The sequence below is a fragment of the Odocoileus virginianus genome, chromosome 27 (assembly GCF_023699985.2).
Source record: "Odocoileus virginianus isolate 20LAN1187 ecotype Illinois chromosome 27, Ovbor_1.2, whole genome shotgun sequence".
Classification (NCBI taxonomy): domain Eukaryota; kingdom Metazoa; phylum Chordata; class Mammalia; order Artiodactyla; family Cervidae; genus Odocoileus; species Odocoileus virginianus.
In genome coordinates, this window is record NC_069700.1 from 32,744,955 (window position 1) to 32,863,659 (window position 118,705).

The window sequence follows — 118,705 nt, forward strand, 5'->3', positions numbered from 1 at the left end:
TGCATAGGAATGGGGAATGAACCCCGGTGGCCAGGGCCTGGTTCTGTGATACGCCTCATGGTAAAGAGCCAGGTCCTTCTTAGCCACTTAATATCCCTCAGCAAGTAGCTTTGGAGCCCTCTTTTAGGCCCAGCAATAGCAAATGTTTTCATAGAGGCAACCAGAAGGAACCTTAGAAGAAAAGGAGAGGTTATTGTTGCCCTTTCTCTGTTCCATGGTCTGTGGAAGCTGCTTATGTGTATTTTTCTCTTAATCCCCCAAACCAGCCTCTGAGGTTGGCATTCAGGATGCCCATTTGCAGATAAGCCAACTGAGAACCAAAGACAGATAGAAACCTTGGACAGAATGAAAGGATGTATAGAATAATGGACCCAGGGTGGCATGGTTAGTGAAGGGCAGGGCTAGGTCTTGAATTTGAGAACTTCTGATGTGAAGTTCAGCCCTTTTATCTCTACGTTTGACATACAGAGGAGGAACATGAGGTGCAGAAAAAGAGAACGATCTAGGTTCATGGCACAGGTGAGGACTTGAATCTCCTGCCTTGCAGGCTGTCCTGTCCAGCTGCTCCATCCTAGAGCATCCTCAGGTCAAGCTGGCCGGGAAGCCCTAGCCTTAGCCATCTTCTCGAAGGCCCTTCCGAGCAGAGCCTGCCGCAGTCCTGCCGAGGTTCAGCAGGAGGAGGCGAGGGAGGGAGGGAAGGAGCACAAATGACCCTAATCAGTGTGTTTATTGGATCATAACTGTATTAACCTCACCACTCAGCTAATCTCATAGAAATCACTTTCCTCTCTGTGAGGATCTGGCCACAGCTCCATTAAAAGCTGCTGGCCCGAGTACCTGCAAGGGAGCTCTCCTACAGCAGAGGCAGTGGGGAAGGAGGGAGAAGCAATATTTCTCCTTCCTCCTTAGGCTGATGGGGAAAATGGCCATTTCACAGCCACTGTGTAAGGAAAACCCCTGAAGAAAAGGAAATCCAAGACTCACAGTTGTCCTTTTGGCAATACTCAGCTCTAAGAGAAAACGTTCTCCTTGTGCCTCCCCTTCTCAAAAGCACTTGTGGTAGCTGTGTAAGACAGAAGACAGTGAGGAATTCGTGTTTGGGGAACGTGCCACCTGCTTTACACGTATAACTCCACTTAATCCCCTCCAAAGTCCTGTGAACAAGACATCACGATGTCCGCTTCAGAGACGAATCCATTTTGTAGATGAAGGCTCCGTGTTGATTGACTGGGTCTTGGCAGGGCTGAGCTTCGGGCTTTGGGTCTGCTCTCTCCCTTGGTCATACCCGAAACTCCCCCAGGAATGGTTTCCTTACTGTTCTGTGCCCCTGTCTTCTCTCCAGTTCAGACAACATGGAAGCTGGTCATTTCAAGCCAGGTTGTTGCGTGACCTTGACAAGCGTCTTCCATCCGTAGGAGAGAGCCAGACTTGGATTCTCACCATGCTGTGGTCTGAACTTGGGCAGTTTTATGATGGTACTTCCTTCTAGCACATCCTCATCTAATTGGAATCTCATACCAGTTTGGAGGGGATGGGCGGAATGGGTATTATTATCCCCATTTTTTTAAGCTGGGAGAACCCGAGAAGCAGAGATACGATCAGGGGTTCAAGGTCACGACGTGAATGGTTGGAGTGGAGACAGCCCTGTGTGCCCCCTTGCCCCCAGGCAGGCGGCCAGGCGGGCCCTGAGAGGCCATCAGCAGCCGCTTCCAAAGCCTGACGCCTGAGCCTCAGCCCGGCTCCTGATAGGCTTATCGGAGAACAGGGGACACATACTTCCCGTAATCAGGGCAAATTTTCTTAGCCAGGGGTGGAGGAGGAGGCAAGATGCGAAGTGTGTCTGATGAGCAGGGCCCAGAGTTAATAGAACTCGGGGAGGGGAAATCGTAGCAGGCAGCTGGAGGCGCAAGCAGGCGCGCCCCCCGGGGCAGGGCCTCTGGGACTTCAGCTTCCACACAAAGCCTAGCTCGTGTGCACGTTTCCTTTTTCTTCCACAGCCAGGCAGGCAGATACAAGCAGTTTGGCATGAAAATGAATTTAGAGCTTTTTTTAAAAAAAAAAGTTTCACCCTTGGCTTTTCAGACTGCCCCAGTGCAGGTCCAGCCAGGGGACGTGCTGAAAGAGCAGCAGGGTGGGGAAAAATCCGAGGGTGGGGTTGGAATGACAGCCCCCCTCCCTACCCATCTGCCTGAGTCCTGAGGCCTATGCAGACCCTCAAGCAACCACGCCAGGGGGAGAAATGGGAGGCGGGTTGGGGAATAGACTCAATCAAGGCTTTCAATCCAGCTGTTTTCTCCCACCCCCCGGGCCAATCAGGCCCTTCAAGTGTGTTGTTGGGAGGCTGGGACTTCAGAAAGTGACATAGGCTGCTTTTAAGCTTCTGAAGATTCAAATGCGAGGATTCATTCTCCATTTCCCAAGATGCACAAATAAGAGGAAATGGCTGAGATCAAATGAAGAGAGAGTTCAGGAGGCCCAAGAGCAGACTGGCTGACTCAGAAGTAATATGTTCAAGTGTAATTAAATCCAGCAAAAAAGAAGAGAGGGAGGCTGAGGCTGGGAAAGGCCAGGCTATGGAGGACCAAGATCCAAGGACTAAGGCCTTCAGGGTACACCCCCTGTTAAGTGGAGGAGAAAAATCTACCTAAGAGAAATGTTTTGGAGGTTCAATGGAAGGAGAAACTTGGTGACCTTGGGTGAATCCAGGCTGGCTTCCTGGAAGTGATGGTACCTGACAGATGGGTAGAATATGGGCCTGGTGGAGAGGAAATGGCAGGAAGAAAGGCCAGGGCCAACCACGTGGCTGGTTCTGGTTGGGTGTAAAAAGCTGATGGTGGTGGTAGGAGATGAAGTTTACCTTGGCCCTTATCACAAAAGGCCCAGAGATGGCACAATTGCATTTATAAAGTCAAGGGGACCCATCCTTTCTTGAACTAAGGTAAGAGAAGAAAAGATCTAGGAGTTCATTCTAATCTGAACTCCTGTTAGTTTTTACCTCCAGTTGCCACTTGTTGGCAAAACAACCTCGGCCAATTTCTTTCCCTCTCTAGGACTCAAGACTCCAAATCTGTAAAATCAAAGTGAGTTGCCTTATCTTTCAAGTCCTTTGTAGCACTGAGGTTTCCAATACCACAATAAAGAGCTAAGTACTGGGTTATGTGTTGGAGGGGAGGATCAAGGAGGAGAGCTAGTGACGTGCCGTGATGTCTGTGCTGAACAGGGTGGAAAGTGGAAGGGACAAGGCTCTGAGCACAGATCACGTCGCGCCAGATTAGGCCCCACGGCCACACGGGGGGCCACGTCGCAGACACCGAGACCCCTCGACAAGCCCCGAGTGAAGGCTGGAAGGAGTCGGCCTGGTGTCAGGCGAAGACGGGGCTGGGTTTGCATCCTGTCCTCTGCCGCTTGTCGCGTGAACTTGGGCAGGTTAAGACCCATATTCTATAGATTCCTAGAACGTAACTCAAAAACAAGCACTCCGGCCCTACTGGACAGAGCTTCTGAGGAGACTGGGTCTCCCTCCTATCTCTCTCCTGGGTAGTGAACTAGCCCAGCTCGTGGCACAGAGTTTATCAAGTGGGACAACAGCGTTGTAGAGTTACTGTGAGGATTCAGTGTGTGATGGGTGTTAAATTCCTATTGCTGTGCTTATTACGTGGTAGGTTCTCAGTTCTCTGTGCTAGTGGTCACGGAGCCCAGAGAGTCTCAGTCTGATAGTTGTCAATGCAACAACTGAATTCATAATAGATGCTCGATAAATGTGGGATGGGTGAAGGCTAGGTGTGAGAGGTATGTGGTGGTAGCTCTGTTTGGGACTACTCAGTAGAAGCCAAGGGTCCTCATTGAAGGAGTCAGTGTTTCAGAGGGGAGAGATGAACTTACGAACTTTTCATATAGTCATATTGAGGAGCGGATAGATGGGCCCCAGGGTGAGCAACTAGGGTTCGTTCCCTGTGGACAAAAACTCCACAACAGCAGGAGCAAGAGGAGGCTAGGTCCTGCCCCAGTAAAGGATAAGAGACCACGTATCTCTCATTCTCGAAATCAAGGAGACCTTCCTGACTATAAAGCTCGTTGGAGGTCAAAAGGGAAGTGATATCAGCTACCCATAGGCCTCTTCAGTGGAATCCATCTTGACTAAGACATGCCCACGTACACATGGGAAGTTTCTGAGATTTACCAAATATGGACTCAGAACCAGGCAAGTCAAAATGATCGGTCAAAGGAAACCCAGAAGAAATGCCCCATGGAAGTGATTCAAACTACCGTGAGGTCACGACACTGTCTGAGCCTGCCCACCTGTCTATCCACATAGACTCTTTTCCTCCTAATAAATGCTTTACTTGTTTCACTACTTTCTGTCTCCAGGTGGAAATTCCTTTCTGCACAGCTGATGGGCCAAGGCCTTGCCACTGGCCACTGGTCAAGCAGCTAGGATATAGCCTCTCACTGCCGCTACCCAACCCCCATATCTGGCTGGGAACCAAAACCCTACTTCAAGCTCCTGCAGGCCAAGTCCAGCTGAGATCAGTATGATCAACTAAGCACCTGTTATGTGCTAGGCACTATTTAGGAGCTGGGAGTGTAACCACAAACAAGGCAAGGTTCTTGCTGGTATAAAACTTGTATTTTAGTGGGGAAAACAGACAAGGATACTGCTCTGAGGAAAAATAAAGGAAGATTGGGGGCAAAGAGAAACAAGGCACTGTGTTAGGTATAATGGCCAGGAAATCCCCCTGCAGACAGGGCATTTGGGCAGAGACCTGAGGGCTCCAGGGCCAAGTGTTCTAAGCTGGGGACTTCCCTGGTGGCCCAGTGACTAAGACTCCGTGCTCTCAATGCAGGGGGCCTAGGTTCAATCCCTGGTCAGGGTACTAGGTCCCACATGCTGCAACTGAGACCCAGGGCAGTCAAACATAATTTTTTTTCTTTTTAAAGTATTCTAGCCTGAGGGAACAGCAGTATAAAGGCCCTGAGACAGGAGCCTGCGGGTCAATAAGGAGGCCAGTATGGCTGGAGTGAAGACTGTGATGGGGAAAGAAAGATGAGCTGATGTCAGAGAGATCACAGGCCTTTTGGTCCACAGCCCACAGCCCATCAAGTCCTCTTACTGCAGAGGGAGATGGAGCCCAGGGCAAGGTCTCAAATAGGAGTGACACAGCCTGACTCTGGTGTCAAGTGGATTCCCTGCTGCTGTGAAGATTCTAGTAGCTAGACAGGGAGGCCTTCCTCACTTAGAAAAGCAGGAGGGGCTGGAAGGAAGAGTACAAGAGACTCGAGAGGCACCCCAGGGGTGGGGGTGGGGGCACAGCTGGGATCCGAGGGGCTAGGAAAGGCAGCTGAACCAGCAGCAGGAGCACCCTGGGGCTTCCCATTGCCCAGATGACTGAGCTAGTGGTGTGAGGAGAGGCAGAAAGGAGGGGCCGGGTGGGGCTCTGGCTGGGATGGTGGGGCAGCTCCAGGAGGAATGGGGGCTGGAGGTGCAGAGAGCTCCGTGGCCAGATTGCACCCCTGCCTTCAGCCCCACAGAACAGGGCTGCTCCCAGACGTTCTCAGGCAGGTCTGCCTTGCACTTGGGCGTCTGACCTCACTGTTCCTACTGGAGTGTCTTATTGAGGGAAGAGGCGGGTGATCTTGACTCCTTTAGTCCTTTAGACTCAAGTCCTTGAATCCTTCTCTATACGTTTTAGTGAAAGAAGGGGTTTAATCTAGATGATCTCCAACCAAGCCCCTTCTAGCATTTCTAGGAATGGATGGAATCAGACACTGCATCTCTCTTACCTCTTTGCTGCCATGGTGGTTTCAAGTTCACGCCACGCCCTCTGTCTTTCCCTGTCTCCCCGGGACTCCCATGCACCGTGGTGCTGGGTCTTCACTTCCCAAGGGCACCCAGCCAAGGCAGTAAGCAGAGGCTCAAATCCAGTCCACACTCTGTTCCACGAGCCATATGCCCTGGCTGGCTCAGGACGGCATTTACCCAGAGGCCTTTGTCCAGCTTGTTCTAAGATGCAGTATGCACAGCCCTCACTCCCTGTCCCATGCATGCGCCTTCTTCTGCTCCTTTGTGTTATTTTCCTCTTATCATCCCCAGCCTTGTACAGGGCAGATCTGAGGGCAGTGTTTACATGATGGGGTGCGGGGGAGGGGGGGGTAGGCAGACGGGCAGCAGCTGCCTCATCTGCAAGCCCTGCCTCCTAAGCCCCATGGTGCTTTTCCTCTTCTTATCAATGCTGCGGGTTGCCTCTCGAAATTGCTCTGCCGTCATTAACACCGCGGATTAGGTCAGATGAGAGAGTGTTTGCAGTCTTGGATGGCAAAGGCAAAACGCTGATGCTGATTATTCCACATCTTCTGGGCATGGCCCATTCCGTGCTCACAGTCTGTAATCAGAGGGACAAGGGCTGGTTATGTGGTGGGGTGGGCAGGGTGGTGGTTGGCTCTAATCTGGCTGCCAGGCCCAGACAGCAAGACTGCAGCCCCTTCTGTCCCGCCAGCTGGCTTCTCTGAACTCCACAGGTGACTTCAATTACTTGCCACCACTATCATAGCCCTCAAAGGAGAAATGACCTCTCCAGTGGCAACGCCCAGAGGCTGCTTTTGAACCATCAGCAGTTTCATTTGTGCAAGGACTGTGAGCATTTTGCCCCAGGCCTGATCAGCGAGTTTTGTATTCTGGGGTCACTGGTTAACCATGGAGCTAAGGGGTGTCTTTCAGACTCCCCTCCTCCAGGGTCCCCTCCTGAAAAGCCTCAGTGCCCAGAGGAGGCCAAGGCCCATGGCCTTGCATCTTGGCCCCTCACCTCCTGGCCTCACATTCTATCTCTGCCACCTTCATCCTGCACTCCAGGGTCTCCAAACACAGCTCTCTGGCCCTTAATCTTGCTGGTCCCCTGCCAGAAGCACCTGCTCAGCCTTGTCCTGCAGGCAGAATTTCATCTTCTGTAGCAGCTGCCTTCCTGTCTGTACCCTCACCTTTACCATTTAAGCGCGCGCCAGCCCCACCTCCTGCTGTCGGTACCTGGCCTACTCTGCCTGCAGCTTTCTCTGGCTTCTGGAACCTGCACTGCCGCTCTCTGCTGGTCAGGTTAGACGTGCCAGGAAATGAGCACTCTCCAGAGGCCGCACTCAGCCACTGAGCCTGTGACTGATGAAAGCTGGTGTGTCCACACACCCACCCCTGCTCCCTCACCCCTGTGGTGGGCTGAGTGTGAGGTGTGTGCTGCGTGGTCTCCCAGAGCGCCTCGGTGGGAGTGAGCCTAGTTGCCCGCAGGGATAACCGGTTTGATAAACCACCCTTATTGGCTGCCTGCCCCGCCTCACCTCCACACTCCCCACATGGCATTTCCTTCATCTCCCAAATAAACTACTCACATTTAAAGCTTTCTCTCAGGGTCAGCTTCTAAGGGAAGCAAACAGACATCATCTTCAATGTCCATCTCAGTATCACCTCCTTTTTGCAATTTCTTCTGAGCCTCCCTTGCACCCACTCCTGGGGAAGAACTAGTGGCCACTCTTCTTTGTGGCCCTGGCCCTCTATGTCTACCTCATCAGCACTGCTCTTGCTGCACCGTGATTTATTTTCTGCATGTCTTGGGGTCCCCACTGGCCTGGGAACTTTCTGGGGACAAATACTATGTCCTTTTCATCACCTTTTTATTCTCTGAGCCTGAGATGGTGCCTAGCACAAAGTTGCCTAATATAATTTTTTCCCCCAAAGAGCCACGATGGAAATGCAATAACTAAGAGAGAGTAAAAGAAAAATAAACACCATATATTAATGCATATATGAGAAATCTAGAAAAATGGTACAGATGAAACTATCTTCGGGGCAGGAACAGAGACATAGATGCAGAGAACAGGCATGTGGACACAGTGGGGGAAGGGAGGGTGGGATGAACTGGGAGATTGGGATTGACAAACACAGACTGCCGTGTATAAAACAGATCGCTAGTGGGAAGCTGCTGAATAGCAGAGAGCTCAGCTCAGTGCTCTGTGATGACCTAGAGGGATAGGATGGGGTGGTGGGGTGGGAGGGAGGCCCAAGAAGGAGGGGATATATGTACACATAAAAATGATTCATTTCGATGTACAGCAGAAACTAGGGCTTCCCGGGTGGCTAAGTGGTAAAGAATCTGCCTCTGATGCAGAAGACATGGAAGACACGGGTTCGATCCCTGGGTCAGGAAGATCCCCTGGAGAAGGGCATGACAACCCACTCTAGTATTCTTGCCTGGAGAATCCCATGGACAGAGGAGGCTGGAGGCTACATTTCACTGGGTCGCAGAGTCGGACATGACTGAGCACGCATGCACGCACAGCAGAAAGTAACACATCAGTGTAAAGCAGTTATATTCCAATTTTTAAAAAGTATTTTAGAAAGAAATAAATCAGTGAATAAAACAAAAAAAAAAAAAACAAAAAGAGGGAATGGAGAGAAACAAATTCCAGAATCTTTCTAGAATGAGACACAGGGGCCGCTATGCCCAATGCTGTAACATTACAAGGTTACATGGTAGAACTTCAGTCTCACCATTCACCTGCTCAACAAGCTGCAGTGACACCCACTGTTGTCCTCCTCAACTGGACCTAATCTCCTGGATGGCTGTTTTGTGTTTTGTTTTTTTCATTTATTTTTATTAGTTGGAGGCTAATTACTTTACAATATTGTAGTGAATTTTTGCCCTACATTGACATGGATCAGCCATGGATTTACATGTGTTCCCCATCCTGATCTCCCCTCCTACCTCCCTCCCCATCCCATCCCTTTGGGTCTTCCCAGTGCACAAACCCTGAGCACTTGTCTCATGCATCCAACCTGGGCTGGTGATCTGTTTCACCCTTGATAATATACATGTTTCAATGCTGTTCTCTCAAAACATCCCACCCTCGCCTTCTCCCACTGAGTCCAGAAGTCCATTCTGTACATCTGTGTCTCTTTTTCTGTTTTGCATATAGGGTTATCGTTACCATCTTTTTAAATTCCATATATATGCATTAGTATACTGTATTGGCCTTCATCTTTCTGGCTTACTTCACTCTGTATAATTGGCTCCAGTTTCATCTATCTCATTAGAATTGATTCAAATGAATTCTTTTTAATGACTGAGTAATATTCCACTGTGTATATGTACCATAGCTTCCTTATCCATTCGTTTGCTGATGGGCATCTAGATTGCTTTCATGTCCTGGATATTATAAACACTGCTGCAATGAACATTTGGATGGCTGTTTTAAAAAAATTTTTTTTTTATTTATTTGGCTGCACTGGGTCTTAGTTGCAGCATGAGAACTCTTTAGTTGTGGCATGTGGAATCTAGCTCCCTGACCAAGGATTGAACCCTGGGTCCCTTACATTGGGAGCATGGAATCTTAGCTGCTAAACCACCAGGGAATTCCTATGGATGGTTTTTAAGACCCTTCAGCACCTGGCTCCATCCTAAAAGACAATCAAGACTTCTGCTCAGAGTCAGGCTTTGGTCTCAACGGCAAGGGTACAAATTCTCACTCTGCCAGTTCCCAGCTGGGTGATTGTAGGAAAGTTACTTAGCTCCCCTGAAATAATAATACCTCACACCTATACTTATTTTGAGAATTTATAATCATGCACAGTCCTTGTAAGTATATTAAAACCATTGAATTGTATACTTTATAATGGTGGAATTTTATAGTACACAAATAGTATTTAAAAAAAATTAATCATGGTGTCTGGCCCAGGGTAGGCTCTTTGAAAACAAAATGGTGGTTATTATTGTTACCAAGGTAGTTTTCCAAGGGAACCTAGCACCTGGTCAGACACAGAGTGGGTACTCTGTAAACACTGTTAGAACCAATGGATAACATATTTCACAAGTATGTTTGGAGCATGTCTAGGACAGCTATGTGGGGGAAAGTGGGGAGTGGAGGACACAGAGATTGCAAGCCCAGTTCTGCATCCCTTGGGAAAGGAGGCCCAACTTATTCTTGGTGGAGACAGGGTCTTAAGCCCAAACCAGAGAAAAGGACCTTTCCATCCCGCAGCGACCCACCACCCTGGGCATCTCCTCTTTGTTCTTGCTGTAGGGTCCCAGGTCACAGAACCTAGCCCCGCTGATTCTGAGCCATGGGTAAACCGAAAACACTTAACCCAGGCTGACAAATGTGTTCTTATATTTATCTTTGACTCTGGCTGTATCCGAGGTTCTGGGAATTGACTTCAAACAGAATCTCCGAGCGTGGGTTAAGGCCCAGCTGCCAAAGCCAGGCCCGGAGGGCGCGGCTTTCCCAGGGCCGATCTTAGGCTCTCATCCCCCCAGGACCCTTCCCTGGCAGAGAGGAGCGTCGCTCCAAATGCCGGGGCGATGGGGAAGAGGAGGTTCTAGCTCAGTAAAGCTGAGATTCAGGCTGAGGAGGGGCCGCGGGAGATTTCCTAGGGAAGAGTCTCTCTGAGAAGCCCTGGAGAGACGCCACAGCGCTGCAAACCCAGGCCCACCCAGGAGGGCTAAACCGGGGCAGAGTGGAGCCGCAACGGGCCAGGCTGGGAGCGGGGCCGCCAGAGAGAGGTCTCAACTCTCTCCTCGCTCCCCTGACTGCGATCAAAGCCCGGCACACAGCAGGCGCCTACTTGGTGCAGGTTGCAGAGAAGCCTGGGGAGCTCGGGCCGCCCTCTGCCTGCTTGGAGGAAGCTTCTAGACCCGGGGGCTGGCTAAGCCTTGTGGTCACGACGGGCCGAGGATGGGGAGGGCGCTGTCGCGTGGCTTAGGTGGCCAACTTCGCGTGGCCAGGCCCGGCGGGGGCAGAGGCGGACGGGGGAGCGCCCGGGTACCCACGCTGCCTAAGCCTAGGGACCCTCACTGAGGCGGCCCCACACGCTTCCCCAGGAGATGTAAAATCTGTTTCTGTACTGAGACCCGCCCCCTCCCCCGTGTTGGGGCGCACCTTCAACAGAGACCCCCCCCCAAACCTCCGGGGGAGATGCTGTCTCTGGGCACAGGTCTCTCCCCACCCCCGCCCCGCAGAGACCCTTCCCAAACAGATGTTCCTAGGTTCAGACACCTTCTGGCTCCCCGGATACCGAGACCCTCCGGGAGGTGGGGAGTGGAGCGCGGGCGCAGACGAAGACGCGCACGGCCGAGACCATCTCTAGCCGTCACCCCCCAGGCTCCCAGCATCTGGAACCGCGTCCCCACGCCCGCCACACGCACACACACACACAGATTCACACGCTCGCACACACACTCGCGCGCAGACCCCGCCCGCGGCCCCGCCCCGGCCCCTGCGGGCGCCCCCTCCGGCGCTAGCGGACCCCGCAAGCGGCCCGCCCCGGGTGACGGGAGGCGGCGGCTTCGGGCAGATTTGATTTTCCCGCAGCCCGGGCGCCCCGGAGCCAGAGCCCGAGCCGAGGAGGTGGCGCTCGGAGCCGCGTCCCCAGCCTCGCCGCCGCCCGCGCGGAGACCCAGCGAGTGGCGCCGCAGCCTGGGCGCTCCGGGCTCGCTCCGCGCTGCCTGAGTCCCGCCGCCCCCGCAGCCCGAGCTCCACTCGACCCCCCCACACACACCCCCTCTCCCTCTCCTGCACCCCTTCTGCCCCCACCCCGAGCTCCCCGCCCCTTTCCCGGTGCTCTCTCCACCACTCCGCGCGTCCCTCCCGGAGCCCTCGCCTCGCGCCCCTCCGCCTCTCTCCGCTGCGCCCCAGCTCCCTGAGCGCTTTGCCCCTCAACAGTGGGTCCCCAGCCTCCTCACGGCGTCACCCGCACCCCCTCCTCTCTCCTCGGCCCCCGCTCCCTCCGCCCCCTTCCCTCTCTCACTTCCCACGCCCCCTCTTCGCTCTCCTCTCCCCTCCCTTTGCCGCCCAGCCCCGGCTCCGGAGTTGGGGGGAGAGCCCTGGGTTTCCGTTGCTCCGGAGGAGGCGTGAATCGCGCAGGGATTGACTAATTTGGGGTGGGGGGCGCGGTGGGCTATGGAACAGCCCGAGGACATGGCGTCGCTGAGCGAGTTCGACTCCTTGGCGGGCAGCATCCCGGCCACCAAGGTGGAGATCACCGTGTCCTGCAGGTGAGCCGCCCACTGTCCGGGTCCCCCTGCCCCGCCCCTGGAGCCGGAGCCGTGTCTACCTCCGTGCGCCCCCTTCCAGAGCGTGCTCGTCTCCAGGACGCCCCTCTGCCTGTCGGGCGAGAGCCCCTGCCCAGCCACGGGTGGCGAAGGCGGAATGGGAAGCCAGGTTCGGGGTCTTATCCGGGAAAGTTTGCACTCCGGGCTGATGTTGCGAGGAGATAAGAAGACACGGGGGTAGGGATCCGGGAGCCTGAGGGTGGAGAGAGAGGTAGTGAACGAACACAGCAGGGTCTTCACGCCGTCTATTTCTGATCGTCCCCTCCCCAAGAGGGGAAGAGAGGATTTGCCTCATCCCTCCCAGGCGTGCCCAGCCGCTGCCTTCTGCGCCCTCCCTCCCTGTCTTCTCCCCGCTCCTTTGTCCCAACACCCCCACCCTCTCCTCCCTCCCTTCCTCCCCACCGCCCACCCCCCACCCCCGCTTCTAGACCCCAGGATCCTAAAGCCTTTCTTCACCTCCAACAGCAAAACCGACTCTTTGGAAAGGATCAGATTGGCTCACTCATGCTGAGCTGTGGATGACTGATAACAACTCGAAGTGGCACCATTAAAAAAACAATAACTGGGGTACAAAATCTTAAGCCAAAGGACCAGGATACTGAGTGTGGAAGTTTAGAGTCCAGCAGGGGAGGGAGAGGAGAGTTTTTGTGGGCTCCCACCCCTAAATCCTCAGCCAGGTCACACAGGCTTTGGGAGTCACGGGGTGGGGGGGGGTGGGGGGGGGTGGGGGGGGGTGGGCCACCATCGGAGCTGGAAGGCTGCCCCAAGCAGTGAGGGCACAGGTGGGCTGGGGGGATGTCTCGCCTAGTGCAGTCACCCTGAGGCTGGCCTAGGGTCACTGCCTTTCGGGGACTGTGAGGAGCACTGTGGTCGATGCAGACCCCACCTCTGCAGGAGATGCCATTCCCCTGCCCAGAGTGACCAACAGCATCTTGGGGTCCCGGGTGTGCACTTGTCCCAAATCGCCTGCCCCATCCTCTTCCAGGCCTCTCTTTGGTCGGATGTTTCACCCATTTTTGTGGCACCCCCCCCCCCCAACCCTATATTCCCAGGTTGTGGCCCTAGGGAGGTGTGTGTAGATGAACCAGAGGAGCTGGGCTGGGGTGTGAAAGAGGAAGGATTCGGGGAGCGGGAATGGGGGTTAGGGGAGTAGGAGTAAGAGCTAATGTGGTCGAACATTGCTGTCCCCTAGTGTTAAGGCCCTTCTGGGGGCTCCTGTGATAACTCCCACATTTCTGCCCCACAGTCCCACACAGTTTTGTCAGAATCATCTCCCAAGGCCATTTGCATCTTGTCATTACTCTGCTGGAGACTCCTGATGGCCCGTTAGCTTGGGTCTCAGCTCCTCAGCCGTCCGCAGCTGCCCCAGCCCACGCTCGCCTCCCCTGTGGGCACACAGCCTGACGCTCCTTCCCAGCCCAGCCTTCAATCATGCCTGTGTCAGAGCTGTCTCAGGGTCCTTTTCACCCCAGAACCTCTGAACGGCACCTTCTCCATCAGATCTCACCCGGTTTTCATCTCTGCCAGTTTATGTCCCCGCCCCACCATCCTGGAAAGCATGGCCTCATGCTCCCCACTTCCAGCCATCCTTCTCACCCATGGGACACCCAACCCAAATCACTGCCTCAGGCGTCCACTGAGTCCTGAGCACTCAGCCTGGCCCAGGGGGTCTCTCACATACTGAGCCCAAAATACACATCTCGGGTGTATAGACTTCATTCCTCTTCCCCTAAAGTAACTGTTTTTTTCTTTCTTTCTCTCTCTTTTTTTCTTTGTGGAAGTGGGAGCCCCCACTCTGACTCTGATTCATGAACCCTCTACTTCCAGGGCAGGGAGAGGAGGCAGAGGGCACAGGGCACCGTGGCTTTGGATCAGACACCTTAAGATGGAATCTGCTACGCCACCTGGGGCAAACTTTTAGCCTCGATTTCTCCCATTGGTCAAGTGCAAACCACCTGCAGCCCTAGGAGGTCCCATATTCATTGAGAAACCTTACTTGCCAAGGTAGCTCACATGCTTGGAAGCATGGCTGGCACGTAGCAGATCTTCAATAAATCCTGTTGGAGGAATTAACTTACGGGAGTAGAGGATCATGAAGGATCCAGCATGCTGCTTTCCATTTGCTTCACATACAGTAGGTGCTCATTAAATAGCTACAATGATTACTGTAAGGCAGTAGCACTTGGCCCCTCCTGTTTACTCTCTGAAAGTCAAGGTATCCAAAGACTCAAACCTTTGGCCTAAGTGGTACCCAGGGATGCAGTTGAGTTCCTGGGGGATGTGGTTCTGGGATCAACCCTGATGCTTATTCCTTTTCATGGGATATCAGGCTGGGGAGGGCATGACCCAGGCCCTGCTCTGCCACCCTCCCAGAAGCCAGAGGATGGGGAAAATGGGGTTCTGGTAGGAAGGGGTGAAGGGAGGAGTCACCTGGAGCAGAGAGGAGGCAAGAGCACAATGTGGGTGGGCTTGAAATCGTCAATCCATCTCTTTGCCTCAACCAAGTCCAACCATCCAGTTTCTAGAACAGATTGAGAGAGGGAGAGAGAAGGAAAAGGAGGAGGAGGGGGAGAAGGGAGAGCTACACTGAATGGCTTTCTCCAGCATATTCTATACCCCATGGCCACCAATTACTGGAAGTCCTGGCCTCTCCCGTTGCATTCCATGGTCAGCGTTGACTGAGCCCCAGGGGAGGAGGAGGTTATGGGACGCCCCTGCCCTGAGCATCTAGGTGACAGCTGCTGTGGGCAGGGAATAGTAGGGCAGGCAAAGGTGTTGATGGACTGAGTTCCAGAGGGCTTCAGAGCAGGCATCTCAGGATGAGGGGGCCAGTGTTTCAGAGGAACTGGAAACTGTCCTGGGAGCTAGTTCCTTTCCCTCTCTGCTTCTTAGGAAGGCCCCTGCCACCCCTGCAGCCCTCGGAGGTCTCTGCTGTTGCCTGAGGGAGGAACTGACCTGCACAATGCCTATCCTAGGACACTGCTAGCTGAGCCACACTGCTTGGCACAGGGACACGTGTAAGCCCCAGCCCGGGACCACAGTGGATGCCCACCCAAGCCTCTGCTGAAGGCAGATGACACTGTGGGTTGGACATGTTTCGGCCCCTGATTCTTCATGTTGGTATTTCCTGGGCTAATCTATAGTCTGTATATGTGTGTTGTTGTTAGTCACTCAGTCTTGTCCAACTGTTTGTGACCCCATGGACTGTAGCCCACCAGGCCCCTCTGGCCGTGGAATTCTCCAGGCAAGAATACTGGAGTGGGTTACCCTTCTCTTCTCCAGGGCATCTTTCCTACCCAGGGATTGAACCCAGTTCTCCTACATTGCAGGCAGGTTCTTTACTGTCTACTCCCAAATAACTGTTTTGACCGATTTTGGAAATGTTGTTGTTCAGTTGTTCATTCACGTCGACCCTTTGTGACCCGATGGACTGCAGCATGGTCCCAGGCTTCCCTGTCCATCACCATCTCTCGGAGCTTGCTCAAACTCATGTCCACTAAGTCAGTGATGCCATCTAACCATTTCATCCTCTGTCACTCCCTTCTCCTCCTTTGGTAAACTCAGGGTCAAAGATTTTAAAGCCTCTTTTTATCTGGCTCAGTGCTTAAGACCATGAGTCTGTGGGGTCTGTCTTCCTGGGTTCAATCCCTGTGATCCTGGGTGAAGTACTTAATTTGGGCCATGGTCTCCTCATCTGTAAAGGAAGTGTAATAATCCTTATCACAGTAGAAGGATTCAATGGATTAATCCAGGAATAGTAATTTATGTGCCTATTATTTGACACCTGAAAATAAATAAAAATCTGTCTCTATAGCTAGTTTGCGTGGCTCTTGGAGATCTGATCCATCTAGGAAGTTCTATTTCCCACACTCCCAGCTTTATTGACATATATTTGACAAACAGTGTGCATTTAGAGACTCTGAGGAGTTGTTTTGGGAATAATGGTTTGTGAAACCGGATTCCAGCAGACATTGTAGAAAGTGTGAGCCACGAGCTTCTTCCTCTTCTGATGATCTGTTTCAGACCTTCCCTGACTTTAGTAGTCTCCCTGCAGACCCAATCAAAACTTACCTGTCAAAAAAAACATAAAAACCTCATCTGTCCAGTGCCCTGTTCCCGAGGCCCCCACTATTGCTCTATGCCTGATGCAGGGATCCGGACCAGCATGTTGGTTAGAAAGGGCAATTTGCATTTTTTATGTAACAGAAACCTGTGCACTTCCCCGGGGTCTTGCTGGCAGAAGCAATGCACGGTTCTACATGGCGGGGTTCCTGACACGGGGAGGCAAAGAGGGGACAGCCCAGAGGCGGCTGGTGGCTTAGCCCTGCTGGGGTTGCCCAAGCGGCTGCCCACGCCCCTGCAGCAGACGTGGGGCTGGTGGGCAGCTGTTGCCTCTGCCCCAGAGATGTTGTTTTCTGCTGTCTGTTCAGGTTGGCGTTTTGCTGCCCTAGGGCTAGAGAGGCAGCCTAGCTCCAGAGCGGTGCCCTCAGCCTCTCAGAAGGGGTGTGAATGGGCTCAGAACGCTGTCTTCTGACAGGCAGGGTGAGGGTGGTTTGGGGAAGGAGGGGGCCTGGGGGCAGTGTGGGAGCTGTCAGAGCCAGTGCTGGGAGAAGAGACGTAACCAGCCACTGAACATGTCAAGATACCATTTAGGGGAGCCAGGGGAATAATAACGGTGGGATTTATTGAGTGCTTACTACATGCTAGTCACTTAACATCTGTATTAAGCTGAACCACATGCAGTTGCCTAGACTCAACTGTTTTTAACCTACCCAAATAGCAATTTGGTCCAAACTCAGATGATTTTTATTAGTTTTCAATTGCTGCATAACAAATCACCACAATCCTAGGGCTTAAAACAACGGCCATTTATTATCTTACCGTTTCTGTAGGGTCAGCAGCTCAGATACAGCACAGCTGGCTTCTCTGCTCTGGGTCTCCCCAGGCTGAGATTGAGGTGTGTGCAGGGGCTGTGATCTCATCTGAGACTTGGGGTCCAAGCCAAGCTCTTTTAAGTTGTTGGCAGAGTTTAATTCCTTGCAGCTGTAAGACGAAAGTCCTGTGTACATTTTGGTTATCGGATTGGGGCTCTTAGCTCCTATAGGCCACCCTCGGGTCCTAGCCATGTCGGCCTCTCACAGCATGGCAGCCTGCTTCTTCAAAACCAGTGGGATAAATCTCCCCAGAGTCTGTGACCTAATGTAAAGTAACAGGAGTGAGTATCCTATCATATTCCCCCTCACACTCAAGGGGAAGGGATTGTGTAGGCTTTTATAGCGGGCGTGGGAATCTTGGGGACCATCTTGAATTTCTACCTACCACAATGACTGCATCTTTTTTAACAACTATCCTGTGAACTACATAGTAGTATTTTCCCTTTTCGCTGATTAGGAGATCAGGGCTCAGGTTCAGGAACCAGCCCAAGGCTGTGCGGTTAGTGTGTTTTAGAAAAAGGGATCCAAATCCAGTTTCCTCAGACTTCAAAACCTTGAGAGCTTCTTCACGTTGAGGACTAGAGTGTCCAGTGATGAGGATTGCAGTAGGGCCCAGGTTCCAATCATGGTAGATGCAACCAAGATGTAGGTACTCTATCTCCAGAGATGAAAGAGGCGTTCTTGCTCAGTGATGCCTTTGATTCTAAGAGGCAAACCCAGAGGAATCTCTAGGGAGCAGAGGCCAGAGAGAGTCACAGAATGGCAGCTGGCTTTCCAAGGCATCCAGACCATAAAGTAGCAACTTATCATCTGTCCTCTCCCAGGGGCTGTTCTCTCTGCTCAGACTTAAGGCCATCGCTAGAGATGACCTACCACTGGGGAGAGAGAGTGGAGAGGAGGTGAGGGGAATAGGTGGAACAAGCTTTGGGGCACAGAGGATTCAGGTTTAGTTAGGAATGCTTTGGCTGTAAGTAACAGGAATTCTGATAGTGGATCAAACCCAAAATACCTTTATTTTTCTCAAATCACAAGGAATCTGTAGGAAGGTCTTCTCAGTTCTGGTTTGTCTGCTCACTTTGCCTAAGCACCCAACTGCCCTTCTACCTTGTCGTCATCCAAAAGGTGGACCTCGTTGTCACGGAATAATTGTCTCTGTTCTAGGCATCACAACAGCATCCAAAGACAGGAAGCAAGACACAGGGTCAAAGACCTCTCTTTGAAAAGTTCTTTTTTAATCTAGAAAGCACAATCCTTCTCAAAAATGTCTCCGCAGACTTTCCCTTCTATCTCAGTGGCCAGAGCCAGGTTTCATGTCCACCCCTAGACCAGTATATTAGTCAGTTTGGGCTGGCGTGACAAAATACCATAGACTGGGTGGCTTAAACAAGAGAAATTTGTTTCTCACAGTTTTCAAGGATAGAAGTCCAAGATCAGGTTGTCACATTCTGGTGAGGACTCTCTTCCTGGCTTCAGATGGCCACCTTCTCACTTCTCACATGGCAGAAAGAGAAAGCGAGAGCTAGAGCAAGCTCTTCTTATAAGGGCACTAATCCCATCATGAAGGACCCACCCTCATGACCTCAAACGACACTAATTACCTCCTAAGACCTCCTCCCCAAATACCAGCACATTGAGGGGTGGTGTTTCAGTGTACAGCTTTTTGGGGTTACACAATCAGTCAACAGCAACAAGGGACAGGAGCCTACCTTCTCTGACTTCAGGGCAGCTGCATCAGATACCTGAACCGGTGTGGATTCTGTTAGGAAGGAAGTGAGGAATATTTGTAGATTGGACAGCCGTGGCCTCTGCAACAAGGAGGAGGCTTTCCAGGTGACCCATAGGTTCCCTGAGATCCCTGAGGCTAAAAGGGGCCTAGAGTTTGGGGTCCTCAGATTTTCCTGCATTTAGTAGACAGCCAGTGTTAAGTGACTGGGGACTGATTTTCCAAGCATAGCTTGGCTGGACTCTTGACGACGTCTTTTTCTGCCAGTTTCCTGGTCAAGACTAAAAGACCTTAGGGTGATTCCAAAACATTGCAAGGTGCCTCTGTCCCCTAATATCTCCTCAGTCTCCCCACAGTCCCCTCTGCTGGCCTTGCACAGTTCCTGAAGCTCCCAATAGGAGAAATTTTAAGACTTGATGAATGGGATAGGAGGGGGCATAAGGAAGTACTGCCTACATTTCTATTGTAAGCTACTGGCTTCACAACTTCACAGGACAGGTATGTGACTGCATGCACTGATGAGGAAACTGAGGTTAAGTAAGTAGCTTGTTCAGGGTCACAGAATTACCATGTGGCAGTGTGGAGATTCTAGTTTGAATGGATCTGAGGCAGAGCTCAGGCTCTTTTCCTCGGTCACGCAGCTTAGGAGGGACAATTATTACAATAATTAATAATAACAAAAATGCAAATAGCTCCAGGAAGGAGAGCTCTTTAAGCCATGTGAAAATTGCTTTTTAGACCTTGGCGAGGTTGCTTGGCACGGAGACAGTGCACGGGCGTGTGGAACAGGATCTGAAAGGGGAGATGGGCGAGTGCCAGGGGCTGGGTGCCAAGGTCCCTCTCCTCCCCAGCTCCCTCCTTGCCTTTCCTGAGATTACTTCTGCCTGTTAGGACAGGGAACAGAGCAGGGAGGGATGGAAAGCCCTCCACTTCTCTTCAGCTGTTCCTTTGCGAGCAGCCCCGATGAAGCTAGGGGGACGGGAAATTGGGGAGTGTGGCTGTGAGGGTCACTGCTGGCTGGGGTGGGGATTTGGGAGACCCTGGGTTTTGGTAACACAGGCACCCCCGCCTCCCCATAGCACCTCTGAATGGGCTCCAGCTTCAGAGTTCAATCTCAGTGCTCCAGCTAAGCTGGGGGACACTGGCACACCTCAGCCCCAGCTACCTTCCCTATAAAAGAAGACAATGTCTGCCTCCCTGCATTGCTACGTAGAGTGAATAGGGTGTCACAGGTTAAGTACCCAGCAAAGGATTTGGTGCAGATTATATCCATGGCTGGGCTTCCCTGGTAGCTCAACTGGTAAAGAATCTGCCTGCAATGCAGGAGACCCTGGTTCGGTACCTGGATCGGAAAGATCCCCTGGAGAAGGGATAGGCTACACACTCCAGTGTTCTTGGTCTTTCCTGGTGGCTCAGATGGTAAAGAAGCTGCCTGCAGTGTGGGAGACTTGGGTTCGATCTCTGGGTTGGGAAGGCCCCCTGGAGGAGGGCATGGCCACTCCAGCATTCTTGTCTGGAGAATCCCCATGGACAGAGGAGCCTAGCGGGCTACAGTTCACGGGGTTGCAGAGTCAGATACAACTGAGAGACTAAGCACGCACACACATCCATGGATAATGTGGCCCTCTCACACCCGCTGCCTACTGGGGGTTGACCAGATGTTTGGTGTTGAATTGTTCCATAGAGAAATAGGGTGCTTCTAGCAGGCCCCTCCAGCTCTGGGATCTCTCCAGCCTCTTTAGGATTTCTGTTTCTCCCTGATAGTGACTCACTTGCCCCAGTCTGCTCTCCTCCGTGAAGGAGATGGGCAGTGATGGGCCGAGGACATGCAGGTGCTCACGGTCCTGATCAAGCCCAGCATTTAGGGAACAGAGAGGGGAGAACACAGGGAATCCCTACAAGACACCTTATCCTCCACAGGGCTTTTGTGAGCACTTACTGTATGCCTACGTATTAAACAGCACAGACATCACTTTGCCCACAAAGGTCCATGTGGTCAAAGGTTCCAGTAGTCATGTGTGGATGTGAGTTGGACCATAAAGAAGGCTGAACACAGAAGAATTGGTGCTTTCAAATTGTGATGTTGGAGAAGACTCTTGAGAGTCCCTTGGACTGCAAGGAGATCCAACCAGTCCATCCTAAAGGAAATCAGTCCTGGGTGTTCATTGGAAGGACTGATGCTGAAGCTGAAGGTCCAATGCTTCAGCCACCTGATGCAAAGAGCCAACTCATTAGAAAATACCCTGATGCTGGGAAAGATTGAGGGCATGAGGAGAAGGGGACGACAGAGGATGAGATGGTTGGATGGACATGAGTTTGAGCAAACTCCAGGAGATGGTGAAGATCAGGGGAGCCTGATGTGCTGCTGTCCGTGGGGTTATAAAGAGTCAGACATGACTGAGTGACTGAACAACAATAACATGTATGCCAGGCACTGAATTGCAAATTACTGTGTGCCGGACACTGTTCTGTGTTGCATATATGAACTCTATTAATTCTCAGAAAACTCGTAGGAGAGAGGGACTGTGATTTCTCCCACTTTACAGATGGGGATACAGACTAAATGAGGTCCTAGATAACACAGAAAGAGCTGGGTTCTGGACCCAGAATGAAGATGCAAGTTATGCGCTCATCACCACCAACTTTTTGCCAGACGTTGCAGGGATGCTTAGGGAAGCTGTTGGAAAAAAGCTAAACCATATTTCCTTGGCCTTTTGAACCTCATGAACCTCTTTGGGAATGTGATGAAAACTCTCCAAAAGAAGGATGTGTCCATACAGATCAATATGCCACATTTTGCTAATAGTTTAAAGGGATTCATGGACCTCAATTAGGGATCTACAGTCAAGAAAAGCTGAGATACATCCTCTTGGAGTGTTTCCTTCTATTCTGTATCAAGAGTTATTGCTAGTAAATCCATGGAGCATGTATGGGCTTTGTTTGCATGCATGCTCAGTCGCTCAGTTGTGTCTGACTCTTTGTGACCCTATGGACTGTAGCCTGCCAGGCTCCTCTGTCCATGGGGATTCTCCAAGCAAGAATACTGGAGTGGGTTACCATTTCCTCCTCCAGTAGAGCTTCCTGATCCAGGGATCAAACCTACATCTCCTGGGTCTCTTGCATTGGCAGGCCGATTCTTTATCACTGAGACACCTGGGAAGCCCGTAGTAGACTTTGTTTAAAGACTGAAGATGTGATAATCAGTTCACCCAGCAATTTAGCTCAGAGGAAATGTGACCAGCCGCTCAGACTGGGGCTCCCTGAGGCAGGGCTGTGTCTCCCCTCAGACTGGGGCTCCCTGAGGTGGGGCCGTGTCTCCCCTCAGACTGGGGCTCCCTGAGGGCTGGTCTGTGTCTCCCCTCAGACTGGGGCTCCCTGAGGGAGGGCCGTGTCTCCCCTCAGACTGGGGCTCCCTGAGGGCTGGTCTGTGTCTCCCCTCAGACTGGGGCTCCCTGAGGCAGGGCTGTGTCTCCCCTCAGACTAGGGCTCCCTGAGGGAGGGCTGTGTCTCCCTCAGACTGGGGCTCCCTGAGGATCTGGCTCTGTATCCTCTCAGATCTGATCTGCCTGAGGCTGTGCTTCCTCTCAAATTCAGGCTGGTTGGGGCAAGACTGTTTCCCCTCCAATGGGGCTTCCTGAGGGCAGGGCTGTGTCCCCCTCTCAGATTGCATTGCTGTTTTTCCTCAGACTGAGACTCCCTGTGTCTCTTCCTCTTTCTGACTAGAGAGCCTCAGCTTCTGTTCTGACTCTTTTAAGCCCCTCCTCGGGAAGGTGTCCCCCTCAGGCTCTATCCTTTAGTACTTGGCGGGAATTCTCATTTTGGCCTTTCCAGTGTTTTCTGTCTTTGCTGGGGTCTTCTCCCCTCACTGCCCAGTGCATGGCCATTCTTCCTGCAACTGTTTCAGAAATTATTCTGAGGGGAGAGCAGTGAGGAAAAGAGCGTTGGCCTCGGCTCCCTGACCTTGATTTAAGGAACAAAAGAAGCCAAGCTTTAGGTTGCAGCTTGGACAGCTGAAGTATTTTATGCTTTGGGGGAAAAAACACAGATTTTGCCTGTTGGAAAGCAAATCTCTGTGAGTTCTCCAATGACTGGAAAAAAGCACTTGTGGTCTGGTGTCTTTATGTTCTTGCAGTTTGAAGCCTGCTTCATGGTAGAAGATCTGGTTTTTTTACCCCATGGCTTCTTGCTTCCCCTGCGCCTGTGCGCAAGTCAGTCACCGTGTCTGAGCCTTGGGCTCTCAGTGCATCAGCCCCTTGGGAAACCGGGAGTGTATGTGATGGGATGGGCTTCCTTGGACCTCTGAGTGTAGAAGTGTTGCCCCTCCTGCCCCTCCTTCGTCATCACGTGAACCTGAGCGCGCACCAGGACAGTGACCGCTGTGCTCAGCACCAGGCCGACGATGACTCAACTGTCTGATGAGCCTCACCGTGTCCCAGGGCTTCACAGCGGTTCTAAAGGCGGAGCTATTTATAACTCCATTTTACAGATGGGGAAACAGAGGCACAAGGAAGGCAAGTGACTTGTTCAGAGGGGGGATGTGAACCCAGCTCGTGTGACTGCAGCCCACACACTTAACCCTCAGGCTCTGCAGCTACGTGGAAGTACAAGGGCCGGCCCTGAGCGTGACCCTGTGGGGAGACAAGAGCCTCGCTCACCCGTCTGGCCATTCCTTTTGGTTTTCCTTCACCCACCCGACTTGCCAGGGCCCTACTCTGGGTGCAGTGCTGGGTTGGCCTGGAGCAGAGCTGGGGTCCCTGCCCATGTGAGAGACAGTGTGTGTGTGTGCCAAGTGGCTTCAGTCGTGTCCAACTCTCAGCGACCCTTCGGAGCGTGGGAGACAGAGGCACCCTGATTTTGCAGTCCAGGGTGTGCAGAGTATGGTCATGGGTCCTACAAGCCAGAGAGTGGCACAGTACAGGCCAGAGAAAGTTCCGAGGAAATAGTTGTCAGTCAGTGTCTGTCCACGGAAGGCAGAGTTTAGAACGAATAGGAATGCTTCTGGAAGGAGGGTGAGGATAATCTCAACAGAACAGAGGGAAGCAGGTGTGCATTACCCTCAGGACCATGGCCAGGATGACCTTGAGTCTCAGTGAGCCACCGAAGCTAGGTGGCTGGCTTCTATTTCTTAGTCCAACCGGGTGCACTCACCAGGAGAATCCCCATCACCCAGGCAGGCCCCATCTGCTTCTCTTGGAAGATAAAACTCCATATCTGTGTCTCTTTCTCTCACTTTCTCTTTCTTTCATGTGCGCGCGCGCACACACACACACACACACGCCCATATCTAGGCTGGAATCCAGAGTTTCACTCTCTCTCTCACCTAGACATGACTGAACCTGAGTTCCAGAACTAAACTTGAAGGATACCTAGAAGTCAGCTGCCTTCTCTCTGAGTCTCACATTCCTGATTTATAAAGGAATTAGAAAAGGTGACCTCTGAGGTCCCTTCTAGCTTGGACATTCTAGGACTTTATGTAATTACAGAACTTCATTATATAATTCAAAGATAAACCTCTGCACTTGCTTGAGAAGAAGAGTCCCCCTACTCCCCCACCCCTCAACCTTCTTTATGACTTTCCGGCTTCTCACCATGCCTCAGTTCCACCGCTGCAGAGTCATCTTTGGACTTTAGGCATTTTGTATAATTCCAGACCAATGCTCCTGCTCTGAATCTAGCACATGGAGAAGGGTAGTGTCCCCCTGGGAAGAGACCAGCCCACCTCAGTGTGTGGATGAGCACTATGTATACAGGTGGTGTCTTACCTGTGGCTTCTGCTGCCTGCTTTTCAGAGCCACCTGTATGTGTCGTTTCAGCTGATGCTCACTGCAGACGGCTGGGAGGTTTATCAGATGGTTTCCAAGGTGACCGCTGCTGGGAGCAGGGCTGGTAGAGGGGCAGTGGGGGCCAATGGAGGGGTTCTGTGCCTTTGGGGTCCCGGAGGGCTAGCAGGGTAGCTACCTTTGGGGAGAGGCCCCTGAGTGAGGAGACTGGAGCAGAGGATGGAAATCTGTCGGGAACCAGAGCTGGAATGATGGGCCAGCACAGTCTGGGGCCTCCCTGGAAGCAGAGCATGCTGTGTGCTGTCACCAGGAGGCTGCTGTGTCTGTCTGTCTGTCTGTGGGTTGGTGTTGGTGTCCCACCTCAGAGTGGGGGGTGGGGCTGGCTGTGGGTCAAGGTGTCCAGACAGGATGTCTCTGCTGATGATTTCAGTGTTGGTGACTTGGGGGAAGGTCTGCTTCTAGACCTCTCTGGCTCTACCACTGCTGGCCACGCCCTGTCCCTCCCTGGGTCTCAGTCTCCCCCTCCTCAGGGAGAAGATAATCCTGAAGGTTTATCTGTTATCTGATCACAGATAACAGATAAACTGATAACAGATAATCCAGTTCTGATACTGGGAGTTGGCTGGCAGGAAGCCACATAGCCCAGTGTCTGGTTTCTCCTCTCTGGGGAAAGGGTACAAGGGGCCTGTTGGGGGGAGTGGGGCATGGGAGTGGAGAAGGGGGATGACAAGACCCCCGGGGACATCTGAGAGGGAGGTGGGACATGGATGAGGTGGTTGGCAAGGGCAGAGCGTGACTCTAGGGCAATGTAGGAAGGAGTCAATAGCACCAACATGTGGGTGGCAGCGGGGGTGGGGGGCAGCTCACAGGACGCCCCTTCAACAATGAAACCCTTGCTGGAGTCAACAAGCATCTTCAAGGAGCAGGTCTCCTGGCGGGCCCCTCTGGGGGGCTGTGTGGGACACAGAGCGATCCCCGGGGCGTGGCGGGGAGTGAGGAAACTGGGCATTGATGCCCCAATTCCTGCCCATCATTGGCTGAAGGCTGCCCCGGGGAGTGTCAACTCCCTGGTTATTTGCAACCCTGTCCACCTGGGAGAGACCTTGGAAGAGAAGCAGGAGGAAACTGGATGTGGATGGGGACTCTGAGGGTTGAGGAGGGCGGGAAGGCCGAGCATCAGCAACCTTCAAAGCTGGTACTCTCTGTTGCACAGATGAGGAAACCGGCCCAAAGAGGTGGAGTCACTTCCCAGCCAGAGACCAAGTTTCCGTCGGGCCATGTTGTTCCCTGCGCAAGGACAGCAGCAGGTCACTGTGCAGTGAGGGATACGGACGTGCAGGCTTGCCCAGTTGCCCCTGTTAGATGAGATCCTGCCGCCCTGGCACTGACCTTGCAGGACCCTGAGAGGACTGGGAGCTAATATTTACCCAGCACTGAGCACAGTGCCTGGGGCTCAGTGAGTGGGAGCTGTGATGGCACAGAGGCAGGGTGGGAGGGGGATCCACACCTGTCTCTCTGCCCCCAAACACTGTGTCCTTTTTTTTTTTTTCATTTATTTTTATTAGTTGGAGGCTAATTACTTTATAATATTATAGTGGCTTTTGCTATACATTGACATGAATCAGCCATGGATTTACATGTGTTCCCCATCCTGAACCCCCCTCCCGCCTCCCTCCCCATCCCATCCCTCTGGGTCATCCGAGTGTACCAGCCCTGAGCACTTGTCTCATGCATCCAACCTGGACTGGCGGTCTGTTTCACACTTGATAATATACATGTTTCGATGCTATGTCATCTTTTTTTGTTGTTGACCATGCCACGTTGCTGGAAGGAGCCTCGTTCCCCAGCCAGGGACTGAACCCTGGCAATGAGAGCACCATGGAATTCCCTGTTGTGTCCATCATCTTACTGCATGACTTCAAGTCTGATTGTTAGGGCCATGTAAGGACCCTGTTCAAATGAGTCTGCATCTCCTGGGAGGTGTCATTAATCCTTAGGCACAGGGGAGATGATTGAGTCAACTGGCTCTAAGTAGAGCCTGGGACAATGGAACAGTGAATGGAGAAGTTTTGATGGCTTGATCTCATTTTATTTTTTCAGAGACAGAGAAGTGGTAAAAGGAGAATTTCTAGAACAGAATTTTTAGAACATTGGGCAAATTGGGATTTGGCCCAAGAGCAAGGTGCTGTGCAAGCTAGGGTACCAGGGTCCACAGGAGTGCGTGGGGGTGGGGGTGAGAGGTAGGGAGCATCAGGCACCCTACAAAGGCTGAGCTGAGCAACCTCGTGGGCCCACCCAGCTCTAATGAGCCCTACTAAACCATGCAGGGGCAGCCTCCTGCTTCCTGTTTGCCTGAAGCCAAGCCCGAGGCTGCCTCTGGGTCTCAGTAACAGCCTGAATCCCCTGAGATCCTGGGGCTGTGCTAACTCCTGCTCTCTCCCCCTCTTTCAGGAACCTTTTGGACAAAGACATGTTCTCCAAGTCTGACCCACGTAAGTCCTGCTCTGACAGTAGTAACAGTAGCAACAATAACAACTGCATTATGTTTGGTTTATTTTGTTCTTTTCCATGATATTTTATTATAAGATAGTGAATATACTTCCCTGTGCCCTACAGTAAGACCTTGTTATTCATCTCTTTTATTTATAGTAGTAATCCCAAAGTCCTGATTTATCCCTCCCCTGATTTACCTTTCCCCTTTGGTAACCATAAATTTGTTTTCTGTGTCTGTAAGTCTATTTCTGTTTTGTAAATAAATTCATTTGTATAATTTTTTAGATTCCACGTATAAATATTATCATATGATATATGTCTTTCTCTGTTTGGCTTACTTCAGTCAGTAGGACCATCTCTGTGTTGCTGCAGATGGCAAAATTTCATTCTTTTTAATGGCTGAGTCATAGACCATTGAATATATGTACCACATCTTCTGTACCCATTCCCCTGTCCATGAACATTTAGGTTGTATCCATGTCTTGGCTATTGTAAATAGTGCTATAGTACATGTACTGGGGAGCATGTACCTTTTCAAATTAGAGTAATTTCTCCAGATATATTCCCAGGAGTGGGATTGCAGGATCTTACATCAACTCTGTTTTCAGTTTTTTAAGAAACCTCCATACTGTTTTCCATGGTGGCTGCACCAATTTACATTCCTACCAACAGTGTGGGAAGGTTCCCTTGTCTCCACAACTCCAGCACTTGGTACTTGTAGACTTCTTTGTGATGTCCATTCTGACTGGTGTGAGGTGACACCTCACTGTAGTTTTGATTTGCATTTCTCTGATAATAAGCAATGTTGAGCGTCCTTCCTATTGGCCATCTGTATGTCTTCTGTGGAGAAATGTCTATCTAGACCTTCTGCTCAGTTTTTGATTGGGTTGCTTGTTTGTTTTGTTATTGAACTGCATGAGCTGTCTGTATATTTTGGAAATTAAGCCCTGTTGGGTCACATTGTTTGCAAGTATTTTCTCCCAGTCCATAGGTTGCCTTTCTGTTTTGTTTATGGTTTCCTTTGTGAACAATGGCATTAAGACTACTACAGTGGCCGACAAGGGAGCCAGTACTGAGTGCTTACTCTCTACGAGGCACTTTTCCCGTACATCAAGGCTGTCTGATGTTTCATCTACACTGTCTACAGAAAGAGAATTGATGGGGCGGGAGGGTGTGAAGCCTCAACACAACCAAGCGGGTGGGGAGGACTCAGGGTGTTTGGGGCCAGAAAGTCTCAGTCCCAGGGAAACCTGTGCATTTAAGAGCCCCAAGTGTCTGTGGCCTAGGGGCATGAGCACTGGTTTTGGAGCCCAGGGTTCTAGCTCTAAGCAATGCTGCTCAAGTATATGACCTCAGACAGGTCATTGGCCTCCTCTGATCCTCAGTTTCCCCATCAGAAAAGTGGGGCTGATGGTAACAATAGGCCTCATGAGGTGACCTTGGGCTCTAAAGGGACAGACAAGTCTCAGATGCTCCCTCCTGCCACATCTCTGCCGCTCAGTCCTCCTTCAGGCCCACCTGTCCACCTGCCTCACACTTCACACTTGCTCTGGCCTCGACTCGAGTGGCCCTGACCCTCCTCCCAGACTCCTATATTCTAGGCCCTCTACTCCAAGCTGACCTCATCCCCAGCCAGACCCAACAAGGCTAACCAAGACGGAGTGTCCTGAGATGCTTGACCCCCCAGAGCCCTCCCTGCCTGGGGCGCACATCTTCCTCTTGGCCTGGAGCGTTAACCCTCTTTTCTCTGCTCTCCTCACAGTCTGCGTCATGTATACTCAAGGGATGGAGAACAAGCAGTGGCGGGAGGTAGGTACAGCCCCTCTCCCACCCTGGAAACGCCAGCCTGTCCCTGATGGTCTGTCTGTCTGTTCATCTAACTCTGGAGTCCTCCCACCTGATGTTGATTACCAACTCCAGCGTCTCAGCTCCCGAGGATAGTAAGGCATGCAGAGTCTTATCCCTGCTGATGCAAGCAGAGACTGAAAGGGGTGAGAAAGTTCCAGTCCTCAGGGAGCCCCGGTCTGAGCAGGGAGACAGGGAGTCCTGGCCCACCAGGGTCGTGGCCTGAGGCGTGAGTACAGTATCTAGCACCATGTCACCGTCACAGCGGCTTTCCTGTGGTTTTTTGACTAATGTGATTGAGCGTGGCTCTAATTAGGTGACTCCCCTCTGCTTTGAATCAACTCCCAACTCCTTAGTCTGGCTTCCAAGCTCTGCCATAACTCAGGATGACCACGTTTCCAGCCTTGTTTCAATTCCATTGTCCCACCAGAGTCCATATGTCTTCTGCCCCTGGTGACAGGGGGTCTAAGGAGAGGGCAGACTTGAAGGGCTTACTGTCAAGAATCACAGAGACTTTTAGTGGGTGGGTGCTAGATACCTTTAGTCTACTCCTCACCCAAAAGCCAGAGGAATCCTATTAAAACCCAAGACAAACCCTGTCCCTCCTTCAGTCGGAGCCCTCCAGCAGCTCTTGCAAAACCGCAATCCCTGTGGTGGCCCACCAAGCCCCGTGGGGTCTGACTTCCTTCAGCTGTCTGACCCATCCCCTGCTGCCCATCCCCTCCATCACTCCACTCCAGCCCCGCCTGCCTCCTCCTGCCTCAGGGTCTTTGCACTTGCCGTTCCTTCTCTCGGGATGCTCTTTTCCCAGATGTTCCTGTGGCCCCTTCACAATTCCCTCAAATCTTGACTCAGACATCACCCCATCAAGGCCTTCCCTTGGCTACCCACTCTAACATTTCAACCTCTCTAGCACATATGCCCTTTCCTGCTTAATTTTGCCTCCCTGCCACTTTCCTCCCCGCCCAACACCCCACAGCATGTGTGATCTCAGTTCTCCGAACAGGGATCAAACCCACACCTCCTGCATTGGAAGCTCAGGGTCTTAACTTCTGGACCCCCAGGGAAGTCCTGCCTCCCAATCATTTTTCACTCTAAACCATAAAACCAGTGAAAGTGAAGTCACTCAGTCATGTCCAACTCTTTGTGACCCCATCATGGACTGCAGCCTACCAGGCTCCTCTGTCCATGGGATTCCTTCTCCAGGAGATCTTCCCGACCCAGGGATCAAACCCGGGTCTCCTGCATTGTAGGCAGATACTTTACCATCTGAGCCACCACTAGTAGGTGTTAACAAATGGTTGTTGGATGAGTGACTGGATTAGGAAAAAGAGGCGGGTGACAGAGGCCAGCAAGGATGTGGCAGCTTTTGTCCCATTCCTAACTCTGCTTCCTTCTTCCCTTGCACCTTCCATGCCAGCTGGTTTTCAAGTGCAGAGAATAAAAGGGGGAACGGGGTCAAGGGAAGGGTCCTGGTAGCCCCTGGCTCCTGTCTGAACAAAGAAGGGGCAGACCTCCTTACTCTTGGAGAAGAGGATCTGGCCAAACAAGGATGATGTGAAAGTCTGGGAGGTGAAGAATGTTTTCTGCCATGGTTGAGGAGGTGGGGGTGAATTTATCTGGAGGTAGTTTTCCGTGGTCTTTGCATTGTGCACCCTGAGCTCGCTCCTGGTGATCAGAAGAGGATCCAGGATGGCGTGAGATGGAGTTTGACCTTGGCAGCTCCACCTGTGCCCTTCACGCGACAGGGAGGGAGGAGGCCCGGGGCTCTGAATAGAGACTCCACTTGGAGTCTCCACTGAGAGAGGCAGGCGCTCTATCTAACGGGACAGAGGCAGCTTCAAAGAGCAGAGGGACACAGGTCTAGCCCCCGGGGCCTGCCAAGAGGGGAGGAAGGGAATGGTGCATGAGAAGAAAAAGTCAAAAAGCCAAGAGCCCGCAGGGGTAGGAGGTCCCTGGTGACTTGGTGAGAATGAGGGACTGCCAGGCCCGTAAAACTTCAGTAATTCAGACTCTTAGTCATGAACCTTTGGTGGAAGTCCTGAACTTTGGAGGAAGTCATGAACTGCTTCCTCGTTGGTGGACTGGCCAGAACATCACCTGTCCTCCTCCCTGCTACTCCCTCCTTCAGATTTGGCAGAAGCAAGTGGCCGAAGCGGGTAAATTTTATCCATAAAATGTATGGGCAATATTTCCCCAGGGACTGGGCTATTGTTGACTTTTTCGCCCTCTCCAAGACTCTAAACCAGTTTGCAGGGGAAATGTTTAGCCTAAATGAACTCATTACTTTTGAGGCCTTTTGGCAGAGCTTCACAGAGAGCAGGAGTGTCCTAACATCTCGGTGATTCATTCAAGTCCGGAAGGGCCTCTTCAGAAGGGCGCTGCTCCATGAACCCTTAATGAGGCTTGTCTCATTTGGGTCAGGGTCCCCAGTTGTCCACGTTGCATTTTTTTTAATTTTTGGCCATGCCTGGGGCATGCAGGATAGTAATTCCCCAGCCAGGGACTGAGCCCGTGCACTGGAAGCATGGAGTCTTAACCATTGGACCGACAGGATTGAACCGATAGGGAAGTGCCCACATTGCATCTTGTTATCACACACACCACAGGGTGAAACGGAGGAAAGGAGACAGGCCTTGGAGTCAGATACACCTGTGCATTCACTCCTGGCTCCAGCCCTTTCTGGAACAAATTTCTTAGCCTCTGTTTCCACACATGGAGATAATACAGGGATAACACCGAGCTCACAGGCCTGTGATGAGGGGAGGGCAAAGTGGATATAACGCGCCTGCTCTGTAGTCTTCATTCGGTAAATATTATTCTACAGCATCGGCCAGATTGTTGGGCCTTACTGGTCCCTCTTCAGTCAATATTTACAATAGGAAGCATCCATGAGGTGCTGAGGGAAAGAGGGAGACAGGCCAAAAGAAGAGTTTCACCGAAAACACAGATGGAACAGGGAGTTTTCAGCCTGGAAGGGGAGATCCCCGTGCGAGAATAATGTGGAAGGAGGATGTGATGCGAGGTATTGATGAGAACAGAACGGGAGCTCAGAGGAGAGAATGTTACAGCCAGGCTGTCATTCGGGTTTTTGATGGAATTGGAACCTAAACACCAGTCACCTATCTAAGGGGTGCTTGACGGGGAGCAGAGGAGACTGTGGGTTGGAAGGAACTTTGGGACTCAGCGGGTTCACCCTCCTTGTCCTGTAACGGAGGGGGACTGGCCTCGGCTGTTGGAATCGGGATGCTCGACCCCAGTGCAGCGGGAGCGTCCACTTGGGGGAGCTGAGTCAAGCTGGGTTTCAGTGAAGCCGGGAGACATGGTGCTTGCAAGGGCCCAACAACAAAGGTGGAGGCTTGGAGGGGATGGGAGGAAGCAGGCCAGTCTCGGTCTTGGGTAGTTGAGACATATGATAAAAAGCTATTTATAAAGGAGTGTGCGGGGCTCAAGGAAACCAAGGAGGGCTGGTGAATCGCAGAGGCTGGCAACAGTGGGACCTCTCCAGGCCTGAGGTGGTAAGGGGAGGGTGGGGGTGGCTCCTGGAACCCCAGGGGAGCTTCTCTGCAGGGGCCGGGCCCTCAGTGGAGGTGCGAGGTCAGCCCGGCCACACTCGCTCTCCCCACCCTCTGCGCTCCTGCCTTCACCTCCCTTTGGTGGAACCTCCTGGGAGACTTGGGGCTGCTGATCCAGTCCAGATAGGTTGGCCTCCCAGGCACAGAGCAGGGTGGGGAAGGGCTGGAAGTGCATCCAGAGGGACAGACTGTCCGGACAGAGCGAGCGAAGAGGGTGTTGGGGGTGAGATACAGGAAGAGACAGCTGAAGGCAGCTCATGACCCTCAGACTGAGGACTGCTGGGCTCATAGGGTCAGAATGTCAGAGAGGAGGCTGATGCTGTTTACGAGATCCATCAGCCCCATGTCCAGCCTTCAGGGGCGATGGTGGTAGAGCTCTGTTGCATGGGCTACGCTGGGACACAGGCTTCAAGCCACTTCTAGAGAAGGGACGTTCCCCTCAAACACATCAAAGGCCCGACTGCTTTGCCTGATTCTTTGTGTGACCTGCAGAGGAAAATATCGGGAATGGAGAGGTTAAAGAATAATCCAGACCCACCGCTATGGAGCAGCCCCTGCTATGGAAGACTGCTTTCCCTGGTACACACAAACCCATTCCCATGGCTCCACATTTCAGTGCCAAATGTCCCTGCCTGAGCTTGGATCTTGGCCGAGAGATACTCGTCTCATGGCTGGAGGGTGTCAAGTGCGGGCACAGCAGTTTCTCCAGGCAGGGTCCAGACCTCCCTGTTTGCATAAGGCCGCAGAAGGATGAAAGCTGCTCTCACAGCCCCTGGCTGTTGAGTTCCAGCTGATTTTAACTGTTTGGGTCATTTTAATGCCTTCTGAGAAAGCTCCATCTTCCCAGCACCTAAATCTGTCACTGCACTTTATGAAAATTGACTCAAGATGTAATTTTAGCCCAGGAAATTGAGCACTATTTGCATCAAGGCTTGCTGGGGCCTTCTGCATGTCCCAGGAGGGGCAGGATGGCCAGGCAGGAGGAGTCCCAGAAACGCTCTCACTCAGGAAGAGGGGGCTGTGTGCAGGTCCGCATTTGAAAAGTGTAGGGGTGATCCCTGCCCCTCCCTTGCCAGGTGGCTGCCCAGGTTGGGGTCCCTGGGAAAGGAGGAGATGGGTATCATGGAATCTGAGGGTGTCCCCCGATGATTGACCCGCACCACCTGCAGGGCATGCGGCCTGCACGCCCACGCGGCCCTGCCTGAGTGCTCAGTCTATTTTTGAGCAACCTCAGCCTGTTAAACATCTTAACGCCAGCTAGGAATGACAGTTCATCTCTGAATGTTCAGGATGATCTTCTTCAGAGCATCTTGACATGAGCCTCCACATAAACTTTGACTCAACCTGCTGTGTGCTGGGGGATGGATGCTGGGGACACAGAAAGGGAACCAGACACTGTCTACGGCCAGAGCTCCCTTTCAATTCAGGGAGGTAACAAAACCCCACAATAACAGCAGTAGTAACGCTAATAGCAAACACTTAGCTAACAGAGAGGGACCCTGGCATTGATCTAAGCATTTACCGTAGTAACTCATTTAATCCTCACAACAACCCCATGATAGACGTAGCTGCAGCATCATTGTTATTATTATTATTGGCCCCATTTAACAGAGGAGGAAACTGAAGCACAGAGAGATTAATGTGAAAGGAGTTTCTGAACATGACGTCAGAACTATAATAGAATTATATATAAAGGGCAAAATTCCACTCGTTCCTAATTCCATACTCGTTGTGCAAAATAAGTTGGTTTTCCTCTTCCACGTGTTCTTTCAGTGTTTGAGGACAGCTCACAGGGCCCTGTTGGTCAGCTTTGGGGCAGACTTAGAATGTGACCCTTTCTCTCAAAGTTGTTCTTTATGTCTCTTGTCCCTTTGCCAATCTGGGCACACTTTCTGGAACACATGTCTGTTTGTCAGTGTTCTTTCCAAAGTGTGTGTCCTGCCCTGTTCCCTTCTCTAGCTCAGAGCACCGTGGGTGGGCTCTCTCCTCACTGGGTCTTGGACTAGACGATCATGCATTCTGTGGGTCTGTGTCCACGGTTTACGTGTCTGTCAACATTGTCTAGAATTCCACTGGCCTCTTTGACAGATGTCTTTGACTTATTTCATATTGAGTTTTGGGGCTCTTGTATCTTTCTCACATGGGCTGCTATCCGAACAGAATTCCTCTAGCTCAGATTTGGCAAATGTGTTTTTGAATCTAGATGTGAGGTTTTACAGTTATCTCTGTTATGTGTCATTTGGCAGATCCAATCTGTTGTTATGGTCTTTGACGATCACGTTGAATTATGGTTGTGCGTTCAGCATCTTGATTCTGCCTTCTGGTCCTGCATCAGCTGCAGTCATTTGTCCATGTAAGTGATAGGGGTTGAGTGAAACGGAGTGCTGTGCCCCTCTGCTCGAGACCATTTCCCAGATTGATGTGGTCCCTGATCTGGTCATGATCAGGACATCATGAATAACAGTCAAATAGCTTGTCAGATGACACCCTGAACTTGATGTCCAAAACCCTACATTCCCATCCCAACTCTGAGATTTGCTATGTGACCTGGGTGAGGTATTTGTCTTCTCTGAGTCTCATCTTACTCATGTGTAGAATGGGGGAGATCTTCTTGGGAGGACTAAGATAATGCTTGTGAAATATCAATGGTAGAATATCAGTGCCCAGCTTGGGCACCTGGCCCTTCATAGTGGAAACGGCCACACTTGGAGACCATGGGAATCAAACCAACGTGCCCCCCCCCCAGCACCTAGAACTCACAAGTGACAGCCAACATTCTATAATATGCAAGCTTCCTGGGAAACTCAAGTCCCCACCTCAGAGGCTCTGGGACCTCACTGGCTCCAAGGGATGAGGGTTTCCTGGGGGAGGGGGCTTCCCAACCCTGTGAGTGAGGGTCCCTCATCAGGAGGGGCTCTTTGAGGGAAGGCCAGACACCGGGATGTCATCCCTGTGTCACGTGCAGAGTACTGCAGCATGGCGTACCAGCCACCAGGATGGGGACTGCTGGTGGCACAGGAGCTCCGCTCCCAGCCTCGAGGGTGCCTTTGTCCCCGGCTGGTGTTTAGCCAGGGTGTCTTTTCAGCCTGCTCCTGAAACCCTGCCTCTCTGTATGCCTCATCCCCCCTTCCAGACCTTGATCATCCTCCCTGGCTCTGGCCCCAAAGGTTACCCCCAGGTTCATCCCCAAAGTCTCCTTTTTTGCTCCTCCTGAACAGAATAGGCTTTCTTCTGGCCTCCAAAGGCTCTCTGAATCACAACTCAGGAATTCACCCATTTCCCAAGGCCCTGAGACAAGACATCAACCTCTTAGCCTGAGGTTGGAGCCTCTTCCACTTGGACGCCCCTAAAAATGGCCATAAGATAGGAGCTACCATGGATTCAGCCCTTGCTGTGTGCTCTGCTCGCTCATCCCTAACGCTGCAGCCACCGAGAGACATGGTTGGCCCAGATCACAGAGAGGAACTGAGGCGGGGCAAGGGGAAGCAACTTGTGCGCGGCCATGCACTTCATCGGTGTTGGGCTGGGACTCAATCTGTTATGAAGCCGCATAACTTTGGTTGGCCGTCCACAGCCACCAGGCCTTTGGGGGAGATACCTGTCCCCACGGTCAGGGCTGGGTCAGACACATCTCTGTTTCTGCTCAGCCTTGACGCTGGGCCTATGTAACCATGAAATCAGGACCCAGGCTGATTTCTCCATGGGCACCGTGTGTTAGATTGAACCATGCATGCATGCTAGGTCACTTCAGTCATGTCCAACTCTCTGCTACACTATGGACTGTAGCCCGCCTCTCTGTGCAAGGAATTTCCCAAGCAAGAATACTGGAGTTGGTTGCCACGTCCTCCTCCCGGGGATCTTCCTGATCCAGGGATCCAACCTGCGACTCTTAACGTCTCCTGCATTGTCAGGTGAGTTCTTTTACCACGCGCCACCTGGGAAGCCCAGATTGAATCATTCGGATTTGCAATTTGAAAATATTGGCAGCTTCACATGGTCTGACAGTTAAGGTTAGGCTCTAACCTAATATTAGCACACACCTAGTCACACACCTGTCCTTACAAGCTCAGAGAAGTCCCAGGGCCTGCCTCTTCTAACCTGAGAGGCTTCTCGAGGCAGGCCGAGGGGATGCTCCAGGGTTGGTGATGATCAGGCCATGGCAGCCTCCATCTGAGGGAGAACCTAGGGTATCCCGGACCCACTTCCAAGGCATAAGATCACACTGGTCTCTGTCGAGTTTTGCTCCCTGCTCGTTCAAGCACTTAAATGCTTGTACAGACCTTCTGACCATCCAGTTGTCTCTCTACACCTTCCCGTTGGCTGTGAAAAATCATTGCTAACACCCCTCTGTAAATATGGCTCTCCAGTGCCCAGGAGATAGTGTATTAAAGGTGAAACCTCCTAATAAGGGTCTTTCCAATGTAACTCTCACTTGTAAGATGGATGAAACTCATTAAAAAATAATTTAAAATCATGTGATATAGACAATAGAAAAAACCCTATGCTGTATGACTCCAAGCTTTTCCCTCCTACCTCAGGGCCTGGTACACACTTTCTTAGGGAAGAAACTGTCCTTTGCTCTGACCCTCTCTCTGCAGCCAGCATTCAGAGCCCCCAGTCTGGTGTACTGCCCACTGTCACTCTGTTCCTCCAGAGGTAATTTTCCACCATGCCCTTGCCTTTATCCAACTCTGATCCACCTTCAGCTCTCTCTGAGCTCCCTAGACACCCTTATCCTAGCAGCCAAGATTGCTCCCTAACAACTGATGATTTAAGCTACTCAAAGAATCAATCAAGAAGTACAGAAAGTCTGTGTAACAACAGGCCTCCTTTATTGGGTGCCTGCCGTGCACCCCGCATCTCAGACTCATCATCTCTAATCCTTGTAACAACTTTGCAGGCAGGTACAGAGTATGCCCAGGCCGTGTAGTGGGGGTAGGGTCCTGGGCAGTTCTAGGAGCCAGACAAACCTGGGGTTGTTTCAGGACCCCGATACTTAGAGCTCTGTGGACTGAACCAGACACTCATCCTCTCTGAACCTCAGATTGCTGCTGCTGCTGCTAAGTCACGTCAGTCGTGTCCGACCCTGTGTGACCCCACAGATGGCAGCCCACCAGGCTCCCATCCCTGGGACTCTCCAGGCAAGAACACTAGAGTGGGCTGCCATTTCCTTCTCCAGTGCATGAAAGTGATAAGTGAAAGTGAAGTCGCTCAGTCGTGTCCCACTCTTCGCGAGCCCATGAACTATAGCCCACCATCCTCCTCCATCCATGGGATTTCCCAGACAAGAGTACTGGAGTGGGTTGCCATTGCCTTCTCCGAACCTCAGATTACTCACATGTAAAATGGGCAACTAGCAATACTCACCTGCTTAATTGTCTAAGGATTTGAGATAACACAGGGTAAGTTGGGGGCTTCTCTGATAGCTCAGCTGGTAAAGATTCCACCTGCAGTGCCGGAGACCCCAGTTTGATTCCTGGGTCGGGAAGGTCCCCCGAAGAAGGGATAGGCTACCCCCTCCAGTATTCTTGCCTGGAGAATCCCCGTGGATAGAGGATCCTGGCGGGCTGCAGTCCCTGGGGTCACAAAGAGTGAGACATAGCTGACTAAGCCCTACATAGTACAGCATAGGGTAAGTGGAGAAGCCAAGTAGGCACTTGGTAAAAGATAGCTCTTGATCATAGATCATTGATGGGCTCTGGGTGCCGGGCAATGTACCAGGCAGAGTACGTTCTCTCAGGTGATCCTTTCTAAAGAGAGCAGTGTGGAAGCCAAGAGAAGGGAAGTCACTCACATAAGATACTGTGGTAACCTCCAGGGTGCAGAGGGTAGCAGGGAGGTCCCTACTCTCAGAGGCCTTACAGGAAGCTCTGTCCCTGGTGTGCTGGATGATTGCAGGGGAAAGGACAGAAGCAGGAAGACAGTTTGCAGTGTTGTGGAACTCCTGGACTGAGAGGGGGTGGAGAACTGACATGTCCACAGAAAGATTGAAAAGCCTCCTTTTATTGATCTTGATGAGGGTGTTGGATCAGATCCTCTCAAGGCCCCAGGTTTCAGACTACAACTAGTCCAAGAGTCTCCCAAGGATTTTAGACAGGAATTCTCAGCACTTCACAGCAGGGAGAGACCCAGGGGGGCTTCCAGGGAGAGAGGACACCATACCTGGGACTCAGAGGATGGAGGGAGGAAGAAAGGGCATTCCAGGAATGGGGTCTGACAAAAGCAAAGCCTGGGGCTGTGAATTGCCTGCATGAATTCACATGATGGCTGTGACTCAGTCTGACTGAGGCCCAGGGTGTGCTGGAAAGAGGTTAGCAATCAGCTCAAGAGGAAAGGAGCTTGGGACGGAAGGGTGGCACCTGCTGGGAGTCCTGTTGGGGGTCTGCAGTCTTAAATGTAATCACGGTTTCCAGAGTGAGCAGTCAGGGAACAGGCATTTATGGAGCACCTCCTATATCCCACACACTAGTCCAGGCACGTAGTGGAGGGCAAGACAGGCAGAGTCCCTGCACTGGAGAGGATTAGGATGGTCAGCAAAGAAATTGATTTCAGGTACTGATTGATAAGTGCTGTGAAAAAGGTAAGACAATGTAATGAGATAGAGAGTGACCGGAAGAAGGAAGCTGCTTTAGTTAGAGGGGTATCAGGCAAGGCCCTGCTGAGTTGAGCATTGAGTGGTGCCATGCCTAGGTCTGGGGGTGGGAGGTTCCAGACAGAGGGAAAAACAAGTGCAGAGGCCCTAAGGTGGGAACAGTCTCTCTCTACTCAAAGGACAAAAAAAGCCGGTACCGTTTGAGTGGCATGAACAATAAAGGCAATGGGCCATATGGTCATAGAGCTTGAAGGGTCAGATTCTGTAGGGCTTTGTAGGCCATGTAGGAGTTCAGACACTGCTGTTAGTGCAGTGGGAAGCTATTTGAGGGTTTTGAGCAGGAGAGTGATGTAGTCTGGTTTGTGTTTCAGAAGGACAGCTGTGTCCCTGGTGTGCAGGATGATTGCAGGGGAAAGGACAGAAGCAGGAAGACAGTTTGCAGTGCTGTGGAACTCCTGGAATGAGAGGGGTGGGCACCAGCAGCAGGGATCAGGTTGATTCATGGCCAAGAGTTTAAAAGTGAAATGAAATGACGCTCCACCCACTAGGCTGTGAGCCCAGTTTGGGATCCCTGCTGACCAACACAGGACCTGGCCCTCATCATAAAACGTAGACCTTTATCAAAAGATGGAAAGTGACAATGGACCATTATTATTGCTAAAGCCCAGAGCAAGAGACAAGCCTCTCAAGGAGGTGGACTACCAGGCCAGCATGGGGTTGGTTTTCCAGACTCTCCCCTTTTTGCAATCTGCCTCTGCAAGGAAAGTTTGCTCTTGGGAACTTCCCTGGTTGGTCCAGTGGTTAGGACTCCACACTCCCAATACAGGGGGCCTGGATTCCATCCCTGGTCAGGGAACTAGATCCCACGTGCCACAGCTGAGACCCGATGCAGTCAAATAAATAAATAAAGGTCACTCCTGAGCCTTGGGATCCTTGGGCAGTCTTTGGTGGTTTTTGTTCTTGAATTTCCAGCTGAATTTCGAGGGCCTTGACCCCCTGCCATTAGGAGCAGGCAGTCCAGGACCTAGGCCTTGCTTCTGGGAGGGACCAGGTGGAGCCACAAATACCTTCTCCCAGTCTTAGGTGCCTGCTTCCAGTCTTAGGCTTTAGAACCTGCTTTATTACCGTGTCCCTTGAAATCCTGACTTTTCCACTTCTAACCTCTCTGAGCCTTAGTTTTTTTCATCAGCAGAATGGGACTCTGGGACCCCGATGCCTGCTCATTTGGCTTTGATGGGATGAAATGACAGAATCACTCAGCTCAGTGCCTTGTTGTGCTCAATGCTTTAGTTTTTGAATGAATCCATTTTATTTTTGACTGCACTGGGTCTTCATGTTGTGCACGGGCTTTCTCTGGTTGCGGAGAACAGGGGCTATTCTTCATTGCAGTGCTCGGGCTTCTCATTGCAGTGGCTTCTCTTGTTGGAGAGCACCTGCTCTAGGCGTCTGGGCTTCAGTAGTGCGGCGCACGGGCTTAGTTGCTCCGTGGCTTGTGGGATCTTCCCAAACCCGTGATTAAACCCGTGTCCTCTGCATTGGCAGGCGGATTCTTATCCACTGTACCACCAGGGAAGTCCCATGCTCAACACTTTAAGTATGATGATGATGATGACGCACCACAGTCAGGCTAAGCTGTGGGGTGGCTCTGTCCCCGGTCCTGCTGATCCTCAACAGGAGGATGACTGACATTCCTACTGCCTTGTGCAGTCCCCACATCACCGCACCCCGTTATCCCCCGTGGCCCTCACCACATCCCTGATGAGAAAGCCGAGGCATGGAGGGGGCCCCTGCTTCGCCCAGAGACTGCTAGAAATTGGCAGCGCTGGGGCATGCTGTGGTCTTCTGAGTCCGAGGCCCTGCTCCTCTCATCTGCCCAGGCCACCAACTTTCAAAACGGGCTTTTCTAGCTCTAGGCTTTGATGTGGCGCCTCTGAGGCCGACTGTGAAATTTGTGAGTGGTTCCTGCCGCCCCTTCCCCCGTTCAGCCAGAGGTGTTTGTTAGTTCTGTGTTACACATTAGACAGGAGCCTAAGCTTCCATTTAGAGAAAGGAGTCAGCCTTTCTAGTAAACCCCGAGGATCTAGGCCAGGTCCCTTGGTAGCTGAGAAATCTATTTACTCTTTGACGTTAGCATCCAGGCACACTTTACAGCGCTGTGGCTGAGCTGCTGAGAGCGTGGGCTCTGAAGTCAAGGTAACCGGGTCCAAATCGAGGCCACCACCTTCCCAGCGGGGGCTCTTAGGCCACTGCTTAGGCTCATAAGCCTGCTGTGGGGATTAAAGGAGTTGATTCATATAAAGTGCCTAGCACATAGAAAATGCTCAGTAACGGCCCTTCCTATAAGAAGCTGTAAGTGAGACACCACTGATGATATCATTTCACTGACAGCGGATCAGGAAAAACCACTGCCGCAGTCATGCAGGGGTCTTGATGTCATTTGATAGGAACCATAGACATTTTGGGGTGTGCTAAGAAACAGGTGCTGTTATGGCAGGCTTTCTCAGGCTCCCCCACTCCCCCCAAAGTGCTATAGCCAGACCCAAGAGCCAGCGGCCCAGGCAGGACCCAGAGGACAAGCCAGTGGAGGGTGTTTCACCAGCAGCTTGGCAGCCAGGCTTATTGGTGAAAGGGCCATTCCGCCAGGAGCTGGGACAATTTAACAGATTATCTGGAACAATGACTAATTAGGAACTAAGCTTTTTGGCAGGATGTCTTTTATTATAAAGCTTGGTAAAATTTCATAGGCCACTGCCAGTGTCTGGGGCCAGAACGGGGAACCTTCTTCGTTCAGGCCTGATCACCAGGAAGGCCGTTGGAGCCCCAGGTCCCCTGTCTCTGCCCTTGACCTTTCTCACCTAGAGGCCTTGCCAAAGCAGGAAGTGGTCTGGGAGGCCATAGAAGTCGCGGTTGGCTCTGGGTGACTTTAGGTATGACTCTTGCTTTCTCTGGGCCTGGTTCTCCTCACTCTCCAAGGCAGAGGTGGCCACAGAATCTTGGACCCCTCCCATGAGAAAACCTGAGAGAAATTTCTAGGCCCGAGATGGTGGCAGACCTGGCTGGGGACCAGGGGCTGTGTGCCCCATCCCTCAGCCCATGCCCTCCTTCCTGATGCCCAGACCTCCGGCCATTCTCCCCAGCCCTGGGTGCCCACCCAGTCCTGTGTTTGCAGTGCCAAGCAGGTTCCCTTGTCCCATTTCTGTTTGAATCAGATGGCTTTCTGGCCTCTAATTTTAATCCCGGTGAACATGATTCATGAGGGTCCAGGGGTTGGGCCCTGCAGTGAAACTTTTAGAATCCCCCATTAAGGAGACATCAGTCATATATGAGAATTATAGGGGGACTCCAGCTGGTGAAGGGTGGGCAGCTTGGTGGTAGAGAGCAGTCTGTCAGCTCCCACCTCCCTCTGTCCTGGCCAACATAGTCACCGGGGGCCTCACAGCTGAGGGGAGGTCTCCGAAGCTTCATCCAGCTGTAATTTGTTAAAAGGCAAGAGCTGTGTAAATTCAGGGTCATTAGGTTGTTCGGGCTTGCAGAGCCACCCACTCATTCCTGAGGCAAGGGCTGGTGGTGAGTGAACACTGCAGGACCCAGTGCCTCGGTCACCCCTGGGGGCCCTGGCCCTCTCTTCCGACCCCCTGGAGCTCAGTTTCTTCATCTGTAAAATGGGGGTGATAATAAAGTCATCTCCCTGGGGGTCAGCGGGGGTGTGAAATGAGATCGTGGATGTCTGGAAGTCTTTTGAAGATGAGAAGCCATGATGAAAAGATTTGATGGAAGGAAGAGACCTGAGGTGGGGGGTGGACAGGGGGTGTCCACAGGCTTCCGGGACACAAGGGCATTGCTCAGAGCCAGAGCTCCACCTGGCCTGGGCTCCTGTCACCGCCCTTTTCCTAATCAGCTGTGTGACCTCCATCAGAGCACCCCATGCCCCCTCCCCTGCCTCTCTTCTCGTTGGTTGAGAGGATTTGGCTCCTTCTGGCCCTAAAATCTTCAGTTCTAAGTCAACTTGTTGTGCGTGCCATGTGCTCAGTTGTGTCCGACTCTTTGCAACCCCATGGAGTATAGCCTACCAGGCTCCTCTGTCCATGGAATTTTCCAGGCAAGAATACTGGAGTAGGTTGCCATTTCCTCTTCCAGGGGACCTTCCCCACCCAGGGATCAAACCTGCGTCTCCTGCATTGCAGGCAGATTCTTTACCTGCTAAACCATTGGTTCAAGCTGTTAATCAGTGAATGTTTACAGAAATCACAGGAAGGACCAGGACTATGGTGTGTGTGTGTGTGTGTGTGTGTGTGTGTGTAGGGGTTAGAGGTAGGGTTGGAGTTGACCAGAGGAATAGCTCGGGGGCATTCACCTGTACTACTCAGCCCCACAAGAAGAGTTAACCAGATGGAAGGGACAGTAAGCACTGAAGATGTTCAGAGGTTGCATGCATGCTAAGTCGCTTCAGTCGTGTTCAACTCTTTGTGACTCTATCGACTGTAGCTCACCAGGCTCCTCTGTCCATGGGGTTATCCAAGCAAGGATATTGGAGTGGGTTGCCATGCCCTCCTCCAGGAGATCTTCCCGACCCAGGGATTGAACCTGCATCTCTTATATCTCCTGCATTGGCAGGCAGGTTCTTTACCACTAGCGCTACTGGGAAGCCAGTTCAGTGGTTGGGCTGGAGCAAAGACTGGATAGGACATAGTCCTAGCCTCATTCACAGGCTATTAACCTCTTATTGGTGAGTGCTTGGACCAACTCCTAATTGACTAGGAGCCAGACTGCCTGGTTTTGAATCCTCTTCCTTCCAGACATTTGCTGTGTGACCTTGGGCAAGTCTCTTAGTCTCTATGAACCTTATCTTATGTGTAAAATGAAGGTGATAATAGTACTGCCTCATAGAGTTATTATGAACATTCATTATAGGCGGATCCTTTACCCCTGAGCCACCGAGGAAGCCCAGTATTATGAACATTAGATGAGTTAATATGTGGAAAACACTTAGCACCTGGCACCTGGTAGGGCTTGGTGACAGTTGATATCAGTATTGAAACCAACTGGGCGGCAGGTACTCCAGGAAGCCTTTCATGCACATTTCCTTCTAGCCTTGCCCTGGAGAAGGAAGGAGGCTGTTTTATCGATGGGGAAGTGTGCTCTCTGAGGGGTTACCCAGGTGGTCTCACATAGATAATAAGTAACAGAACCCTGGCCAGTGTGGGGCTCCTGGGCTACTGGTTTGGCTACCCCTCCACACTCCCTGGCTATAGTCTCCAGAGCCCTCTCCCCCGCCCCCCAACCAGGGTCATCTGCATGGAGCTGACTGAGAAATTGGGAGACATCCCTGAGCTGCTTCGGAGAAGGCAATGGCACCCCACTCCAGTGCTCTTGCCTGGAAAATCCCATGGACGGAGGAGCCTGGCAGGCTGCAGTCCATGGGGTCGCTAAGAGTCAGGCAAGGCTGAGCGACTTCACTTTCACTTTTCACTTTCATGCACTGGAGAAGGAAATGGCAACCCACTCCAGTGTTCTTGCCTGGAGAATCCCAGGGACGGGTAGCCTGGTGGGCTGCTGTCTATGGGGTCGCACAGAGTCGGGCACGACTGAAGCGACTTAGCAACAGCAGCAGCAGCCTGAGCTGCTTACTGTCACTGCCCCAGTAGAGAGTTGTGAGGGAGAAGAAAGGGACCAGGTTTTAGAAATCTGGAAGCAACAGAGAGAGCCTCTCCCCAGGCTGGCTTATTTCTGCATCTCTAGTGTCTGAGCTGGGGATGAACGGGTCAAGGACACCCCTCTCTCCCTCCACACCCACTAGCAGCCTCCTTGCCCAAGCCTCCTGCCCTCCCTTTTCTATCAGTGAGCAGAGTGGATTTTCTTTTCTTTTTTTTTTAAATATTTCTTTATTTTTGGCAGTCTTGGGTCTTAGCTACAGCAGGAAAATTCACTCTGGTTGTTGGTCCTGCAACTTGTGGGATCTTAGTTCCTGACCAGGAATCAGACCCGAATCCCCTGCATTGGAAGGCAGATTATTGACCATAGGACCACCAGGGAAGTCCCCAGACTGAATTTTCTTCTCTAGGCCTGGGTGGCTAAGCAAATTTTACACATCCTACTGCCTTTTTTTCTAATTGAGGCCTGGGGGCATTGCTAGGTGTTGAGGGAAGCCCACCGGAAGGCAGAGGCTGGATCTTAATGGAGCAGCTGGTTTGTAAGAGCAAAGGGCCAGCACTGCATTTTCCCCTCAGCCTCACCCTGTATGTAGAAGATGTTTGGAGAGAAACCACATAGAACTGGGGCCTCCAGGGGACTCAAGCATAGAGGACCCCTTTAGATGGAGGACCGAAACCTTCTCAGGTGTGGAGGGTGAGTAGGAAATGTTAGTGGTTAGGGCCAGGAGCGTCTCAGAGACAGGACTGAGTTCAGAGACTTGGGAGATATACCTGGGTGGCTTGGCCACCAGGATTTGGGATTTATAAAGAACCAGAGCGTGGACTCATATATTTACAGAGGATGTTTTATGCCTCAGGTTCTCTTCTAAGTATGTCGTTGTTGTTCAGTTGCCCCGTTGTGTCTGACTGTTTGTGACCCCATGGACTGCAACACGCCAGGCCTCTCTGTACCTCACCATCTCCCAAAATTTGCCCAACTTCATGTCCATTGCATCGGTGATGCCATCCAGCCATCTCATCCTCTGACGCCCTCTTCTCCTCCTGAAGTATATTACATACACTAAATCATTTAATAATGCTCCAACAACCCTATAATGTATGGATAAATGGTCATTTCCATTTTATGGAAGAGGAAATTGAGGCTCAGAGAGGTGAAGGTGTTGCAGGAGGTGGGACCCCTTTCAGGGCCTAAGAGTGGGCTTTTCTCTAACACTCAGAAATGAATTGTTCCAGAAAACACGTGTGCTGACAAAGCAAAAGACTTTATTGGGAAGGGGCACAACAGGTTAAGGGAACCCAGGAGAACTACTCTGCCACGTGTTCACAGTCTTAGGTTTTATGGAAAGTGAAAGTTGCCCAGTTGTGTCCGACTCTTTGTGACCCCATGGACTACACAGTCCGTGGAATTCTCCAGACCAGAACACTGGAGTGGGTAGCCGTTCCCTTCTCCAGGGGATCTTCCTAACCCAGGGATCGAACCCAGGTCTCATACACTGCAGGTGGATTCTTTACCAGCTGAGCCCCCAGGGAAGCCCAGGTTCTATGGCGATGGGATTAATTTCTGGGTTCTCTGACCGGTCATCTTGCTGGGCCCATGTTTGGTCTGACTCAGGGTCCTTCCTGGTGATGCGCGCATCTCTCAGCCAATATTCTGGGAGGATCCCAGTGCAAAGGATTCTGGGAGGTTGGTAGGACATATTATAGGCTGGCATCTCCTTACTCTTTTTGGCCTCTCCCAAATTCTCCCGATTAGTTTTTCAGCTGCAGCTCCCTGTTCCTTATCAGGACCTCCTGTTGTGAGGCAGCTCATGCAAGTGGTTATCATTGTGCCTGACCAATGTGATCAATTTTGGTCAGCAGTTCCCTAACAAAGGAATTTGACCAAGTCACACAACCAGTGAGTAGCTGAGCCAGGATTTGAACCCAGGAAGTCTGGCCTCAGACTGCTTTATCAACTACTTTATTGCCTTCTGTGGGAAACCCTAAGATCTGTCTTCAAAGCTTGAATCAGTGGTTTTTAAAGCTTTCTGAAGATATGCTTCCCTTTGAGAAATTGATGAAAACCATGGGTTCTCTCCCCAGAAAATGAGGACATGTACAGACATTTGCATTCAATTTCAGGGCATCACAGCCCCCTCAGAGCTGGTTCTAATCTGTCAGTTACCCTTCCCTGCTGGGCTTTCAGGCACCTGTGTGGATGGGGCCAGGATGTCTACTTTCTACAGAGTAAAGGCTGTGATGGGAGCTTTGGTCCCTGAGAGTCCCCACGGAGTCTCACAAGTGGGATGGCATCCCATCTGGGATGGGCTGTGCTGGGATCCTGCATCCCAGAGGGCTGTCACGGACCTTGCGTATCTAGGCTGCATGGCAGGAGTCACAGACTTTACTGGTGACATTAATGTTACAGTGTCTGAGAAGAATGGGGTGGAGGTGGGGACTGTTCTTGGTTTATGGTCCATTAAATTTGGAAATTGTATGAGTGTATGAATGTGTTTGTGAGAGAGAAAATTTGTCAGTCAGGGGCCCAGCAGGAAGGAGAATTCTAGTCAACTGGTTTCACTGAAGAGATTTAATGGATTTCTTTCAAAGGTGTAGGTGAGGCTGAGGACACCCACAAGGGACGGTGCAGCACTCCAGGCCTGGCAAAGACAGGGAGCTGTTCCCACCCAGGCTTGAAGGGGCAGTGGGAGGAGACAGTGTTACTGTTAGGGGAAGCTCACTGATTGAAACCGCCCACCCTGGCCAGGCACCGCAGTAACCATTTGCATGAGCTGTTTTAGGACAGGAGGTCCTGGTAAGGAACAGGGAACTAATAAGCGTCCACCAACCGGAAGAGTTCGGGAAAGGTCAAAAGGAGACACCACCTGTCTGATCACCTCCCAGAATCCTTCTCTCTGGCATCCATCTTGGCTGAACAAGGCGTGCACCACCAGGAAGGACTCTGAGTCAGAATGATTGGCTAAGGACAACCCGGAAACTAATCCCATCACCGTAAAACCCGAGACTGCAAGCCAGCTCTGCAGAGCTGTTCTCTTGGGTCCCCTTACCCTCCTGCTCTCCACCCGGACGCCCTTTCCCAATAAAATCTATTGCTTTGTCAGCACATGTGTCTCCTCGGACAATTCATTTCCGAGTGTTAGACAAGAGCCCAGTTTCGGGCCCTGGAAGGGGTGCCCCTTCCTGCAACACCAGGACAGTGTGGTGGCGCAGCTCCCCACCCGCCCCCCAAAATCTGCACTTCTCTGTGTAACACAACCCTTGAGAACCACTTAATTTAGTCCTCAGAGAAGTTCCAAGTCTGCCTCCCCCCTCTGAGGGTCTCACTGGAACTTATGATATGTAATTAATGCTGCTTAATTGATTTTCTTGGGGCTTAGTCATAGGGGTTTTAGGACCCCTTGGGAGCATCTTTTGTAACATGTCAGGAGCTTTTCCCACTGGGTTTGGTTGCCAGGGACAAGAAGTAAGCTTTTCGGAGGGTGAATACCCTGAATTTCCAGGCTTATATCTCATTTGTTCTTTCTCTTTCTTTCCTCTGGGAGGCTGTCCCCATCAGTGGGGTCAAAGTCCCCTCACCACCTAATCATTCAGCCTCTTCCCCAGTTTCACACCCCAGCCTGCTCAGTCCTGCACTTGCCACCTACCCAACAATTCTCTAGGGTATTAGAGAATCACTTGTTAAAACAGAGAAGATTTCGAGCTTCCCTGCAGCTTTGTTAGAGAATTCCTGTGGCCCCCAGTGTTTGGTGGTCTGTTCCCCAGACTATAAGCAATGTCAGGCCCCCTCCCATCCTTAGAGACCAGGTATGGACAAAGGGCTTCAGAATGGGCTTCAGAGGCACAGATCCTTCCTGGGAGCTAGAAAAAGGATGTTCTGGGAGCTGGCTGACTTGGCTGCGGATTCTGGGTGGTGAGGGGTTAACCTACTCACCCCTCCCCCTCACCCCCCATCCCGCCCCCCAAGCAGAGCCAGGTCTCCTGCCTCTGTCTGCTTCCTTCCCACTGCTAGTTCCCTAGTACGCCATCTCTCCAAGTCCCTTAGGCTTGAAAGTGCTCTAATTCTATGTAGAATGAAATATAGCCAAATTGATTTTTTTTTTTTTTAACTATCAGTTCATCTGTGTTCTGACCATCATGAATAGGAGTGTAAATTGGGTCTGACAGGGACCCAGTGGCTCCTTGGATTTTTTAAATCCAAGTTTTCACATCTTTTTCTTTGTTAGTAACCCAAGTAATGAAGGCTATAAAACATCTTTAGTAAGTGCCTGGGTTGAAGATTCCATACGCGGTAGTTTGTGACATGCATATGTTAATTACTCCCCGTCCTGGTAATTCATCACTGCCCAGCCAGGCTCGCTTGCCCTCCTTCTTGCTCTAGGAGATACTAGGTGCCCTTGGAGTCCTCCTCCCTGTCCTGTTTCCAGGGGAACTCCATTTTCTTCTCTGGCAGAGATCAATCTCTAGGGAATTCCCCTCTATTGAAGCCTCGAGTGCCGTTTCAAAAGCAGCGCTGTCATCTTCCCTAATGGGTGTTTTCCTTGGAGTCTCTGCCAGGAGTGGAAGGAGGAGGCAGGCTGCACAAAGGCATACTTGCTCTTTCTGGGCTGGGATTTTTATATAAAATCCTGCCGGAGAGATTTTTTTTTTTTTTAATGTGTTTGAGAGAGGAAGGCAGTGTATTGAGGAGGAGGTAGGTCCCTCTCTTAAAAGAGGATTCTCTGGAACCTGGGTGTTTTCCTGGAATAGTCTACATTCTAGAAAGCTATTAGGAGAAATTTTGTTTGCATCTGAAGACAAGAGGTATTAAAAATTAGCAAAGCCAGGAGAGGAAAATTCGGGAACTCTTTTGGAACCAGGTTATACATTATAAGATTGTTATGGAATTTGGTGGGTGGGGCAGGAACCCAGTCTTAATTCAACTCAATGTCCTCCCCAGGGACTTGCACATAGGGAGGCTTCTATAAATGATTATGAACTAAACCTCATATTTATTTGGCTTTCATAATGCTTGAGGACTCTTGGCAGTTAGATGAAGGAAAAAACATAAGGAGCTTTGGAGTTACACATACTTAGATTTAGACCCAGCTCTGCCTAGCTCTGTGACTTTGGGCAAGTTACTTACCTCTGATTTTCAGTTTGCTCACTTGCAAAATCCCTGGAGAAGGAAATGGCAGTCCACTCCCATGTTCTTGCCTGGAGAATCCCACGGACAGAGGAGACTGGTGGGCTACAGTCCATGGGGTCACAAAGAGTCAGACATGACTGAGTGACTGAGCACACACTTGCAAAATGGGTAACAACTCACGGAGTTTTTGTGAGAATTGAAAGCGATGAGTTCAGTCACTCGGTCATGTCCGACTCTGCGACCACATGCGCTACAGCATGCCAGACTTCCCTGTTTTTCACCATCTCCAGGAGTTTGCTCAAACTCACATCCATCGAGTTGGTGATGCCATCCAACCATCTCATCCTCTGTCGTCCCCTTTTCCTCCTGCCTTCTATCTTTCCCAGGGTCTTTTCCAGTGAGTCACCTCTTCACATCATGTGGCCAAAGTCTTGGAGTTTCAGCTTCAGCATCTGTTCTTCCAATGAATATTCAGAACTGCTTTCCTTTAGGATTGACTGGTTGGATCTCCTTGCAGTCCAGGGGACTCTCAAGAGTCTTTTCCAACACCACAGTTCAAAAGCATCAATTCTTCGGCACTCAGCTTTCTTTATAGTCCAACTCTCACATCCATACATGACTACTGGAAAAACCATAGCTTTGACTAGATGGACTTTTATTGGCAGAGTAATGTCTCTGCTCTTTTATATGCTGTCTAGGTTGGTCACAGCTTTTCTTACAAGGAGCAAGCGTCTTTTTAATTTCATGGCTGCAGTTACCATCTGCAGGGATTTTGGAGCCCCCAAAAATAAAGTCTGTCACTGTTTCCATTGTTTCCCCATCTATTAGCCATGAAGTGACGGGACTGGATGCCATGATCTTAGTTTTCTGAATGTTGAGTTTTAAGCCAGCTTTTTCACTCCCCTCTTTCACTTTCATCAAGAGGCTTATTAGTTCTTCTTCGCTTCCTTCCATAAGGGTGGTGTCATCTGCATGTCTGAGGTTATTGATATTTCTCCCTGCAATCTTGATTCAGCTTGTGCTTCATCCAGCCCAGCATTTCACATGATGTACTCTGCATAGAAGTTAAATAAGCAGGATGACAACATACAGCCTTGACGTACTTCTTTCCTGATTTGGAACCAGTCTGTTGTTCCATGTCCAGTTCTAACTGTTGCTTCTTGACCTGCATACAGATTTCTCAGGAGGCAGGTAGACTACCAAAGGTAGTCTGGTATTCCTATCTTTTGAAGAGTTTTCCACAGTTTGTTTTGATTCACACAGTCAAAGGCTTTGGTGTAGTCAATAAAGCAGAAGTAGATGTTTTTCTGGAACTCTTGCATTTTTGATGATCCAGCGGATGTTGGCAATTTGATCTCTGGTTCCTCTTTCTTTTCTAAATCCAGCTTAAACATCTGGAAATTCACTGTTCATGTACTGTTGCAGCCTGGCTTGGAGAATTTTGAGCATTACTTTGCTAGCATGTGAGATGAGTACAATTGTGAGGTAATTTGAACATTCTTTGGCATTGCCTTTCTTTGGGATTGGAATGGAAACTGACCTTTTCTAGTCCTGTGGCCACTGCTGAGCTTTCCATATTTGCTGGCATACTGAGTGCAGCACTTTCACAGCATCGTCTTTTAGGATTTGAAATAAGTCAACTATAAAGATCCACTTAATCTACTGACTATTCAGTAAGGGGCTCAATAAATGTTAGTTTTCTTCCTTCCTCCTGCATGCATGCTAAGTTGCTTGAGTCCTGTCCCTATAGACTGTAGCCCTCCAGGCTCCTCTGTCCATGGGATTCTCCAGACAAGAATACTGGAGTTGGTTTCCATGCCCTCCTCCAGGGATCTTCCCCACCCAGGGACTGAAATTGCGTCTCTTATGTCTCCTGCATTGTCAGACAGGTTCTTTACCACTAGTGCGATCTGGGAAGACCCTGTGTTCCTACTGAGAATCTGTGATTCTTAAAACCATCTGCAGCTTAAAATTATGTAGGGAACTTTTTAAAAATACAGTTGTTCAGACCCCACCTGGATTTAATTGGCCTGTGGTAGGGCTTGAGTATGGGTTTTGTTTTTGTTTTTGTTTTTTTTGATCCTGCCTCAAGCCTTGTGAGATTTTTAGTTCCCCTGGCAGGGATCAAACCCTCACCATTGGCAGTGAAAGCGCAGAGCCCTAACCACTGGACTACCAGGGAATTCTGAGCATGGGTTATTTTGAAAATAATCTCTTGTTAAAGGACACATTTTTTAAAGATAAAATAATGATTCCCACAGAAATATAAATTGAACACATAGTAAAATTTTATTCAACTTATTCATTAATGAGGGAACCAGTAAGATGTTATAACTGGTTCAAATCCAGCAACACAAACACATACACAACCACAAATGCTGAGATGAATTTACAAATAGATGCAAATCCACTGGGTAATAATCAAATAATCAATTGCATTCCACTGAGGGAAATTCATTTGCATTTCTGTGGATAAGAATCATTTGCATTACGTTATGCTTTCTGTAATTTACAGAGTTGTAAAAAAGCTCAGAGGTAGTGAAAGAGGCAGACCTCTATGAAATCACATACCTGGACTAGTATGTGAAACAGGACACCCAGTGATCTGTTTTTGGGTACACGTCAATGACTCCCATGCTTCCCCAGCCAGAGGAGCGCACCCTGCCTTAGACCTTTGCATGTAATTCTGTGATGACTGTTCTCCCACTGTCTTGTAGTTATTTTGAGTCTGAGCTGTCTCACCTATGACAGAGGAGTCCTGAAGTATAGGATTCATATTCTATTTATCTTTGTAGCCCAGGACCCACCACACTGCCTGGCCTGCTTTGTAAGTGCTTAAAAACAGTTGAATTCATAATTGAATTGAATTGGATAACTTGACGAAACAAGCAGAACAAGTAGTGTTTTTGTTTGTTTATTTTTGGCTGCTCTGGGTCTTGGTTCCTGTGCTCAGGCTTTCTCTAACGGCAGTGAGCGGGCTTCTCATTATGGTGTCTTCTCTCGTGGCATGTGGGCTCTAGAGTGTAGGCTCAGTAACCTTGGCTCATAGGTTTAGTTGCCTCACCCAGACCAAGAATCGAACCCATGTCCCCTGCGTTGGCAGACGGATTCTTTTTTATTTTATTTTAAACCTTTTACTGGGCTATAACCACTTAACAGTGCTGTGATAGTTTCAAGAGAATCGCAAAGCGACTCAACCATACGTCTACACGTATGCATTCTCCCCCAAACTCCCCTCCCATTCAGGTTGGGTAGGCTGATTTTCAACCACTGGGCCACCAGGGTAGTCCCAGAACAAGTCATGTTATTTTCCATCTCGTGATGAGGAAGCTGAGGCCTTGAAAGTCTCTGATCTTGTCACATAATCAGCTTGTGATAAAGTTGGAACTCAAACCCTGTCATCCATTCCCTCCTTCTATCTTACTTCATTCAACAATGAGTAGCTGCTCTGCACCAGTCACTAGGAGCAGTGGGCTTCTGCCATCCTTGCTCTCGGAACCTTACATGTAGGGCAACACGCTTAGAGAACGTGAGCCAGAATGCCTGCAGTCAGCAATTATTAGCCTTGCGACTCTAGACAAATTACTTGGCTTTTCAGTGCTTTCATTTCCTCATCCATAAAATAGGGAAGTGAAGTGAAGTGAAGTTGCTCAGTCGTGTCCGACTCTTTGCGACCCCATGGACTATAGCCTACTAGGCTAGGAGCTACTAGGCTCCTCAGTCCATGGGATTTTCCAGGCAAGAGTACTGAAGTGGGTTGCCACTTCCTTCTCCAAAAAAAATAGGGACGCCTACCATAAAAGGATTAATTAAGGGAATACAGTGCAAAGTGTTTACAGCAGCTGCTGGTGCTATAATCATCTGTGAAAGATGAGGAAAACTTGGATCCTCCCGTTGCTTGAGAAGCTCTATTGGGATGAAAACAGTAGATCATAGTTAGGGCATGTGGTGAGTGCAGTCATAGGGATATGAGGCAAACTATCGGAGTTGGAGAGCCGGACTTCTGGGGAGCTGAGTCCTTAAGCATTAGCATGGGAAACCACATGGGGTTTCCCACGTGGCTGAGTGGTAAAGAACCCACCTGCCCAGGCAGGAGACACAGGGGACTCGTCTTCAATCTCTGGGTTGGGAAGATCCCCTGGAGGAGGAAATGGCAACCCACTCCAGTGTTCTTGCCTGGAAAATCCCATGGACAGAGAAGCCTGGCGGGCTACAGTCCATGGGATCGCAAAGAAGCAGACACAACTGAAAGACTAACACACTTCAGCCACTTAAACAACGGGGTCATGAATCTGGGTTCAGCTCTGCGGAGTCCTTTGCCTCAAGGTCTCTCACAAGGCTTCGGTCAAGGCGTTGGCCAGGACCTCCGTTCCTTCAATGCTGGGCTGGGGCAGGATCCCCTTCTAACTTCACTCAGTGGTTTTTGGCAGGATTCAGGTTCTCAGGGGTGGTCCCTTGCTACATGGGCCTCCCCATAGGTCAGCTCACACTATGGCATCTGGCTTCATCACAGTGAGCGAGAGAGACAGGGAAGGTGCCCCAGACAAAGCCAAAGTCTTTTTTTTTTTTTTCTGGCTGTGCTATGTCTTTGTTGTGGTCCTTGTGGCATGGGAGCTTCTCTGGTTGTGGATCACAGGCTTAGTTTCCCCCCAGCATGTGGGATCTTAGTTCCCCTACTAAGGATCGAACCTGTGTCCCCTGCATTGGAAGGCAGAATCCTAACCACTGGACCATCAGGGACGTCCCACCATAGTCATTTATAACGTAACCTCAGAAGTGACTTGTGCTCTAGTCCAATCTTCATTAGAAGCTCGCCATCGGCTCCAGCCCACGTTCAAGAGGAGAGGATTACACAAGGGCATGAACAGCAGGAGAAGGGATCTTCAGAGATCCCACAGCCCCTGTCTCTGCCTTGTGTTTACCATTGGGGCATCAAATCGGTACGCCTAAATCGAAATCAGTCCAAGAAGGAAGGTAATCATGGAGGTAGCACAGGTTCAGTGGTGGCTCACAGAGAGTTGTCTGGTTGGAAGAATCAGGACTGTTTCCTGGAGAAGGCGGCATTAACAATGGACTTTGAAAGAGTGAAGGACATGCCATTGGCCAAGAAGGGGAAGCCAGGTGAAGGATACAGTGTAGGCAAAGGCAGGGAGGTGGGCAAGTGAAGGGCCTGCTCAGATGTCCAGATATCAAAACCATCTCACTTGGGAATTCCCTGGCCATCCAGTGGTTAGGACTCTGTGATTTCATTGCTAAAGATCCCAGTTCGATCCTTGATTGGGGAACTAAGATCCCACAAGCCAAAAAAACCCCACAAAAAAACAAAAAAACACTACCCCACTTGAGTGGAACCTATGTAAAGAAAGGGAGAGTTAAAGGGATGGCAGTGGCAATTAGAACCAAAGGTAGATGGCTTCCACTGTTAGATAAGGGAGCTCTCTCCTTGACTGGGGGATAAGTGTGGGGATCAGGGGCTGGACAAGGCGTGGTTTCCATTACCACCAGGTTCAGGACTGAGGGGCTCCGAGTCCAGTGTTCCCCTGTCCCTCCAGCCTGGATGCGAGACCCACGCCCCTTCTCCTCTTGCAGTTTGGACGCACCGAGGTCATTGACAACACACTCAATCCCGACTTTGTGCGCAAGTTCATCGTGGATTACTTCTTCGAGGAGAAGCAGAACCTCCGTTTTGACCTGTAAGTAGAAGATGGTGCTGAGGTTGGAGCTGGGGAGGGAACCACGGTGGGGAGGTAGGGCTCCAGGACCTATTGTTGGGGCAGTGGTTTACTCACTTGGGAAGGTAGGAGAGCTGTCACATCAGAGGAAGCCAAGGGTTGACCTGGGAGAAAAGGGACTCTTAGCTGAAGTCCAGCCCCACGCACATCAGGAGATGGAAGAGAGGTGGGGAGAGGGAACAAAGACACCCCGCTTTGGTCTAGTGTGGAAGCACACTGGGCAATTACCTGATTCTGGGGCGGGTGGTTGAGGAAGATCTTGGGGGCAACTCCAGTTCTACCCCCAGGGAGCCCAAGTCCCCAGTGAACTTTCCCTCTGTCAAAGCTGGTTCTGGGGGCGGTGTCCCCACCAGTTTCCCCTCCTTCAGGGGTTACCCAGCTGACCGGACTCAAAGCATCTGTGTGTTCATCACAAGGATGCCGAATGCCCCCCTCTCCTGAGGTTAAAGGTGACAGTGGGGTTTTAGTCTGGTGAGTAGGTAGAGGAGTGTTCTGTTGTTTTGTTCAGGATGTAGGGTGGTTAGAAAGGACTGTGCCCCCAGAGAACTGTGGACGGAGTGGGGAAAAGGGGTTGGCAAAAAGGGAGCAAAGGGAAAAAATGCAGTAAAAAGGAGACGAACGTGGAGGGAGCAATAGGAGGACTTGAGGGCCAGGGCAGTCAATGCAACCCATTGCAGGGAAGTCAGCTTCCCAGATGACACTACTGGTAAAGAACCTGCCTGCTGATGCAGGAGACACAAGAGACACGGGTTCAATCCCTGGGTTGGGAAGATCTTATGGAAGAGGGCATGGTACCCCATTCCAGTATTCTTGCCCGGAGAATCCCATGGACAGAGGAGGCCTGGCAGGCTACAGTCCATGGAGTTGCAAAGAGTCAGCCACTACTGAGTGACTAACACATACACAACTTATATATGGGCTTCCCTGGTTGCTCAGTGGTAAAGAATCCACCTGCCAATGCAAGAGATGTGGGTTTGATCCCTGGGTTGGGAAGATCCCCTGGAGAAGGAAATGCCAACCCACACCAGCATTCTTGCCTGGGAAATCCCACGGACAGAGGAACCTGGAGGACTGCAGTCCATGGGGTCGCAAAGAGTTGGACATGACTTATTGGATAAACAACAACAACATAACTTATATATAGTGAAGTGCCCAAATCCTAAGAACCCTACCCCATGATGCATTCTGATATCCATTTATCACCCAGATCAAAAGACACACTAGGTCTAGCACTTTAGAAGGCTCCCATTTATATCTCCCTGCTATTACTCCCAGGAATGTCTACTGCATTAGTGCTTGGTTTGGGGAGAGCATGGGTTCTGGCTCAGCTCAAGAAGCCAGACAGTTCAGGGCAGGCTGCCCCAGCTGCCTTCACCATCTCTCTGTATTCCCTGCAGGTATGATGTTGACTCCAAGAGTCCTGATTTATCCAAACACGTGAGTTCTGCCAGTGCCTGCCCAGCAATTCTGAAAGTCTCCTAAATGCCAAACTCTGAGTTGGCCTTGGGTTTCACTGTGACACAGAGTGTGTGTCTGACGCTATAGCCTGTTAATTCAGAACCCTTGTATACCCAGGGGTGGGGTGATGGGGGAGGTGATGGTGACTGTGAGCCTAGTGGTTGACAGTGGTCTTTTTTGCACCCTGGATGTGCAGGATTTCCTGGGCCAGGCCTTCTGCACCCTTGGAGAGATTGTGGGGTCCCCTGGGAGCCGCCTGGAGAAGTCCCTCACGTAAGTATACAGGGAAGTGGAGCCTGTCTGGGTTGCTTCCTCAGCGATGGTCCAACTGCCTGTTCATCTTTGCTGAGGGTTGGCTCAGGGGAGGGGCAAGCCGTCAGCCAGTCATCGTGGGCAGTCGGAAATACAGGGACTGAAAGAGCTTTGCCCTTGCAGGACTTTTAACCCAATTATCTTGGAGGGACCTCAGCTCACTTACTAGAGCCTCACATTCTTTAGAATGACCTGAGACATTATCTAGTCCTCTCCCATCCCCCGACCCCATCATTATATAGGGGAAGAAACTGAAGCCCAGAGAGGGAAGTGATTTGCCCAAGGCCACATAGCTAGGAAGTAGAAGGGCTAGGATTTGAACCTAGGGATCTGCTTACATTGAGTAGTCTTCAGATTGTTCCAATGGCAAGGCCCTCCCCGTCCCACCCTGCCCCTGCATCACAGGGTTTTCAGTGCTTTAGGGGGAAACTATTACACTGAACAGGCTCCGCCATGAGGAGTCCCAAGGCTTCTCACAGTGGAGCCTGGGGGTGGCTTCAGGGACCAGCCAGGTTGGCCAGGCAATGGGGTGACCTCTCTTGTCCCTCTCAGGAAGCCCCAGGAGCAGGGACCAGGCAAGAAAGGCCTGCCAACTGGGACATGTGTCCATGTCACAGGGCAGGGTGGGCAGAAAAGCGCACCCCCACCTCCGCTTCTACCAATTTCACACTGGACGCTGTTCCCTCACCATGATCAATAACTGCAGAATGTGTTATTGCGGGGAGGGGACTGGTCTCTTTCCCAGGTCCTGTCTCTAACCCCCAATAACTGTGTGGAAACTTCAGAGCCTCCAGAAAGTTCTTCTGTCCCCCAAATGGTCTCCTCCCCTGGCTTCACAGAATATAGTTATAAATAGCTATCATTTCTTGAGCCTAGGGAGTAATCCCATGTTTAAGGGCTCTGAAGCTTATAGAATTTGGGTCCCAGGAGTGAGTGTGTGTCTGCCCCTCTTAGCTCCCAACTGCCTGGGTCAAAAGCTCATGAGTTATTTGGGTCTGTTTCCTGTGTTGCCCCCTGGCCCTCCAGGGGTGGAGGGGCACACCTTCCGGGGGCTGGGGGGCGGGGGGGTTGGAGAAAGACTTTGGATTGGGGAGGAGCCAGTGGGAGGAGTTTTAAAGGTCAAACAGGATCTAAAATGTGGAGATGCAGGGTGCTGGTGAAGGAGGGGACCTACTTCCCCCACTGAAGCTTTCCCACATCCAAGTTTAGTTGCTCCTCTGGCTAGACCTATGAATGGCTTCCTTTCAAGGGGTGTCTGTTCTGGGCCAGACAGTGTTTCGTCTCTGTGACCTCACGAGGTCAGTCTCCCCATTTCACAGCCTAAACACTGAGCCTCAGAGAGGCCACGCAGAGGTTCTCAAACTGAAGCAGGCATCAGCATCCCCTGGAGAGCGGATTTCGCACAGACCGCTGGGCTCCAACCCCAGGTCCAGGCGATGGCGCGAGAATTTCCATGTCTAACACAGCCCCAGGGGAGGTGATGCAGCTTGTCTGGGAACCACACTCTGAGAACCTCTGAGGTGAAGTTGCCCAGAGCGTCACCTTGTTAGGTTTGGGAAGAATACCTCTCCTTCCCCTGGCCTGTGGCTCTTGGACCTGTTCTGATGTTTGATCCAGAACAGAAACCTGTCTCCAAGAATCTTGATGATGCTGAGAGCTCTGGCCTCTCCGGACGGGGATACTCAGCTCACAGCGTGTTCTTTCTCTCTCCACAGAATAGGAGCGTTCAGCCTGAATTCCAGGACAGGCAAGCCCATGCCGGCTGTGTCCAACGGGTAGGCCACCAGACACCTCTGGCCCTGGAGTCCTCACATTCAGCCAGCTCTCAGAAGGGGGCCTCAGGGTCCTGGGTCCCTCCTGAAGGGCCCAGATGCTTGGGGCCACTCTGCAGCTGGCCCTCCCCCCACCCAGGCTAGAGCTCCAGCATCCCCAGGCCCAGGGGTCAGAGGACTTCGGGGAGCAGGGTGGGGCTGAGAGGTAGGGGCTGATTCTGGGCATCAGCAAGGACTGGGCCCTCTTCCTTCCTGTCCTCTCCCCAGGCCCGCTTTCTCCCCCTCCCACCTCTCAGCCTTCTCCTCCCTTGTCTTTATCTCCCCTCTTCTCCAGTGCTTCCACTGCTGGACATCAGCCTCCTCACAGAGTAGATTCTGCTAAACCCTCACTTTCCGCATTTGCTTACCAGCTGTGGTGGGCTAGCCAAGTTGCCCCAGCCCCCTACCCTGACCATCTGCTTTTGGTTGGCCTCCTGCAAATATGGCCATGAAGACCCTCCCACTCCTTCCCTTTCCTCTCCTGGTTGGAGAGAGGGTCCACATCTGGCAGGGGGTAGGGGGACGAGGGTAAGGAGCATCTGCTCGGGGGACCCACCTGGAGGGGCCACTGGCCTTTGCTGAGGGCTCCTAGAAGTTGCGGTCTCAGTAGCTGGACTGTCATCAGATTAGCGGGATGTAGGAAAGGGGCCTTCACAGGACCTAGGGATGCTCACAGCCCTGGAAGGGTATGGATGCTAATTTACAAGAAGAGTAGGGAAGCAGCAATTGGAGAGGGAGCAGGAGTCAGAGAGAGAAGCAGGAAGAGAGAGCAAATGGGAAGGGAGGGAGAGAGAGAAAGGCCAGGAAGGTGGGAGCTGACTGGGGCTAGAGAGCGTGGAAGGAAAGATCGGAAATAGACGAGGGGCTAAGAGGCAAGGAGAGGAGCAGATGGAGAAACATTGGACAGAGGAGGCTGGTGTAAGCATTCTGTCTCCCTGGTCAAACAAATCGATCTTTACCAGCAGGCAGGGCTGGATGGGGGTGGAGAGGCTTTGGGTTACTCAGCTGGCTTCCCAAGTCTAAGGGGGACAGGCCGGCCACCTGGCTGGAGCAGGGGACACTCCAGCTGCAGCCCTGCTCTGGCCGCCTCAGCCTCATCCGGAGGGATCCAGGCTATCTCATCAGCCCCCTGCCGAGGGCCAGCTCCCCTGCCTCCCCTGCCTCTGTTTGAAAATCTCTCCCTTCGAGAGCTGGCACTGGAGAGAGCTCCATCAGTGGTTCTCCGAAATGTGTTCCGCAGCCAGCGTGTTGTGGCCCTGAGGCTGGCTCGAGTGTGGGCTGCATTTCATCAGCTTTGCAGACTTGTAAAAGGAGCCAGGCAGGGAGAGAAATGGTGCTCTTGAGGGCCTCCTCCGTGTCAGGCATGGTGTGTGTGCATATTATTTTGTAAAATGGATGCTACAGTCACACCCATTTTATGGGCTAGGAAACTGAGACTCAGAGAGGTGCAGTAATGAGCCCAAAGTCATACAACTACTGGACAGCTGCCATTTTCTTCTCCCTCCCAGGGGCCCTGGCTGCCCTGGGACCTCCCCCCAGCTGGGGTTAGTCCTAAACATCGGAGTGGGGTGGGCTGGTACCTGGGTGGGGTGGGGTCCCTCCTGACCAAAGAAAGAGATCATGGTAGAACCCCACCCTGGGAACTTGCTCCCCTAGAGAGGATTCTCTGGGGGAGGGGGCCAACTTCACGTCCTGGCCGCCCACCTCCTAGAGGAGCCTCAGGGTTGGCCGAGATCTCTCTCCCCCAGAGAGACCCCAGCCAAGAAGTTGCAGGGGAGGGAGCCATGGGAGACGGCCTGGCAAGCTGCCACCCAGAGTACACCCGTCCTCCTGTTTCACGGCCTCTTACTGCTCTCCTTCCTCCAATGGATCAGAGTGGCTCAGAGCTGGGATGTGCCGGGACTCTGGGGATCAGCTGGGTGCAGGTTGGGGTGGCTAGCCCACGAGGTCTTTTGCCCACAGAAGTGGTCTCTGGATGGAAAGTTTGAGAACCACTGGTCTGGAAGCCTCCGGGTGAGTCTGGATGCTTTTCTAGGACTTTCAATGCAGGCAGTACCCTTCTTGGTGGGCTCTTGGGGAGCAGGGGGTGGGGCAACTCCAGGCCTGGGGGCCTGGCCCAGGAAGCAGCACCCTAGGTCACAGGAGACTCTGTCTTCTTAGGGGCTTCGGAGCAGATCTGCTGGATGGTGGTGGGGAGGCGAGGGGAGGATGAAGAGGGCTGATTCAGGGAGAGCTCAGGCTTGTGGCTCTGTCTTTGTCTGACTTTCCATTCTCTCATCTTCTCCTCTCTCAGCGGCGTCCCAGGGAAGAAATGTGGCACCATCATCCTGTCTGCCGAGGAGCTCAGCAACTGCAGGGTGAGTGGCAGAGGGACCGTAGGACAAGACCTGGGGGTGGAGTGGGGAAGGGGCGGTGACGGAGGGCAGGCTGGCCTCCCTGGGACCCTGGGACCACAGGGTGTCCTTGGAGGCACTGGGGGAGGGCAGGGCTCTTCAGTCTACCTTGGCTATCACAGAAGTCCACGGCTTTGGAGCTGGAAGATGTCTCCCCTTTTCAGAGCTGAGCTGACTGAGGCACAGAGAGAGGAAAAAGCTCGCCCACGGTCAGCCGCTGAGCTGGGCTGGGAGCCCTGGTCCACTCCCCGTCACGGCCACGCTCGCTTGTCCTTGAGCCAAGACTGCCTTGGCACCAACACTGGCAGCGGAGAGGCCTTTTCAGTCTGGGAGGCTGGGCGCTTGGCATTTAGTTGTCATTTTTCACTTTTAGCTCTGGAGTAGGGTGATGCCCCTACATGGGGCTGAGGGGGTGAGAGCATGTGGTTGGGGTGTGTGTGTGTGTGTGTGTGTGTGTGTGTGCGTGTGTATGTTGGGAAGCCAGAGTCTGCAGTCCTACGCAGTCCTTGGTTTTGCTTCTTCTGTGTGACTGCAGAGAAGCAGGAGGTAGGGACAACTTGGGGGTAGCTGGGGGGGAGCCAGGATCTTTAATAACGAGGCTATAGTGTCCCAAACTCTGCATTCGGGGGCTTCCAGTTGGAGAATAAGACAGAATTGATATTCTTTGGGAAGTACAGCAATGACTAGATCAGCTCAAACACAGTTGCTCTATCTGCTTTTTCTGTCTGTCTGTTTACCTCGGTGGGTCTGGTGGACCTTGATCTCGGGACTAAACCTCCCCCAAAGGTACACCCGGCAGAGGGCGGGGCGTGCAGTAGATGCTCACAGAGGCTGTTCGGTGAATCTGTAAATGAATGAACAGGAAGCCCAAACCAAATGTTTAGGGCATGTGGATATAACTGCTACACCTGTATATGCTGGCGATCTGGGCACTATTGGAGTCCCCACAAGGGAGAGTCAGTTCAGTCTCTCAGTCGTGTCCGACTCTTTGTGACCCCATGAACTGCAGCTGAGCAGGGTTCCCTGTCCATCACCAACTCCCAGAGCCTGCTCAAACTCATGTCCATCGAGTCAGTGATGCCATCCAACCATCTCATCCTCTGTCGTCCCCTTCTCCTCCTGCCTTCAATCTTGCCCAGCATCAGGGGCTTTTCCAATGAGTCAACTCTTCGCATGAGGTGGCCAAAGTACTGGAGTTTCAGGGAGAGAACAAAGGTGAGAACATAGCTGATATGTAGACTAGAGGTCTATTCAAGCTTCCCGAGCCTCAGTTTCTCCACCTGTACGCTGGGGCTGATAGACTTGCTGTGAAGATTAAAGGAGATTGTGACGGTGACTGTGCCCAAGAGGCTCTCCTCCTCGTGGGTTTCTGGGGAAGACTGAACCTGAATTCCCTGAAGCCTAAATCCAGTTTGCCCTCAGGCTTCTAACTCTGTCGGTGGCTTCCTCCCTGGTTTATAATTAGACAAAGGAATACAAACAAAAGTGCTTTGGAAATTTTAAAGCTCTAGACAGTGCTGGGTGCTGCTATTGGTCTAGTTTTCCGGGATTGGTAAACAGTGTGTGTTTAGGCTCTCCTCCTCCTCCTCTCCCACTCTGCCCTCCCCCACCCGCATCCGCGGATGGCAGCAGCTTCTTTGATTTAAGCAGTTTCAGAGCAAGGGGGGGGGGGGGGGGCTCCCTCCCTTCCTCTTGAGATTGTCAGCTCCTTTTCTTTGGGGGCATCTTTGGCTGAGTTCTGTCTTTCCCTAGAATACTTGCAAGGAAAAAGAGACTAATTCCCAGCATCTGGCTGAATTAAAATAATTACATCTGATCGGCTTTGCTTCTGTCATCCCAGCATTCAGTAGGAGGATCAAAGGAAGAGGGTGGAGTCTGAGAGAGGGTTTTTCACCAGAGCTGGGCTTCCTGCTCAAACGAATATACTCTCCTGGAGCAGACAAACCCTCCCTTCATCCATGGGGATGGTGTGGGCGGGCAGGGACCAGAGAAGGATTAGAGTTGACTCCAGAGAGTCACCACCATGCTTTGATGGGTTATAGAAAAGCCATTCTCATCGAGAATTTAAATACCAAGAAAGTTCCAACAATCAGGATTTGACCCCAGATATTATTTGGTGATACCTGATGTTGACAAGGCTGAGCTTAATCTCCTGAAGGGCCTCCGAATCACCAAAGAATTCATTATGGTCAGCAGTAAGACAGTGATTATTGCGTATAATACTGACCAATATTTGCATAGTCCTCACAGTTGCTTAAGACTCTCATGGTGACAGTCTATGTGATCATTCACCATGGACTCAGGGGCCTTCCCTGCTGGCTCAGACAGTAAAGAATCTGCCTGCAATGCAGGAGACAGGGGTTCTATCCCTGGGTCTGGACGATCCCCTGGAGAAGGGCATGGCAACCCACTTCAGTATTCTTGCCTGGAAAATCCCATGGACAAAGGAGCCTGGCAGGCTATAGTCCAAGGGATCACAACTGAACAACTAACACTTTCACCTTCGTGGGACTCAGGGCTGGGTAGGTGTGAGTGACCCAGTGTCCAGATGCAGAGAAGTTGGAGTGGCCTGGCTAAGACTGCAGGATTCTAACCCGAGCCTGGGGTCTGGGAGTGTTTCCCTCACCCAGTGAAGTTCTGAACCTTCACGGCACATGGAACAGCTATGGGCTTTGTCAGGCCAGTAGCCTTTAGTAGGCCTGATGAGTGGCTGGACTTCTAGAGAGAGGCAGGAGGGTGTTGTGGGTGTGGGTGGTGACTAGCTCCTAGGCTTCCCCTTCCCAGACCCCTAGCTGCCCCTAGGCCTGCCAGGCAGCCAGACAGCCTCGCTCTGGAGCCAGGAGTCCCTGACCAGATGCACATTCTCAATGCCATCCAGTCAGGTCCCTGCACACACTGGCAAGAATGTGACTCAACTCTCACCAGTCAAGGAAGGCAAAGCTTCACCTGGTAGCTCTCCCTCCCCATCCCCTTCTAGGTATCAGCAGCCTGGCAAATAGATGGGGAAACAATGGAAACAGTGACAGACTTTATTTTCTTGGGCTCCAGACTCACTGCAGATGGTGACTGCAGCCATGAAATTAAAAGACGCTTGCTCCTTGGAAGAAAAGCTATGACCAACATAGACAGCATATTAAAAAGCTGAGACATTACTTTGCCTACAAAGTTCCGTCTAGTCAAAGCTATGATTTTTCCAGTAGTCAGGTATGGATGTGAGAGGTGGACCATAAAGAAGGCTGAACACCAAAGAATTGATAGTTTTGAGCTGTGGTGTTGGAAAAGACTCTCGAGAGTCCCTTGGACTGCAAGGAGATCAAACCAGTCAATCCTAAAGGAAATCAATCCTGAATATTCATTAGAAGGACTGATGCTGAAATTGAAGCTCCAATACTTTGGCCACGTGAAGCGAAGAGCTGACTCATTGCAAAAAACCCTGATGCTGGGAAAGATTGAGGCAGGAGGAGAAGGGGACGACAGAGGATGAGATGGTTGGATGGCATCACCAACTCAATGGACATGAGTTTGAGCAAGCTCCGGGAGATGGTGAAGGACAAGGTAGACTGGTGTGCTGCAGTCCATGGGGTCGCAAAGAAGCGGACACGACTGAGCGACTGAACAATAACAAAGCCTGCTCGTGTTTTCATTCATTTCATTTCATTAAATATGCTTTGGCTCAGTTCATGCCCTCCCAAAGTTCTCAATTTTGTATGAAAGACAGAAATTGCCAGCCAGCAATCACTGTACAGCAGGGTCATCAATCCTGTCAGACCCACTGCCTCTTTTTTATGACAAATATTTTACAGCACTCTTTACTATCCTGAAGGAAAATTCTTGGACATAGCATATAATATGCCAAAATACATACAAGTGAGGCAGTGAGCCCTTGCAACTACCTAGAGGAAGATCAGTCCAGACAAAGAATACCAAAGCTCTTGTAAAGGAAGGAGCAGGAAAACAATAATGAGTGACATCAGAGAGGCAAGGGTGTGGGTGAATGTGGGGGCCAGGTGGTGTGGGACTTTGTGGATGGGGAGCTTAGCTTTGAACCCTGATAAAGTCAGAACTCTCATTGTTCTAAAGACAAACTTCAGAGAGAGCCCAGTATCTCCATATGGGAGTCTTGGGAAGATTCCAGGAGGAAGAGGGAGAAAGATAGGAAGAAAGAGGTAAGGTGAAGTGGGGGAAGTGGTGAAGGTTTCCTGAGACCCAAAATATGCAGGTTGATCTTTGGGAAAGATTGTGTGTGTGTGTGTGTGTGTGTGTGTGTGTGTGTGGTCAGCACAGCTATGTGCCCTGCATGATGAATAATCAGCATTCAGATATCACCCTTTTATTTTTTATTTTTTTAAAGGAAGAGCAGGTACTTATTTATTTTTGGTTGCACTTGGTCTTCGTTGCTGCGTGGGCTTTCTCTTCTTGCAGGGGCTACTCCACTTGCGGTGCGCCAGCTTCTTTCTCATTGCAGTGCTTCTCTTGTTGCAAAGTACAGGCATGTGGGCTTTAGTTAGTAGTTAGGCATTCAGGCTCAGTAGTTGTAGGACATGGACTTCATTGCTCCATGGCCTTTGGGATCTTCCCAGACCAGGAATCAAACCCATGTCATCTGCATTGGCAGGCAGATTCCTATCCACTGTACCACCAGGGAAGTCCCAGACATCACCCTTTTAAAAAGTTAGTTTGCAATATTTTGGTCTTAGAAATCATCTTTCTCGTTAACAAGAACAACAAGCAGAGTGAAAGAAAAGAAAACAAAAACGTTTTTCCTGATGCTGAAAAAATAACATGTTCCTGACTGTTGAAAATACAAAAGACTAGAACCATCACCAAGAGATAATCACTGTTGACATTTTGAAGCCTTTCCTCCAAGGCTTTTTTTCTGTGTGTCCAAGACTATAGCTTTTTCTTATAATTAGTAGAATATGATATCCAGATTTATTTTCCCATGTCATTATTCTTAGAAGACATATTTAATAGCTATATATCAATTCTCTGTTGTATGGATGGGCCATAATTTATTAAATCTATTCTGTTAAAGGAAAACAATATAATTAATACCTTGAACATCCTCATAGCTGACTTGTTCCTTTTTTCTTTGAACTTTAGTTGATGGAGTTTGGTTAGTATCCTAGACACACAGGCTCAATGAGTGGGAGGAAAAATGGTCAATCTGCAATTCTTCGCCTGTGAATGACCACATCAACAGATACACAACTGATTGGCTTGCTTGAGAAGCCAGTCATTAAGACAGCAGAGAAAAACCAGCTTGACCTCAATGTGGTTATTCAGTCGATGTTTAGAGACAGGCCCAGCTCCTAGACCAGCTTGAATACTCACCATCTGTGTGAGAATAAACTGTAGCCTATGGAGTCTTCACCACCATCCCTAATGCCTACACCCAGGTCTCCTGCTTCTGCAGGCTTACCCAGGCAAGCAGGGGCTCCTGGGCTGTGCTCCTCTGTGAATGCAAGAGCCCTTCCCGAGGGCACTGGCCACAGAATCACCCCCAACTCGGAGTCGTGTTCACCCCTCTGGGGGTGCTACGTCTCAGAGTTGTGGATAATGATCCGTTTTCTTACCTATTTAAATTTAATTTTTAGTTTATACTGGGATATAGTTGATTTGCGATGTTGTGTTAGTTTCGGGTGTATATGTGTGTGTATGCATGCTCAGTCATGTACAACTCTGCAACCCCATGGACTGTGGCCCGCCAGGCTCCTCTGTCCATGGAATCCTCCAGGCAAGAATACTGGAGTGGGTTGCCATCAGAACAATTCAGTGATACATTTACATTTATTCATTCTTTTTTCAGGTTCTTTTCCCTTACAGGTTCTTTCTTTTCAGTGTCTTCATTTTTCTGACTAAAAAAGACAGTGCACTAATTCCAGGAAATTTGGGAAACATTGCAAATATTAAGGAGAAGACCATAAATGTCACTATGTTCCACATCTATTTAAAAGTGTTTCTTAGGGTACAGAATGTGAGCAGTAGGGCAAAGCGATTAAGAACCTGGGCTCTGGATCCAGACCAAATGTCATTGCTTACTAGCTCTGTGACCCTGGGCAAGCTGCTTGACCTTTCTGTGCCTCAGTTTCTTCATTTGTAAATGGCTTTATTTTATTTAAAATAGATTTTTTATATTTTAGGTATCATGGATTTTTTTTTTTTTTTGCATTGGATTTGGTTTTTTTTAATATCGCATTAAAATCTTTATTTTGATTACTGAGATTTTTGGAGTCGCCTAAATTTTGCACTGGCCTTATCCTGGCTCTCACCCTGGGAGCTGCTAGCAAGACTCAACCAGAGTAACCTTCCATTCTCCCCCCCTGGCTGTGGCTACCCTCTCCCAGCCTTCAGCCCACCCGCTGACCTCTGGCCTCCAAGGCCCTCTCCTGGGTCAGGGAGGGCTACCATGTTAGAGTGGGCCAGGCCACCACCCCAGAGAGAAAGGCTGTTTGCGCTGTGGTCTCCCCAGCAGCCTGATTAACATGCGGAAAGATGCAAATTGAAGCAATCCTGCTGTTAGAGAAGAACTTAATATGTTTTTTAAAAAGATGGGGTGAAAAGGCAGAAATTGCAGAAAATTATATATTGCCGGAGCTGTTTTACCATCCCTGCAGTTGATTCCAGAGATGCTTCTGGTTTGGGAAAGGCATTTTATGTGCTCAGGGAGCCCCCCTCTCTCTCACTGAGAATGTCAACCCGCAGGATCTTTGACCCTTGGCCAGATTTTGCTGCTCCCTAATCCTGCTTGCCCAGTACATTTTATTGCCTCTTCTGGAGTCACATCTATATCAAGGGCTGATTCATTTATTAGCCCTTATTTAAGAGGAATAGTCAAAGCATAGTAAATACGACTTTTACCATGTGAAAGCGTGAAAGTGTTAATCAGTCGTGTCTGACTCTTTACAATTCTATGGACTGTAGCCCACCAGGCTCCTCTGTCCATGGATTCTCCAGGCAAGAATGCTGGAGTGGGTAGCCATTCCCTTCTCCAGGGGATCTTTCCAATCCAGGGATTGAACCTGAGTCTCCTGCATTGCAGGCAGAGTCTTTACTGTCTAAGCTACCAGGGAAGCCCAACAACCCATATCCCACACCACCTTCAAAAGTAAGACCCTCAGCAGCTCCAAGTTCCTCGTCTCAAGGGCTCCCCATGGGCTGCGCACCCTTTAGGGAGGAAGGGTGCCTTGGTTACAGCCTAGAAAGTTTCTGAAGTTCTGTCTTATGCCCAAGGATTTGAATGGCCCCATACTGTTTATCATAATGGACTTTTGGGTCTAGATGGTGTTAGGAAGGACAGATCAAGTTGAACAACCAAACAAACCTGTATCAATGCCTCACACATATTTGCTGTGGGGGTGTGGTAGGGGAACGAGGTGTGGCTCACTGATGGATTTTTCCAGTTAGATGAATTTCAGAGCCAATCTTTTATCTTTTTTTTTTTTTTGACTAGTTTGCACAGAGGAGACTTCTAAAATGGATTTCACACTTCTCTGACTTCTCAAACTGAGACTGCAGAACATAATTAAACTTATCTTGATGATTCGAGGTCATCATTTGGAATCTCAGTTATTAATCTTGAGAGCCAGACTGTCTGGTTTCAATCCGAGCTTCTCTTATTAAGCTTTGTGGCTTCAGGAAAGAGCATTAACCTCTCTGTGCCTCAGTTTCCTTAGCTTTAAAATAGGAATAACCATTGTATTTATCATAAACACTACTGGACACTGGCAATTTCATGTGGGGCAGCCTAGGAGTAAATGACACTCAGAAAGTGTTGACTTCAATTCTTTTATTTATTTAATTTTTAAAATTTTATTTATTCATTTATTTTTGGCTGTGCATGGACTTGTCCCGAGTTGTGGCGAGCAGGGTCTGCTCTCTAGTTGTGGTGTGCAGGCCTCTCATTGCAGTGGCTTCTCTTGGAGCACGGGCCCTTAGGGCATGTGGGCTTCAGTAGTTGTGGTTCCCGGGCTCTAGAGCACAGGCGCAATAGCTGTGGCACATAAGCTTAGTTACTCCGCAGTAGGTGGGATCTTCCCGGATCAGGGATTGAACCTGTGTCTCCCACTTTGGCAGGGGGATTCTTCACCAGTGAGCCACTAGGGCAGCCCCTCAAATTTGGATTAGATGTAGTGGCTTTACAATGCTGTGTTATTTTCTGCTGTGGCCCTGATTCTTTTAGCTGTCCTATGCTAGGCTCGGTGGACTGGTTCTTAACATATATTATCTCCCTTGGTCTTCCAAACAGTCTCAAGGAGAAGTCTCCATTTTTCCAGAGGAGAATACCAAGACTTAGGTGGAACTGCTTGCCACACACAGCTCAGCTGGCAAGTGGGGGTGGGGGGGTGGGGGTCTAATCAGGTGCTGGGGCTCCTTTGTGCTGTTTTCTCTGTCAGGCACTGTGCTGGGACCATGGCCCTCCCAGTGGAGCCCTAAATGATCCTGGAAGTTGTGGTCTGTTAAGTTCTGCATTAATACTTTTCTGATATTTCTACTCCCCTTCCTGATCTTGCAGGGCCCCCCATGGGGTTTCCTAGGCAGGAAAAATAAAAGCCTGTTCCTCTGGCTTTTGTGGCATCTGTTTTGGTTGTTTTAAATATATGTATGCATTTTATTGGGCTTCCCTGGGGCTCAGACAGTAAAGAATCTGCCAGCAATGCAGGAGACCTGAGTTCGAACTCTGAGTCGGGAAGATCCCCTGGAGAAGGGAATGGCAACCCATTCCTGTGTTCTTGCACGGAGAATTCCATGGACAGTGGAACCTCGTGGGCTGCAGTCCATCAGGTTGCAGAGTCAGACACAACTGAGTAACTAAAACACACATATGCATTTTACAGTCAGCCAGTATAGACTGTCTTGTGTATCATCTGTGTTCATTCAGGTGAGGGTGTCACACAGGTGACCTCCAGCTGTGGGAGAGTTCACTGTGACAACCACCAAGCTATGTCCTAGGGAGGCTGCAGGGACCCTGGATTCTCAAACTGTCCCCTGAGCACCAGCCTTCCCCAGATGCCACCCCATATGGTCCCTGTGGCATTGGCACCAGAACCTAAGCTGTCCAGCTTTAAAGGACAGTGGTGGTCATACTATCCACCACATCACCTTTTAGATGAAGAAGCAGGAAGAGGGCTTGAAGAATTGCTGGGACTTGCTGGAACTCAGAGCTCTGTGTACCTTGGTGGGGCTCCTCCTCAGCAGAGTATGGTCCTCTCTGTTTTCTGATATTACTAATGGTTCCATCCAGGGGGAGCAGCCAGGACCCACTTGATGGGCATGTGATCTGTTCACTGGGGCTTCCCAGGTGGCGCTATTGTAAAGAACCCACCTGCCAATGCAGAAGACATAAGGGACATGGGTTCGATCCCGGGGTCGGGAAGATTCCCTGGAGGAGAACATGGCAATCTACTCCAATATTCTTGCCTGGAGAATCCCATGGACAGAGGAGCCTGGTGGGCTACAGTCCATAGGGTTGTAAAGAGTTGGACAGGACTGAAGTGACTTAGCATGCATGCATGATCTGTTCAGCCACACAAGACCTACTCTTGGCTTAATACTCTGCTGTCACAGTCTTGAAATCTCTTAATACTCTTTGAAAAAAGGACCTCACCTTTTCCCTTGGCACTGGGTCCCACAAATTATACAGCCAGTGCACAGTGCAGGGGGGTGAGGGGAGCCCACCAGGTCCTATGCTGCCTCCTTTTCCTAGGCCTTGGGATGGAGCTCCCCAGGAAAGCATTTAGGTGCCCCCTCCATCCAGCATGAGATGCGATAGGAAATTTCTCCTGGGTAGAGCTAATAACTGTTAGAAGTGAACTTCAGTTCAGTCACTCAGTTGTGCCTGACTCTTTGCGACCATGGACTGCAGCATGCCAGGCTTCTCTGTCCATCACCAACTTCTGGAGCTTGCTCAAACTCATGGCCATCGAGTTGGTGATACTATCCAACCATCTCATCCTCTATCCTCCCCTTCTCCTGCCCTCAATCTTTCCCAGCATCAGGGTCTTTTCAGATGAACCAGTTCTTCACATTGGTGGCCAAAGTATTGGAGTTTCAGCTTCAGCATCAGTCCTTCCAATGAATATTCAGGACTAATCTTCTTTAGGATGGATTGGTTTGATCTCCTTCCAGAACAAGGGACTCTCAAGAGTCTTCTCCAACACCACAGCTCAAAAGCATCATTCTTCGGTGCTCAGCTTTCTTTATAGTCCAGCTCCCACATCCATACATGACTACTGGAAAAATCATAGCTTTGACTAGACGGAACTTTGTTGGCAAAGTAATGTCTCGGCTTTTTAATATGCTGTCTAGGTTGGTCATAGCTTTTCTTCCAAGGGACAAGTGTCTTTTAATTTCATGGCTGCAGTCACCATCTGCAGAAATTTTGGAGCCCCCAAAAATAAAGTCTGTCACTGTTTCCATTGTTTCCCCATCTATTTGCCATGAAGTGATGGGACCAGATGCCCCAATCTTAGTTTTTTGAATGTTGAGTATTAAGCCAGCTTTTCCACTCTCCTCTTTCACTTTCATCAAGAGGCTCTTTAGTTCTTCACTTTCTGCCATAAAGGTGGTGTATCTGAGGTTATTGATATTTCTCCTGGCAACCTTGATTCAGCTTGTGCTTCATCCAGCCTGGCATTTCACATGATGTACTCTTGGTACAAGTTAAATAAGCAGGATGACAATACTTTCCCAATTTGGAACCAGTCTGTTGTTCTGTGTCCGGTTCTAACTATTGCTTCTTGACTTGCATACAGATTTCTCAGGAGGCAGGTCAGGTGGTCTGGTATTCCCATCTTTTGAAGAATTTTCCAGTTTGTTTTTATCCACATAGTCAAAGGCTTTGGCATAGTCAATAAAGCAGAAGTAGATGTTTTTCTGGAAGTCTCTTGCTTTTTTGATGATCCAAGGGATGTTGGCAATTTGATCTCTGGTTCTTTTGCCTTTTACTTATTAGCATGTGAGATGAGTGCAATTGTGCAGTAGTTTGAACATTCCTGGGCATTGCCTTTCTTTGGGATTGGAATGAAAATTGGCCTTTTCCAGTCCCATGGCCACTGCTGAGTTTTCCAAATTTGCTGGCATATTGAGTGCAGCACTTTCACAGCATCACCTTTTAGGATTTGGATTTAGCTCAACTGGAATTCCAACACCTCCACTAGCTTTGTTCGTAGAGATGCTTCCTAAGGCCCACTTGACTTCGCATTCCAGGATGTCTGGCTCTAGGTGAGTGATCACACCATCGTGATTATCTGGGTCATGAAGATCTTTTTTGTATAGTTCTTCTGTGTATTCTTGCCACCTCTTCTTAATATCTTCTGCTTCTGTTAGGTCCATACCATTTCTGCCCTTTATTGTGCCCATCTTTGCTCCCTTAGAAGGCTAAAGATATTTCTGGGAGGGTGTGAGGGACAGCCCTGAAGGCTAAGTGCCTTCATTACCACCACTGTGTCATCTTGAACGACCTCTAAAAGTCTGTTTCCTCATCTGTAAAATGGGGAGACTAGAGGAGTTACTTCATATATGTGTGTAAAGAGGGCTCAACACAGCACCTGGCATCGAGTAAGTGCTCAATAAGTCAGCCATTCTCTATTCCAGGTCTGAAGTCCTCATTTCTCAGGAGGCTCGCAGATTCCCAGAGTTTCTAAGTCTTGGAAGCCCCCAGTCCTGTCTCCTTGTCCCTCTCAGGTGGTCAGTGCTGAGGGACATGATAAAAGCTGCCACTACCTGGGCACCTCTGGATGCTGTGCCTGGGCACTGCCCCCAGGGCCTCCCTTCAGGGGACCCTTCAGCCCAGGCTAACTAGAGCCCAGCCCTGCCCTGAGTCAAAAGAAATCAGTGATAAGCAGGCCTCAGGAAGGGGCCTGCTCTGTGCTGGAAGAGGCATGACTCTGAAATCATGTTGCCTTCACACGTGTTGAATTTCTGCTCTGCCAGTTGCCAGCTGTTGATCTTGGGCAGGTTACCTAGCTTCTGCAACCTCCAGCGTCCTTATTTGTAAAATGAGGATTATTATGAAAGGGATGATTCTGAGGGCTAAATAAGCTAAGGCCGTAAAGCACTGAGCCAAGGGCTGGCCCACACAGATGGTAACTAATAGATGTTTGTGGAATCAATGAATGAATGAATAAGCTAGTGGTTGGAGCTGTTTGCTGTGGTTAGAGGCCCTTGAGGGAAGACTTGTGAGCTGGTAGAGGTGGGCGTGGGGCAGGGACAAGAGCCACACGTAGACAGGGGCGGGGAGGGAGAGGGGAGAAATATCCAGATCATCATAACTCGCACACACACAGTACTTCGTGTGCCTGTGTACTCCTCAACATACTCCTCAGTTAACTCATGTCATCCTCCAACAAGCCTACGAGGTGGTCTTTCCTGCACCCCCATTTTACAGATGAGGAGACTGAGCCCAGACAGCGTGAGTAACTTGAGCTAGATCACACAGCTAGTAAGGCATGGAGTGGAAGCAGGCAGCCTGGCTCCAGAGGCCATGTTCTTAACCAATATACCGTATCCACCGTCCCAAGCTTTTTTTCTTTTTTTACAAATTTATTTATTCATGACTGTGTTGGGTGTGGGTTGCTCTGGGCTTTCTCTAGTTGGGGAGAGTGGGGACTACTCTCTAGTTGCAGTGGGCAGGCTTCTCATTGCAGTGGCTTCTGCTCTTGTGGAGCACGGGCTCTAGGGTGCATGGACTCTAGGGTGCATGGGCTCAGTAGGTGTGGTGCACAGGCTTAGTTACCCCATGGCATGTGGGATCTTCCTGGACCAGGGATTGAACCCATGTCCCCTGCATTGGCAGGTGAGTTCTTAACCACTGGACTACCAGGGAAGTCCCCCACCCCAAGCTTTGACCATATCCTTTGAGCTGTGAGAGGTGGCATCTTCATCTCTGCCACCGCTCTGGTCCTCACTGGGCTATGAGACTGATCTCCAGAGACCCTCTTCTCCACTGAGAAGAAACAGGCAACATGAGAGAGTGGGTATTTCCCGACAGGCCCAGCCCTTGAGCACAGCCCAGGCCCCAGGGACCATCACCAGAACCCTAAACTCTGGCCACTTGGCAGCTGACTTGTTGGGATGCAGAGCTTTCAGGTTGAAGAGCTCACACGGGGATGGGCAAAGAGGAGGATGCAAGGGCATCTGTTGGCCACAGCGAGCCGGGGGGCCTGGAGCCGTGTGAGAGGAGGCGCCCAGGATCCTCACGGGGCCTGGGTACCTGCCACGTGCTCTTGGGCTGAGGGTTGGGTTGGCCAGGGCCGTTAACTCATCAGAGGAGTCAGAAACCCAGGGCTCTGTTTGGTAAACCTGTGGGGGTCGTTCCCTGCTCTGAGCTGTAAGATGAGGGAGCAGGGGTCACGGTCTAGCTGTACCCGCCTCAGAATTAGGTGGGTCTTGTGTGCATCAGTGCATGTGGAAGGCATGCTTAAACTCGGGAACCACACAATCCTGTGAGGTAATGAGGCTATGTGGACCGCGAGGGCTCTGGGGCTGGGTGGCCAAGCTCAGAGTGGCTCGGGTTAGTCATTTCACTCGGTACAACAGTGATGACACCACGTGTGTGAGCCTTGACCGGGTGGGTGACGTGCCTGCAACGTGCTCTCCTTCAGTGCTCACCACAGCCCTCTGCGCTGTGCGCTGTAATCAGCCCCATGTCACAGAGGGGAAACTGAGGCTCCGAGAGGTCACCTCCTCATCTGGTCACACAGCAGCGAAGTGGCGGAGCCAGGACTCTAACTGCGGCAGGCCGGCTCCACGGCCCAGCTGCTCCGCCACACCTGCTGGCTGGGGCTGTCTGAAGACAAAATGGGACCCTCGAAAGTGTGAGCTCAGGGCCTGGCACCTTGTGCCAGGCAAATGCGAACTGCTGCTGTCCTTTCTAACTGGCTTGGTGCCTGGAATCCCCAGGCCTCACACCCCTGTTCTCCTTCCTCCCCACCAGGACGTCGCCACAATGCAATTCTGTGCCAACAAGCTGGACAAGAAGGATTTCTTTGGGAAGTCTGACCCCTTCTTGGTGTTCTACAGAAGCAACGAGGATGGAACGTGAGTTATCCAGTAACACTTCACCCCCCACTTCCAGGGGCGTGGGTTGGGAGGGGGGGCTGAACAGTGATGACTTGCTGGGTCGGCTGGCTTGGGCCATCTCCCCCTGGGGCTGCTCTGGGGCCCCTGCTCTGGGGAGACATCAAGGGGCCCCAGGAGCTCCAGGGGCTCCTGGCTGCACAGATGGGGCTGGTGGGGGACAGATGGCAAGCCCTCAGTGACATTCTGAGGGTCTTAGTGATGGCAAGTGCTGAGCATGTCAGAGATGGAGGCAAAAACAAGCGAGAACTCGGGGTCCCTCTGACAGTTCACTCCTTCTTCAACATCGATCAGTCCCCATCTCTAAACCTAGTCTTCACCCATCCACAGCCCTCTGACACTCCACGACACATGTCCCCCCACTTCTTCCTCCTCAGCATGGCAAATCTGCACCCATCTCCCCACCTGGCCCCACACTCTGCCACAGGCTTCATTCAAACTCCCTCCCATCTTTGAAACCAGCTCCCCGCTCCCCAATCTCCTTCTCTCCTCTCCTTCATCTGGAAGCCACCCACAGTGTGATGGAAAGACACACGACTCCTTAGCCAATGTAGGTCACTGATGCACACAGAGGCACAGATTCTAGGTTGAGGGTCTGGGGACCTGAGTCCTCTCCACCAACCGGCTGTGTGACCCCAGGCAAGTGTGCCCCCTCTCTGGGCCTGTTTTGTCATCAGTGAAATGATCTGGTTGAACGAGGCGGTCTCCACGGTCTCTTTAAGCATCATAGCTCTGGGAGGCTGTGGCCACTTATGGCTGGGATTCTGCAGAATGAGGAAGCAATGGGGCCAGGGAGGTTAATTAGAGAAGCGCTGCTGGAGAGGGGAACTGGGGAGCAGGTTTTGAAGGAGAGAAAGAAAATGGGTCCATGAGGGTTGGGGGCTGGGAGGCGAGGGGAGGCTCAGGGAAGAATAACAGTCTAGAGAAAATGTGTGTGCAGAACTAGTGTGTCCTGAGCAGAGGGCAGGGAGGCCTTGCTAAGGCCCCTAGAATCTGAAATTCTGGGTGGGTGGGTGTGTGTTGGGTGGGTGTGTGTTGGGGGGCAGGGCAGCAGCAGAGAGGAGGTGTTTCACTTCAAGGGAAAAACGGATTTTTAAACCTGAACGTACAAAACAAGGGAAATTTGGTACGATCATTTGCATAACAAAAGGATTCTTTGTCTCACCAGAGGACTCCTAGCAGAATTTCTTTAAATAATCCTTGTTGACTTTGACTTGACTTGAGGGAGGGAGGAACTGGTCGGAGTGATGTTCTGGGCGCCCATGGAAAAGTCCACGCAGCTCCCCTCGGGCGGGGCCGCGCCAGGGCTCGTCTCAGAGGGCAGGGCCGGCGGGCCGGCAGCGGGGAGGGGCTCGGGCTGTGGAGCAGGCGAGGGGTGTGTTGCCGGGTGTCTGCCCGTGATTAATCCGGCAGCGCGGTGTGTAGGATGGACGGGGAGGGGGCGGGGGCTGGGAGAGGCTCGTGACTGACACGGTGAGCAGGTGGGAGGTGCTGAGCCCGGCGAGCTGCGCCGTGAAGACCGGCAGGGGCGGAGGCGGGAGGGGAGGATGGGGCGAGCGGCCGGTGCAAGGCCTGGCCTGGCAGAACTGGGGTGGGGGCTGCAGCCACACCCCCGCCCGGTAGAGGAACTGCGGGGAACCCGAGTGTTGAAAACAGCAGAGGAGTTGGTCAGATGGGGCCGGCGATGGGGGGTTATTTGAGGGCGGGTTCCGCTGGAAGCAGGGGCTGGGGGCAAACCCAGGGCAGCTGGAGAAACTGATCCAGAGGGAGTGAAATGTCACGCCTGCCATCCCAGGAGGGAAAAGGGCAGGAAACATCCACGGAGCACCCCCTGTGCTCCCGGCCCTGTACATACCTTGTCTTCTTCAATCAGAATCACTCGTCTGGAAGCAGAAATGTGGTGACTGGACAGCCAGGCTCGGCCAGTAGCTGCCAGTCATCAGCTGTGTAACTTTAGGCGAGTGTCTGAGCTGATGGAACTTTCTGGGATGGTGGAAATGTTCTGTATCTCACTGTCCTGTATGGTCGCCACCATGTATAGCTGCTGAGCCCCTTGAAAGGGACTAGAGCGGCTGAGAAACTGATTTTTTTTTTTTTTTCATTTCGGTTAATTTAATGTAAATAGCCACGTGTGGCTAGTGGCTGCCATTCTGGGCAGTGGCGCGCTACCCTCTGCGGTTCAGTTTCTTAGCGATGGGGAAAATCCTAACACTTCCCTCCCAAGGAAGCCGTGAGGATTAAATGAGTTAATTCGGGTTATTAGAGCAGGGCCTGGCGGCATTCGTTACGGCTCTTTGAGGGGAGCTCAGCCACTTCCCTGGGGCTGCAAAGCTGGAGGCAGCGGCGCTGGGACCCCAGCTCGCATCTGTCTGAGGCTGTTAGTTCTCACCGCCCACCCCCGCACCCCACCTAGGGATCGTGTGTGTTGAAATGAATTGAACTGAGCTGGGAGATGACTGCGGGGACCATTTCCGCCCCAGGGCCTCGTCCCCCCACCCCCGCAGCAAGTACATCAGGGGATCAGGGGCCTGTGGATTTAGCGATGGAAAGGGGGAAGGTTGGGGGAGCCTAAAGAAAGAGGTTTCAGGCTGGAGTCTGAAGCGGAAAGCAGACCACACAGGGAGCAGGAAGAAAGACATATAGGGAGGGCGTGAGGCTTAAGAGCATAGCCAGCTTGCTCAGGCAGTCTGGCCGGCCTGGGCGGGAGCTCGAGAAGGCAGGGGTTCCGGGTTCCAAAAAGGTGAGGAGGCCGAGAGGGTCCACACTAGGTCTGGTGTCTGTTCAGGTGGGAAGTGAGGGTTTTTGCGGGGTGTGAACCTCCCCCGCCCCGCCCGGCGCAGCCAGTTGCTGCTCCAGAGTCTCCCTTCTGGCCACTCCCCTCATCCCTCCGCACCCCAGCCAGGCTCCTCTTCCTGACCGACCTGCTGCCCCAGCTGCGGGCAGCGGTGGCCCCTCCTCCCCGTCCCCATCCGTCTCATCACCAGCTCCGGGGTGTGGGGAGGTCTCCCACATGAGCCTCACACTCCAGCGGGTGGGCGAGAAGGAACACAGAAGAGAAATGCTGAGCTGTGGTGACAGGAGTGACATTTTGACTAGTTGTCAGAGAAGAAGTGGCACAGGGCTGTGTGCTCAAGGGTGGGGCCCAGGCACCTTCCCCTGTGACCTTTCCAAGCCAGGAGGTAGCTGGGGTGGGTGCTGGGGACTCTCAGGGGCACAGACCCGCCCTAAGCTCCACTCGGGCCCCCGGCTGCCCCTCCACGGGGGCTTCCAGGGCAGAGCCCCGTCAGGCATGGAGTGGGGAGTGGGCCGGGCACTGGATGGGCACCCAGCTGGGATGAAGCCAATTCTGCACTTTCAGTTTGCAAAGCAAGCTCCTGGATTCAGACTAGAAGAACCGAGAGGGTCTTAGAGATCATCTCAGCCAGGGGCTTTAATTTCACTGGCTTGAAATGCCAGTGAAAGCTATGGAAACTCTCCTTTGAGAAATACATTTATTTGTTAGTTCATTCCAAAAAAATATTACATGAACACCTAAGGGCCAGGTGCGCTTCTGAGAGCTAGAGTTATACCAGGGAACAAAGAAGACAAAACCTTGACCTTATGGAGCTTACATTTTGGTTTCAGACTGTAAAAGAAATGAGAAAGACCCTGTCAAATGTCAAATGGTGACAGATGGGATGAAAATAGCATATAGAAAGGGACTGCTGCTGCTGAGTCCATCAGTCGTGTCTGACTCTGTGCAACCCCATAGACGGCAGCCCACCAGGCTCCCGTCCCTGGGACTCTCCAGGCAAGAATACTGGAGTGGCAATGGTGAAAAATTGAAAGCATTTCCCCTAAAATCAGGAACAAGACAAGGGTGCCCACTCTCACCACTACTATTCAACATAGTTTTGGAAGTTTTGGCCACAGCAATCAGAGCAGGAAAAAAAGTAAAAGGAATCCAGATAGGAAAAGAAGAAGTGAAACGCTCGCTGTTTGCAGATGACATGATCCTCTACATAGAAAACCTTAAAGACTCTACCAGAAAATTACTAGAGCTAATCAACTAATATAGTAAAGTTGCAGGATATAAAATTAACACACAGAAATCCCTTGCATTCCTATACACTAACAATGAGAAAACAGAAAGAGAAATTAAGGAAACAATAGCATTCACCATTGCAACAAAAAGAATAAAATACTTAGGAGTATATCTACCTAAAGAAACAAAAGACCTATACATAGAAAACTATAAACCACTGATGAAAGAAATCAAAGAGGACACAAACAGATGGAGAAACATACCGTGTTCATGGATTGGAAGAATCAATATTGTCAAACTGGCTATTCTACCCAAAGCAATCTATAGATTCAATGCAATCCCTATTAAGCTACCAACGGTATTTTTCACAGAACTAGAACAAATAATTTCTCAATTTGTATGGAAATACAAAAAACCTCAAATAGCCAAAGTAATCTTGAGAAAGAAGAATGGAACTGGAGGAATCAACCTGCCTGACTTCAGGCTCTACTACAAAGCCACAGTCATCAAGACAGTATGGTACTAGCACAAAGACAGAAATATAGATCAATGGAACAGAATAGAAAGCCCAGAGATAAATCCACGAACCTATGGACACCTTATCTTCGACAAAGGAGGCAAGGATATACAATGGAAAAAAGACAACCTCTTTAACAAGTGGTGTTGGGAAAACTGGTCAACCACTTGTAAAAGAATGAAACTAGAACACTTTCTAACACCATACACAAAAATAAACTCAAAATGGATTAAAGATCTAAATGTAAGACCAGAAACTATAAAACTCCTAGAGGAGAACATAGGCAAAACCCTCTCCGACATAAATCACAGCAGGATCCTCTATGACCCACCTCCCAGAATATTGGAAATAAAAGCAAAAATAAGCAAATGGGACCTAATGAAACTTAAAAGCTCTTGCACAACAAAGGAAACTATAAGCAAGGTGAAAAGACAGCCATCAGATTGGGAGAAAATAATAGAAAATGAAGCAACAGACAAAGGACTAATCTCAAAAATATACAATCAACTCCTGCAGCTCAATTCCAGAAAAATAAATGACCCAATCAAAAAATGGGCCAAAGAACTAAACAGACATTTCTCCAAAGAAGACATACAGATGGCTAACAAACACATGAAAAGATGCTCAACATCACTCATCATCAGAGAAATGCAAATCAAAACCACAATGAGGTACCATTACACGCCAGTCAGGATGGCTACTATCCAAAAGTCTACAAGCAATAAATGCTGGAGAGGGTGTGGAGAAAAGGGAACCCTCTTACACTGTTGGTGGGAATGCAAACTAGTACAGCCGCTATGGAGAACAGTGTGGAAATTTGTTAAAAAACTGGAAATAGAACTGCCATATGACCCAGCAATACCACTTCTGGGCATACACACTGAGGAAACCAGATCTGAAAGAGACACGTGCACCCCAATGTTCATCGCAGCACTGTTGATAATAGCCAGGACATGGAAGCAACCTAGATGCCCATCAGCAGACAAATGGATGAGGAAGCTGTGGTACATATACACCATGGAATATTACTCAGCCATTAAAAAGAATTCATTTGAATCAGTTCTAATGAGATGGATGAAACTGGAGCCCATTATACAGAGTGAAGTAAGCCAGAAAGATAAAGAACATTACAGCATACTAACACATATATATGGAATTTAGAAAGATGGTAATGATAACCCTATATGCAAAACAGAAAAAGAGACACAGATGTACAGAACAGACTTTTGGACTCTGTGGGAGAAGGCGAGGGTGGGATGTTTCGAGAGAACAGCATCGAAACATGTATATTATCTATAGTGAAATAGATCACCAGCCCGGGTTGGATGCATGAGACAAGTGCTCGGGCCTGGTGCACTGGGGAGACTCAGAGGGATTGGGTAGAGAGGGAGGTGGGAGAGGGGATCGGGATGGGGAATACATGTAAATTCATGGCTGATTCATGTCAATGTATGACAAAACCCACTACAATATTGTAAAGTAATTAGCCTCCAACTAATAAAAATAAATGAAAAAAAAAAAAAAAAATACTGGAGTGGGATGCCATTTCTTTCTCCAATGCATGAAAGTGAAAAGTGAAAGTGAAGTCCCTCAGTCGTGACCGACTCTTAGCGACCCCATAGACTGCAGCCTACCAGGTTCCTTTGTCCATGGGATTTCCCAGGCAAGAGTACTGGAGTGGGGTGCCATTGCCTTCTCCATAGAAAGGGACTAGGAGCTGTCAAAATCAGGGGACCAGGGGGCTATAAAATCTAGATGATGGTGCTCTGGGCAGGTACTCATGTCACAGAGATGACATTTGATCAAACACCTGAAGGAAGCGATCAGGTGAGCCAGGAACATGGGAATCTGGATGAGAGTCATCCAGGCAGGGGACAGCAAGCACATGAACCTCAGACACCCAGTTCCACTGATGATTTCAAGGGTTCACAGGTTCCTAAAGCCCACCCCCAGATCCTTCCATGGGTTTTGGATAAAGAAAGTCTGATAGTGGCCAACTCCCTGGGATCACAGGTGAGGAAACAGAGGCCCAGAGGGGGACAGGCTTGTTCAAGGTCACCCAGAGAGCAGCAGGGGCCAGAACCACATCTCCTGACACTCCTGTCTGGTGCAGGAATCCTCTCTGCAGCGTTTTCGAGAGATGGCTGTCTAACTTCTGCTTGGATGCTGCTAGTGATGGGCAGCTCATCACCTCACAGAGCCATTCTTTCTACTGTGTGGCAACTGCCGAGATGAGCCCACCAGCCCCTCTGGTGTCAGGACTGATGGCCTTCCTTCTCTCCTCTGCCAGGTTCACCATCTGCCACAAGACGGAGGTCATGAAGAACACCCTAAATCCAGTCTGGCAAACTTTCTCCATTCCCGTGAGAGCCCTCTGCAACGGGGACTATGATCGGTGAGATGAGAAAATGTCCCTCTCCCCAAGCCCAGGTGCGGGGCGCACAGTCACGTGGATGAGGGCCAGTCCATTGGTAGGAGCAAACCTCCTGGAGCTGCATGCTGGTGGCCCTGTGCAGGATGGGCCTGGGAGTCCTCTGCCTCCCTGGGCAGTGTCTGCTTTTCATCTCTTCACAGCCCTTCCCTCCCCACGCCCCGCCTCTTTCCTCCCAATCTGAGTTCCCATTGGTGGAAGCCCACCCAGGCTGGGGGTGGGGGCTGGAAGGTACCGGGGATTTCTGGGAAGCCAGGGTGTTGGGGCGCTGGGCCTGGAGCTCAATGGCTGATCTTTTCACTGTGCCCCAGATGGCAGATATAATTGCAAGTAGAGGTGGCCTGGTCCCCACCAGCCCCAACTCCTGGCTGAGGGTCTCTGGGGAGTCAAGATCCTAGGATATGCTCTGCCAGACAAGTTGCCATAAGTGGGGGTTAGGATGCAGTGCAAAGAGCTTGTGGGATTTTTTTTGATCCTTCAAAGCCTACTCATAATACATGTCCTCACTGTTTGTGTGCAGATTGCTGAGTGTGGATGCCAGATACCTAATTTCTAATCCTGGCTCTGTGACGAAAAGGCACTGTCAACCTGGGCAGACTCTGGCCTGTCTGACCCTCAGTTTCCTCATCTGTAAATTGGGTATTTAAACATCCACCTACCTTGTAGGGCTGCTATGAAGCTCACATGATACAAGCTGTATAATAAGGCTCTGGTTTGGAGACCTGGGTTCAACTCCTGGGTCGGGAAGCTCCCATGGAGAAGAAAATGGCAACCCACTCCAGTATTCTTGCCTGGAGAATCCCATGGGCAGAGGAGCCCGGCAGGCTAGAGTTCATGAGATCGCAAGAGTCAGACGCGACTTAGTGCTGTCTTTCTTTCTTTCTTGCATAAAATGCTTCCCCGGTGGCTCGGCGGTAAGGTATCCATCTGCCAATGCAGGAGACACAGATTTGATCCCTGGGTCGGGAAGATTCCCTGTAGAAGGAAATGGCAACCCACTCCAGTATTCTTGCCTGGGAATTCTCAAAGACAGGGGAGCCTGGCGAGCTAGAGTCTATGGGGTTGCAAAAGAGTCAGACATGACTTAGAGACTAACAACAATGCATAAAACACCATTCAGCATTTCATCCACAAATGTTTGTTGACTCCCTGCCATGTGACAGGCACTGCGTTAGATGCTGGGAAGTCAGCAGGAAAACAGAACACACAGTCTTCACCCTTCACCCAACCTCTCGGAGTTTACATGCTAGTGGGGGAGGCAGACATTAATCCAATAATCACACAAAGAAACGTATAATTACAAATTGTGGTAAGTGCAGCGGGTGGGGGAGAGGGGTTTGTGGGATGGAGCTGTAACATGGAATTGGTCCGTGTTTAGTCACAAGAACCCAGCCTGGTTCCCTGGTGATTGCTAGAGCTGGTGGGTGAGCTGGTAGGGGCTCCTTGGTCAGGGCCGCCCAGGTGACCCTGAGGGAGCTGGCCCCTCTTCTGGCCCCTCCGACAGGAATGCTCGGCTGTCAGAACAGACACCTCAGTGCACCCCGACTGGTGGCATTGGTATGGGTTCCCCAGTATTCTGTTCCCAGTGGCTACTGACAGGGTATGTGCGGTGGGTGAGGGGACAGGAGTGAGCAGATGGTTGGCCTCCAGGCGCCCCTCTCCCTCCCTCTAAGGCTGCTGATCCAGGAGATGAAGCAGCTTCTTTTTCCTTCCTCTTGGCTGGGACAAAACCACCACAATTTATTCCGCAGGTGGTCATGGAGCACCTACTGTGTGCTGGGCAGTTGTGTGGCATTCAAGGGAACGTAGCCACGTTTCCAGCTTCCCAGGTAGCTCAGTGGTAAAGAATCCTCCTGCCAAGCAGAAGAGGCAGGTTTGATCCCTGGGTCAGGGAGATTCCTGGAGAAGGAACTGGCAACACACTCCAGTATTCTTGCCTGGGAACTCCCATGGACAGAGGAGCCTGGCGGGCTACAGTTCGTGGGGTTGCAAAAGAGTCGGGCATGACTTAGTGACTGAACAGCAGCAGCAGCCACATGTCCATTTTCAGGGGGATGATAGCCTGGCCACAAGGAGCACACATGTGCACACATGTATTTTATTTTAGTATTATTATTTTGGCCGCCCTGCGTGACATGTGGGATCTTAGTTCCCTGACCAGGGATCGAACCTGCACCCTCTGCAGTGGATTCATGGAGTCTTAACCCCTGGGCCGCCTGGGAAGCCCCTGCACACGTGTATTTTAGATAGTTAAATAGCTGTGCAAGATGAGGCTGGAAACAAAAAGAGGCATTTCAGTCAAACAAACTCCTGTGCCTGGCCAAGTCCTGGGCCTTCGAGGGTGGTGGGGAATTGGGGGGGTTGAAGCGATAGGGTCTAAAGGAGGCTCAGGGGAGGTTGGAAGGTTGAGGAGGGGTCAGTTCCTGGGGATCAGGGCTGTAGGAAAAATGGTTGGGATAGAGAGGAGAGGAGGGGGACGTTCAAGGTTGGGGATGGAAGGATGTGGCAGCTCAAGTCTCAGGGGTGTAGAAGGAATTGGGATTTCTGAGCCCACTGCATAGAGGTTTGGGGGGGGGTCCAGCTGACCCCCCACAGCCCTGCATCCCGAGAAAGGACCCCTAGGGGCCTCATAAGCCAGCCTTGTCAGGGTCAGCCAGGAGGACAGCCTGGCTTAGAGGCCTGGGTTCACTCTTCAGTCATGGGAGGAGGTGAGGGGTGATGGGGAGGTGCGGGTCACGAGGAAAGTCCAGGTGGGCTCCCATCCCCCCCGTCCCATGCTGAGTCCTGGACTGGCTTCCCCCCGCACCGAGATGGCCACGCAGCTTGTGGTGTGACTGACAGGGGTGTGAATGGAGCGGCCGTGTGTGTCATCCTGGCCTGCTGAGCCCTAGGGACACCTTCATACCCAGCAGCCGCTCGGGATCTGCTAGAATCTAGGAGGCCCGCTGGGCAGGAGAGGGTGGGCCTTGTGCCGGAAAGCAAGGCCCCTTTCCACGCCTTCCAGGGCACCTCTTCCAGCCTCACGGGACACATCGGCTTTAATCCAGGAGCCCTGTCTTCTAAGCCAGCCAGATACCGGGCACCGTCTTGGGTGCCATGGACGCACTGAGCTGTCAGACCCAAGCCTCCTTCTGACGTTGCTCCCAGGCCAGGGTGGGAGACAGACGGGTCATAATCATAGCAGCAAAGGCTCCTATAACACTTTCGAGGTAATTGATATATGTGAGCTAATTTAATCCTCCCAACAATTAGTAAGCTCTTCTGAAAAAGGTACAAATACCACCCACATCTCATTGGTAAGGAGACTGAGGCCCAGTGAGGTTAAGTGACTCACCCAGGGTCTTACTGCCAGTCACTGGTCTTACTGCCAGTCAGGGGTCATACCAGGAGCTGGACCCCAGCAGGCTGACTCTAGAATCTGTGTTCTTTTTTTTTTTTCTCTTTTTACTGATTTTATTTTATTTTTTTAAATTGTAGAACTTTTATTTTATTTTTTCCACTTCTGCAAAAGGACTTTATTTTTTTTTCCATTTATTTTTTATTAGTTGGAGGCTAATTACTTTACAATATTGTAGTGGTTTTTGCCATACATTGACATGAATCAGCCATGGATTTACATGTGTTCCCCATCCTGAACCCCCCTCCCACCTCCCTCCCCAAGAATCTGTGTTCTTAAACTCCAGCGCTCTGCTGACAAATGGTCAAGACATGGGGTGAGTGTGGTGGGATTGGAGAACAGCTCTCGGAGAGCTTTGCCCGCAGGCTGAGGCAGGTCTGCTTTGAGTCTGGAGGTCGGAGGAAGACTCCAAAGGCCTGACATTTACCTGGATGTGGGAGTGAAAGAGACACAGAGGTTCTCAGGGTTTGGAGCTTGGAGGATGAGGGATGGTACCACTGATGGAAATGGGAAGTGTGACAGGGAGCCAGGATATGTGGCTATGGGACAGGGACAGTGGGGTTCTACTCAGGGGAGAGGAGAACAGGATCTGGGGGTCCCCAGGAAAGGGCTGGCAGAGGTGCCCAAGGCCCCAGGGGAAAGGCACAGGTCAGGAACAGGAGAAAGAAGAGGGGATGTCAGAGAGAAAAGAGGGGTCCAGAAGCGGGCAGTCATAGCCACGGGAGAGATGAGAAGAGGGTTCAAACAGAAGTATCAACTGCTCTTGTGAAAAAGAGGGCCGGGGGTGAGAACAAGGGATGTGCTGAGAAAGGGTAGTTTTCTTGGGATGATGGGGGTGGAAGCCAGTTAATCTTTTTAAGATTTACTGAGTCTTTAGGACACAGGCCAAATTGTGTCCTAATTCGTTGAAATACAGTATCTTATTTTATGAGTTTAAATTTCACAATAACCCTCGAAGGTGGTACTAGTGAGGTGCCCATTTCACAGATGGGGTAATGGAGGACCACAGATTCTGTAACTTTGCTGGGCAAGGAGAAGGTCGTTTCTCTTCTCCAGAAGTGACCTCTGGTCTGGCCCTGTGATTTGGGGTTCCCCTAGTTTGGGGTCCCTCCAACTTTAATGTGTTTCCAGTCCACATAAGGCCAAACCCAAGCAACCCAGCTGAGCAGAACTGGAGTCTGAGGAAATAGCATCCAGATCAGAATGAATCTAGCCCTCCAGTAGGGGGATGAAGGCTCTTTTCCTGCCTTCTGCAGTCCCCTTGCTCTGTCCTTGAATATTCCGTGACTTGAGGATTTGTCTCTGCGCGACCAAATTCCTCTAGGTCGGGCTGCTCTCACTCACACCCTCATGGTGAATGAATAGCTTTTAGAAGAGTGATCAGGGTGCTGGGTTTTCACCTGGAGAGAGGAGAGGATTCCCAGGAGCCAGAGAAACTCTGGCCCCCTGGACTGAACGAGTTGCTTCCCCTTTGAGCCCCACTGCACACTGAGCCCTGGGAGCGGCCGGGCGCAGTACGCGGCCTCAGTTAGGAGTATCTGATCCCAGCTCACACGGGTGCCCCTGCACCCAGACAGAGGAGGCAGGGTGGTTGCCCACTGCCCCTGCTCTCACGTCTCGCTGCCTGCCTGGGCCCATGAGGCTCGATGCTTCTCTTCCTCTCCAGAGCACCTCAGAGTAATGGACTGGCTCAGTTAGTTTAGGGTGAACCCTGCAGGGCCTGTCTGCCCTGGGAACTTGTAAGCATCAGGGAAGCGTGCCTTCTCCTGCCTGGGAGAGGCAGAGGTTCATTAGGAGCAGACCCGCAGCTCGGCTCGGAGGAGGCTATAGACAGAGGTGCTTGGTGTGCTGGGAGGGAAGCCAGGCGTCTCTGCCAGTGTCCCCCATCCTTGCAGGCCTGCTGAGGCTCGCACACACTGCGCTGTGTCATCCCTGCCCGACACATTCAGAGACCCACGGGACACCAGCTCCCAGCCCCGAGGCCTGGTGTCACTACTGACCAGTTCTGGGGAAAGCCACTCCCTTTGGAATTTTTAAAAAAATATTTATTTATCTGGGTGCATTGGCTTTAGTTGTGGCTCACAGGATCTTCGATCTTCATTGCAGCAGGCTAGATCTTTCGTTGCAGCCTGTGGGATCTAGTTCCTTGACCAGGGGTTGAACCCAGGCCCTCTGCATTTGAGCACAGAGTCTTAGCCACTGAACCACCAGGGAAGTCTCTCCCTTTGGGATTTTGTGGAAGGAGGGTCTTGTTGCTCTTGCCTACTTCACGAAGTTTTAGGACATCTTAGTCAGTCAACAGGTATTTAATAAGATGTATATTACCTAACCGGAGAAGGCAATGGCACCCCACTCCAGTACTCTTGCCTGGAAAATCCCATGGACGGAGGAGCCTGGTAGGCTGCAGTCCATGGGGTCACTAAGAGTCGGACATGACTGAGCGGCTTCACCTTCACTTTTCACTTTCATGCATTGGAGAAGGAAATGGCAACCCACTCCAGCGTTCTTGCCTGGAGAATCCCAGGGATGGGGCAGCCTGGTGGGCTGCCGTCTATGGGGTCGCACAGAGTCGGACACGACTGAAGCAACTTACCAGCAGCAGCAGCAGCATATTACCTAACAGGCGTTCCTGGTGGCTTAGCAGTAAAGAATCCACGTACAGTTTGGGAGCTGCAGGAGACATGGGTTCGATCCTTGGGTCAGGAAGATCCCCTGGAGAAGGGTATAGCATCCCACTCCAGTATTCCTGCCTGGAAAATCCCATGGACCGAGGAAACTGGCGAGCTACAGACCACAGGGTCGCAAAGAGTTGGATACGACTGAAGCGACTTAGCACATATGCACGCATATTACCTAATAGATACCAGGCACTGTTCTGGAGGCTGAAGATACAGCAGTGTACAAGAGGAACAAAAACCCATGGCCTTGTGGAGCTGACATTTATATGCTGAATGAGGATTGTTTGGGAGACGGGAGTTTAGAAAAAAGGCTTGAACATTTTAGATGGAACAAACATGTGTCCAGTGCCAACTGTGTGAACAATGTGGTTGCCTTCTGATGGCAATCGTATAGTGGGTGTGATTATCCCACTTCACAGAGGAGGAGCCTCCAGGGCTTCCCCAGTGGCTGAGCAGTAAAGAATCTGCCTGCGACACAGGAGATGCAGGAGACATAGGTTCAATCCCTGGGTCAGGAAGATCCCCTGGAGGAGGGCATGGCAAACCATTCCAGTATTCTTGCCTGGAGAATCCCAGGGACAGAGGAGCCTGGCAGGCTAGTCTAGTGGGTCACACAGAGTTGGACACGACTGAAGCTACTGAGCAAGTGTGCAAAACAGTCTTTGAGAGTGAAGCCAGTTGCCCAGAGCCACACAGCTAAGCGCCTGGAAAAGCTGGGATTGCCACCCAGGGCTGCCTGCTCCAGAGACCACTGTCTCCCCTTTCTGCCTCACTGCCTCCCAGGCGAGGTGCTCTGTGTTCTGAGCCTTTTTATGCCAAACAGATGTTCATTGTGTGAGGTCATTTCATTGTCCCACACCCTGGAGCCCCTTCTCCTGGGTGATGACCCCAGAAGTCACAACCTGACATGAGCCCTGGCTGGGCCTGTGCTCAGGGACTGGGAGCCAAGACGTGCAACCTAGGAGTGGCTCACAGGGTGACCTGGGGCTGCCCAGCCAGGGCTGGATGGTGACAGAGCTGTTAGTAAGTAGTCAAAGCTATGTCTGGCTTCTGCCACTGCCTCCCCCATCTCTGGGCACCTCCTTCTTCCCTGGTTCTGGAGGTTGCAGCATCCAGGCTCCTGTGACATCACCCCCACCACCACCCCTGGCAGCCATCCCTGGCTCCTTGATTGCTCAGGAATCTCACCCTCAGTGGTCTCAACTTCAGCTGCAACTTCCCATCCCCTGAGGAGCTTTTAACAATTCCCTGCACAGACTGCACCCCCGGGCCAATTGATTCTGAATCTCTGGGGTGAGGCCTCACCATCAGGATTGCTAAAGCTCCCCCATGGGATCCGATGTGTAACCAAGTTTGAAAAACAGTCATTTCATCTAGAGAGGTTAGAGGCTCTGGCAGCACATTAGAACCAGCCAAGGGACTCGTAAAAACTACCCGTGCCGGAGTCCTTTCCTACCAATTGAACATGCCTTCTGGCGATGGGATTTTTAAAAAACCTCCCCGGTGATTTTTTTGGATCTCCAAGGCTGTGGCTATGAGTGGGGTCCTTCCACAGCCTCTGAGCGTGGGGCTGTCCCTGATCTGGTCACCTGAGGGCCTAGTGTTGGTGATCCGAGGGGAGGGACTCCATGCTGAGGTCCCTGAAAGTCCCCTGCAGAACTGGAGGGGGAGGCTCTGGGGAAGGACTGGGAGACACTGGGGAGCAGAGTCCTAGCTCAGACCCTCACCAGCTGTGTGACCCTGGACAAGTCACTGGGTGTCCTTAGGGCTCAGTTTCCCCAACTGAAAACCAGTGGCTGGAGGTCATGTCTCCAGAAAATGCATCTCAGTAGCACTTGTGGCGACTTTCAACCTAGATTCCTGGGCCCTGCCCAGAACTGCCAAGAATTGGACCTGGGGCTGCGGGGGTGGGGGTGGGGTGCGGGGAGTCTGTGTGTCTGAAAAGCTCCCTGGTGATCTGCCAGATGGCCAGACTAGGATGCTGCCAAGGTCACTTTCAGCCTCGTCATTCTAGGAATCAGAAGTTGCAGAACCCAGGTACCCAGGCTCAGGTGCCCCTTGTTTAAGCAAACTCCATGTGAAAAACTATCCCAAGTGTGGCCTGAATGCTAAAGTGGAGAGAAGGAGGCATTTTTAGAGACCCAGTGCATGCCAGGCGCCTTTTCCAACCTGTCCCCACAGCTGTGCTGTGTGGCCCTTAGCTGCTGCTTAGTCACTAAGTCTTGCACCCCCATGGACTGTGGCCCACCAGGCTCCTCCACCCTTGGGATTTCCCCGGCAAGAATACTGGAGTGTGTTGCCATTTCCTTCTCCAGGAGATCTTCCTCACCCAGGAATCAAACACGCATCTCCTGCTTGGCAGGCGGATTCTTTACCGCTGAGCCACTGGAGAAGCCCCAGGGCCCCTTACTATGCCTCCTTCAAAATGGTTTCGTGGCTCAGTGAGGTTAAGTGACATCTCCAGGTCCCACTGCTCAAGGGCCCAGCACCCCAGTCCACACCCCAGCCACTTTCCACTCCTTCCAGACCACCAGCCCATCTTCAGAGGCCTAGGGGTTCTTTTGTCTTCCCATTATAATTCACCTCAGAGAGATGTAGTGTTTTGTTTTTCACAGGAATTCAAAGGATTTCTCTAATTGGTGGGCTTCTGTGCCCGCGCCATTTCACATTTTGGTAACAAAAAATCCAGTTGCTGCCCAACCTCTGGGGCACCCCTCCATTTCCGGAACTGTTTCTATGCCAATGCAGGAGAATCCACACCCACCCCCAGGCCCCAAGGAGGCTCATCTGAAGGCAGACAGCGCCTCCTTCTGGGAGCTCCGGAACCCCAAGGCCAACTCCCTGCAGCCCTGACGAGCTGGGCTGCGGCCACGGGCGGGATGATGAGATATTCATAGAACACCAGCCCAGGCAGCCGCCTCTGCCTGCCCTGTTTAGAACTGAAGGCTGGAGACCCCGGTGCCCCCATGCCTCTCCCACCTCCCCAGACCCTGACCCCGCAGAGGGACCCGGGCGTCTGCCCCGTCCCTGGGCATCCCTGGAGGACAGCTGGCACCAAGGGTTAACCCGCAACCCTCCACCACCCTCCTCCGCCTCTGGTCTGCTAGCCTGCTGCCATGGAAACGGGCTAAAAATAAAATGGGCTCCCAAAGCCCAGCATGGAGCTCAGGAGTCAAAACAAACTAATTAAAGCAGCCAGGCTAAAATGTGAAGATAATTACGCCCTCACTCGGGAGCCAGTCTGGCATGGAAAAGCTCAGAGGGCCATCCTCAAGTCAGGGCCCCTGAGCCCACCCCTGACGGGCTGCGGGGGTCGGGGAGGGGGTTCCCCACCACTCAGACTCCTCGGACCCCAGCATCCCACCACAGTCTTGTGACTCCGCCCCAGGAGAGCCCACCCTGCTTAGGTCTTGGGTCTAGGGAACACCACACTCCCGCTACGACAGTCCCACCCCGATAGACTCAGAGGAGGGCTTCATGATGGGACCTGTGCCCCCTTTGGGGTGGCCAAGGGGAAGGTGGGGTGAACTAGAGTCTGAGGTTGCTTCTCTACATCTGGCCTGAAATTCAGGGAAGTCTCTATGCAGTTTTGGGGCTGCAGAATTGCTCCTTTGTCTCCTGGGTCTCTCCACCACAGGCCCTGGGAGCCTGCTGGGTGTTCCTATATCCTCTTTTGGCCCAAAAGCAGGAGAAGGGCCCCATCCTCATGCCACGCAGGTGCTGGGTGAAGTCCATCCCACCACGGGCTCTTTGCCTTACAGGACCATCAAGGTGGAGGTGTACGACTGGGATCGAGACGGCAGGTAAGCTGCAGAAGGACAGCAGGTGAGCTGGGAGGGGGCTGCCCCTGGGAGGAGGGCAGGTCTTGCTCTCAGGGAGAGCACTGTGCCCAGGCCCCCCACACACGGCAGCTCTCGGGTGAGGGGCCTGGGTTTTCTTCATCCCTGCCCAGCTCGGCTGAGGCACCAGAAGGCCAGTGTCCTACAGGACGTGGCGCAATGGGAGTAAGAGGCCTCTTTTCCTCAAATAGTTGTCTAGTGGCCACCCAATGTCTAAAGTCTCCCCCACACTTGGGAGAATTTAGGATTTTCTGAAACGTGCATGTTCTAAGGTACAGACAGATGTTAGTGACCTCCTAAGCATTGGTGATCACGTTCTCTGTGTGAGGCTAAGCATTGTGGGGTGATCTAAGTGCAGAAGACAAGCTGGCCCTCAGAGACTTCCTGAAATCCAGCAGGGAGGCCCTTGACTCCTCAGAAGAGCTCTTTGCAGGGAGAAGGATTTGGGGGAGGTAAGCTTTGACGCAGACGAATGGGCCCAGGAGCCATCAGGCAGAGTCCGAGGAGAACTGAGTCCAGCACTGGGCGGGGCCAGGGTCTTCCTCCTCTGTGCATCTGAGTGCCCTCAAGGAGCCGGTATTCCTGGGAATCCATAGACAGGACCAGAATAGGCCTCTCACAACTTTAGTAGAACCCTTACCCGCTCTTGCCAGTTGAACCAGATCCAAGTATGCCATCCCTCCTGACTTTTGTGAGCCCTGCATCCTGTGGTGCTACAGGGGCTGTCGTAGTGGGGCTTTAAGCCCTGCAGTCTCCACTGGTGCCTCCTAAGTCTGGGACGTGGACAGGGGATGCCGTGGAAAGAGGTGCACACGCAGCTCTAAATCAGGCCCCGGCTTCTTCCAAGGAGCTCACCTTTCCAACATCTTCTGATAGAGAAGCTCCAGCACCAACACTACCTCTGCCAACTCACCCTGGCCCCTCCTCTCTCCACTTTAACCACATCACAGGCAAGTGGGCCTCAGGCTTTCACCCAGCACTCACCTCATCATCTTACCCTGGGGTTCCCCGTGCTTCACCTTTGCCAGGGAAGCTGGAAGTGGCTTGAAAAAGCTGGCTTAAAATGCAGGACTCAGAAAACTAAGATCATGGCATCCAGTCCCATCACTTCATGGCAAACAGATGGGGAAAAATGGAAACAGTGACAGATTTCATTTTTCTTGGGCTCCAAAATCACTGCAGATGGTGACTGCAGCCATGAAATTAAAAGACACTTGCTCCTTGGAAGAAAAGCTATGACAAACCTAGACAGTGTACTCAAGAGCAGAGACATCACTTTACCGACAAAGGTCCATATAGTCAAAGCTATGGTTTTTCCAGTAGTCATGTGCAGATGTGAGAATTGGACCATAAAGAAGGCTGAGTGCCGTGAAATTAATGCTTTCAAACTGTGGTGCTGAAGAAGACTCCTGAGAGTCCCTTGGACTGCAAGGAGATCAAACCAGAGCATCCTAAAGGAAGTCAACCCTGAATATTCATTGGAAGGACTGATGCTGAAGCTGAAGCTCCAATACTTTGGCCACCTGATGCGAAGAGCCAAGTCATTGAAAAGACCCTGATTCTGGGACAGATTGAGGGCAGGAGGAGAAGGGGGCAGCAGAGGATGAGATGGTTGGATGGCATCACCGACTCAATGGACAAGAGTTTGAGGAACTTCCAGGAGATAGTGAAGCCCAGGGAGACCTGGCGTGCTGCAGTCCATGGGGTCGCAAAGAGTCAGACATGATGGAGAGGCTGAACAACAACTGGAGGTGGCCACCAGATGCCATTGGGTCCCACCATTGAGGAGCTCATAATCTGAAGGCTGAAAGCTGTAAATATGTAAACAAAACACAATGTGGACTCATGGTATCACACTCCAGCAGGTGCTTCCGGCCAGCATGTTCACCACTGCCCCGCTATGGGACAGTGATGGTGAAAGGCAGCCACCCACAGGAGGGATGGGAGTTCCGCTTTGTACAAGGTTCTGCTGCACTTCACATCAACACACACTTGTGGGGCAGAGATGCAGAAGATGTAAACACTGTAGAAAACACTTCAAGCTGCCTGGACTGACCTAGTGCTAAATGTCTTTTCAAAACATGTTATTGGAAAAATGTCAAGTGCACAGAAAAGTCAAGAGAAGAGTTTAATGAACACTTAAAGCCTATCACCTGACTCTGACAAGTGTTCCACGTGGCTTTATCTGTGTTTTGCTGATGTAGTTTAAGTTATAGACATCATGGCACTTTTACCTCTAGATATCTCATTGGGAGTGTCTGAAAAATAAGGGCATTTTCCTACCTAACTACACATGTCATTATAGCACCAGACACATTGAACAATAATTCTTGAATATGATCTAATATTCATTTCATATTCAAATGTCCCCAGTTGTCTCCAGAATACCTTCTATTGCTCGTTTGTTCAAGTAGAAGTCCAAGTATGAGAAGTAGGTCCCGTTCTCCAGGACCCAGCTATTTTCTGGGTTACAACTGGGTTTCTGGCCCCATGGGTGACACCAGGCCTTCCCAGGGCCCCACCATCTCTGCTGGCGTGGAACCCTAGAGCAGAGGCATGGGGCAGAGCTGGAGCCCGGGGTAGGGACGTGAGGGGTGGCGGGATGGGTGTGAGCAGCAGTGCACAGCCTGGGCCTCGTGTCCGCGTTCTCAGCAGCACCCTTCCCTTGCAGCCATGACTTCATTGGGGAGTTCACCACCAGCTACCGGGAGCTGGCCCGCGGGCAGAGCCAGTTCAACATCTATGAGGTGAGGTGGGCTTTGCTCTGACGATACGTAGCTCCCACAGTCTCTGAGGCCCACAGGGAGCCCTGGCTGGGGTCTTTGCCTCTTCTCCTGTGAGGTGGGTGTTATTGTCCTATTTCACAGTTCAAGAGACTGAATCTCCGAGAAGCGAGGGTACTTGACCCGAGTCCAGAAAGCGGCAGAAGAGGCCAACGATCTAAGTTTATCTGATTCCAGATCATTCAGTTATATTCCACACCCTCAACCCCAAAGCGGAGAAGGCAACGGCACCCCACTCCAGCACTCTTGCCTGGAAAATCCCATGGACAGAGCAGCCTTGTAGGCTGCAGTCCATGAGGTCGCTAAGAGTCGGACACGACTGAGCGGCTTCACTTTCACTTTTCACTTTCATGCACTGGAGAAGGAAATGGCAACCCACTCCAGTGTTCTTGCCTGGAGAATCCCAGGGACGGGGGAGCCTGGTGGGCTGCCATCTATGGGGTCGCACAGAGTCGGACACGACTGGAGTGACTTAGCAGCAGCAGCAGCAGCCCCAAAGAGAGCTCTTCCAACCAGGCAAGGGGATAGAAGTGCAGGTGGGGCAGGAGGTAGGGCACGGTATCAGCAGGTTCCTGGCTCCAGACCCGAGGTCCTGAGTCCTCCCTTTCATCAGAGCAGTTGCAGGGCCTGCAGAATGTCTTCCCTGTCCTAGAAGGAAAGAGAGGGACAGGAGCCAGGGCGCCTCCATCTAGACTGGGGAACCTTGGACAAGACGCCCAGTCTCTTGGCAGATAAGAGCGTCTGCCCTCAGGACAGTCTGCACTGAGCCTCTGCCTGTGTGAGCTCTTCTGTCGGGATATGCTCCCAACCTCACAGATCCAGTTCAGGCCCTGCTCCTCTGATGGCCTGTTTGCTGGCACAGAAGTGAGGCGACTCCATGGACGGCATAGTTCTTGCCAGACCCACTAACTGCAGATGCTTGTAACCCTAGCTTACGGCCCAGGGTTCCTATCCCAGCTCTGCCACGTATAAGCTGGGTGACCATGGTTGAGTTCCTGCCCCCCTCTGCCATGCACACTGAGAATTAAATTACTAGAACCACGCCTGGCCCCTGGTGCGCATTACGTCAGTGCTATCTCCTAGTATCATCTGTCGAGCGCCTGGGTGCCAGGAGATTTACATTTCACAACCGTCCTACGAGCTGGCCCTGTCCTCACATCACTCAGCGAGTGAAGTCGCAGAGCTGGCTTTGACTCCCATCCCCAAATCTGAGTCCCTCCTTGCGTTACTCCCTCAACCTGTATCTCTGTCCCGAGTGGACAGGTCTTGTGTTCCAGCTGGACCGAAGCGCCCCAAGGACAGACTAAGTGATAGCCCTTTCTGTTGCCCTATTCACGTTGGCCTGGGTCCTCCTAGGCACACAGTAGGTGCTTATTATACTCCCGTACTGAATGCAACAAGGCTATTTGTGAGAATGGAACGTGGATGAATTGCTTTGTGAGAGCTCTGACACTCGCAGTTAATTGCTTTGTTTTCTGCAAGGACAAAGGACGGAGCTGTCTCTCTTCTCTCGCCCACACAGCAGGCTCCGTCTTTCTCTGGACTCTCTCCTTTTTTAATTTATTTATTTTTGGCCCTGCTGGGTCTTTGTTGCTGTGTGGGCTTCTATCTAGTTGTGGCGAGCGGGGGCTCCTCTCTAGTTGTGGTGCACTGGCTTCTCAGCACGTGGGCTCTGGAGCACAGTTATGACGCAGGAGTTTAATTGCTCTGCGGCTTGTGGGGTCTTCCTGGATCAGGGATCGAACCCATGTCTCCTGCATTGGCAGCCAGATTCTTTACCCCTGAGCCACCAGGGAAGCCCTTCTCCAGACTCTTATTTACTCATTGTTTTGGCCATACCACATGGCACGTGGGATCTCAGTTTCCCAACCAGGGATTAAACCCCACCCCCTGCATTGGAAAGGAAGTTCAGAATCAACCACTGGACCACCAGGGAAGTCCCTAGAGTCTTCTAAGAAAATTTTTAGGGAAGGGAAGGGGAGGGGTCAGATCTCTTGGAGTCTGACCTTCTAAGGGTGCTTGACAGGCCCAGATGAGGCCATGATCTCTCAGGCTTAAAGCAGGAAAGGTTAGATCGACTTGTTTTCTCTGTCATTGAGCCCCTGCTCCCTTGAGAACAGTGAGAGAAACTGCAGCGCTGGCAAACCAAAGTGCTGTCTGCACATGTTGGAAACGCCGTCAGGTAGAAAAGGAATTAGATTCTGGCTGCTGAGGGGCAGGCCTGGCACTGTGGAGGGTATCTCTGGGAGGCCGGTTTGGGCTCAGGAAGGCCTTTCTAGTGTCTGAAGTGCCTGAAGAGAGGATAGGCTTCTGCCAGGAAAGACCCTCATCTCAGGCCCTGGCGTTAGCCTGGGTGTCCGCCACACATGCCCAGCTGTCTCTGGTCGCTCCTCAGACTCAGCCTCCTAAACTGAATGCGCTGGCCAAAGTCCCTGCCACCCTCCTCTCCTCGGGCCAGCCGGTTCTCCCGCCTGTGCCATCATCACAGGGACCACGGCCCTTGGGGAGGCATCCCTGATGCCTCCCGCCCCGCATCCCACTCCCAGTCCATGATTGAATCCTGCTTCTCCTGCCACCTGAATATTCTGAGGTTTGTCCCCTTCCTTCCCGTCCACCCCCACCGTCACCATCTCCCCTGTGGGGGGTGGGGGGGGGCTTTGCGCCAGCCCTCTCTTGGCCTTTCCGCTTTGACTCAGTAACCCAAAGGTGCCTACAAAATGGTAATTGACCACGTTGCTGCCCTGCTTACTACCTGGCTATTTAGTTCACCCACTGTCTCAGCCTGGTTCACCCAGGGGAGCGGGGGAACCTTCCATCCCAACTGATGTCCAACAGGGCCCTTTACCTGCAAGGTAAGGCCGAGCTCCTTCACACAAGCGTCATGCCCCTGTGACTTGCAGACTCTGTGCAGCTGAGCGGGGGGGCATGTATGAGCGGCCGTATCCCTCACGGCTCTAGGAGCCCCCGGGGTCTGGCCCGCTCCCCGTCCCTCTGCCCACCCTCGCTTTCTGCCCCATTATGCCACCTGAGGCTCTCTGCACCTCCACACTGGCTCAGGCCCTGCGGCTCCGTTTGTGCTGGTGCCTCTGCGGGGGCTCCCTTTGCTCTTCTTCACCTGGTTGGGTCTCTACGGGGCCTCAGAGACGGCCTGTGATGCTCCTCCTGCAGGAAGGCCCTCCCTGCACACCCACCAAGTCTGAAGAGGGTGCTCCTGTTCCCTCCTCCCCCACTAAAAACAGGCCTGTTACCTGTTTATCTTACTAAGTGCGTGTGTGTATGCTAAGTTGCTTCAGTCGTGTCTGACTCTTTGCGACCCCATGGACGGTAGCTCACCAGGCTCTTCTGTCCATGGGATTCTCCAGGCAAGAATACTGGAGTAGGCTGCCATTTCCTGCTCCAGGGGAATCTTCCTGACCCAGGGATTGAACCCACATCTCTTAGGTCTTCTGCACTGGCAGGCAGGTTCTTTACACTAGCGCCACCTGGGAACACCTTATCATACTTCCTACCTCCCCGCACCCTTCCCGGCCTCACCAAGCCCATGACATCCTCAGGGGTGGGGGCGATGTCTCACTCACCGTTTCCAGAGCCTGCATAGCTCCTGGTCCTGGGAGCTACTCAGTGCCCCCTTTGCACAGGAGGGCAGACCCCATACCAGCCCTGGGGACCCTGGAGACGCTGGGGATGTGAGGAGAGGGAGAGGAGAAGGCTTCAAGCTCCAGCCCAGGAGTGGGGAGGTTGCTGGCCCCTAGGGGGTGCTGGTCCCCTGCAGGGCATTTGGGTGCAGCCGCTTAGGGCTGGAGAGGCTGGTACACAGGGAGGCGGGGAGGGGCTGTGCATGCCCAGTGGTGCTGGAAACCCCAGAACAAACAGGATGTTTTCTCAGTGCCCACTTCACAGGAAGATCTGAGAACAAAACAGTGCTTTAATATTAAAAGTTATAATTAGAGAGTGCAAATGTGGAATACAGGCTAATTTAAAGATAACAGAGATGACTTCAAAGACATGTGCTTGTGGCCAGGTCTTTTGGCGACGCCCAGACCCCCAGGAGTCCATGTTCATTCCCCTCTGGTGGGAGAGCTGCTTTGGAGTAGACGTTTGAGATGCGGTAAATTCTAGAAGCCCCACAGCCTCATGGGACAGACTGGGAGACCCAGGCACAGTGTAGTCTTGGGGCTGCGACGTGCCCCCGTCTCAGCAGCCTGCTTGGTGACTGTTGTCTGTCCTCCGAATACGTCAGGCAGCACCAGATCCTCTGCGTGGCCTCCAGGCCTGTGGCAGTTCTGAGGCTGTTTGGGTTTCTCCCCCGAGACTTCTCTCCCCCGTTTCCACCTGCTCGGCTGGCCAGACCTCCCACCTGAAGGTCCCACCTGTGCCTAAACTCCAGCTCTTTCTTCCTTCTGTGTCTCCCTAGTCACCCTTGACTTCCTCCTTCTCTTCTGCCCCAGGGCCACACCCAGCCCCCCACTGCTCAGAAACGCTCCTTCTTACCTGGTAACTGGGTTTGGTTTTGTTTTTTTTTTTTTCTCCGCAGGTGGTAAACCCAAAAAAGAAAATGAAGAAAAAGAAATATGTGAATTCAGGCACAGTGAGTAGCCACCCCCTCTCTGATGCGGATGTAGACTTCCTGAGCCCTGAGCTAGGTCTGGTGGCCAGAATCACGTGTGTCTGTTTGCTTTACTGCAGGGCGTGGGAACCAGACCTGGGGGCTGGGGGTGGGGAGGGGTGGGGCTGACAGAGCAATGGGGATCGGGGGGACGGGTCCTGTTATACAGGATGAAAAATCCCAGACAGAAACTCCCGTGGGGGGCTCTTCCTGCAGGAAGGAAAAGGACTTGAATTTATTGGGCTCTTACTCTGGGAAATTCCCTGTTGGGGTGCTTTTCACAGGTTGTTTCCTTAAGAGGCAGGCACTATCATCCCCTCGTCACAAGAGCGGAAACCAAGGCCGCAGGCAGGGAAGTGACTCAGCCAAGGTCACAGAGCTGGAAGGTGGTAGGCATGGCAGTGAGCACAACAATTAAATCTGCAGCCTGCAGCTGCTGTGGACACGGCCCCTCCTTAACCGAGACCATCCTGGGATCACACTGGCCCAGCGGCTTCTGGGGGCTGATCTTCAGGACATTCCTGCTTTTTTCAACAAATATTTACTGTGTGCTCCCACATGCCAGCCACTGATTGGGGCATGAGGGAATAAGACTGATGCAAACCCCTGCCCGCCTGGTGCTTATTGTCTAGTTGTGGGATGGGGGACAGAAAACAAATGCACCCACAAGTACCTGTGTGTGTCAGGTGGTTGGGAGTGCTGTGGGAAAAAGTATAGTGAAGTGTGGAATCTAGAAAAATGATGTAGATGATCTTATTTGCGAAGCAGAAATAGAGACACAGAGGTAGAAAACAAACGGATACCAAGGGGGAAGGGGTGGGTGGGATGAATTGGAAGATTGGGATTTACATATAAAATACATACACTGTTGATACTATGCATAAAATAGATAACTAATGAGAACCGACTATATAGCACAGGTCAGTGTTCTATGGTAACCTAAATGGGAAGGAAAGCTGAAGAAGAGGGGATACGTGTAAACATACAGCTGGTTCACTTTGCTCTATAGGAAAAACTAACACAACGTTGAAAAACAACCATGCTCCAATAAAAATTAATTTAAAAGGTATAGTGAGATAATTCAGTAGAGAATGCAAGGGCCTAAACTTGCTATTTTGTATCAAATAGTCAAGGAAAGTTCCTCTGAGAAGATTTAAGCAGACGTTTAAGCAAGGTGAAGGAGTTAAGGATATCAAGGAAAAAGAGTTCTAGCTGTAGGGATTAGCATGTGCAAAGGCCCTGAGGTAGAGCCCAGCAATGCATTTATAGAGCAAACCAATGTCTTAGCAGTGCAAACATACCCAAGTCTGTACCCTTCATTTGTTCCTCCCACTCTAGAGGGCCACTGCCCCATCAGCGAATACAGCCAAATACAGCCATTTGAGTCAGACCAATGGTAACTCCAGACCAGACGAGGTCACAGACAGGGGCCCCCAGGATTCCTCCAAGGAACCTTATTTTCTCCATCTGTAAAATGGGTCTAATACACCATCCCTACCTTGTTGAAGGCACAGGGTGGCTGTGGCAGACATGGGAGATGCAGGACTATAAACTACTCTGCTGACCACCGCTTCTCTGATTATAACTGCTTCACGTGCAGGCTTGGAGTAATATTTCCTTTGTCCAAAGTTGCAGGGTTTCTCAGTGGGAATGTTGTCAGCATTTGGGGCAGAATAATTCTTTGTCTTACAAGACATCCCTGTATGTGGTGGGATGCTTAGCCTCCCTGGCCTAAGCTCATAGCTAGCAGTGGAACCCCAGTCACTGTGAGACTCCAGAGCTCTCCCTCATGTTCCCAAATGCCCCTTGAGAGGGCAGCACCTTCCCCAGCTAAGAAATATTAGATGTACAGCTAAAAAAAAAAAAAAAAAAGGTATGAAACCCACTGATCTCATCCAGCTTTCTTGCTTTAGCAACAAAGAAACAGACCCAAAGAGGGGACATGATTTGTCTCAGGTCACACAGTGAGTTAGGGAAGTGGCAGGACTAGGCCCAGTTCTCCTGGCTTACCTTTGATCCAGCATTTCCAAATCTTTACCGTAAAAAATAAAAAAAAATCACTCAGGGTTCAGGATCCCTATTAATATACAGATGCCTAGGCCAGTTCCCTAGGGTTCTATTTTAGGAAACCCAGGCTGGGAGCCCAGGAATCTATATTTAGTGCTTCTCATACCTTACTTGCTATGTGCAGGATTTCCTGGGGATCTTGCTGAAATGCCAAGAGTCTGCATTTCTACCCAGCCTCAGTGGGATGCTGATGCTGCTGTTCTGAGTACCAAGTCCCTGGGTCAATCCACATGACCTGCCAGGCTCAGCAATTAACTGCTTCATCCCAGGGCCTGAAGTGGAATTCAACCCTGACTGCATGTTAAACTCAAGTGAGGAGCTAAAAATAAACCAGGGCTGTATCCCTACTCCAGAAACCCTGATGATATTGGTTTGGCGTCTTCAGTCCAGCCGCAAGATGTTTTAAAAGCTCCCCCTGGAGTCTAATGATCATAGAGGAGAGGCCACTGCCACAGTCCACTCCTAGAGACTGGGGAGGCTTTGTCCATCCACAGCGAATGGGGGTCTCCAAGGCCCCACTCAGTACTCACAGACTCTCTGTTATTTGGGCTAATGGCTCATCCTCTTGGTCAAGGGGAAGCTCTACCTGGTCTCCCCACCGAGCTGATAAAGATGACTGAATCTGTACCAGTAGGGGGCGCTACAAATCCTAGAGTGGAATTCTCTGACACTAGTAAATTGTCCCCCACTCCATTCTTGCTTCATTTAATTGACTTTGCCAAGATTGAAGGCAGAAGGAGAAGGGGACGACAGAGGATGAGATGGTTGGATGGCATTACCAACTCGATGGACGTGAGTTTGAGCAAGCTCTGGGAGTTGTTGATGGACAGGGAAGCCTGGTGTGCTGCAGTCCATGGGGTTGCAAAGAATCAGACACGACTGAGCGATTGAACTGAACTGAACTGCCAAGCTTTCATTTGTCTCCACGATCCTAAATCATTATCATAACCCACTGCCAGGTAGTTGCCTGTCTTGGGAAAGCTGATGCCAAAGCTGCCAGGGGCATAGGTCAAGCAGCATCTGCTTAGGCAAGGGGGCCTCAGGTGCTCAGTCACCTCCAGGAAAAGGACAGGCTGCTTAGGAGGGGCTTGGGTCTGAGAGGGTAGAGATCAGGCGATGCGAGAGGGATGCGGTGGGACAAGTAAGGTTTAAAACAAGTGCAAACCAAAGAAGCATATTTCGAGATGAATGCATGTGGGTATGCTCAGTCCTGTCCAACTCTTTGCGACCTCATGGACTGTAGCCCACCAGGCTCTTCTGTCTGTGGAATTTTCCAAACAAGAACACTGGAGTGGGTTGCCATTGCCTACTCCAGGGGGTCTTCCCGACCCAGGGATCAAACATTGGCAGGCGGATTCTTTACCACTGAGACAACAGGGAAGCCCTTCAGGATTAATAGGTAGTGGATTAATATGGAAGCATGAAGCTTGTCGGCACTGACAGATCTTAGGCCTGTGTCAGGAGGACCCCCCTCTCTCTCCGCACCCGTGTCTACTTACAGAAAACTCAGTTCCTTGGCTTGAGCCCCTGTACTTCAGTGACAGAGACAGGGCCCCTCCAGGATGCAGTTTGGCATCAAGGTCAAGAGCACAGGGTCTGGGGCCAGACAGATCTGAGTTCCCATCTTACTTGGTCACATCCTGGCAGTGTCCTTGGACACACTGCTTCACTTCTTTGAGCCTCAGTTTCCTGGGCTGGAGAATGGAGATAATTGTAGTACTTTTAGAGTTGTGGGCACAGTTTGCAATGATGTGGGCAAACCTGGCACATGCTGGGGGCTCCATCACCATCAGCAAAGCTCCCCGCACCCCCTCCCTGCTCAGTGCTCCCCGCTGACCAAGCTTCTTTTTGTTTTCAAGGTCACGCTGCTTTCCTTTGCTGTGGAGTCAGAGTGCACATTTCTCGACTACATCAAAGGAGGGTGAGAAGAGATGCAGCCTGGTTTCTTTGGCCTCGGGGGGAGGGAAGGGGCCCCCACACAAGGACCTGAGCCGAGCTGACCCCACCTGGCCTCTCTGAGGCCCTGGCCAGAGCCTGGGATGCTGGGCTCCGAGCAGACCTCCCGTGTCTGGGCGCAGACGATGACCCCAGAGCCCTGCAGGGCCCTGAAGTGGCTGCAGAGGGCGCTCCTGAGCACGGAGGCCCGCTTGGGTCGTGGGAGGTCTCTGTGCAGAGAGGGGAGCTGCAGGTGGTAGGGACTCCGTGAGCCCACATGACAAAGGGCTTAGGGAAGCGGAAAAGCCCTGATCTAGGCGTCAGGAGGCCCAGGCCCTAGGCCCTTCTTTGCTGTGAATTAGCTAGGTTACTTTGGACACATCACTTTCCCTCCCTGGGCATCCATCTCCCCCGCTAGCACAGAGTGGTTGGAATTAAGTGAATTCTAAGGTTCCTTCCCGCTCTGAGCTTCTGATACCTCTGGTCTGTCTGGGAGGCGGTGATTAACCTGCCCACTGTCACTGGGGACCTACCAGGGACAGGAGAAACTGGGACAGAGGCCAGGGGATGGTCCGACACAAGTTTAAGGAACAGAGAGACCCAGAGGGGTTGGCCTCCGGGCCAAGGCAAGCAGAGAAACCTGGAGACTCCAGCCAAACAGCTCATGAGGAGAGAGCCTGACGGTGCAATGAGGTCCTGCCCAGCACGCTCCCTGCCAGGACAGGTGCCAGGGCAGGGGTGTGGGTAGCCGAGAGCCCACAGGTGCAGGCAGGTGAGTGACTACACCTGTCTGGAAAGGAGACAGGCGGGGCCGTTGCCAAAGATTCATCCCAGCCAAGCAGGCGCTCGGCCGCCTGGTTCTCAGGGCAGAGGGAGGAGTCAGGCCCTGGGAAGCCACACTTACTCTCCCATGACGTGCCTCCCTGCTGCCTTGAGCCTGCAGCCCACAGGCTTGCAGCTCTCCTTGTCCCCGCTGAGCACACGCCCTTCCCGCAGCCCCCCAGAGGCCTCCCCGTCCCTCCCCCATGTCAGCTCCAGCCCCTGCCCTTGCTCCTTCCCCCATCCAACTGCTCTGCACTGTATCATATTAAAAAACCACCCCCGATATCCCATGGTAATTTTCAAGCAACCCTCATCCTGTTTATCCTTCCCATTTGCATGCATGCACGCTAAGTCGCTTCAGTTGTCCCCGACTCTCTGCAACCCTATGGACTGTAGCCCGCCAGGCTCCTCTGTCTGTGGGCATCGTGCCCCCAATTTGCAGGACACAGGGGGCTAGGGAAGATGATAATCTACATTTTACACAAGATGTCCCAGGCCACACTGCTTAAGTCAGTGGCAGGGTCCATCCCATCCCCACACATTGCATTTCTTCCATAGTAATTAATCTGCTGAGCTTCCCCCTTGTAGCTCAGTTGGTAAAGAATCTGGTTGCAATGCAGGAGACCTGGGTTCGATTCCTGGGTTGGGAAGATCCCCTGGAGAAGGAAATGGCAATCCACTCCAGTATCCTTCCCATGGACAATCCCATGGACAGAGGAGCGGCAGATTACAGTCCATGGAGTCGCACAGAGTCAGGCACGACTGAGCGACTAAACCACCACCACCAGTGAATCCGCCTCATAGCTACCAGGTGGGATGTGAGAGAGATGGATGGGTCCAAGGGCTGGGTGCTGTGAGGTCCCGTCATCTTGCTGAGAGGGCGCTCACAGAGCCAAGCCCTGGTCCTCCTCTCCTCTCTTCACACTCTGGAGAGCCTAGGTGAGGAAGCAGGCTCTAGGGAGCGAGAGGCCGGTGAGCGTGTCCAGGCAGGCAGGCAGCTGATGGAGGCGTTTGTCCAGGGATTCTCTCCTCCCTCACCCATCTGGACCAGGAGGAAGGTTCTGGGCGCCTCTGTCCCCATATCGAAGTCAGAGATGGAGCTGGTTGCTAAGCAGCCTGTTCTTGCCCTTAGGCAGGAGAGGCGAGCCTGCAGGGAGTCACTTTTCCACAAAAGTACCTGCTTTTCAGTCCCTTCCTTCCCTGAGACATTTCAGAACCCAGAGCAGGCAAGACCACTTAAGGAGTGAAAAGGCCTGCCTCTCCCCTCACCCCCGCCTCCTTTTTTTTAAATGGGGACCATTTTATAAAGTCTTTATTGAATTTGTTACAACATTCAGTTCAGTTCAGTCGCTCAGTCATGTCTGAGACTTTGTGACCCCATGGACTGCAGCACGCCAGGCTTCCCTGTCCATCATCAACTCCCGGAGCTTACTCAACTCATGTCTATCAAGTCAGTGATGCCATCCAACCATCTCATCCTCAGTCGTCCCCTTCTCCTCCTGCCTTCAGTCTTTCCCAGCATCAGGGTCTTTTCCAGTGAGTCAGTTCTTTGCATGAGGTGGCTAAAGTTTTGGAGTTTCAGCATCAGCATCAGTCTTTGCAATGAACACCTAAGACTGATTCCTTTAGGATGGACTGGTTGGATCTCCTTGCAGTCCAAGGGACTCTCAAGAGTTACAACAATGCTTGTTTTATATTTTGTTTTTTTGGCCACGAGGCATGTGGGATCTTAGCATCCCAACCAGGCTTTGAACTCTCACCCCCTGCATTGGAAGGTGCAGTCTTAACTACTGGACCACCAGGGAAGTCCCTCCTCTCATCCTTTATTTGGAAGAACCAGGCTGACAGGGTCGCTCAGCTGTAGTCCTACAGGCCAGAACCACCTCTTGCCACCTTGCGGCTCCTTCTCCCTCAGAGCTTGGAGTCTACTGAATGCTCTGGCCGAGGGCAGCAGACAAGGGGGAAGGCGTGTGGGGAGGACTATCTCTAGCCAGCAGACCCTGGATGGGGTCTCCTGCTCACCATGTCCTTCCCCCTTCCCGGAGATGGAAGGTTCCCTGAGCAGCAGCTCAGCTGATCAAGCGGAGCGGGAGCCGTGGTTTCTGATGGGGACTGCCTGCTCAGTGCAGGTGAGGTGAGCCCTGCATGCGTGCTAAGTCACTTCAGTCATGTGGACTCTTTGTGACCCCATGGACTGTAGCCCGCCAGGCTCCTCTGGCCATGGGATTCTCCAAGCAAGAATACTGGAGTGGGCTGCCATGCCCTTCTCCAGGGGGTCTTCCTGACCCAGCGAGCGAACCCGGGTCTCTTATGTCTCCTGCATTGGCAGGTGGGTTCTTTACCACTAGTGCCACCTGGGAAGCCCCAGGTGAACCTCACCATATGTCATCCATGGTCACAACTCAGAATAGAGTTTTCCCGGGTGTGATCCTACAGCCCCCTCCTCACAATCACTGCTTGAAGGCAGGGGATGTGTGTTGATTCTGGGGCCCCACCTCAGACCAACTCCCTCCCTGGGAGGAGGCCCTGGGACAGTCTCTGTAAACAAGCTCCCCTGGTGACGCTCCACTCACTGCGTGAGAATCACAAGACTAGACTTTATCAGGGATTCGTGTCTTGTCAGCTTTGTTTTGTCAGCATCTGGCACGGAACCTAGAACAGCCAAACCCTCAGAAAGTTTTAACCCTGAATATGAATCCTCAAAACCTAATTTTTTTTTATTATGGAAAAATTCCAAACACAGGCAAAAGTGGAGAGACGGTGTGATAAGCCCGCAAGTACCCTCCATCCAGATTCAACAGTTACCAGCTCACAGCTGCTCCTGTTCCACACACTCACCATTCTACCTGATTATTTTGAAGCAAATCCAGACATCATGTCTCATCCCCTAATTACTTCGGGATGTGTCTCTAAAATAGAAAAGGACTCTCTCTTTGTAAAATATGACCACAATACCAAAATCACACCTAAAAACCGAGTCGTTCCTTAATGCCAACTGTCTAGTCAGTATTCAAATTTCTCCAGTTGTGTTATAATGTGTTTGAATTGGCTTCTCTGAATGCAAAATCAAGGCAAGGTCCATATATTACGATTGGTTGATTTGTCTCATAATTATCTTTTGTTTTTTGGTCACGCTGCTCCTTGTGGGATCTTCATTCCCCAACCAGGGGTTAAACCGGGGTGCCCTCAGCAGAGAAGGTGCCCAGTTCTAACCACTGGACCACCAGGGAATTCCTCATTATCTATCTTTTCGTCTAGTGGTTTCCCCAAGTGCCTGAAGGGCTTGCTAAAACAAATTCCTGCGCCTCACCAAGGGATTCTGGTTTAGTAGGTCCACTGGGGGCCTGAGACTCCTCACAGATTCCCACGTGATCCTGATGCTGCTGGCCCAGGGGGGATCTTCCAGTGATGCTCCTACAGAATTTCCCACAGGCTCCCCCTGTACCCCCACAGTGTCACTTAACATATTCCTCTGTCCCCCGTGTTTCCTGTAAACCACTGGTAGATAGTTCTGGAAGCTCAGCTGGACTCCAGTTCCATTTTTTTGGCAAGACAGCTTCATGGGTGGTGTTTTGTTCTTCCCTAAGGAGATGCACAGTGCCTGTTTATCTTTTTTTTTTTTTTTTTGCCAGGTTAAACAGTAAGGCTAAATCAGCTTTAACCCTGAATCTGACTCCAAATTTGAGCCAGGAATACAGGGAAACCCTACTTCTCTGGCCTCCGGTGGACCCAAGGGCAGGGTTTGGAGAGGAAATACATAATTGTAGCTATGTGCCCAGCAGAACGTAAACATCTTTGGAGAGCTGTCCCTCTGCTTCATTCTTCTGATGCTCACAGCAGTCCTTTGGGGGAGGGTGGGGCTGATGCTACTCTTCCAGTTTTCCCGGAGGAGACAAATGCTTCAACCAGGCTGCATACATGGCCTGCAGCAGGGCTGGGCGGAAGCCAGGTTCCTCTCTCCAGTCCAGTACACTTGACCCTCCCCAAAGCCCCGCCTTTGGCCAGCTAACTTCCCTGTTGTCCTCCTTCTAGGACCCAGATCAATTTCACGGTGGCCATTGATTTCACAGCCTCCAATGGTGAGTAGAGGGCATGGGCCGAGGGGCTGGATGAGGACTGGGGGCCCGGAAAGGGGAGGGCTTTTCAGGACTGTGGTAGTTGTCCCTAGCTGGACGCCACGTCTTCCGTACTCTCTGGCCTCATCCTCCCAAAGAGGAGGAACTTGGGCCTGGAGAACCAAAGATACAGCCAAGGTGGCAAAGGTATTCCCTGATTGGTTCGTGGTCACTCACAAAGCTGGGCTCTGGGCCTCCACACCCTGAGCCACAGCCTTGCTCTTGAGGACACCCAGTCTCCCTGAGGGACTGGGAGAGCGACGCTGTGGGGAGCCCTGGAGCAGAGGTGTTTCCTCACAGGATCAAACTGCGCAGCCCCTGTGCAGTCCAGGGCTCCCCAGGTGGCACTAGTGATAAAGAACCCGCTTGCCAGTGCAGGAGATGTAAGAGACGCAGGTTCGATTCCTGGGTTGAGAAGATTCCCTGGAGGAGGGCAATGGCAGCCCCCTCCAAGTATTCTTGCCTGGAGAATCCCATGGACAGAGGAGCCTGGCGGACTACGGTCCATGGGGTCGGGCAAAGCGTCGGACACGACTGAAGCGACCGGACACGAGCAGGAGCACCGTGTGCAGAGAGGCGGAGGCAGGACTGAGCCTGCGGTCCGCAGGGAGGCGGGGACAGCTGGGAGCGCCAGTCCTCACCTTCGCCCAGGCTGCCCCAGCTTCCTTCCTTCTCTGGCCTTCTCCAGGGTGACCAGGTGGCTGGGAGCGATCAGTGCCTAACTTGACACTGTTAGAGCCGTGACAGCCTTCCTTGGATTCTGGACCCACATTAAGCCCTGCTCAATCAGAAGTTCCTCAGGTCTGGCAGTCCAGAGGCGTGTCAGAAACCTCTCTCTGCAGGCCCTACCATGGCATAGTGCTGAGATGTCAGAGCTGGGGGGCGGCCAGGGGGTGCGGTGCTTAGTATTCATAACAATGAGGAGAGTTAGAGTAACATCTGTTTAATCCTCACAGTGGTCCAGTGGGGTGGGGACTGTTATCAGTACAGTATAGTGTTAGTCGATCAGCTGTGTCTGACTCTTTGCAATCCCATGGACCGTAGCTCGCCAGGCTCCTCTGTCCACGGGATTCTCCAAGCAAGATTACTAGAGTGGGTTGCCATTCCCTTCTCCAGGGGATCTTCTCGACCTAGGGATTGAACCCAGGTCTCCTGCATCCCAGGCAGATTCTTTACCATCTGAGCCACCAGGGAAGCCTGGGGACTATTATTACCCCCATTCTGCTGCTGGGGAGACTGAGGCCAAGTGGTTAAGCATTCGTATCCAAGCTCACACAGCAGCAAGTAGAAAGAGGATTAATACTCGGCAGCCTGTGCTATACTACTCTCCTTAATAAACAAGAAACTAAAATATGGGCCATATCAGTGGCGACAAGGGCTATGGAGAACCAAGCCGGGAAGAGGGGTGGGGCCTGTAACTTTCAGCAGGCCCCAGGGAAGACCACAACAGACCGGAAGAGGGAGGGAATAAGACGTGCGAACATCTGTGGAAGTGTCCCAGAGCGGAGGGAACAGCCTTTGCCAAGGCCCTGGCATGGTAGGGCCTCCCGGGATGGTAGGAGATGCGGAGAGGCATCACTGGAGGCCAGTTCCAGTGGGGCTGTGTGGGCCCTTGAAAGGACTTCAGGTTCAGCTCTGGATGAAATGGGAACATCGGGGCATTTTGAGCAGAGAAGAGGTGTGATTAGGTGAGTTTTGACGTAGATTCAGCCTGGCAGGTGTGCTGAGTGTGGACACAGGGCAGAGACATGGAGGTCAGGCTGCTGCAGTCCTACAAGCAAGAGACTAGGTACACAGAGGAGGGACTTGGGCTACATTCGGAGGGTTTCGCAGCCATGGTTTGCTCGAGGATTGAATGCTCAGTAAGGGAAGGAAAGGGGTGCCCTTGGACACCCCCTTCTGCATTTCGAGCCTGGTGATTTGGTGTGTCTGGGCCATCGAGTGTCGCTGCTTGTCCCCACTTCACAGGGAACCCCTCGCAGTCAACATCGCTGCACTACATGAGCCCCTACCAGCTGAACGCCTACGCGCTGGCACTGACTGCAGTCGGGGAGATCATCCAGCACTACGACAGCGACAAGATGTTCCCCGCCCTCGGCTTCGGGGCCAAGCTGCCCCCGGACGGCAGGGTGTCCCACGAGTTCCCGCTGGTAGAAGACCCTGGGAGAAAGGGCTGTGGCCTGGGGTGGGGGGCCTTGCCCATCCTGCCCGCCTGGAGACTTGAGCTGTGGGCTTTGTGGGGGCAGGTTGCCTGCTGGGGCTTGGAGTGGGGACTTGTATCGGAGCTCAGATCAGAAACCCACTCCCCACCTCGGTCACAAGCATCTCCCTTGTGAAGCCACCCACAGTGGGCTCTGCCCTCCTTTTCCCAACAAGACCCTGGTGGAGGTGGAGAGGGGTCGTGGCTGAACTATTCCCCAAGACCTCAGAAATGAGGATAAAAAGGGTGTGCATTGGGTTTGAACAACTGCAGGTAATTCTAGGATGGGAGGATGTGTCTGATCAGATACAGGGAATAGGACAAGGAGCCGGTCTGGACACTGCTCACCCGGAGTTCGTGGTGCCCTTCATGGTGGGCCTGGGGGCTCTCTCCCCGGCCCCCACCCCCGAGTCCCCACCAGAGAGAAGTCTAGGAGGGCCCAGGCCTGCAGGCCTCCTCCATCCTGGCTCAGCCCCCCGCCCCCTGTGCTCCCAGAACGGCAACCAGGAGAACCCCTCATGTTGTGGCATCGATGGCATCCTGGAGGCCTACCACCACAGCCTGCGCACGGTGCAGCTCTACGGCCCCACCAACTTCGCCCCCGTGGTCACGCACGTGGCCAGGTGAGCCCGGGTCACTGGACAGCCCTCCCTGCCGCTCGCAAGGGGCTTCCTTCCATCCCCGCACTCTCAGGAAGGCGGGAGGGCGCGTCTCTTCCCACGGATTTACTTTCGGGGGCGCCCTGACCCTAGAAGGGCCCCCCCCACCAAAGAGCTGTCCCACCAGTGTTCAGGGTCCTTTTGGGGGGGACGGCACGCCCAGAGTCCCAGCAGACAGACCACTTCCCCCCGCCCCGCCCCAGGAACGCGGCCGCAGTGCAGGACGGCTCCCAGTACTCGGTGCTGCTCATCATCACAGATGGGGTCATCTCGGACATGGCGCAGACCAAGGAGGCGATCGTCAACGTGAGCGGGGGGTGGGGACAGAGGCTGGGGAAACCTGGGGGTACACCTCCCTGCCCCCTTTAGGGAGACCTGCGGGGCATGCCCTCTCTGGGACCACTCCTGGTTTGTCGCTGTAGAGCCTGGACGGCCAACAGCAGGGTTTGGGGGGTGGAGGGGGTTCCGGCTGATGAAGGATCTGACTGGCGAGCTCTGCACCCACCTCTTCATCACACTGGGTGGTCCGCTCCCGCCAGACTCCTATGGCTCTCTCGTTAACCCACCTCTGGGGCTGCTGCCCCAGACCCCAGTCCGGCTTGGCCGGGTAGAAGGCCTGGGAACATGGAACCCTGCACGGGGTGGTCTCCCTGCACAGGGGCTCCGGGCACAGTTGGCCCTCCCTCCGGGCCCACGTAAAAGCTGTCCCACATGATGGAGGTCCAGAGGCAGAGGAGAGGACGGGGTGTCTCGCAGAAGCAGACCTGTGACCCGCCTCCCTCTGCCTCCCTCCTTCTCCATCCCGCTTCCTCTCTGGTGTCTTGGTTCCTTTGGTCGCTGTTCTCTTCCCCACCTCCTCCCTCTTTTTTCTGTGCTTCTCTCTGTGTGTCTCCATCCTTCTCTTCTCCTTTTCTTCCCTAACCTCCTCCCTTTCTGCTGTTGGCCCACCCCTTCCCACCCCTCCCCATGATCTCCCCTTCCTTTTAACTGGCCTCTCGGCTGGGACCCTGCCCCTCCCACCCCCCCTCCACCTCCTGCGTTGTCTCCCACCTTGCCTCCCAGGCCGCCAAACTCCCCATGTCCATCATCATCATCGGCGTGGGCCAGGCAGAGTTCGATGGTGAGTCCCCACCGCCCCCCACGTGTTTCCCCAGAGGCTTCAGGCCCCTGGGAGTGACCCCTCCCAAAGGAGGGAGGACTCACCCCAGTCTGTGCGAGACTGACTGTCTGGGTGAGCAGGCAGGGTGTGAGAGTGCGTTTGTTTGCACAGGGAGAGGTGTGTCAAGGTGCGTACCCCACGCCCACACCCCAAGGCTGTGGGGAGGAGGCCCCAAGTCACTCCTCCAGCCTCCACCCTGGGAGTCTGCGGGGGGCAGGGGAGGGGTGGGGTGCCCGGGACTGGGCTCCTCCTGTCTCCCGGCTTCAGCTTGCTCATCTCTGACGTGGGGGGCCTGGGCCGGCGGCCTCTGTCCTGCCAGGCTCAGGTGCCCTCCAGTTAGCTACCCCACCCCTTGTCTTTACCCGCTCCCCCCAACAGCCATGGTGGAGCTAGATGGCGATGATGTGCGGATCTCCTCGCGGGGAAAGCTGGCCGAGCGGGACATTGTCCAGGTGAAGCCCAGACCTTGGCTTTCCCCACAGAAAACACAAGAGCCCCCCTAGCCAGGCTGACCTCACTCCCCCTTCTGGGGGCTTCTCTGGAAAGGGGCCCTGGAGGAAGGCTTTGGTAGTCCTAGAATGGCTTGGCCATCAAAGAAGGAGACAGGAGTCAGTTGTGGGGCTGGACGCCCCCCACCACCATGTCTGAGACTCACCCCTAGTCTGGTGTTACCCCAACTGGAACGCTCACGCCCAGCCCTCCCTGCTGCACCAGGCCTGCAGCGTCTCCTGTAGAACACAGAGGCCTAGTTTCTCGCACCTTCTGTTACCTTCTGCCAGGCTGCCTTGCTAAGTGAGATGGCAAACCCCGTGAAGGTGGAGGCGGTGTCTAAAGGGCTGCTGCAGCCCTTTTCAAGAATGAGTGTTGCCTGGTTCACTGAATCAGCGCCAACCTCTCTGTGCATAATGGCAAATGTAACAGCAGACAGGTCTTTTGTCCTCGGGGAATCCCTGTCCAGTCAAGCCTCAGAATGCGCCTCAGTAAGCACACACACCTCTGTGACTGCTGCAGACTGAGTCCCTGGTGCTTAGGAGATTCAGAATAAAAAAGTCCCTGACAGTCTCCATACTGCGCCTCCCCCATTAAAAAATTCAGATGGGGGAGGGGTCATTCCAGATGTGGAGAAGAACGTTGGGGGGCTAGAAACTGAAGAAGAGCGGTCTGGGAGGTGTGTGCAAAGGCCTGGAGGCAGGAGTGAGCCTGAGGCTCGGGAGTGGCGGTGGGGTGGGGGGTGGGGGGGCAGACATCTCCTGGGAGGCAGCCATAGGCGTGGAACTGTACGTGTTGGGCCAGGAAGGGAACCCAAAGAGACAGAGGGCTCTGCTGCAGAAGTGGGAGGAGACCCTCGGGGTCCATTTCCCAGAAACCAGGGGTGTCTGCTAAGTGCCTCAGCTTGGCGCTGAGACTTAATCAGAGATTAAGGAATCTTGTTCAGTGGCGTATCCTGGCATGAACAGGTGTTCAAGAAGTTATTTGTTGAGTGAATGAAAGAATAATGACTATGATACAGCCCTTCAGAGAATCACTATGCTGAAGGTTTGAGTCAAGCTGGGCAGAGGCTGAGGAAGGGTGGGACAGGAGCCCAGGCCTGGGGATTTGGGGGATGGGGGCTGGTGTCCAGAGGGAGACCCGGCCTCACACTGCCTCCCCCTGCTGGACAGTTCGTGCCCTTCAGGGACTACGTGGATCGCACGGGCAACCACGTGCTGAGCATGGCGCGCCTGGCCCGCGACGTGCTGGCGGAGATCCCCGACCAGCTGGTGTCCTACATGAAGGCGCAGGGCATCCGCCCGCGCTCCCCGCCCACGGCCACGGCTCGCTCTCCCCCACAGTCGCCGGCCCGCACACCCCCAGCTTCCCCGCTGCACACGCACATCTGAGCGCGTGGTCTGCTCAGATGGCTGGGGCTTAGGCCAGTAGAAAGGTGGGCGGGGCGCCCAGACCCTGCTGCGGTCCACCCCGCCCAGCCTGTGGAACACGTGTGCCTGGGAGGGTGGCGGGGCGGGGCTTCTGGAGACTCCTCCCACACTGCCCCACACCCCGAAGTCTGGAGGTACGGTGATGGAGGTGGGGATCTGGGCCCCTCCTTCTCCTCTTTCACCGACGCCTGGTTCTGGACCAGCCAGGAAGATGTTAATCAGGACCATCGGGGTCCCCCTCAGCCCACCTGGGTAATCTTCCTCTGCTCCTTATCACCCTGAGCCTGGTCTGAGCCTCCACCAGGTCGCCTGCTCCTGTGGTGTCTACTCCTATACCAGCCCCCTGACCCCCACCTCAGTATCTATCCTGTCCCTGTTTCCAATGAACTCCATGAGACTGCTGGGCTTTGAGGAATGCCCGAACATGTGACCCCCTCCCTGGGACCCTTGCATGCAGTGGGAGTACTACAGACCCATGAAGGAGATGCTGTGGTAGTGGATGGAGCCCGCCTGGTGGGCGAGGAATGGAAGCTTATCAGGCACGGAGTCCTTTCTGGTGCCTCTCCAGCCCAGTGTGACGCTGGTTCTAGACAGAAATCCACAAACCTCTCCTGGTCTGGGCCCATAGGCACCTTTGCAGTTGGCTTCTGGCCTCAGACATCCCCTTCTCTCCCCAGAGGCTGCCCAAGGTCCTTGGGGTGCAGTCCTCTACCACCCACCTGGAGGCTTGGGCAAGAAGCAGCCCTGCTCCAGCACTGACACTGCCCCTCTATCCCATGGGGATGGGGGATCCCGGGGTTCAACCCTGCCTCCAGCCCCTGCTGACTGCAGGAACCCAAGCAAGGCCTTTCTATCTTCTGGGTCTCAGTTTCCACATCTGTAAGGCAAGAGGGTTGACCAGATGGCCCTGGGTTTACCTTTAGCTCTGATGGCCTAAGAGTTCACAGTCATCCCATGTCCAGCTTCCCCCATCCCATTCCTCACTAGTGCTGCCCTTTAAGGCCGTCTTGGCTCTAGGGTCACCCTTTTCCACCCCATCACCCCAAATCCACCCTAGTCCCTCAGCCTTGGGCTCCTGGCCTCTGAGCCAGAGCCCTTGCCCCTGTTGTGGGAAAGGTGAGGAAAATGATCTCACGCCTGGGCCCCCCCAGCTGCCCAGCCTTTACCCACCTGGGGAACAGGTCATGCATGCCAGTCCCTCCTGCTGCATGGGGCTGCTCTGCCCACTGAACCTCCCATGCCTGGTGGAGACCAGGCCACACCGCGTCTGTTGCAGATACCGCTTCCCTTCCCATCATGCATGACGGTGGTGTTTCTATGCTGTCTGGTCCTGTGCCCGTCTCTGAGACAGTCTCTGTGTGGAATTTGCCTTAAACTGAAGTAAATTTGATTCTTTTACTAAAGTTCTTTGTTTTCCTTTGTCTTATGAAAAATAGCACAGATGTTGCTGTGTGAGGGTCCAGGTTCTCCTCGCTCTCTTTTTTTCCCCTCTTTTGTTCAACAAAAATTTGCCGAACAACTACTGTGTGCCAGTGCTAGGCACTGAGGATGCACAGTGAACGAAACACGGGGGCCCTGTCTCCATGTTGAGCTTACAGCAGACACACAACAGGACAGGGGAAGCGCAATAAGCACATAAACAAAGGGTAAATGACAATTCCCAGTGGTGACAAGTGTCACAAAGGAAAATAAGAGATTAAGAGGATAGAGAGTGACATGGTGACATTTTAGATGAGGTGGTCGGGGAGGGGGCCTCTCTGAGGAGATGACGATTAGATGAACCCTAAGGAAATGAGAGAGAGGAGCATGCTGGTATCTGAGGCAAGAGGGCTTCAAGGAGCAGGAGCAGCAAATACAAAGGCCCTGGGGTGTGTTTCAAGGACAGTAGGAAGCCAGTGGGTTGAACCTGCAGTAAGGAGGAGAGAGTAGGGGTTTCCTTGGTGCTCCAGTGGTTGAGACTTCACACTTCCACTGCAGAGGGCACAGGTTCAATCTCTGGTCAGGGAACTAAGATCCTGCATGCCACAGAGGGCAGCCGAAAACAAGGAGGGGAGAGTGCAGGAGATGGGGTTGGGGGTGAAGAATCTGGAATGTGCAGGGCCTTGTAGGTCACAGTAAGGTCTTCAGTGTTACTCTGAGTCAATCAGGGAGCCACTTAAGGAGGTGAGAGAGGTGAGCAACATGATCAGATTATTCTGTGAGTGACTTTATTGCATTTGCTCACTCATCTCTCAGCAAGTGTTAAGTGAGCATTAGTGCTAGGCCCTGCTCAGGTTTGGAGACCTTGCTCACACACAGTCGCACCCTACACAGGCCTCTAACCCCTGCTCTGGAGAAATAAGCAGTAAATACTACTGCCCGAGGGTATCAATACGAAACCAGTGGGAAGGGCCAGGATCTGTGAGTACCAAAGTGGGACTCTTGGGGCAGCCTAGACCACTGGTCCCCAACCTTTTGGGCACCAGGGACCGGTTTCCTGGAAGACAGTTTTTCCACAGGGTTGTGGGGATGGTTTTGGGATAATTCGAGCACATTACATTCATTATGCTGCCGCTGATCTGACAGGAGGCCAAGCTCAAGGGCTAATGAGATCGATGGGGAGCGGCTGTAAATACAGATGACGCTTTGTTGGCTCACCCACTGCTAACCTCCAGCTGTGTAGCCCTGTTCCTAACAGGCCATGGATCAGTACCAGTCAGTGGCCTGGGGGTTAGGGACCCCCAGCCTAGACAACTCACAGATCATGTGTCCAGGATGAGTTACTGCTCCTGTGTGACAGGCTTGTCTCTCCTTCCTTGCGGGACTGTCATATGGCCAGAATAACATGCAGATGTGCACATATGAATCATGTGACATGCACAGGACCTGCTGCGCTCAATATGCAATAAACACCACCTTCCTCCTCATGGCTCTTCACATATAAACTCCTGTGGCCATGAGGGCCCAGGATCACAGGGAAAAGGGATCTCTCCCTCCTCTCGGCGAGTTTGCTCTCGGATTAGCCCTCCAGGCAGTCATTCCCAACCTGCACATCACAAGACACTGGTACTAATTACACCAAAGTTTGGGACTTACTTGCTTCTGACGATTTTATATTAAATTAGAGCTGATTCACCGCTATCCTTATAATTAGATGCCCCTCTGACTTGCATTCCGATCCTCTTTGAGTGGGAACCGGGTGGGGTCACAGCTCGAGAAGAAGGAAGTTCCCATAACCAGTGGCCTGATTTCCCTCACCTTGGGCACCCGTGGGAAAGGGTTGGGAGGGGAAGACCGCCTGGCAGGGGAATTGAGGCTCAGAGCCGCCGCCCCAGGGCGCCAAGAGCGTCTTCATTGTGCTCAACACAGTAGCTTCTCTCCTGGGTTCTTTCCCAACGATGAGTTCCACGGAACACTGGTTCCCTGGCAAAGGTTTTGGGAAGCTGCTGGCTCCAAGCCCCTCTCAGAGAGTCCCAGGGGCCATCAGAGTGTTCGAGGCTCTGATTAGTCCTATGGCAAAGAGACTATATTTCCTACACTTTTTGACCATGGTGCATGTGCGTGTGTGTGTGTGTGTGTGTGTGTGTGTGTTTAGCTGTAACACCGTCACCAAGCAGAACATGCTGTCTTGGGAATTTCAGTAGAAACATATCTCCCTGGTTCCCAAGCCAGGAGGCTTGAAGGAGGGCATGGAGTTGGGGAATTTCTCAGAGGGGATGGGGTAACAGAGGTGAAGCCATTTGGTTCTGGAGAGAAGGAAGGGGCCTCAAAAGGCATCCCTGCCCCAGCCACATCAGGAGGAGAAACCACAGAGAAGAAAGGAGGGCGTTGAGGAATTCACAGACTCATGGCTCCACTTTGACTTGACTTCATGGGGATCCTGTATTGTGCTGAGAAGCATGTGTGTGGCAGAGCTGTGGAAGGGCAGGCAGAGGAGGGAGAGGAGACTGAAGGGCCCCCCCTCCCCGGACTGTGAGCCCCGACTC

At 51.9% G+C, this 118,705-nt stretch overlaps 1 protein-coding gene and 1 long non-coding RNA gene across 4 annotated transcripts; one reads left to right on the plus strand and one right to left on the minus strand.

The window, feature by feature from the left end:
• The first annotated feature begins 11,190 nt into the window (after positions 1–11,190).
• On the plus strand, positions 11,191–116,143 carry CPNE5 (copine 5). Of its 3 annotated transcripts, none has more exons than XM_070456528.1 (22): positions 11,191–12,029; positions 26,975–27,015; positions 28,779–28,825; positions 55,394–55,497; positions 56,934–56,973; positions 57,191–57,267; positions 59,022–59,081; positions 61,080–61,130; positions 61,411–61,474; positions 75,447–75,550; positions 82,421–82,525; positions 92,398–92,439; positions 95,147–95,222; positions 99,793–99,846; positions 103,791–103,852; positions 108,721–108,767; positions 110,772–110,953; positions 111,499–111,626; positions 111,866–111,968; positions 112,725–112,782; positions 113,200–113,273; positions 114,483–116,143. In XM_070456528.1, the coding sequence occupies exons 1-22, from the start codon at positions 11,935–11,937 to the stop codon at positions 114,699–114,701; spliced, it is 1,833 nt and encodes a 610-aa protein (XP_070312629.1). In that variant the 5' UTR covers positions 11,191–11,934; the 3' UTR covers positions 114,702–116,143. The 3 variants fall into 3 exon arrangements, with proteins under 3 accessions (XP_070312629.1, XP_070312630.1, XP_070312631.1); XM_070456530.1 differs by lacking the exon at positions 11,191–12,029 and adding an exon at positions 14,987–15,103; XM_070456529.1 differs by lacking the exon at positions 61,080–61,130 and having other exon boundaries at positions 11,192–12,029.
• LOC139031450 (uncharacterized) lies at positions 94,585–99,946 on the minus strand. The gene is made up of 2 exons (XR_011483942.1): positions 99,750–99,946; positions 94,585–99,164 (listed from the first exon to the last, which is right to left on the minus strand). It is a non-coding gene; the product is annotated as an uncharacterized lncRNA (long non-coding RNA).
• Positions 116,144–118,705: the final 2,562 nt, after the last annotated feature.

Excerpts from the sequence above, each read along its gene's own strand:
- CPNE5 (XM_070456528.1), top strand. The coding sequence starts at position 11,935 with ATGGAACAGCCCGAGGACATGGCGTCGCTGAGCGAGTTCGACTCCTTG. Across the intron at positions 12,030-26,974 it reads GAGATCACCGTGTCCTGCAG|GAACCTTTTGGACAAAGACA; the intron begins GTGAGCCGCCCA and ends CCCCTCTTTCAG. Across the intron at positions 55,498-56,933 it reads CAGAACCTCCGTTTTGACCT|GTATGATGTTGACTCCAAGA; the intron begins GTAAGTAGAAGA and ends TATTCCCTGCAG.